This window comes from Epinephelus lanceolatus, chromosome 7 (assembly GCF_041903045.1).
Source record: "Epinephelus lanceolatus isolate andai-2023 chromosome 7, ASM4190304v1, whole genome shotgun sequence".
Taxonomy (NCBI): domain Eukaryota; kingdom Metazoa; phylum Chordata; class Actinopteri; order Perciformes; family Serranidae; genus Epinephelus; species Epinephelus lanceolatus.
Window position 1 is genome coordinate 28528612 of NC_135740.1, and position 131669 is coordinate 28660280.

The following is a 131669-nucleotide window of genomic DNA, read 5'->3' on the forward strand; positions in this document are numbered from 1 at the left end:
TGTACCGCACAGCGACTACAGCAGCGTACAAATACTTTCCAAGCTCTGAAATATGTTGTAGCGCAGACTTTTTCTTGCATAACCTGGCATCTTGTGATGATGCAGAACAAAGATGACAGAGCCTGGCGATGGTGTTAAAGAGTGCAGTAGGGTAGGAGGTGTGCGTGTGTGTGTTCACATTAGGGGAGAGAAGTGGTACAAGTCCCCTGGCACTTCCTGTTGGCATTCAGATAGAAAACAAAACCTGACTAAAACAGGATGACACCGTTATGGGTGTAATACTGAACAAGCCTACTGGGCACAGACCCAGGGGCTCGATGGGTCAGGGGGCCACGATGAGGCGTAAACCAAAGAGACGCAAAACAACCACAAAAAGATGCAAACCTACCTCAACGAGATGCAAAATGACCACAAAGAGACACAAAATGACAAGAGGGAGACATGAAACAATCATATAGAGGCCTAAAACCCACAACAAAGAGACACTTAATGACCACAAAGAGATGTCAAATTACCAGAGAGAAGCAAAATGACCACAAAACACCTAACATTACCACAGACACTCAAAACAACCACAAAGAAACACAAAATGACTCCAAAGAAACAGAGAGACCGCAAAGAGATGCAAAATGACCACAGACACAAAACAACCATAAAGAGACGCAAAATGACCTCAAAGAAATCCAAAATGACCACAGACACAAAATGACTTCAAAGAGACCAAAATTGATGACAATGAGACTGAATATGACCACAGAGACACACAAAATGGCCCCAAAAAGCCCCAAAATGACCACAAAGAGATGCTAACTGACCACAAAGAGACTAAAAATGAACACAAGAGATACAAAATGACCTCAAGGAGACCCCAAAATGACCATAAAGACACTAAAATTGATGACAAAGAGGCTGAAAATGACCACAAAGAGATGCTTAATGACCACAGAGAGACTAAAAATGAACGCTAAAGATGCCAAATGACCTCAAGGAGACCCGAAAATGACCACAAAGAGATGCAAAATGACCTCAGAGACCAAAAATGACTTCAAAGACACACCAAATGGCCCCAAAGAGCCCGCAAAACAACCATAAAGAGATGCAAAATGACCTCAAAGACACCAACACTGATAGCAATGAGTCTGAAAATGACCACAAAGACAGACACACAAAATGGCCCCAAAAAGCCCAAAAATGACCACTAAGAGATGCAAAATGACCACACAGTGACTTAAATAACTGTAAAGAGATGCTAAATTACTATAAAACAGACACAAAACAACTAAAATAGATGTAAACTGACTAAAGATACACACAAAATGACTTAAAATTGATGCAAAACTACCGAATAGAGATGAAAGACAACCAGAAAGAGACACACAACATTTGAGGTAGGTTTGTGTTGTGTTTCAGTCTGTGTCTTGCTAGTATCTAAGGGGTGGGGGGACCTTTTACGTGTCTATGCCCAGGCACTTGCTGTCTCATAATCCATCCATGGACACTATATTAGACACAGTGGACACAGAGGAGATAGAGTGTGTGTGTGTGTGTGTGTGTGTAAGTAAGAGTGGTAATAGATTCAAATAAAGCGTTTAAAATGCATGCATTTGTGCAGTAGGTCCGTGTCTGTGTTTATGTGATTATTTGTGTCTCTGTGTTTGTGTGTCTTCGTGTGCGTGTGTGGGTGTTACCATAGGAGAGCATGTGTTTGAGAGTGGCATTGCCCACACAGACGAGTAGGAGGAGTGTTTGGGGTGGCAGAGGGGAGTGCTGGAGCGCCTGGGCCTCATTTTTTACTTGGCACCTATGCTGGAGTATGAGCTCATTTCTGGGCAAGCCGTGCCCTGTAGGCCGCAGTGGGGGACGGCGTGGGACCGGAAGCAGCGAAACGAAGGCCGATGCGGGGCCAGAGTGCACCAAACATTCCAGTTTGATGACACAAAAATGGCGGACAGCAAAGACACCTTTCCTTGTTATATAAATCTGTTTTGTCCCTCAGTTTGAGACATGGTGCCATGACAGAGAAGCAATCTGCTCCCCAGGTTTTCTGCTTTGATCTTCTCCTCTTGCATTACAAAAAGCTCTCGATGCCTCCCCCCTCCACTACACTACAATGCAGGTATTATATTTATGAATGAAAGCGCGAGGTGGAGTGTCATTTCCCTCCACCCACAGCCCCGGAGCACTGAGATTAGTTCATTAACGAAAGAGCGGGCAGTGGAATCTGTAGGACATCAAAAACAGGCTGCACAATACAAAGAGGGCCGGGTGATTAGGGAGTGTAAATTAGTGAGGGCATGAGGCAGGAAATGGCTTGCTCTTCTGGATATTTGCATACAGTATATTAAACAGATATATGGAGAGAGGTTTATCAGAGGGGGAGGACAATTACACAACACTACAGAAACAATCACACCAGGGACTCGTCTGAAAAACAAGATACTACTGGCTCTCACAGATGCATTATTTCATACAAATGTTTTGCAAAAATGTTTTTAAGTGCTTTTCCATAGAGACATTAAAGTTACAATGTGTAATTCACGTGGTTGTTTATTAGCAAATATCAACTATAGCTTTCATAAATATATATTTACTAAAATGTAATGTAATTCACATACAAATGGAAGCTTTCTCCTAGGCTTACAATGATTTCTCTATATATACACAGGCAGGATATGCTGGAGGCTGCCGTCTTGCGTTGCCATATTTGAATACAGTGGCCAAAAGGGATATATGTGCTTCGCGTTAACCTAGAACTTGCCGTCACTGGAGAAGGTGAAGATCAATCCGGGGCGCTTCTGCATGAACCTGCATTGTACTTTTATGATTCTGTCGCACTTTAAATGGAGGAGCACACACATGTAAACATGGAAACCACGCCACCAAACGAAAGAAAAAGATCAGATAAGGGAGGACGGGACAAAACACGAGTGAATATCGGCGTTGCTTATTTTATTTGAACTCCTGTGAAAGAACACTCTGGAAACGCATATATTATAATCGTACCAACCTATATTTGCTGCACTGTGCCGTGACTATCACATAAAACATGTTATGTTAGCATTACTGTGCTAATGTTTGCTCGTGTTACCAAAACAATTAGAGATAAAACACTCCTAACACATATCTCACAGATAACCTATATCTCACTGGTAAGCTATAACATATTGTAGCGTCTGCCAGGACGTGTGGAAAGGATGATGCAGTTATTCGGCAAACCGCCGTTTATTACTGAACAGTACAGGTTACTGTTGGCCGTAACCACGCCAAAACAACCAACAAACAAGAACTTAGCTGTAACTCCAACTGTGTATTCCTGCTCTCTCCTCCAGCTCACTCATACACACACCAGCAAGTGCACTCACACAGCTCTCATTCCCGTCACACTCGCACCCCGCCCCCCTACCTAGCCTACTCATTCAATCCCAAACATGCCATTAACTCACAGAACATTGACATTATAACAGAACATTTACTGCACGGTCGCTACAACATTGTAACATGGTATAGATTCCTACATAAATATTCACCTCGTCGCTAGATAGGCCTACTCCTGAAAAACTCGTGGATGGATCTCTGCTGTCTGCGCAAGGCTTTTTATCCTACAAGGCCACCGTCACTTACCCGACGGGAGGGGCGAGTGAGTGAGCGTGAGTGAGCCCTGCAATCTAGAATTTGACCGCTGATGTCACTGTTACTCACCATTTTTACACACTGAGGCTTTAAGAAAAACTGTTGCACAGAAATACAGAAAAGTGCACTAATCCTAAACACTATTGTTAAAAGCCTACAGTATCAGATCAATCTACAGTATAGCCTATTTATTGTAATGGCAAGAACTTATGTTATTTAACAACACTAAGAGGCTGTACTCAGGCATGGTGGCGCTCTGAGCTAAATGCTAACAAGAACGTGCTCACCAGCTCAGTTGCCAGGAGAAAATGCTGGAATTGTACATTTCTGAAAACCAGGGATACCTTACATTTGTACATTTCATAAAGCCACGTAGTTCTGATTGCATTACTATGAGCTGACTTTGTCATCAGGATATGAAGGGTGGGGATGGTGGATAATGTGACACTATGCAAGATGCCTGGCAAGCTGCAGACCACTGTTCAAGACCAACAAACAACAAAATTGGTTGTTTTTTAGCGAGACATCGGCAGCATTTCCAGCGGCGATTATGGCACCAAAACTGGGTGTCTCTTACCGAGATATTGTTAGCATTTCTAGCTGCAAATGTGGCACCAGAACCTGTTTTTTTTATTAGCGAGACATCGTTGGCATTTGTGGCACCAAAACTGGGTGTTTTTTAGCAAGACATTGCAGCATTTCCAGCCAAGATTGTTTCTGGTGGTGATTGTGCCACCAAAAGCAGATGTTTCTTAGCGAGACATCTATGGCAAATACGGTGACGACTGTGCCACCGAAAGCGGGTGTTTCTTGGTGAGACATTGGCAGCATTACTGGTCGCAATAGTGGTACCATAATAGGGTGTTTTTTTAGCAAGATATTGGCATCTTTTGCTGTGGCAATTGTGGCACTGAAACTATGTGTTTCTTATCGAGACATCTGCGGCATTTCTAGTGGCAACTGTGGCACCAAAACTGGGTGTTTTTTAGTGAGACACTGCAGCATTTCAAGCCAAGACTGTGCCACCAAAAGCAGGTGTTTCTTCGTGAGACATTGGCGGCATGACCGGCACCAACTGTGCCACTAAAACCAGATGTTTTTTTAGCAAGACATCAGCAGCATTTCCAGCAATGATTGTGCCACCAAAAGCAGGTGTTCCTTCGCGAGACATCTGTGGCATTTCGAGTGGCAATTGTGCAGCCAAAACCAAATGATTTTTAGCAGAACATCAGCAGCATTTCCAGGAGTGATTGTGGCACTAAAACCGGGTATTTCAAACATTAACCACAACGTTGATAAAACATAAATAAACATTACGTTTCAAAATATTCGTCACATAATAGTGCACAAATGTTACATAAACATAAGTATGGACATCGCCTGCATTTCAAGCGGCAACTGTGCTACATAAAATGTTTTTTTTTTTTTCCGTGACACATCCAGCTGTGACTGTGTGGCACCAAAACCAGGTGTTTCACACGTTAACTATAGTGTTGTTACAACTCAAAGAAACATAAAGTTTTAATATATCCATTTCATAATAACATACAAATGTTACATATCCGTGGTTTGCAGAAAAGGTACAATGCCAGCAATTATTCCTGCCTAGTTTAGCGTGTTAGCATGCTAGCATTTGCGAATAAGAACTAAAAACAAAGCATAGCTGAGGATGAAGGGAACGGTAGTTTTGCAGGTATTTCGTCACAAAATAAAGTATGTAATAAATATAAGACTTTGACCTGATAATGGCGCTAAAGGAAAAGTCAGGGAATCCCCAGAGTCTGTAGGATTCATCCTCTTAGGAACAAGAATGAACAAGACATTTAAATCTACTTGGACAGAAATGTTTGAATCTCTACAAACATAATGACTCTTGATTTTCAAATATTTAGAAAAAAATCCAGTGGATTTTCTTCCTATTATTTCTAATATGAACATTTGTCAGACCAGAAGTGACCCCCACATATCACACAGAAGCTTACATGTGATATGCTCTATAAATTCTCACCCCTGTAATACAACAGGAGTCATTTCTTGTTAGCTCTGGAAATAATTAGCTTATCAGTACGGTCCAATTACAGGTTCAATAGCTGTGCATGCTCATTACCTCGGGTCAGTGTAATCTCCTACGAACACAGTGGGATTTTAGTGCAGTGAGCAGGATATTGGGTCACATGTCAGTGATTAACAACAATGTAATTAAAGATATGACTGTGCAGGTGTCTGAGAGGATGACAGCATGCACTCTGCAAACAAAAACGCAGAGGCTCCAAAAATGCATCTTTATCTATGCTTGTCATTCAAACAAAACTTAAGCTGAGATGCAGAGAGCCTTGGATGGATTTATATAAGGCTTTAAGCTAGACCTTACCCATGCCTACTCTACCTTCAATTTCTTTACTCGTTGCGTAAATGTGGTTACCAAGAAACGACAACGTGTTGCTATGGGTGAGTGGGTGTAAAGTGGCAAAAGGGACCAATGCTGAAAAGACATTCAGCCCTGAGAAAAATAAGAGAAATGAAAAACTGAAAGGTATGTGAACGGCAGGGAGCAGAAGCTGGGGAGGAATTTTGTGAATCACAAAAACACAAACTGATTGTGAAACAGATATTTGGGATGTGACTTTTAGCTGCAGAGAAGAAGGCAGTGGTGCAGGAAGTATTCAGATCCTGTTTAATTTTAAAGTAAAAGTACCAAAAAGACATAAAAATACTTACAAGTATACTTAACATTATTTTATCAGCATGATACTTCATGACTGTTCCTTATGATAACTGCTTGTTAACCATCTGGAGTCTGTCAGTGAAAAATAAACATGCTTTATTTACAATAACATAACTCTAGTCATATATCATGTAGAGAGTTTTATAATTTGATTTCCCACATCCTCCTGCTCTATTTGTGTGTATAAATAGTGATACAGTACTTTTCACAACCCAGAAGAGTTCTATAATTATCTTTCAGGGATCATCACTAAAGATTTGTACATCTTTATTGTGTTTGGGTTCCTGTCAGCTTTATACTGTGTTGAACTGACAAAATGAGACGTCACAAATGTAGCTGCGTTTGCACTGATTGATGTGGGTTAAGGACAGTTAACAAGTTGCTATATAAGGACAAAAATGCAAGCACTGAAAGACAAAACTAACCTGGGCTCCATTAAACATGATTTTGAATTGATGACGTTTCAGAAAATGACGCATTACTTCTGTTAGTGGTTAAATATAGATATTTCCATGCTTTATATCTGTCTTTCTTTATCTAACCCCTCCTAAATTTCAATGGCCTATTAGGATTTATTTTACTGGAGTTTCATACCTTTTGTTAAAGGTTTGCTGAAAAGAATAAGGAGTTGTGTAGAGCCAAACATAACTAATGCCATCATGTACGATAACATACTGTATATTTATTTGTCAATCAAAAATACATATTTCTCCTCTTATCTGTAGTGCTATATATCAATCTAGATTATTTTGGTTTAAGTTGCCAAATGTTGGAGATATTGGCTGTTAGTTCAAGAATCAAGAACCCGTTTCAGCTGAGAACCATTTCCAAATTGTCTGATCCATCAGAGTCGTATGCCTCTGAGCTTATTCATTTCTTTCATTGATGCTGGCATGTTTTTCTAACAGTTGCTCACTGGAAAACAATGATGTCATATGTCTACACTGCTTGAAACTTGCAACAACAAGGAGTCATGGCAGAAAGGAGGCAACGGTCCAAAGCATGGTTTCATCAACTCATAGATGAGAGGCTTGTGCTAGTGACAGCTAAAGATGTAAATATTATTGGCATCCTCCCTGGCTGAGCTATAATGTTAGCTAGCTCAGTGGTGCTAGGTGAGCTAGCAGTAGATGCACACTACTGTCTGCATGCTGATATGATTGGCGGGTGTAGTTTGGTAGAAAGAATCAGTTCCTAAATGAAACTGCTCACAACAAGGTCTCAGGATTATCTTGAGTAACTCAGTCATGATTTCTAGAAAGAGACACTGCTGTTGAATTTTTCAACTGTATATCTTTGAAGCTTTAAGCACCATAAACTGAGTGCTATTGAGTTCCATTATTTTTGAGAGAAAGCAGACATCTCTTCGGCTGATATCTCCAAAACTCACACCAAAACCATCTAGCAGCCCAGTTGCTACAAGAAAATGTTTGTATGACATGTTGCTGCAAAACACAAATTCATTACATTTGCACATTTTAACGTTTTTAAAGTGATATATAAAATAATATATACGCTGACTTTTGTCACTGGGAGGTGGAGAGGATGGTGGACGGCATGTCACCCAGGCGAAACCTGTCAAGCTGCAGACCATTGTTTGAAACCAACAACAGCAGTTGTTATTTGGCAACCCTTTGCAGCATTTCCCAGCAGCATCTGTGCCACCAAATGTGGGTGTTTTAAGCCAAAACATGACCTTTTATTAATCATAACAGAATGGTCTTTGTGCCAAAACCTAACCACACCTTCACCACAGCGTTGTTAAGACACAAAGATTCAACGTATCTGCTATAAAATAATGTAAATATAATGTATCTGTGGTTTGTAAAAACATATATCACTAACATTTTTTCTTGCAATTGGGTTAAGTCTGATAGACAATATATTTTTCATTTTTAAACAAAGTGTTCCTTTAAGTAAAAGTATGACCAGCATATGTACCAATGCGTAATTATCAAAAGTAAAAATATTTGTCAAGCAGTTGAACAACCCCTGTCAGAGTTAAATTCTCATTTATTATAATAAAGCACCATCATAATTGATTTACAAACATGTAAGGAAGCATTTTAATATAACATCGGGTTGAGGCTGAGCTGTTGGTCAGTTTAAAGTGTCTCCGTGCATTATATTTTATAACCCAATCATGTGTTATATCTTTAAACTCTTAATCTGCAAAGTAAATACATTTATCCGAATTTCCGAATCCAAATTTATCTGAATGCAGTGGAGTAAACAGTACTGTATTTCTGACTGAGAGGCAGTGTACGATTATCAAAGAGCAGAAGTACTAGTAACTGGAAATGGTACCTCATAGAGTACACAAGTAAATTTCCTGGGACGCCTCACATACGTCCAGTAACTCATTACAGTCTCTACTAAAATAGATCAAATCTCTCTTTACGGTAAAAACAAAACAAACCTCTAATACCCACAAAAATCCGGCCTCTCAGCAGGCAATTAGGAGACCACAATATTATTATATTTTCAACCCTGCTTTTTATAGGTATTTCAATTTAGTGTTGTATTACCAAATTGATATGATAACAATATTCAATAAAAGGAAAAAAGGCTTCCGACAACCTGTTACCTCTTTTCCAGCTTGGTGCCCTCATAAAAGTCTTGTTTGTGTTTTCATGTATTTTTGGAGCCCTATAGATAGAGAGCAGGCCTCAATGGGGAGAAATGAAGTAACTGACCCCCATCCATTCACGAAGCAGCCCAGAGTGAATGAATCAGTCAACTGCTCGTGACAGAAGGCAACACAAAAGGGGGAAGTAAACTGTAATGATAGTTATGTGAGGGGGGTCATCTGATAGGTGTCAAAACGCCAGGTCAATGGGGATGTATTTTGAGCGAGGACAGTGAGGGAAAAGTGGACAAATGGAACGAGTCTAAGAAAATAACGAGGTACAAATATGGTTTATTGGGTGATATGAAGCCCATTCAGCACATCTGTTCCTCCCTCGCTCTCATCAGCCCACTCTCCACTGTCGTTATGCAACACCTCGCTCTATCTGCTCATCTCGAACATATGCCTGGATGATATACGTTCAAATTAACACCGCATGTAAAATGTACCCAGATGTCACGTCCGCGGTCTTTTGTCTTTGATCTGTGCTTGACCTTTTGTCTGAAATCGAAGCCGAGAGTTAATCGAGGGGAGCAAGACACACGGAGGGGAACGGGGAGAGAAAAAGGTAGAGAGGGAGTCTCAATGAAAGATCTGCTGCTAGGAGGTCTCTCATGATGTAACACATCTACATCACGTCACCATGGCAACCCCGCATCAGCACCAAGTTACTGTGGGGAGAAAGAGTCAGTGTCTGTGCTGGTATGTTACAGTAAAGTCTCTGCATGTGTCCACAACAAAAAGAAAAGACATATGGTCGCAAATAACTTGATATTAGGAAAACAGATTTTATATAAAAATGTGTAATTATGAATATTAAATGAATAAATGCTAAAATAAAATTAGTTTTATTGTATTCAAATGTTACAGTGATGCATGTTACAAACTTCATCTTAAATGTATACTGATACTGATTTTATCCTTGAGCACAGACACAGGTTTAACATCACACAGGACAATAAAGCCTCTCGTGGCGGACTCCGTTCTTAATAGATATATCTCGGCTATTTACAGAGTTATTGTCCCCATGTTCTCCTGTGAGTCTAAGTATAATCCGAGGGACCTTGGGGAGACAGAGAACTCTGAACGCAACTAAAGAGCTCTAGTGAAAAACTTCTGCCCCCTGTTCTGTGCCCTGCCTGCTAAAAATAAACTGGATATTGAAAAGCGAAGAGAAAAGGTACAAGGCTACTGGCTCACAAAGCCACGCCGAGAAAGGGAGGCAGGGAGTGATGGATAAAGGCGGGAGGTGAGGAGCGGGAGTGTGGGTGGAGCTGTGTGTGTGGGTGTTTGTATGGTTCGTATTCACAGGTTGCGACTGTCTGTCGACGGTTCTGACAGGCTTTGAATAAGACAGAGTGACATGTAGTCGGAGGGAGCAGATACCATGCGTGTTGAGATACCGCAAAGATACTGCGGACATTCTGATTATACACATGAAACTGTACTTATTAAATCCACAGTGTTATTTCACAGTTGCTGGCATCATTGAGACACAATTTGAAGCCAGAACTAATGAATCTTACATTTTCTACAACACATATTCGGTTCCTTGATCATGACAGGGCTGGAGATTGTCCCAGCATGCACTGGGTTTAAAGATAGGATTCAGCTAGAGCAGTGGTTCCCTACATGAAGGGTTGGGACCTCTAAGTGGCGACAATATAAATGTGAGGAGTTACGAAATGACTGAAATGAAACCAGAAAAAAAACTTTTGATATACGAAGTTGTCCTTATGTTTTCATTGTTTCCTCAAGTCTTTGCCTTTTTCTTATAAATTAATGAATCAGTGCTCCAAAAAACCCCAAGTTGTTAGTACACATGACTTGTTTTATGGCGTGACATGTCAGAAAGGTAGCGCACCACTGACCCAGACTTACAAATCCATCTGACCTAGATGTCTCCAGAGTGTAGAAGGAGCACCCAGAGGCCCACCTGCTCTTTAAACATACATTTTTAAAAACGTTCTCAGTCCCAAACAGATCCTGTCATGATCATTTTGGTCTCCCTCAGGACATAAAAGCTGTGGCATCATGGAGGCATAAGGTTCTACAACATGTACCATGTAACCACAACTGGATTTTTAATGCATGTTATCCACTTTTGTCTAGTTCCCTCATTTCCTACACCACTACACTGTATTCATTTTCCTTGTATTAATATTGTTATTTGATCAGATTTTTCCTGGATACTTGTAGGTCTGATGGAATGATGTAGAAATACATAAAAGCAACAGATACTTAAAGGGACAGTTCACCCTAAAATCATAAATACACATTTTTCCTCTTACCTGTAGTGGTATTTATCAGTCTAGATTATTTTGGTGTGAGTTGCAGAGTGTTGGAGATATCAGCCATAGAGATGTCTGCCTTCTCTCCAATACTTATCTCTCAAGATAATCCACAGACAATGTTGTGAGCAGTTTCATCTAGTAACTATTTTCTTTCTACCAAACGACACCCACCAACCGTATTACCATGCAGAAGAAGTCCATGAGTAGATGCACTCTTCCTTTTGCACCCATGGGTGGCAGGTGTAGTTTGTTAGAAAGAAAATAGTTCCTACACGAAACTGCTCACAACAAGGTCTGTGGATTATCTTGAGTAACCAGCTCATGATTTCTGGAAAGAGACATTGCTGTTGAGTTTTTCAAATGTATTTTTTTGGCACTTTGAGCACCACAAGCTGAGCGCCATCTGGTTCCATTATATCGGAGAGTAGGCGGACATATGAAAAACAAATACATGTATTTTTGATTTTGGGGTGAACTGAATTTGAATTTATCAGCACACAAGATGTGATAAAAACAAGTATATAAAAATACACATGGCCGGGACTATTGCATGTCGTAGCACCATTGTTTTCTCCCCATGTTTGCTGTCTCTATCTGCTTTTCACCATCATCGACAAAATGCCAAACAATAATCAATCAATAAATCCAAAAAGTGGCTACAGTAGCTTTTTGATTCACTGTCAGTGCAGCAGACTGTATGATAATATGAATTAATCCCTTCTCGATGTTTAGTTTCTACATTGTTTTTTTACAAAAGCAAAGCCTAATTTTGATAATGCGTGGAACTGATTACTGAAATCTGCTTTTTATAATGTATCTATTTGTTAGGTTATTCAATAGGAACATTATTTAATATGGAGAAACAATGCAGCAGATGTAATGCTCAGGTTATGGGACGTCTATCTGAAACTAATTTACAGCCAAAAACCCTCGTTAGCTTTTTAAATTCACTTTAAACATCAGATTCGGGGTAAAAACAACAGAGCGGACTGTTTATTTGTGTGTGTATTGTACATAACTCTGCATGCATGCGCATATATGCAAGAGTATGTGTATATGTACGCAGTATCGAGTGGTACATGTACTATGTTTGAAAATCTCATTCTAGATTTTAGTATGCGACGATTCTGATATCACACTAATGTCCATCTCTCAGCTCCCCAGTCAGTTCCCCTCTACCTCTCTGTGTCCCTAAATTTCTTTTTCTTCCTCAACTCTCCTCTTTACTCTACATCCTCTCTCTCCCTCTCTCTTTCGCGCTCCCGCTTCGATGCAGGAGTGGGAGGTGTTGCTAGGCGACAGATTAGCTCCTTCCTTTCAAGAAGCAGAGCGCAGACCTTGACTCTCTGGGTGTAAAAATAAACAGAAAAAAGAAAAGACAGTCTTAGAGGAAAAAGGACAAGTATCTTTCACCTCTGGCATGAGATCCTCACTTTTTTGTGTTTACCCTGAACCCCCCCCCCCCTGCACTCTTCACCCTGAAGTGGTCCAGAAATAATTCAGGTATTTATTTATTTAAACACAATCTATTGCTCATCGTCAGAAAAAGTGTTGACATTTTGTCTGTAATGAACTTTCATAAGTCATGCTATGATGGAGCTGCTGCAGAGACGATGATCTGTCCTCTCTGTTCCCTGCGATGTGATGACTAAGGTTGTGGAGGAACATGCTGCTCGTCCCTCATCCGCAGTTTCAATCTATGCCAACGGCCGAAGCTGTGAAAGTCACACCTGTTGGCGACTGTACGAGAGCGTGTGTGTACAGAAAGAGCTAGAACCCTCCTGCGCTTTGTGCATCTGCTCTGTGTGTGTGTGTGTGTGTGTGTGTGTGGAGGATAGTGACAGAGAGTAACTGTTGGTGAATGAGTGTGTAATCATGTTAACAACACAGCAAATGGGTGTGAGGAGCACTGCGACAGATTAGATGAGTGAGTGAATTTAAAAGGTTATGCAAGGTAATATGTGAGTGAGTGAGTGAGTGAGTGAAAGAGGAAGCAAGTTAAATGCAGTGAGTGTGAAAGCAGATTAACACATCAGAGAGTTAAAAAAGAGTGAATGCGCAGTCAGCAGAGAAAGTGAGTGGATCTGAGGGTGACCAAGGTAACGTGTGTGTGTGTGTGTGTGTGTGAGTGAGTGAATCTGGATGAATGAGTGAGAAAGTGAGGGTGAATATGGACAACAGAGGAAGTGAGTAACTGTGAGTAAAAGGGAGAGGGTATGGGTGTGTGAGTGAACCACTGAACAATAAAATTAGTAGGTAAAATGTGCTTGAAAGAGTATTTAAATAATGGACAGTGAGAGGAAGAGCACCTTAATATGTGGGTGAAAGAATGAATCTGAATGGGTGAATGAGCGACTAGATGTATTGAGTGAATGCAAGAAAGTAAGAACTGATATGTGTGTGTGTGTGTGTGTGTGTGAATGTGTGTATGTAATGTGTGCAAGTAAATATGTAAGCGAGCAAATGAATGAGTGAAAAAATAAATGTGTGGATAACAGAGAGTGATTGTGTAAGGAATTAAATGAGCAAGTTAGTGTGTGAATAAGTCAGTGAATGAGTGAAGCTATGGGTGATTGAGTGAGCAAATAAATTAGTGTCTGAGAAGAGTAAGTGACAGTGTGAATGATGAGGGCAAGTGAAAGGGTGAATGTGTGGATAAGACAGAAAATGTGTGAGAAATCTTAATTCCAACATCCCAAATCACAATTTGCCTCAGAGGGCTTTACAGCCATCTGATAAGTGCGTGATTTAGTAACAGGTGAATCTGAGTGAGTGAGTGAGTGAGTGAATGAGTGAGTGAGTGAGTGAGTGAGTGAGTGATTGAGTGAGTGAGTGAGTGAGTGAGTGAGTGGGTAACTTAGGAGCTGGTGGTGGAAAATTCTGCAGCTATGGTAAATGGACTTTCATTCATTCACATTCACACACTCAGGGCTTGAAGCAAGAAAAAATCCCGTGCCTGAAATTTTTTTAGAGGGCATGAAGGGGGGGGTTGGGTGCCTTCTGCGCTAGGGGGGTCCAGGGGCATGCCCCCCGGATAAAATTTTGAACATTTGACATCTAAATGAATTAATCTGGTTGGGGCTGGGCAATTTTAGGCAATTCTGAGCAACAAGAGGCAGAATAGGAAGACAACAAAAAACGTCTGCATTAAAATGTACATTTTACATCTGTTGAGGCTTGAACTCACGACCTTTGACATCAAGGAGCATCTTCTATCTCTCTGAAGCCCCCAACCTGTAGCCATTTCTCTCTCTCTCTCTCTCTCTCTTTCTGTGTGTGTGTGTGTGTTTTCATCTCTCTCGTGTCTAGACCAAACTGAACAAATATTTATAGACGGACAAGCAACATCATAATTAAACAGGCTTTTATTTTTCAAATTTATTTTATTTTGAAAATTGGCCTGATTCTCTCATCTTTTCTGTGTCTGACTTCCTGTTTGGTACGATCCGCTCTATCCAGCTTAACAGAAGCTCTCGCAGCTCGCGTGAAAAATAGACCAGATGCCGAACTGAAGCACTGCAGTGCGCGAGCCTCCGTGGGCGCTCCGCTTTGCTCAGTGGCCTGTGTGGACAGTCAGTCAGATAGGTTAACATGGGCGCCGATTGAAAACTGCCTCCACTGCTGGGCGCTGCGCTTTGAATATTCCTGCGCCGGAAATCCAGCACCGTGCCGGAGAACTTCAAGCCCTGCACACTGGCGGTCGAGGCTACCATACAAGGTGCCTCCTGCTCACCTACATGCACACACATTCAATTTGAAGTTCAGTATCTTGCCTAAGGATGATTTCACATATAGACTGGAGCAGCCGGGAATCAATCCACTGATCTTCCGATTAGTGGACGACCCGCTCTATCTCCTGAGCGACAGCTACCACATTTTTTCATCTAGTGCTAATTAGCAAATTAGCATGCAAACCACGGGTGTCATTTACACTGGGGACGCTGAGTTATGTCCCCTCCAGTTTTTGAAATGGGGCATTTTAGTCCCCTCCATCTATTTTCATCCACTTATCCAGGGCCAGGTCATCAGGGCTGCAGGCTACACAAGGTACTCCACATGTCCCTCTCCCCAGCAACACTTTCCAGGTCCTCCTGGGGGATCCTGAGGCCTTTCCAGGCCAGATATAATCCCTCCAGCGTGTTGTGGGTCTGCCTGAAACACCTCTAACTGGAGGCACCCAGGAGGCATCCTGATCAGATGGCCAAACCACCTCAACTGACCCCTTTTGATGTGAAGGAGCAGCAGCTTTACTCCTAGCTCCCTCCAGATGTCTGAGCTCCTTACCCTATCTCTAAGGCTGAGCCCAGCCACCCTACAGAGGAAACTTTCAGCCGCTTGTATCCATGATCTCATTCTTTCAATCACTACCCAAAGCTCATGACCATAGGTGAGGGTTGGGACGTAGATGGACTACTAAATAGAAAGCTTTGCCTTCTGGCTCAGCTCTCTCTTTACCCCAACGCTGCATCACACCGCCTGTCCATCTCATGCTCCATTTTACTCTCACTCGTAAACAAGACCTCGAGATACCTGAAATCTTTCACTTGGGGCAGCAACTCTCTCCCAACCCCGAGGGGGCAATATGCTGTTTTCCAACAGAAAAACAGGGCCTCAGACTTGAAAACAGAGATGAGCAGAGATGCAACTCTAAGGTCCCTAAACCAGACTCCTTCCCCCCTGCAGCTGCGCCTTGAGATCCTGTCAATGAATATCACGAACAGAATTGGTGACAAGGGACAAACCTGGCGAATGCCAACACCCACTGAAAACACGTTTAACTTTGTGCCAGGTATGCGGACACTGCTCTCACTTTGGTTATACAGGGACCAGATGGCTCGTATCGACGACTCCAGTTCCCCATATTCCCGCAGTACCCCCACAGGACTCCTTGTGGAACATAGTCGTAAGCTTTCTCCAAGTCCACAAAGCACATGTAGACTGGATGGACAAACTTCCACAACCCCTCCAGCAGCCCCACACGGGTAAAGAGCTGGTCCACTGTTCCACGACCAAGATGTAAGCCATATTGCTCCTCCTGAATCTGAGGTTGGACAATCAGTCGCAGCCTCCTTTCCAGCACCCTGGGATAAACTTCTCCAGGGAGACTGAGCAGTGTGATACCCTGATAATTGGAGATTACCATCCTATCCGAACCACCCCCCTGGTCTGCCACACCACAGGACACTGAAAAAGCTTGTTGCAAGTTTTGTCCCCATCACTTTTTAAAAGCATAAAAATGTTCTGAATACACGAACCAATAAATGCTAACTAACCAATGAGAATGCTTTGAGAAAAGTTAATTTGCCCAATAAAAAAAACATACAATGTAAATATAGAATAAACAAATGTGCACTGTCCAAAAACAAACCTACTGATTCTAAAATGACATGTATGCACTGACCTTTAACAAATTGTTGAAACGGTTTCTTCTTGTTCAAGTTTTCCAACACGTATGAGCAAATAATGTGGGCTGACACAGATAATATTAATATGAAAAGTTGATCTACAGGAGGAAAAATATTTGAAAACAATACAGAGTGTTTGAGAGTCTTACTGCATTATATTTCTTTATATTTTTAGACCTTGAATTGTCACCAAGCGCCTGTATTTTATGTTTTCCATTGCATAAAAAGACATCATCATAAATTGATGCAGAAGAATTCACCAGAATGCAGGAAATGAAGTGTTTGATGCTCAAAATCTTCTGGGCGAGGACCCCCACACCCCCGCTTCATACGTGTGACACATCCACCGCTGTGCCTTAACAAAGCCTCACAGAGCCGTTAGCACGGCTGCAGACTCTCAGTCTTGTTTTTATCATTACTGGCTAATGCAACACATTAATTACATTCTGTCTGTCTGAAATTTCTTAATAAATTACATTTGAAAATAACCAAACCTGGCCCAAACCAGACAGCCCATTCACAATGCACCAGACATGCCCTGTGAATGAGTGACTGAGTAAAACAGTTGCTGAGTGGAAAAAATGAATGACTCAGTGAGTAGGAAAATGAATGAGTGAGTGCTTGGCTTAATGTGCCTCTATGAGTGATTGTGCTGAAGAGGGTTATAAGACTAAATGAGCCTCCACATGAATACTGAGACAAACAGGAGTTTCTGGCACAAAGACGGCCCACTAATTGGATTCATTTGAGTCCATTTGCTGTCAGGGAGACGAGGCACTCATCCCTCCGACCCCTCGTTCTTCAACCCATCCGTCTCTCCACAGCCATGTTCCTCTCTGCCACCCACCTATGATACCAACACAGCCCTGTCTCATAATGGCAGGGATTATCATGACAACCGCAACAATGGCAGCGCTTGAGACAAGAGAGTGTGTGGGACACCGGGACAGCTTAAGTACCTACGAGACTGCTGGGTGGAAAAAAACAAACAACTTTGAGTGTTTCTGTTCTGGGAGCTCCTGCATAAAGATTTGTGCTATTTTTGCCCAGAGAAAGTCTGCCAGTGCTGTTTTTCTAAAGGCAATCTCTGAAAACACAACATCTTGAAGAAAGTGATGCGTGCTTAGTCACAAATCCAGAGAAAATGAGTTTCACATGTGCTGCAGCAGACTCAGAGTTGGGCTTTATTCAAACAACAGGGAATCAGTTTACCTTACTCTACGCTGTAAACCATTGATCTGCTTGAAAATGCTCAGGTTACTTATTAGGTTAGAGGGCACAGGGCTGCTTGTTTCATGAGGTATGGAAAAACATCATTTATAGCCTAATGTATTTTCAAATCAGGCCACTTTATGTAATTTTCTTCAGGAGATGAGTGTCTGCAGTTAAACCACAACAAAACTGAAGATATGGTCTTTGCCCCAAATCCCCAATAAATCCCCCTAAATCTTACACACAGTTCCTTTAATCTCCAAAGTCACTAGGACGCATCCTCTGGAAACAATGACTGTCTGTACAACATTTTGTGGCAGCTGATTGAGTAGTTGTTGAGATATTTCAGTATGGACCAAAGTTGTGTAAGAACTGACTGTCAGCCCAACACTGATATCCCAAGAGTTCTTATTTACCTTTCCAACAGCTTGAAAAAATCATGCACTATTTAATCTCACTTGTTAAATACTGTAATGGACTATATTCTCATTAAAGCTTGTTTATAAAGCTGCACTTACTCAAAGGTCCAGTGTGTAGGATGTAGGGGCATCTATTGGCAGAAATAAATGTAATATTCATAACTATGTTTTCATTAGTTTATAATGACCTGAAAATAAGAATTATTATGTTTTTGTTACCTTTAAATGAGCCATTTATACATATGGAGCTGATGCTCTTCCATAGAGTCCGCCATGTTGTTCTACAGAAGCCTAAAACTGACAACACTGGCTCTAGAAAGGGCCATTCGTGTTTTCGTATCAGCCACCTTAGTTCTCTTACACACTTGGCACACAGGAGATGTTTCAGTTCTGCAACTTCACCACTAGATGCCACTAAATCCTACACACCAGACCTTTAAAATCCCCCACCACTCAAAAATGTGTTTTTCTTATGTATATGTCCTCTACAATATCTGACCTGGACTATACAAACTTATATCTGTGCAAAGTTTGTCACTAGAGGGGTGTTTTCACATTCCTCTACTGATGGAGGCAATGTCTGAACACTTGCCTGAAATTTGAGATTCAAACATACGCTGGGCGAGCTAGATTAGGTATGTTAAGAAAGCCAACTGCCATCCAACACAATGGAAGGTCAAACTTCAAAACAACACCAGCAAAAAAACAAACTAAAATCTTTAGTGGAGAGCGGACTTGTCAGTAAAGAGAGCAGAATTTGTATTGGCATTGTGAAAGTTTTGGCAGCAAACATGGTAGAGTGTGTAGTTTGTGGATGTAAACTAGAACCAGGAGCTTCCTTACCAAACCCCATTGCAGCAGATATTACTTTATGTTTCACAACCATTAACGTTGTCAGCCACCTCCAGCAACAAGCTAACAAACAACCTAAACAGATAAAAGATGCCGAGGACACTTTCAACTCTGTTACGTCTGCTAGTTGCCGATTTCGGTGCACAACAGACTACTCATCTGAGCCAGGGTCTGACTGAGGCTGAATCTCGCCGATGTTCCCTGTAACACCACTGCTACTCATCTTTCACCGGTCAACCTAGTACAGGGCAAGTAGCAAGTATGAGAGAACAGGAACCAAAACCTACTGTAAGCAGCACTGATGTGCAGGGTGGAGGGCAGATCCAGAATTCTTCAATGAGGGAGAAAAAGTAGATCTGCTTCTGGACCCTTTTCAGAATCAATGTTTTTATAATTATGTGGGAACACCGTGCTAAAGAAAGTATTAGAAGTATTTCACATACTTGTCAGGAGGGGGACTGTAACTAACATCTCTACACTGGTCATGACTTATCAAATATTTTCATTTCAATGACTCATCAGCTTGAATAAAGAGAGAATAAATAGCTCCAGCGGTGACACTTCACCATCCTAAAAATCTCCTGTTAAAATCTGCAGGGCAAAATGAACCAGAATTCAATAACAAAGCAAAAGGAAACACACAGGATGATGAATATCAGACAGATAAATTACCAGGCTGGAATGGTTTCCTCCCCAGCACCATGCATCCCTTTGTCCAAGATCCAAATTAATTATGTCAAGGTAAGTGTTAATCCGCTGAGCTTTGGTAATCATGTGCGGATCTTTCCTACATAAAGTGAACAATTTTGGCAGTTTTAATGCCCATAAGGAAAATATGTCTTTTCCAAGATGATAATTTAAGAGCTGAGACATAATTTGAGAGCCACACAGTGGGGGTGCAAGAACAACAACACCCAGCACATACAGTATGATTTAAAGTCTGAAAGTTTCACACATTCATAAATCAGAAAAAAAAGGCTTTTAGTAGATGGCAGGTAAAAATGAATATGTGGGTTAATAAATGAAACAAATCATATACAATTACTGTCATGGTCCTTTAAGTATAAAGAGAGTTTAAATAATTCACTGTCAAATTAAATTGTGGTCGATGGTGACAGCCTACAAGGTCAAACACGAGATGAAAGTAATTCTGTAGTCAGTGGGCCTTGTGAAAATAATCTCTTTTTTTTGTAGTAATAGATTGTTGTCTGTCATTAATTAAGCTAATGATGGCCGATATGAGACAAGGCCACAGACTTGCTTAAAGGCTACTTAATGATGCAGAAGACTTAAATGTGTTGTCTTCTCAATTTAATGTTTCTGTTTTAAATATTCATATATATCAAACAAGAATGCTGGAGTGTTTTACGATTGCTAATGACACTAAGATGCAGAGGACCATATTTGGTAAAGCTTGGAGAACTGTGAGAGCTGTGGAGAACAATTTGTTAACTGAAAAACCAAAACTTGATGATTTTTGGGTACAAGCAGTTTGGGTAAATTAACAGCCAAACTACAGGTGAGGGGTGGAAGGTTTTCTTGAACAAGAGAGCTCAGGGGGAACATATGACGTGTATGAGGGTCCTGAGAGTTTGGTGCTTTACTGAATGGGAGGCGGTGTGAGTCAACATAATAAACAACCCTTTTACAATAACTATCAACTTCAACCCGACGTCATTACCTGCACAAACAAAACGTTCTCACTCCCAGCTTGTCAACTACAGCAGCTACACTTCAAGCTATGACGCTCTTGGTACCCCTCTAGCGTCAGTTTTAGACGTGCCAAACTCTGTGTCAATATCTGCTTGTACATGCTACAGTGTCTTTCAAAATAAATTTCTGTCTTGTCAACAGGAAAACTACTTTAGGTTTTGGCAACAAAACGATTTAGTTTCAGCTTCAGAGAAACAATTAAGGTTTGGGTTACAATAACTACGATTTTACAGTAAATTAATGAGTATATCACTTGACAACTATGAAACGTGACATAGCCCAGTAGCACAACAAAGGGCAAGCCAAAATCTCAAGGCACACCTGTATTTATATCTGTGCGCAATAACTTCTATAATGTGTGTTATCACAACAATAAGACAATAAAAATAAGAAAAAATAAGACAGGTAGCTTTCATGATAATGTCCACTGACTGTTTTTTCTTGTTTTCTTCCCGTGGTAGGTCGTCTTCACTGGTGCTTTGTTCTAATTTGCTCTGTACATTGTCCCATTCACTGTTTTCTCCTTTTAAATGTTCCTCATCCCTTATACTGGCTGCAAATCAGGACTTTTGATGTGTCACGCACTTGTAATTCCCATGTGCCAAAGGCGACAAATAGGTTCCTCCTGAAGGTTTTTTAAATTTAAATCAATTGTATCACATTTTTAGCCTCTTAATTACGAAATGGGTTTGCACGATACACTGACACAGTTACTTAAAAATTCATTCAGAACTTTTTGTATGGGCAGTAGCTCAGGTCATGGGGACTTGGCTTGGGAACCAGAGGGTTGCCGGTTCAAGTCCCCACCCGGACCAAAATATGGAGTGTGGACTGGTAACTAGAGAGGTGCCAGTTCACCTCCTGAGCACTGCCGAGGTGCCCTTGAGCAAGGCACTAAACCCCCCACCTGCTCGGGGCACCTGTCCATGGGTAGCCCCTCACTCTGACATCTATCCATATAATGCATGTAAAAGGTCCTGTTTGTGCATGTGTGTTTATTTCGGGCCTGTGTGTATATGTATATGACAACAGAGTGAAACCACTGAATTTCCCTAATCAGGGTTAATAAAGTATATAAAATTAAATAAAAATTAAAATTGAACATTGCAATAATAATGTGTGTTTATCACAAAATCTCAGGGTACACCTAGATTGGCATTATGGCACACTATTTGAGAACCACTGACATAGTCAGCAAGTGACATAGTTGTAATATGACAACTATATCAGGTGATGTATGCCAGTAACTACGATGCAGTTATAAAAACTTAAGATGACTTGTGGTTTCACATGGGACACAAACAGCAGTGTCTTAGGTGAAAGTCTGGTGTGTGTTTGACTCACCCACCACTTCCCTTCCTCCCATCCTACTTATACTTTCTCACCCTTTCTACTATATTACTGAAATGGACGGGAAAACATTGGAGTTAGCTAAAAAACCCAAGGAGTCTCATTCAGATGCTGTTTGGTGCCTTGTGCGTCGGTAACAAAAGCCAAAGGCCACTGACAAGACTGCTGCATTTGACACCCTGAGAATGTGAACCAATAAAACACAATATCAGACTGTTGCAAATGTAACATATATGGCCAATAAAAAAAACATCTTAATGAAGAAAACTGATTGAAAACAAAAAGGATCTAAGAAAATTATCACAAGACAATGAGAGTAACCAACTCTTTCCATTATTGTTTAATCTCCCCATTATTGTCTCAATAAGTTGACTGTTTGTTCAATAAAATGTCAGTAAGTAGTGTAGAATGTCCATCACCATTTCCCCCAGCCCTAAACCTAAAGAAATTCATCGTGCTATCACCGCCAGCCTGTCTACCACAACAACAAACAGAGAAGCTCAGATTACAACACACACAGAGGGAGTGTGACTCCATTCTCTACTCAGGACGCCATTACTCCACTACATCCTCACATAGTTTTCTGCAATTTTCATGTTCTGAATGTTGTGTACAGCTCTTTTAAGGTGATTTATGAGGAATTATTTTCTATGACCTCTGTAAATAATCATGTTGTTTTCGAATTAGCCAAGTTAACCTGTTCTCTGAGTGTCCATCAGCATTTCTGTGGTTTTACTAATTCAAAAACAAATTTCTTTTAGTCTGTAATTGCTAAATCTAAAACTGTTCTGAGGACACATTGAACCATGTGACTCTAAAGTCATGATTCTCACATTTACAATATCACCGCACTTTTCCAGTTTTGTGTTAAGGACATCCTCACTTTAGGGCGCTCACCTGTGTCACCTTAACACTGTTGTATCACGTCCAGTAGGAGGGATAACATCTGGATGATCTTTAAAACCAAACTCATGCAGCCGGCTCACTTCTCAGCAACTTAGTGAAAGGTTATTAGATGCACCTGAAACAAAGAGCACGACTCAATTTCAGTCCTTGGTTTAATTTAAAAAAAGATTTGCACAACCCCTGTCCAATTATGTCTTCTCTGAGTGAACTGCTCTAATAAATGAGTGTGACACTGCATGCAGAACAGCCAAAAGGAAAACTGATGTCACTGTCATGACACATTATAGTCCCCACTTTAGCTACAGACTGGTCTGTGATGTATTTCTATCTGCTCTGCAGGCGCTGCTCGACCATGTGATGTGCAGCAGAGATGACATACACATATCTCTCATTTCTATGGCTTCAAGAGCTCAAGGGAAGCTTTAACTGCACGCATTGAAAGTGAGAACTAGGGGTAATTTTTAGTGGAAATAAGTCAAATAATCAGTACCATGGGTGCGGATCCGCCAATCTTCTCTGATCTGCTGGTCACAATCTGCTACCTTTGGTTCATTGCTGAACAGGAAGGAAGCAGTGATGGAAATAAAGCTATAGAAGAAGAAACAGAGATGGCTGAGTCATCAAATAACAAATATGAGACAAAAACAGACCTCAAAAGAGAAGAAACACACACACACACACACACACACACACACACAGGGACTGAAATGAGTAAAACTGAAGCAAGAAGCAGGATGATTCATCAATGAGCTATCTTCTGCATATTGAAAACTGTCAATGGGCCAAAGTAATCAATATTGTTTTAATAAATGGGGCCTCCTCTTGCTGACTCTCCATTCATCTAGTTTATGTAGATAACAGATCAAGCTCTGTATTCCTTTAGAAATACATTTTCTTCCAAACTCAGATCAAACTGTTAAACCAAGCAGCGCTGATCACATAATGTTATAAACCAAGATCCTGTTATTTATTTATTTATTCATTGTCTGTAACCGCTTATCCTGTTAGGGGTTGCGGGGGTGCTTGTGCCTATCCCAGCTGATACTGAGTGAGAGACGGGGTATACTATCACAGGGCTGACAGTTTGAGACAGACAACCATTCACGCTCACATTGACACCTACAGACAATTTAGAGTCACCAATTAACCTGCATGTCTTTGGACAGTGTGAGAAAGCTGGTGTACCTGGAGAAAACCCACACTGACAGAGGAAGAACATGCAAACCACACAGAAGGGCTCCCCCACCCGGGGTTCAAACCAGGAACCCTCTTGCTGTGAGGCAATGATGCTAACCACTGCACCACTGTGCCTCTTTAAACATTTCCAGAGACATAAGGAGAAAGCAGACCTGGCTGACGTTGGTGATCTGACAATAGGCTAACTCATCTTGATGTAGGTATAGCTTAGCTTGCTAGCTAGCTAGCTTTTTGCTAACATTAGCTCACTTATGATGTAATATGACAGTTTCCCAGCCACCACCCTGCCGCCCAGTTCTGTTATTGTATAGCTTATTTCTCACCTAACTTGATTTCAGAAATATAATTCAGTACAGTTTGGCGGTAATATAAACATTTCTCAACAAGAAACGGGCGTCATACTGTTTCCTGTATTGTCAAAATGGAGGCTGAAAAAACTCCAATCAAACGTCAAAACTACGCAGTGCTGATCAAATATGGACCAAGATTATGTTACTGCGTTTCCTATTTCTCACCTAAAATGTTTTCAGAAACGTATTTTCTTACCATTTAACTGTTATCTACGATTACTTGTTAGCAGCTAGCCACCGCCATATTGTTTCGTGTGGAAAAGCCAACTGCCGAGCTCGTTCTACATCACCCACGTGAATGCCACAGCCCTTAAAAAAAAAAAAAAAAAAAAAAAAAACCAGTTGCATCTTCCTACTACATAGACAGCCTAGTTTATGAAAAGACCATCTTTCCAACAGTAAAATATTTCCTTACGGATACACTGCATTGAATTAGGCCTAATTAAGTTCATTTGTTGACTTATAGGTTTGGGAGCAAGGCCCTGCCTCAACCACACCTCTAATTACCTGCCAAGCCAACTTATACCTGGTCAGCCCATCCTCCCCACACTGAGTCTACCTCTGCCCGATCTCCAGTGCATCCTCCCAGATCGACCTCTTCCAACTTCACCCCCCACTTACATCCACTCACCAATGCTCAACAGCTAACACCTCCTGAATTACAATTAAACATTTAAATATTGTAGTGTTGTGGTCCTTGCTAGTGAAGCCTACATTAATTCCCTGGAGACTTGCCCTAATCTTAACCACAACAAGTGCATGTCTAACCCTGACAATGACCATGAACCCAGTCTCAGCCCTAAAATATTAGGATTTACGATGTGGGGCTTTGCATTAGGTCCCTAAATGGGAGGTGGGTTTGTGGCCACAACATGAGCAATAGCCTACCTATTGTCACACATACACACACATCAAGGGAGATTTTAGATTGCCTTGTGAGTGCACAACAGCCGGAACATGCTCTCCAGTTTATTTTCAAAGGGAAATAATTTGCCACCATCCCCAAAAATCATCTCCTCATACAAAGTAATAATAAGAACGGCGTCACAAATGTGGTCATAATTTGAGGTAACATGAGAGTGTTCTTGTTGGGGGGGGGGGGCAGCGGCACAGATCCAGGTGTGTGTGTGTGTGTGTGTGTGTGAGCGCGCGCGCTTGGCTCCACATGTGAAGCACATACTACAGATCTATTTTGGGGGGCTAAAACTGAAATCTCCTCATCTATAAATAGGAGGATCGGAGCGGGGATGCGGGGGCGCGCCTCGCAGTCCTTGTGCCGGTCACCGGTGGGACCTATTTTTAGAAACAACGCGGCTTACCTCACGTGCGACTGGCGACAGGTTTTTTTGCAGGTTGCGCAATACCCGGCTGCTGTTTGCGCGCGCATCGAATTATTCATGAATGTCATTCATTAAATTGGCTTCACTTTTCATAAGGCTTTTTAAAGATCGACCTTGTGAGTTGAAAATAGAGAGGGAACAAAGCCCCGACTCACACATCAACGTCATTTGAGAGGAGATGGTTACTGGTGTCTGATGGTGTATAAGCTGGCTTTTAAGGGTCTTACTGGTCAAGCTGGGCAGCTGTTTGTTCCATTTCTGTCAGTAGTATATGTAGGTGATCATGCTCTGATTATTACCTAAGAAAATCAGAGCCCCCAAAGCAAATCCGGTGTTGCTTTATTCTCTATTTCTCTCATGATATGAAAAACTTTATTGTCCATCATAAGGCAATGCAGATTTATATCTGGCGTGGATCACACAGCACTAAGTGTATGTCTTATAGCCATTTTATTATATTGAGTAAAAAATATTCATAGCATGCCACAGCCTCTTAACAACAAGAGAATATGAAATTGCAGTAAAGGCATGGATCATGCGCAGGATTCATGTCTAACACGCTAAAAAATGGAGGCAAATTCTGTGTATATTTATGCATCCATTTCTGTTTTCGGCTGATTTCCATTCATAAAAGGCGACGGAGAGATGGAGCGATGTGAAACAGCCGCAGCATCCATGTCCGCCTCCTGTAACAGCAGCTCGGTGACCGAGCATGTTGTCTTCATCTCTGCACCATCACTCTCACATATTTCAAATGTTGTCAGTAAATGTGCTCGAAATTAAACGCCTGAATCGCACCTAACGAGCACCCGCCGTGTGTACTGACAGGTCCGGGGCAAACGGGCAGTGACGGCCGGGTAGCCTACCTCAGGTGCCAGACATATAAACAGAGACCTCGCTCGTATGCAACCCAGTCTTCCCATCCCCCCTGCGCCCCCTCCTCCTCCTCCAATACACCGGAGTCCGGTGACTCCGTTTACGTTTTACGCTTGCTCCGCCCCTTACTCGGTTTTGTCCAAATCGGGCTTTTTGCGTCGCCGGAGCTCCCGATTTCAGCCCGACGTCATCACCGAGTAGAGGGAAGAGCTGACGTCGAGGAAGAGTCACCGAAAGGAGAGGGCACGGGAGAGGGAGGGGGGAGAGTTTCACCATTGCTAACACTGATATGAGACATATCCATCCCCCTCGGCCCCCACCTTCTCCTCCACCCCCCTCCCTCCCTTTTACGTCGGTGTCGGTGCGTTGGGAGCCCCCCTACTCCGGTGGAGTCCCAGGCTATATAAGTGACCGGCGAGCAGAGTCCCTCAACCAGATTTACGGTTCCCGGACTTCAGAGCGAGAGACGGCTCCCACAGCCGCCGATTCACCTGCACTCCGAGCGGGGGGACAGACATCCAGCAGCCGGCCAGCATCCGAGCTGGACGCTGTGGCGGAGCTAACACGGACGCAGAGAGGACAGGAGAAGGTTTTTAAACCTTTCTCTGGAAACCAACAGAGATGAGAGTCCAATAACACACCTCAGAGCTTTTCTTTTTCCACTTTTACAACCTGTCTCTTAACACATCTCGGAGACAGGGGCAGCCCGACTACAGCCGAGCCACGGCGTTTGAACAACACTCCGCTCTCAACTCTCCAACTCACATCTGGAGGAATTTCGATAGTTCACAGCTACAGTAGCTACAACAATCGGCCACAATGTACCGCTCAACCAAAGGAGCATCCAAGGCTCGACGGGACCAGATCAACGCCGAGATCCGGAACCTGAAGGACTTGTTGCCCATCTCCGATGCAGATAAAGCGCGGCTCTCATACCTGCACATCATGTCACTTGCCTGCATGTACACCAGGAAATCCGTCTTCTTCACTCAAGGTAAGCATGAAACCACTCTGAATAACTAAACGACCTGTTGATGAATCGCTTGTGCTGCATAGACTGACTGCAATCTCTCACAGTGGTGGAATCAACAAGTGTTTTAGTGGCACTGCAGGCGTTTAACTTAATATAAATCTAATTTTTGGACAAACTGTGGCCATGTGGGTCATTAATCGATCGCCAATAATCATTACAGAAGCCAATAAAGGCATTTTAAAGGCAATTTGTCGCTGTCCGTGGTGCTGAGATGTTTCAGCACCATGAATACAGCCGCACCGCTGTCCATGGTGCTGAAACACACTGCGGCCCCTGCTTCTCTTACTGCGGTGATCCCATACATTGTGTTCAGGTGTAATAACACATTGCTGTTCTGTCTCTTTCCACACATGTTTGTCTTTAAAGAGGCGGGAGCTGCTGCTAGTCTCGAGGAGAGCGCCAGGTTACTGTCTTTCCACGAACTGTCGGAGTTGATGCAGGCGCTGCCGGGGTTTCTGATGCTGCTGACTGGGGAAGGGAAGCTCCTGTACCTGTCAGACAGCGTCTCCGAGCACCTCGGACACTCCATGGTGAGTAGAGAAATATTCAAGCTCCACTTTGGGCTTCATAAATGTGTTATTTTTTATTAATATCATTATTATTATTATTATTATTGCAATTTTCCAGGTGGATCTCGTGGCACAGGGGGACAGTGTGTATGATATCATCGACGCCTCAGACCACTTAATCATGAGGAGCAACCTGTCAACCTCCACGTCACTTGAGATGGGTAAGACAAACATTCAAATTACACCTTTTTTTCATCCCTCCACCTGATGCGGACTGATTGATTCCTAACAAATCTCTTCTCATCCTTCACAGACCGTCTCTTCCGCTGCCGTTTCAACACCTCTAAGTCCGTGCGGAGGCAGAGTGCTGGGAACAAGCTGGTTCTGATCCGAGCTCGCTGCCTCTCTCCCCCCTCCACATCTCCCGCCGCCGGGTCCTACTGGACATCCAACCCAGTCTGGGTGTGTTTCTGCTCCCCTCTGGAGCCCCACCCGACCCGCTCCGGCCCCGGGGCAGAGAGGGAGTCCACCTCCACCCCTGCCCTCGCCGAGACCAACTTGTTCCTGGCGTGCTTCCACTCCCAGCATGGCCGGGACATGAGGCTGGAGGCGGCCCACGACAAGTGAGTTTACACAAACAAAACCTCACCCTCACCTGTTGCTTTAATGTTTACTTGTATATTGATCTGTTTATGAGATAACTAAAGTGGTATAAAAAAATATGATCCTCCTAACACATCACCGCCCACTCTCTCCCACAGTGTGCGCGCCTATCTCGGCTTTGATGTGACAGCTTTACGCTCTCGCTCCTGGTACAGCCTCCTCCACCCACAGGATCTGTCACATGCCTCCGCTCAGCACCGCAGCCTATGTAAGTGTACTCTTCACACATACCGACCAGTTACAACCGTCCATGCCCACGCAGTTACACACACATCGTGCCCACTGGCACATCCACGCAGTAGAAAAAGAAAAAAAAAAACTATGATGATTAATAGGATTACAAACCGATGCCAACTTGTGCTGTGACTGTTGTTCAACAGTGAGAGAGGGAGGAGAAGGCAGAGCTGAAATGGTGGTGCGTGTACAAGCTCAGGACCAGTCGTGGGTTTGGCTCTACATGGTGCTTCAGCTGCAGCCTGGAGAAATCCCCATCAGCAGCAACAACTACATCATCAGGTATGTACTGCCCTTTTTTAAACTACACACCCCTCCTCAATTTCATGACTGATGAATACAAGCAGAAACAGAATCCTAACTTCCTGTTTCTCCTCTGGTTCCTCTTCCCTCTCTCAGTGATTCTGAGGCCTGGTCAGTGCGTCAGCAGCTCAGCTCAGAGCAGACCCAGCTGACCCTGGTTCTGAGTGGTGGCACCTCTCAGCAGGAGGGTCTGAGCCTCCAGTCTCCAGAAACCCTGTCCAGTCCAGACCAGGTCTTCACCCCAGGCAGCAGCGGCCTGTCAGCCCAGTCCTTTGACTTCAGCACCGCTGGCTGCAGTGTGGGCTCCTCCGATGAACCAGGGAGCTCTGCTGCTGAGGCCATGCAGCTGGAGGGTGACCCTCGCTCCAGTATCTCCTCTCTGGAGGAGGAGAGCTTCTTTCAGCAGCCTCCCAGAGAAAGCCCCTCAGCTGCCTCCTCCCCGACTCCAGTCACTGTTGAAACAGTAGCAGACTTAGACTTTTTAACCCAGAACATTCTCCTGCCACCTTCCTTCCAGCTCGACCCTCCGCTGCCGGCTCTTCCCCTGCCTCTCCCCCCAGTTCCCGCCGCACAAGCTCAGCAGACTAAAGAGTTTGTGTGCACACCACCCTACACTCCCCATGTTGCTGGGTCTAGCTTCCCATTTGGCGAACCCCTCTTCAGCTTCGACCCCACTGGCACAACTACTCCTCCGCCCTCTGCTACAACTGCCACCGCCACCACCTCACTGGCCCCTTCAACTTCCTCCTCAGCCCCACCAACCACCGCCTCAAGCCCTGCTCCCCCCACCACCCTGTCCACCAAGATCCCCCTTACGCTGCCTACTCCCTCCACTGACTTTCTCTTCTCTATTGAGCCCTGCAGTGGAGCCCTTTATGAGAAACTGCCCCCCACACCCGACAGCCCCGGAGACGGCGACTGCACAGTGATGACCCTGCCCGAGGTTCGGGGTCCACTTTATGTAGATGTACCACTGGGGCCCCTCCAGTGTCCCCCTGAGGGCCTCCTCACCCCCGAGGCATCACCCGGTAAACAGCCGTGCCTCTCCTTCTTCTCCCTGGAGAGAGAGAGGGAGAAGGAGAGGGCAGAAATCTCCCTCTTAGCCCAGCACATCAGCTCACTGGCAGAGGGATTCTACCTGGATCCACTCTTGTCCAAACTTTCTCCTCCCTCCATGTCACCCTCCTCCTCCCCTCCCTCTCCCTTCCTGTCTCCTGACATAGAACCTGCTGATGTTGATTCAATCCACATGCTTAGGGAGTTTTATCCCATCAAAGCATGGAGAGGTCTGGACATTCCCATGTTCCTCGACGACGATGACTCTCTGTTTGAAGAGAGCATCCTAGAAACCCTCCTCCAAGACAACTTTGTTCCTCCTCAGTCCCCCGGCCTCTCCAACCCCTCCCCCTCCACCTCCCCAATGCCCAACCCCTCCAGCCCGATTTCTCCTCAAACCCCAGTGTGCTGGCGCCAACCCTCCCAGTTTGAGGGAGTGGGCCACTTCTGTAGCGTCCAATCGGCGCAATGTAACTCCATGGCTGGGTGCGGGGCGACTGTGGCTGCTGAGGCCGGGGCGAAGGTGGAAGGGGAGGGGCTAGCGGAGGAAGCAATGGAGATCGAGGTGGTGTCATCTCCTGTGTCCTCTTGCTCCTCCATCCCAGCTTCCCCTCCCCTCATCCTCACTGCCTCCCCCAGCCCCGCCACCTCCACGCCCATCGTCTCGCCCACGCCCGTGTCTTGCAATCAGTCCCTCCTGGAGGAACTGGCCGTCCTGGAACCCATGTTTGGGGCAGGTGCCTCGATCGCCCCTGGCTTAGGGCAACAACCTGAGTTGTATCAACTCCAATGTCATCCATCGCCACAGTGCTTCCACAAAGGTAAGAATCTGTCTTTTCTCTCCTTTTTTTTTTTTTTTTTTTTAAATCTTGTTAAATGAGATGAAAAACCATTTCTGAAAATACACAACTAACGTCCTCTTTCTCTCTTTTCCCTTTTTTGTCTTTCAGATGGGAGTGGAAGTGTTCCTCCGTTCTAAAATAAGTCTGTGACTTACTTCATTAAGTATGGCATATTGTCATATTTTGTGGAGCCCCTTTTACTGAAAAGTAAAAAATTATTAAGTGTATAAATATACATAATGTATATACAACTTAAGGACTTTAACTCCTACATGTCTCCTAAGAACAAAGATTGGCTTTATATTTTTGTTCAGTCATTAATCTGTACAAAACTGGTGCAACATTTACATGATGGTTCAACCACATGGACCCATAACTGACTGGGTTTTGGGTCCATGTGGTGTCTTGCAGCTTCTCTGTAACACGAGCTTCAGATATGATCAGACAGAGAAACATCTCTGATCTTGTAAGCGCTACCTTAACTACCAGATGCGCATTTGTATTCACTCGTAGTGAAAAATCTGTTGTGAACAAAAAAAGAGAACATTTCTTGCTATTTCAATAGAGAGATGAATTATAGCACTTTTGCCTGACATGCAGCAACGCAAACCCAAACCTCAAATGTATTGGAAGTCAAATGTTTACAAATTTTTTACATCCTTAGGATGACCACTATCTGTACATCAAAATGAGTTCTTGCTAAGAACTCCTCTATCCCGTCTTCAGAGCCGGTACAGCTCTGATTTGACAGCACTCTTCCTCACAGCCTTAAAGGCGACATCATAAACAGTGATCACATTTAAACCAGAGATACTTTGAGCTTTGAGTTTGCTGCTTCGAACCTTTAACATTTCATATTTATCTCTCCATCTAAAATCTTGTGTATCAATGTGATGTGCAAACAAAAAAGAAAAAAAAAACATGTGAAGAGATCCTGGCATGTGAAGATCTCAACGATGTTGAAGGTGTCCATTGCTTTACAAGATGCAACACCAAACAAGTTCTGCAGAGCTCTAATCATGCCACAAATCCACTCTACGTTGTACTGTACATTAGACTCTGAATGTGGGCTCTTCAGGTCCCCGCTGGCCTGAAGGCAGTCGGCTGGATATTGTTGCAGCATCAATATTTGCAATGCTGGCAGCTTATAGCGGCTTCTGTGTGCCTGAAACGGCCCTGACCTGCTGAACTTTGAACTCTTTATCATGTCCATTCAACATGGACTTTTACATCGTTGCTCCACTGGAGTGCGGTGTAGTGAGGCACAATTGACTATGTGAATGAGCGATTCTTCTTTTTTGAGAGGGGTTAGAATACAAAAGTTTTGTTTTAAAAAATGAAAATAGGGATGGGGTGCTATTTCTATTCAGTTACCAAGCGACACGGGTTGAGAATGGTACTATTCCCATGGTGTCGACATGCTCACGTAGAGTTGTCTACGGTCAAGTAAAGGATTGATTCCTACGTTCTAGCTATTCAAGGCTAAGTTAATATACATGTGTAAAATTACTATATTGTATGTGTGATATTTGAAAAAGATGTTATTGCATATGCATTATGTCTGTGGATATAGGCATATGTTCTTTTCAGAAAGGTTGTACACATTTGTACATTTGTATGAAACATTGGTTATTGGTCTGTATATATATAAGAAAGAGATTTTTATTGCATAAGATGGAATATATTCTAAACATCTTACTTACTGCAGAATGGACATTGTGGACCAGTGTTCTATTGTGTTGCTTATAAGTGTATTTGATTGTCATACAAATGCATTTATATTAAAAGTGCACTTAATGCGGCTGATGCATTTGTGTCGTCATAGTCAAGCCCCTTGTTCCTCCCTCAGCCTCATCATCATCATCATCCCACCATCCCTGCCTCTTTTCCTCCCTCCCATACACTCTCCTCCATTTCTTCCCCTGGAGCGAGTTTCGCTCAGCAACAGCACTGACGCACACGCATGACGAGACAGAATGAGACACTATCTGACTCAGACTGACGCACACTCTTGGCATCGAGGTTTTTGCGTGCGAGCGGGGTGCACACAGGCACACACAGTTGGCCTCCCACTTATGATGATGCACGCACACACATAATAGTAGGCATATGACCCCCCCGCCACCCTTCTTTACAAATCACAGTAGCCCACATTCACTCGATGTACCTGCGACTCTATCAGCGCTTGGCGTGGTGTAAGACTCCATATATAGGCATTCCTGCTCAAGAGCTCTGACTGAAACAGCCTCCCGTCTATTCTCAGCCTCCATTCAGAAGGATCAGAGAGGGGAGGGCTGGAGAGAGAGGGGAGACAAAGAAGGAGTGAGAGGAGGCTAAAATTAGAGGTACAGTAAAGAGGGATGTGGGACAAACTGATGCTCTGTCGCCACAGGACGGAGAGGTGAACATAGTCAAAATCACAGCAAAAAATACACTATAATAACCCACTTTCTGTAAATCATAATAGAAAAACATAGATGTGATTTATGGATCATTTTCTGCCAGATCTCATTACCTTAACCACATAAAATATAATACAGAATTTATTACATATAAGGCGACAAAGCTCTAAACATTATACTGGTTTACAGCAAGCGAACATTGTGTTCCATCACTAGCTGCTGCTGCTGCAGTGTCTGGGATGGAGTGAAGATGAACAGTGGAAGAAGCTCTGCTCAGCTGACTGCTGCTATCTTCTGGCAAAGACAAGTACTGCAGCAGAGAGGAGCGACGCGTATGTTGTGTAAGAGGCCATGTTAGGAAAAGGTTATAGAGAGGGCAGAGGTAAGGACATAGTTTTATACTTCATGTTTGCTGAACCAAATATTAATAATAACTGACACTAAAGATTACATAAAGGTAGAGGCCATGTAGTGCTAGATGATATGGTTGAGATTATTATTAGAATATTACACATTACACACATTTTTAAAAGTATGACTTAAAATAATACTCATATACTCACATGCACACTGTTGTTGGTTGGTGAAGTTGTTCTCCTGTCCACAGTGGCCTTGAAGACACCCATTCCTTCTTTGTATTTCCGCAGACAGTGTTTCCTTGCAGAGCTGCGGAGGAGGAATAGTAACACAAAAGGTGCAAATTTGTGCTTTTACATTAACAGCGTGCAATCTGTATCATGTACAAATACATATTCATATTGCTGTGGCCATGACCAAAGCCTGAGTGTGACCAAGAACACTTTGAGAGGACGACAGGAGCTGAGAATTGAACCACCAACCTTGAGCTGAGAATTGAACCACCAACCTTGAGATTAAAAGATGACATTGTCTACCTCCTGAGCCACAGCCACCCAAGACTGTAAAGCTGGAAGATTCCCAGATTCAGCTTAACTTCGGAGGTGTGAATCGAATGAGGACATCCTATACATATTGAAATCACTTGAAAGAGGGATTTCCTGACTGCCAGTATGGAGAAAAGAACAATTAAAGCAAAGAGAAAGATTCTGAACGTGCACTGATCAGCCTCAACATTAAAACCACTGACAAATGAAGTGGATAACATTGATAATTTCAGTACACTGCAATGTTCTGCAGGGAAACCTTCAGTCCTGGCATTCATGTGAATGCCACTTGACCTACCAAAACACCTTTACAGACCAAGTACACCCCCTCATTGCAACAGCACTCCCTGATTGCAGTGGGCCCCCAGCAGCACAATGCACCATGACACACCATAAAGACTGCTCAGGAGTAGAATGAGGAATGTGACAAAGAGCTCAAGGCGTCAACCTGGCCTTCAAATTCCCAATCTGAGCATATGTGGGACACACCAGTACCCCACCTCACAACCCACAGGACTCACAGGATTCACCGCCACAGGACACTCCCAGAGGTCCTGCTTCCCCACCTCAACAGTTCAGAGGCTCCATTGTGGATCAGACTTGTCCCTGGTGTACTGGGACATCCCATGGATGCTCGACCTGATTGGGATCTGGGGAATTTGGGGGCCAGGTTGATGCCTTGAGCTCTTTGTCACCTTCTTCGGACCTTTCCTGTGCAGTTTTTGAGGCATTGCATGGTGTACTGTCCTGCTGAGGAGGGCACTGCCATCATGGAGTGCTGCTGCCATAAGGGGGTGTACTTGGTCTGTGAAAAAGTTTGCCAAAAATCGTGTTGACTAAATATTTTCCACCTGGACTGATTTTTGTCCATTTTCTTTCTTTTTTTTCTTTTAGAAATGATGGAAAAGTCTAAAGAATGTCCACCATTTGGACAGAATACAACACTGAGGGATTTCCCATAGCTTAGACATTCACACCCCTGTCCAGGTGGTAGCATGTGCATATTAATTAACTATTGTCTAGTCTTGTCTCTGATCTCAAGTTCATGACCTAGATCTCTAGCAAGCTTTAGATATACATTGGTAGACTATTTATCTACATACCACTACAAAATGTCATTGCTGCAGAGCGTCCTAAGTTTCTTTAAAGAGCCCAATAACTGTAATAGCATGATAAATGAGTTAAAGAAAACAAACAAACAAATGACACTGTTGTTAGCACAAGCTACCACAGCAGCGGCTAACATCTGACACCGAGCTTTTGAATGGTCCCAACAAACTCACACAGACGCTGAAAAGGCTCGACTCCGTCGTTAAAAGCACCCGTTATAACCTTTAGGTAATGTTAGCTGTGTGATGCTAACAGTTAGCCCTATCGTGGAGTGTGTGAATAGACTCTGTCCCTAGCATCGAGCTAACAGTCCCGCAACATTTAAATGACCCACAGACGGGCTGAGTGAATCAATATGCCAAGCGACACCCCCACAACCAAAGTATTTAACATTCACTGTTGATTATAGGCGTAACCGAAGCTCAAGAGTCAAATAATACTGTAAAAGGGACCGCAGTGGCGAGCGAAGGACAAGCAGGTAATACTAATGTAACAAACTGTTCTATTTTGTATGTCCCTCTTGAGTTGCCGTAGGGCAAAACCAGTAATGGGGTAATGGAAGAAGAAAAATAAATGGGCAGCGGTTGAGGTTGCCGTTGAATTTGTTACACCGCCCTCCGTTCCGTTTATTTTTCTCCACACCCAGAAACTCTGACACGTACCAAATCCCCCTGAAACAACGGAATGTGGACCCAAAACGTTTTGTGCCCTATGGCAAAGTAACAGGGACACAATATATACAATACAGAACAATATAGAACATCCCGTTGTACTGTATTTTTATACAGTCTATGGTTGTACCGTTTGGCTGCTAGCGGCTAAAAGCTAAAATTAAAAGGGCTGGTAATATCCAATTATAACGGATTTTTAAAGACATAATGACATAATGACAACGTGAAAGTCTAATTTAAGCTCTCATTGCATTGTAACAAGACATCAGTACATTCATTTTACCTGCCAGTGGTTTTAATGGACCTTTTTCACAGCAGACATTTTAACTTTTCACAGTAGGAAAAGCACAGGTCAAACTGATAATATTAATGATAGCTCCGTTCCATTATGTTTCTTGGCAAGCTATTCCACCGAGCCAGCATTGACAATACCAGGGCCTCCTCTAAGTGGAATGCAGCCATCATTAATGTTACCAAGTATACCTGTGCTTTTCCTACTGACATGTCAAAATGTCTGCTGCTGTGCACAGACATTTTGCAGGGCAGATGCTCAGGTGGTAAAAAAAACAGGACATCCCTTCCACATTTTTTTTTTTGCTCATGTGAAGTGCAGGTGCAAAAAGACAAAAAAAATGTGCACAGGCAAAGTGCGCCCTGCTGGGAGGTTTCTTTCTGCCAGCACTTTGAGGCCTAAGAATACATACAGTACATGTACAGTACAGGCCAAAAGTTTGGACACACCTTCTCATTCAATGCGTTTTCTTTATTTTCATGACTATTTACATTGTAGATTCTCACTGAAGGCATCAAAACTATGAATGAACACATGTGGAGTTATGTACTTAACAAAAAAAGTGAAATAACTGAAAACATGTTTTATATTCTAGTTTCTTCAAAATAGCCACCCTTTGCTCTGATTACTGCTTTGCACACTCTTGGCATTCTCCCGATGAGCTTCAAGAGGTAGTCACCTGAAATGGTTTCCACTTCACAGGTGTGCCTTATCAGGGTTAATTAGTGGAATTTCTTGCTTTATCAATGGGGTTGGGACCATCAGTTGTGTTGTGCAGAAGTCAGGTTAATACACAGCCGACAGCCCTACTGGACAACTGTTAAAATTCATATTATGGCAAGAACCAATCAGCTAACTAAAGAAAAACGAGTGGCCATCATTACTTTAAGAAATGAAGGTCAGTCAGTCCGGAAAATTGCAAAAACTTTAAATGTGTCCCCAAGTGGAGTTGCAAAAACCATCAAGCGCTACAATGAAACTGGCACACATGAAGACCGACCCAGGAAAGGAAGACCAAGAGTCACCTCTGCTTCTGAGGATAAGTTCATCCGAGTCACCAGCCTCAGAAATTGCAAGTTAACAGCAGCTCAGATCAGAGACCAGATGAATGCCACACAGAGTTCTAGCAGCAGACCCATCTCTAGAACAACTGTTAAGAGGAGACTGCGCCAATCAGGCCTTCATGGTCAAATAGCTGCTAGGAAACCACTGCTAAGGAGAGGCAACAAGCAGAAGAGATTTGTTTGGGCCAAGAAACACAAGGAATGGACATTAGACCAGTGGAAATCTGTGCTTTGGTCTGATGAGTCCAAATTTGAGATCTTTGGTTCCAACCGCCGTGTCTTTGTGAGACGCAGAAAAGGTGAACGGATGGATTCCACATGCCTGGTTCCCACTGTGAAGCATGGAGGAGGAGGTGTGATGGTGTGGGGGTGTTTTGCTGGTGACACTGTTGGGGATTTATTCAAAATTGAAGGCACACTGAACCAGCATGGCTACCACAGCATCCTGCAGCGACATGCCATCCCATCCGGTTTGCGTTTAGTTGGACGATCATTTATTTTTCAACAGGACAATGACCCCAAACACACCTCCAGGCTGTGTAAGGGCTATTTGACCAAGAAGGAGAGTGATGGAGTGCTGCAGCAGATGACCTGGCCTCCACAGTCACCGGACCTGAACCCAATCCAGATGGTTTGGGGTGAGCTGGACCGCAGAGTGAAGGCAAAGGAGCCAACAAGTGCTAACCACCTCTGGGAACTCCTTCAAGACTGTTGGAAAACCATTTCAGGTGACTACCTCTTGAAGCTCATCGAGAGAATGCCAAGAGTGTGCAAAGCAGTAATCAGAGCAAAGGGTGGCTATTTTGAAGAAACTAGAATATAAAACGTGTTTTCAGTTATTTCACCTTTTTTTGTTAAGTACATAACTCCACATGTGTTCATTCATAGTTTTGATGCCTTCAGTGAGAATCTACAATGTAAATAGTCATGAAAATAAAGAAAACGCATTGAATGAGAAGGTGTGTCCAAACTTTTGGCCTGTACTGTACGTACAGTATATAATAAGATGTCTAAGTATCTATAGTCTTTGCACTTAGCAGCTGCTATAAATACACATTCATTTTCTACATTTATCATTAATTTATAACACAACAAAGAAAACAATGCTACATCGTGTATGCTTTAGTGATCTATAAAGTAAATAGCTATTCAAATACCCCCTTTTAATAGTCAAGCACTAATTCTTATAATTATCTTCTACACAAACTTTAAAAATTCTTCAAGAATCCCAGAAAACAGACGTGTACAGCTCCGTGTTCCTCCTCTCCTTCTCTGCGCTCTTTCAGCACAGCACACAAAACTGCACATCATTTTTGTTTAAAATATTAGAGATGCAACATGGGAGACGTAAATGTTATTTCAAATTGAGTTTTGGTTTAAAAAGACAAGTGGAAGTGAGAAAGCAATTTGATGTTTGTCTCCGCTGGACAGCTGGTGAACACAAATCTGACAGAGCTGGAGGACGACAGTGTGGTTTTATGCTGGACTATCTCACTTGTTGTTAAACTTAATGGTGGTTTATTGCCTAAATTAGTCTGGCACTATCAAGATGTTTTAATAGTGGTTTAATTTCACAAGAGTGACAACTGATGCCCAGGCTTGAGGCAAACACTATCATTACCTGGCTGTCCATGAAGGCAGGTCAGGGAGACGTGATGCTGCTCCGCAGGGCGCTTGATTTGTGTGCGGCTGCCACGTGGGAAGCTGAAGAGGGAGGGGTAGGGGCTCGACTCAAATGCAGTTGTCGGGCAAACAACACATTTTTAATTGAGAATTCATGCCATGGGCCAAATTGAAAAACTAAAACATAAAATTATTAAAAGAAAGAAAAAAACAAGTATTTCAAAAAGGGCACTTATCTAGAAGAGAGGACAAACGGACAGGTGCATGAGCACCACCTGGGGGCTGTCCGTGCACGTGCCTGGTCTCCTGTGGAAAAGCTCTATGTTGTGGCTGATGGGTGAACAAACAGGCATGTGAGAATTGTTTTAAGACTAATTTGAAAAAGGTGAAACAAAGCTTTAATACCAAATTTTTCTGATGTCAGAAATGTGGTAATATTAATGCTAGAGTCTGATGCTCCAGGCAGTGAACTGTGTTTCATTTAAGGCTGCAACTAATGATTATTTACAACCAGTGGGTTATTTCTATGATTAATAACTGAATATCTTTTATTCAAATGTCACAAAATAGTAAAAAAAATGCAAAAGAAACTGAATGAATGCCATGAAATTAAACAGAAAAACAGGAAATCGTCACATCTGAGAGGCTGTAAACAGTTTACAGTTGGTATGTTTTGGTGGATAAATGACTTTCATGGTTCAAAAATAATTTACTTGTTGGTCAATTCATTATTTAAGCACCAGTTTAATACTTACATGAGACCAGACTCTTAATATGTGTAAAACAAGGTGTTGTTAGTTTTAATTACTTGGTTTTCTTGTATTATCGTCCTGCTCTGAGTCCATGTGATTTTCTTTTGCAGTAGTTTACATGATGATCCCTTTAGATCACAGATTAATGAGAAGTGTGTGAAATGTACCAGAAACCATCTGCACAACCTGACAAGAAGCCAAACCGCTTCGAGAAGTGTTAATAATAGATAATAACATCAAAGAGACCGAACGTACAAATCCTTCCAAGACAGAGCAATTACAGTTTCATTAGCTCAGCTTGGAGGAAATGAAACGCTTTGGGTCATAAATATTTTCAAAATTTGAGTGGATGATTTCGTTGCCAAAATGTAGCTGATGTTAAATCTTTTAAATCATTCGAAAATACAGAAAGCAGACAATTTGCTGTAGAGAAATATCTAAACATCAGATGTGAATAAGGACACAGAAAAAACAAATCACATAACAACAAGCTATTTATTTATTAACACAAATAGGAATGAGGAGTAAATACTAAAAATGTTGCAGGTCTTCATTTCCTTTTGGCCATGGAGGCTTCAGCTGCAGCGGCTGCTGCATCAGCTTTCAACTTCTCCTCTCTCTGCTCCATGAAGACTTTGTACTCATCAGCTGTGAGACTGAAGAGAAGGAGGGAGGAAGAGAAAGAGAATGAAAAAATACATGAAGTTACCTCAAACTCTGACTTACGTTTACAGAATATCTAACCTACTGTTAAAAGGTTAAAAGATGAAATTTTAACGACAGCATTCCTCGCATTCCTTCATCATTTTGTAGTCAAATTTAATAAAACTGGATAAATGTGGACGGCCAACAACACATCAACACTTCTCCACTGGAGCTGCTAATATTTAATAGCAGAAATTTCTACTTTTTATGGCTTAAAATCCTCCAGCGATCTGCAACATTAACTTTAAACATAGTTTTTGTCCCCCAGAATCAATGAGCAATGATCTTTGTGGACTCACCACAGTGCAGCAGTGTTCAACAACCACCCAGGGAGAAATCCATTGTAAAAGAAGCAGAGATACCAATTTCTGCACTGACAATACTCTCAATAAATCATAATGCACTGCAGCCGCAAGACATGTTGAGTTTTAAGTAAGGGGGCAGAAAGGGATTCTGGGAAAAGTACAAAACTATTAAGTGCAGTAGAAATAGATGCGGCAGGTGGAGGGAGTGTAAGAATACTGAACCGAAAGAGTTCATGCTGTGCACGTAACAAATGATAAATATCTGAAAGTTTGAAGGTAAACACAGGTGGGTGTTAGGATGCAAAGTCCTCGTGGGTACGCAAGGAAGTCGATAGAGGAGTGGAGGGAGTCTACATCTGCAAAACCTAAAGCAGTCGGATACAAAAGCAAGATGTAGAATCTTTATGAAGTTCATAGCTGTTAATCTTTGTCCGAAAACCCATACTGACCGTTTACAGTACATACTACATACTCTCTTAGTATTGTTTTTGCAGTTAGTACAGATGGAAAGTCAACATACTACGAACAAGACATAATGCGACATGCGCAGTGATGCATGTCAATCAGACTGTTTGAATGTTACTGCTAATTCAACCTCACAAATAAACACAAAAATCTTCCATAAAGCTGTTTTACCGCTGGCCACAGCTCATTTAATGTTTTGCAGCCGTAAGCAGCTTCTCGTCGCCTTTGTTTATTGCATTGTTAGGAGAGAGTAGTGTTCACTCAAAAATCAAGGTTACCTTTTAAAGCAAGCATACTGACTTTTTTTGAGGACACTTTATTTTGTCACTTTATAAACTAGATAAACAAACCCTGCTGAGATTCAATGCCTACAATACACTGGAAGACTTTGAAAATACTGTTTTCCACTGACAACAGCAAGGTTTCAGAGCATAAAAGCAGAGGGAGGCGCATCTGGGACAGCAGGTGTTGCCTCTGGAGGTGTTTTGGGCCTATTATCAAAACACCTGATGACCGCAATGACGCTTTTACCCTCCCTAAACCCCCACCCCTCCCCCAGCATGGCTCAAACGATCACTTATAATCTTAAGTATGTGCAACAGCAAGGAATTGACCAGTTAAACGCCAAGTCGATTAAAGTTAGGTCAGTTTTAATCCTGTTCGTTTCTTCTTTCTTCTTCCCTCATCAAATTAAGGGAGTAGGGGGAGGCAGAGTGTTTCACCTTGGCTCTGCCCTCTCTATGCTCCTCCGTACTGTTTTATCTACCTGTGCTCGTTCCTACTTTTCTGTCCATCTAACCTCAACCTTTGGCCCACGATCAATATCCCCCAGAAGGTACTGACAATCCCACTCATAGTTGCAAGTAACATGCACCACACTCTCATATTCCAACACCCTGACTCCTCCAAACTACACATATAATCTAGCCATTAAATTTCACATTCAGATCCTAAACACTGACTCCAATCCTACATTTACTGCTCTACGTCCAAGTCACAACACAAAACAGCAACGCATCACCAGACCAATCTCACATGCACTTATTCCCGTACCACCTTACAAAAACAATCATGGTCAGAGATCATTTTGTCACACTTGCGCTAAAATCTGGATCGCGATCCCACACTACATTAGAGCAATAACCTCTATTACACATTTCAAACACGCATACAAACACCATCTGATGGAAGGACATACCTGCAACCACTAATTTAAATCTCATATCCCATTTTGCTCACTACACTTAAGTCCTCTACTCTGTTTTTTGTTGCATATCAGGGACCTGCTGAAAACCAGTTTGTAACTGAGTCAGGCCAGTTTTGACTTAACACACAATATTACCTTTAATTCCTTCCCTGTCTAAATAAAACAGACAGGTAGGAAGGGGCTTGATTATGAAGGGCCTTAACGGTCAGAGGCAGAATCTTGAAATCAATGCGATCTTTAACAAGAAACAAGTGAAGCTGCTGGATAACAAGAGCGGTATGATCTATAGAGGGGGTTCCAGTAATGATACGGGCGGCTGAATTCTGGACAAACTGGAGTTTATGGAGACACAGAGGTCAGAATCGCAATAATCAATATGGGATGTAACCAAAGAAGGAACGAGGATAGCAGCACTGTGAGGTGCAAGTGACGGGCACAGATGATTAATATTTTGTAGATGAAAGTTTGCAGAGCGTGTAACATTATTGATGTGGGCCTCAAAGGACAATGTACTGTCCAGGATGACACCAGGACTCTTAACCTGAGGGGAAGGACAGACTTTGGAGTTGTCAATGGTCAGAGAGAAACTATGAGGTTTAACCAAAGTAGATATATTATAGTTGCACACTAGAAGATTTGCAAAGACTGGGGATCTTGAGGGACACTATTTAAAGGACTAACAATAGATTCCTTTTGAGATTATTTCCCATCCTGCTCCTTGTGGAAAATATTACACCTAATTTCCTTCAGGATATATGACATTTTAACAATTCCTCAAGTGTCAGCTTAACTCTGGGAACACAAGATACATGGTGTCATATGCTGATAATATTATTGTCAATTCATTATCAATACACTCAATAAAGAAAAACTGTATTTGCAAACAAACTAGATTTTGAATTTTGTTGCCTCAACTTGCTCCCAGCCTCTGTTGCTTAGCTGCACTGTTTTAATGGGAGGACACCGTGGGGCTGAGAGGCAAACAGTTTCAAAGTTAAGATTTCTCACTGAAATAAATTCTCTTGTTCACGCCACATCTTCACCGGTTTCTCCTCCTTTTCCACAGAACATGAGAACTGAGACTCGTTCTCATGCCTCCATGGAGCCTGCACTGTGTTTGCTGTTTACACAGTTTGCTGCTTCCTGTTTGGTGCTGAACAGAGCGCAGCTACTGGTTGTTGACAATGTTCACATCATTGAACTTCAGTATTTGCATTGTTATTGTGTAGTAAACATCTAAAACCACAAGAAGAGGACTGTTGATTCGACTCTGCTGCAGTTTTTGAGACTGGACTGTTTGTGATTGTGGGATGCTGATGTTATTATTAATGTTATTTTGTGTGAGGAGAGTGGGTGTTGCAAAACGTTAAGTGCACACTACAACACAGGAAAATGTATTACAACTGCACCATAAAGTAAACGCTAAACCACAGACATACAGAGAGATGAATATTTAGTATCTTATTTAGCCGAGTAGCAAATTGCATCATTACAGCAGCAAGTAAAGTAGATACTGCATAATGATAATGATGATGAATTAGTTTGGTGAGGTACTGCATCTGACCTGCAAAAATTAATATAAAATTGAGCTGTACAACGAATACACTCATGGACAAATTATGACACAATTGGCCCATAAAAAGGCCCCCCTTCTACCTTACACCCACCAGATTTTTAACCCTGAACACTCTTTCAGCTCTGATTAAAGGAATACTTTACCTGCAAATCCACCATTTGTGTATCTATTTATTATTGAGTTATGTTGAATTTGTGAAGACAACTTTGTTTTTCTTACACACCTCCTCAGTGAGCGAAGAATCCATAAAAGGCGAACATCCTTCATGAACTGAAATAAACAGGGACCAAGTTGAAGAACAGCAAAACATCCATTTCCAAACTCTCACACAACTCATCCAGTATAATCCCAGCCTCACTGATCCGGTTTTATGCTTAGTTCTTCCCAAACACATGCACTTTCACAAAAACATAATGATTTAAAACACTTTCACCTACGAGCAGTGTAGGACCAGTTGGAGCACATGCATGAATATGAGCTCAGCTTGAGCAGACTTCAAACGCATGCGCATGCTCGCGCTTTTGGCCATGAGTTTGTTCTGTTGTGTTTTAAACCATTAACATTTTAAATGCACGTGTTTGCAAAGCACTGGGCATACGACTGGAATAATGAGACCTGGATAATACTGCACAAGTTGTGCGAGAGTTTGTATACAGATATAGTTTTGCTGTAGTTAAATGTGTTCCCTGATAGCCTCGATTCATGAAGAATGTTGACTTTTTTTGGGTTCTTCGTTCACGGTGAAGGCATGCGAGAAAAACAAAGTGATTTTCACAAATTCAGAGGAAAATACGGCGAGCAAATGACACACAAATGGTCATTTTGCAGGTGAAATATTGCTTTTTTGTCAAACTACCAGACTGCTTCTGTTCTCAAACACAGAAATAACTGAAAGGACTGTAAAGTTTTATTACATACATTACACTTACAGTAAGACTCTACATGGAAAGATGCTCAATATTAAAGGATAAGAGGTTCTTCACTGGCCCACTTGGTTCCTAATAAGGAGGTAGAGTCCCATTGTATTGCACTGGATCTGTATGTCATAAATACTTGTGTGGACCCGAGAGCTCCATAAAGACCCCTATAAAGGATTCAGATTAGAATCAGGAGCATAAAAAGATCAAATGTAATGGGGACATCACAACTTCTGACTGAGCCCTTTGTTTCTGCAGCAGGGATATTATACTGAAATGCATTTGATTACACACTGAAGCTACTGCAGGTGTTCATGTTATTGTGGCCACTTTACTCAGACCTGATCTCCAGTGGCCATTAGGAGGCATAGCAGCATCTACAGTCGATACCACCTGCTGCTTCTTTGACACTCTGCATGAATATGTGTGAAGCTTTATGTTTGTGTTGGCTTCTCCCCCAGTGTTTCCTTCATTTACTAACGACTCGACTAACAAGTCCAGGTCAGAACCAGCTGACCACCAACTGTCTTTGCTTATTCACACACAGGTCAGGTTTATGGTGTCTCAGGTCATCAATACAGTGAAATTAAAAAAAGTGCGCTGGGCACAAAAACACGACTTACTCATTAACAACCTTGATGCCCAGTGAACGAGCTGAGCCGATGATGCTCTTGACGACATTCTCAAGGGGGGTGTTCCTTATCTGGAAGCACTCATCCTGGGCTTTCACCTGGGCAATCTCATACACCGCCCTCACCGACACCAGCCCCACTACCTCGTGGCCTTCACAGACAGACACGCAAAAGAGATTTCAGATTGTTAAGCATACAATGAAAACTCAGGCACAAAAGAGGGCAAAGTGGTGTGCGTGTGTGTGTGTGTGTGTGTGTGTGTTGGGGACACTGCAGGGGTGGTATTAGGAGTCAACAGCCGAAACGAGGCTGGAGATACCTTGGAGCATAAAAGGTGGAAATCTATAATTCTCTTTTCTTAACACACCACCTTTACTACTTCCTTCCTCTGCTGCAGTTCCCCCGCATGTCATGAATATAACATCAATCACGGCAAAGCTCAAATCCGAGCCGAGGGAGAGACGTGTGTCCGTTACAGGATGGGCTCAGCAGGTGAAGATTGAAGAGAGAGAGAGCAGATAACATCAGTGCAGCGGCACATCTCACCTGTTTTGCCGGCCCCTTTCGCAACACCCGCTGCTTGCTTGAGGAAGTAAGACACTGTGGGCTGGCCGATCTTCAGGTCATAGGTCCTGTCAGGCTGAAAAGACAGAAGAATTAAAATGAAAACGAGATCCAAGGTGGGCCAGAGATGGGCTGTAGGTGGGATTCACAAGTCTGTAAAGTGTTTGTTTTTTAACATGACTTGGAAAATTGTTCTGACAACACTCAGTCACATATTCAATAAACACACAAACACTAAAGGAGTTAAAATTATTGTAATTACAAGGAGACAAGTACAGACCTCCTCACACTGAAATCGACGGCTCAATGAGGGTGTTTTTCACATCATATTTCATAGCACTTCAGACAAAGAAAGGTGATTGGCTGTCTGCCAAAAGATAACAGTTTTAAACTACTTGCGTGTTTAATCTTCACCTTACTTTCACCAGTTCATTCTTTCATTCATTCAGTTGACCGTTCTCTTACTTCACCTCCCTTAGTTACTGTTGCTACTCCTCTCAACTCTCTGTTCTCCTCAGTGTGTATGCATTTTACAATGATAACAGTGGCTGATCTACCATTGAAAATCACTGAGATTTTGGAACAATGAGTCCACGATTTCAGTAGACAAAAGCCTGGTCATCACTTGCTGGCTGACATGAAAACTGTCAGTAATCGTCTTCATGAGTTTGAAAAGCCCACTCAGGCTGACAATTATTATTTTTTCTTATCTTTCCAGCAGACTCACTTTGAAAGCGGAGTCTGTAAAAGGTGTCTTAAGGTCCAGGATTTAGCTGCATCTAGAAAAGGATTGCAGACTGCAACCGGCTGAAATCTTGAATGGCCCTTTCTAGAGCCAGTGTTTAGTTTGTCTGTTCTGGGCTACTGTAGAAACATGGCGGTGCAACATGGCGATCTCCATGGATGAGGACCCGCTCCTTATGTAGATATAAACAGCTCATTCTAAGGTATCAAAAACACTACAAGTCTTATTTTCAGGTGATTATACACTAAAGAAAACATATTATACTCCATTTCTGCCAATAGATACCCCTAAATCCTGCACACTGGACCTTTAAACATGCACTGATGGCTATACGATAAGGAAAACGTAAGATCAAGCTGTTCTCATTTTACAAAACTCCGTGTGACAGCATCTGTCATGTGTTTAACACAACCTGATCTTTAACACTGGCTGGGGTTGTTAAATTTTTTTTTTAAATCCAATTAAGAGCAGAACAGAGCTGCTAAAGTTAACATAAACCCCAGGAGTAAAGTTAGCCTTCACACAGTTGGAAAATATCAGAGTTAATATCCTGGTCATGAACGGACCTTTTGTATCCCTAGAAAATATGAAACCCTCCTTGACCCTGGAGATAAAACTGGCTCAGGTTACTCCTGTAATTAGCTCGTTAGCCAGGCATGCTAATGATTACAGCTAATATGAGAAAAGACAGTACAGCACAGGTGTTATCCCACACCACAGACAGGGAATTCCTATTAGTGAAGAAAATAAGAGCTACATCTTCCACTTCACGGCTTACTGTCTTCACTGAATACTCTCCTCTGGCCGACAGAGACGAAAACATAATCCTTAAACACTGGGGTGTCCTAAAAAGAGATGCATCTTTAAATAGCTTCAGCTGACGTTTAAACGCTCTCACAATCTGACAGACTGACTGCTTTATTTTAACACTAGAAAACCACCTAACACTGTGTCTTGGCTGCCTTATCAACGATACAGGTTTTTTCACTGTGCACAATTTCTAACTTGTCAGACACCTAGTACTTTTCACATGCACATACTGGTGGAAAATACACAAGAGAAATCTTCATAAACTGCAGCAGCAGCAGCACATGTTGTCGACATGCTGATAGTCCATGTGGTCTGGTTCATGTTGGACAAACTAAAACACCTTTTATGAACACAAAACTGCAATACACACCCAAAACATGGTCTATGCTACTGTCTGGCACTATGCACAGGTGAACCATGGCTCTGCAGCATCATTTAAGTTCTGGGGAGTGGAAATAAATTCACTCTCTTCTACAGGTGGTGACTCAACTGTCAACTCACCGCTCCCCAGAGAGGAGCTAGCTAGGCGAGTCTAAGTCTGGACAGGATGTGTTTCTTAGGGGAACTTTAAAGTGGTACACCCAAACTGGCTCACCCCTCCTGTGTCTCCAGGGAGTTTCTTCTGTCTCTGGACCCAGCTGCACCAAGTGTGTATCCAACAGTTCACACACTGTTGAGCCATGATGATGAGCCATTTCCCCACACGGCACGATAACTGGATTTATAGTCTTTACACAGTTCAGACCTTCAACTTGTGAAGCTTGGTGAATGAAAAGCTGAATTTGTCACGTTTTCTTTGGTTTGTTACACGTGATGGATGCAGATGCCATTTTGTACTTTTTATATTTGTAACTTTAAGAGATACCTGTGTTGTTTTGTTCCTGATGAGATTGCCGTGCATGGTGTGTGGCACTGACAATGGCAATAGATTTGAAATCCTGTTTAACCACGTATCCAATGAGAACTGCTCACATGTTGTAGGTTGACGTCATATGTTTGCACCACTTTGTCTTTGCTCTCTTTCACTCTGATGGAGACACTGGTGCTGAAACATCGGTCTGTTTATCCTGTTAAACACTAAATTGATTGGTGTGCTCCAGTCCTTTCCTCGTCCTTGGAAAGTCTTTGTGCGGGTTTTATAAACATGGGTAAACCTGCTAAAAAATAGGCTATAGACTTCTTTTCCATTGCCAGAAAATCACCGCTTTCTACACGACTCTGCAGCAGAGCAAAGTATGCCTTTGTGTGAGTGTTTTTTTAAATCACATTTGACGTCATGGACAGGCAAGGTCAGCAAACAGTAGAGAGGAGCATGGAGGCCAGTGAAAATGTTATGGTGGTTACTTCTTTTTATATATCTCTAAGTTATTCAGTCTCTCTTTCAAACTCGGTGCCGAGTAATTTGGATCGATGTTTAGGTGGAGACGAACGGTATTTTGTGGTGGCACATCATCGACGGTAAAGGGGCTAAAACTAGCGTGTTCACCCAGGTGTTGTGTTCCCATCAATGCTAATCAGAGCCGATAAATACCCATGACTACTACAGAGTCATTTGACCCAGGTGTGAATGCCGATTAAAACCTTTCCCATTGCATTATAAAGACAGATGTTGGCAGGTGTTAGTGGATTTTTGTGCAATGGCAAAGGGGCTTAAGAGGCACCTGATTTGGCCACATGCTTTTGGATGATGCTTGGGAAGCAACTTTGAGCCTATGTTGTTAATTTTGGATGGGGCAAAAAAAGGCAACCCTTCAAATTCTTTAAATGCAGATCATCACTCTCACCAGCCCCATTCTGACCGCTTTATCATGGAGACAAATCCAAAGCTTGACAGGCCTGACATCACTGGTTAAGGTTACTGACGGCTGCTTTAAAGCAGTCACCTCACTGAGAGGAATAAAACATTAAAAAAAGGAGAAATATTACATGCATCTGTTGAGTTTTAACTTAATAAATGGATTCCTTTGCGTTTTGCCAATAAACTCCCAAAGTTGAAAGTGAAAAGCCCTGAAAACCCACAATGTGTAATCATCAATGGCAGCTACAGCCCTGACACAAGACAATGCATCTCAATTTATAACTCTTGATAATCACTGAAATTAATAAAACTGAGCTGAAGCTAAGACAGGGTCATTAAACTTTCCTTTGTTGCAGCTGTGTGTCTAACACTGTTTTCAAACATATTCTAATTGAAATTCAAAAACTGATGTCTCGACATACTGTAGCTTGGACTTACTATTCATGAGAGGATCACTTCCGTCAAAAAAATTCAAAGCACATCACTTCGTTAAACTGCAAAAAGTTAGAAAGCCTTTATAATTGAGGCAACGTGATTAAAGCGGAGGCAAAATTGTATCAACCGTTCGCTGGTCTTCCTCAGAGGCTTCAGTTTAGAGTATTGAAGCTACCTGAGAATCAGGAGTACCTGCCTCTCAGATTCAAGTCGTGCGTCCTTCATCTTTTTTGTATACCTTGACCGTGCTCATTGCAACAGTTCAGAGCAAATCTGCACATTATCTCTACATTCACAGAACTGGCCATTATGCCCTCTACCTGGTGGTGTGGTTTCCTGAGACCAGCGTATTTTGTTAATTATTTGCAATGGGATCACTGCGTATTTACACTATGGTCGTTTTCAGCAGGTGTCAGCCCCAGTCTATTTAAATCCAGCAGATAGAGAGCAACATTATCAGACATTTGGAGCAGTGTTCCTCCTCAGCTGATCAGGGCCCTGACACACCAAATCGACGGTTAGCTATTGGTCAATGTCAGGCCATCCATGCACGTCTGCCACCCTGGTTGTGTCCCACACCATTGGCACTAGTTGGCCCTGGTTTTCAGCTGATAGAGCATGAAGAATTGGTGTCAGAGACAGCAGAGCCTATCAGTGATGAAATAACTCTGATTGGCAGATCAGCTCCATACATAAGAGAAACAGAAGTGAGGAAAGTAAACAAACAACAAATCAAGAGGAAGTGAGATTGAAACAAACTTGTTAGAAAAGGTAAGTAAGTCTTTAAGCCACTGAGCTCTTCAGCAGAGAAGGTTGGCAGCTGTTTGTGTCATTGTTCACTAATGCACAGTAAATATAATTTGTTCTTTCAACATCTGGTTGTGCTGTTAATGTGCTAATTGGCTAACTAGCTTGAATCCATCCTGTCGGTCTTCCAGTTTCCCTTTCTGAATGACGAATACAGACTAATGCCACCGGCTGGTATGGAGAGTTATTCCCTCTTAGCCAGGCGGAAAACGTACGTGCTAGTTGGCTGTTTGCTGTGGTCTTTACGGTGTGTTCAAGTGCAACTCTGGCAGCGACACAACAGTCAGTCTCCTTCACTGCTAGTGCTTTGAAGTCTGGTGTGTCTGGGCCTTCAGTCTAATTCAGTCTCTTTTAGCTCTGTTTTTGGCTCCACCTGAGGGGAAATATCTGGTTCTTTAGCTGCTAAATGCTCCACTGTGTTCACCAGCTGGTCGCTCACTGTGTCTGTGTGCTGTTTGTGGATGAGCAGGTAGTGTACAGTGGATTTTTAAGCCTCTTTCCTGCTGTAGCTGCTGATGCTGATGAGAGCCTTGAGAGTGATCCAAACTGTAAAACTGTGTTGAAAAAACAATACAATGAACTGAAAGCGGCTATAAAGCTGTGCAGAGCTGGTTTATAATTCTGCAGCTTTAAAGAAGACAAAACAATACGAACACTCACAATAAAGGACTTTAATGTTTATGTAACCTAACCCGTTTGCATGAGGTGTTTGTATTATTTTGTCTACCCCCTGCGTGTTCAACTGTGTGCTTCCTCCCATCTGCTCTTCAGCCTCATTCGCTCGCCCTTTCCATCCTCCCCTCAGGACCGAAGCAAAAATAATCTCTTCAGCCTCGCTGAGTTATTCTGAGCCTTTATTTTTAATTCAGATTAATTCACTGGCCGAAGACCTTTATTCACTAAAATCTGACGTTCAGATCCAATCAATAAATCATCTGAGGAAAGTTTACTTTGGATCATCTGTTTTCTGTCACATAAATAAATAAATAAATAAAAAACAAACACAGGGCAATAAACTGTAGGCTGAGCTGAGAAGATACCACAGAGCAGGTGATTTGTCATCAGAGTCGCGTTATCTAACTGTAGTGACCTTTCGACAAAGGGAACAGAATTTTTCTCTATCTGTGGAAAAGCTTATGGTTGCAAAGGTCCGATGAATCGCTGTTGTTTCCTCCTTCATTGTACATGATGAAACACAAACATTAACTGCAGCAGGCTTCGTCTGACAAGCAAAATTAAAAAAACAAAAAATATGAGGACGGAGAGAGAAGAGGAGTCTGGGACAAAATGAAGGTTAATAGTAGCAATGTGACTAGTTCAACATTTTGACCTTTAATGCCTCTTTGTTAGATGAGGGGCAATTAGCTTTAGCTTAGCATAAAGACTGGAAACAGAGGGAAACAGCTAGCCTGGCTCTGTCCAAACTTAAACCAAATCTTCCAACCAGCACCTCTAAAAATCATCTATAACTGCCTATGTCTTGGTTACTTAAGCTATATCCAGACATAAATTGTTGCCTGGCAACCTGTGTGATGACAGACACCAGGAAGTCACTGCACCTAGCAACTATTTGCCAAGAAATAAATGCATGTTGATTGCTGATGTGAACATTTAGTGACTAATTACAGCCTCACAGAGCTGCGAACATGGTTGTGGCCCCAATCTTGTTGAAGCCTGCCCTGATCAGACAGAGGTTGCTGCTTGCTTTGTCTTCTTTTTTTTAAAGGATCAGTGTGTAAGATGTAGGTGAATTTAGTGGCATTTAGCAGTGAGGATTGCAGACTGCAACCAGCTGAAACTCCTCCCGGTTAGAGTCTCTTCATAGTTTATTACTCAGGAGGTTTAAGGTGGACCAGGTGATAAAAGCACTGAATAAAGCAGTTTCATGTTACAAATCTGTGTGTCTCTGATGCTGTTCAGCTCGTCCAAGCACCTGCTAATGTATGCTCAGCCTTCTTTCCTCTGATAACTAAAGATACAGACATTCAGGAGGTTTTTTTACCTGGAGACAAATTGTCTGCAGAGGATTCTTCCTCTCCAAAAAACAGCCCTGTGACTTGAACCAGTAAAAACGCTGAATAAAGCATTCATTCATTATTCATTATTTGTAACTGCTTATCCTGGTTCAGGGTCACAGGAGGGCTGGAGCCTATCCCAGCTGACGTTGGGCGAGAGGCTGGGTACACCCTGGACAGGACACCAGACTATCACAGGGCTGACACATAGAGACAGACATTAATGCTCACATTCACACCTACAGGCAATTTAGAGTCAGTTAACCTAACCTGCATATCTTTGGACTGTGGGAGGAAGCTGGAGAAAACATGCAAACTCCACAGATAAGGGCTTCAGCCGGCCGGCAGGTTCCAATCCAGAACCCTCTTGCTGTGAGGCGACAGTGCTTATCACCCGTTAATAAAAGAGTTTTATGTTAGAAATAAATAAATAAAGCAGTGTTTTTCGGATGCTGCTCATCGCAGAGGGGCTGCTAACTACGGCGGCCTATGCAAAAACACAAATGCCCCTCTCTAGAGCCAGTGTTTGGTTCATTTGTTCTGGGTCACTGTAGAAACATGGCGGTGCATCATGGCAGACTCCATGTCATGGTAGAGGACCTGCTCCCTATGTAGAAATAAACAGCTCATTAAGGTAACAAAAACACAATGATTCTTACTTTGCAGTGATTACACACTAAAAGAAATATACTTATTTTATTATATTCCATTTCTCCCCCTAAATCCTACACACTGTACCTTTAATTGTTGCTAGGCAACCCTTAACCTTATTTTGCTGTGAAGTAACCTCATATATCTCTACCTTAAATCTGCATAAAAAAAGGACAGGCAGAGGGCACCTGTCCTGGCTCTGCTTGAGGATGAGAGGCTGTTCCTGTTGGTCACAGGAAAGCAGAGTGGGTATACGAGACATCACCAGCTGGTCTAGGAGCTTTGCCTGCATGATGATCTGTTCAAGGTTTATTTCAGGATGAGTCAGAGACAGTTTGACAATCTGCTGCCAATCATCGGGCCTAATTACAGATGGTAAAACATTAGAAAGCAGTTGAGGCTACAATTTGTTCAGATATGTCTTGCAGCTCGCCTCGGGCGACGTTGGGAGTGAGCTCATGTTATCTTGACACAGACCATGAACTGTGAGTTACTACATGTCACTGCCACCACACAAGAACTGCCTCTCAACTCGTCTGATTGGACATTTGGAAAAAAAACACCAATGTTGTCGGGCACTTTGTCCGCTCTAAAATGAAGTTTTTTCATCTCGGGGCGTTCAGGGCGCTCCTGCAAAAAAGCGAGGCTCGTGGAGCGGAAAAACATGTAGTGCTCAGCAACACAAAAGCAACGAGCAAAATGCTTCACTCTCATTAAAAACAATAACAAACAGCCGCCCCGGGCTGTTAAAACACGCTCTGCCTGATCGAGGTCTCAGTTCTGTAGATGCCACAGCATAAATTTCATATCACGATTACAGGGACATAAATTATCAGGCTTATCAGCATTACCACAGTGCTGTTAAACTGTGCTGAAAATGTGTGATACACACGCTGACATCATTTCACCAAGTTTTATATTGAAATCCACTAATAAACTTAGCAACACTATGCAACTGTGGTTGGGTAAATAAACTATGCAAAGTGTTATCGTGTGCAGTGGGCGATTAGAGTCTGCAGACACATGACAGCATGCAGCAGCAGAACAATGTGTAGCATTTTGTCGGTATATGACAGCTGACATTACTGACAAGCTAAACTTACATTGCATGCTGTGTCTGTGTCCCTGCATCTGAGAGACTTGCTAACTTTGGACAGTATTTATTGGAGTTTTCAGGTCAAACACAGGTTTAATGATAATTAAAATTTGACAGTTTTACAGTGGTTTATCATTTCATCACTACCTGATACATGTTTAAACAAATGAGGTACATTATGGTACATACTGAGTTGCAGGTTTGCTGTTCTTGAACTCTGGACAGAGCCTGGCTAGCTGTTTCCCCATTTCTCGTCTTTATGCTAACCTCGAGCTCCTTACTTAACACACAGACATGAGAGAGGCATCAATCTTCTCATCTAACTCTCTGCAAGGACGTGAATAAGTGGATTTCCTCAAAATGTCAAACCATTCCTTTAAAGTAAGATGAAAGACACTTTGAGATGTGCTCAGAGCTTCTCACAAGCCCGAGGTGAAAGTTGAAAGCAGAGCTGAGAAACATTCATCTCAGAGGCTGAAACATGTTGCAGGCACACATTAAACGTCACATACAGTGCAGTGTGGACAGAATAATAATGCTACAAACCGCCAGCAGATGGCAGTGACGAGCAGCAGCGAGGCCGCACGTGTGATGGCAGAGCTGTTGCTGCATATTGCATGTCAAAATAAATTCACGGCTGTTAAAGGATTAGACTTCCCCTCCTTCCATCACAAACCTCATTACTACACACATTCATTCAGCCGAAAGGATACAGACTGCTGATTTGAAACAACACACAATGAGGTGGGAGGGGGGGCGTGACGAGTCCAACAATATGTGGTTGTGTAAAATAAAATCTACAAGCTCATAACACCTCTTTTCTGAGTAATTCACGTTTCTTGTATGCACTTAATGCTTCTTGACTCCAGGTTCCTCTGGGCATTTCTTCATTAATGAATGCAAATGGAAAGGCTTACTTCAGTGGTAGAGTATGAATAATGGAAGTGCTCTGGTAATGTTATGCAGCTAGTGGAATTAACCACAATCGTGGTGTGGGGGGGGGGGGCTAAGTGTAAAGGGTCAAGGATAGGTTGGACCCACAACGAGCCTTGCAGACGCACCTTCACATGGATCTTGACTGGGAGAGGGATCCCCTCCTTCAGTTCCTTGGTTTTCTCGTTGAAGTCCTTGCAGAACTGTCCAATGGGGATTCCTCTCTGGATGGGGGAATAAAAGAGGGAAATAAGCGTGGAGAAATGATAGAGGACCGTTTTAAAATGTATGAGAAGTCTAAGCAGACAAACACTTAGCTGGTATCACACTGTGCTGCCAGAATACAGATGCCTGGGCTGCTGTCAGTCAATCAATCACAAAACTTCACAGACATCTGACTATATTTGCACACACGAGTGGATCAGGGACTGGGTATGTGACGGTTTATATATGTGATGAGTGTCCGCAACATTTTGGTGGAGGCATTTTCACACTTCGTTCTAGTTATTTTTGTTGTATTCACACTGAGATGCATCTGTGTGTGGGTGTGCAGCCCCTCTCTAGTTCCAGACACTGTTTGTGTGTGTGTGTGTGTGTGTGTGTGTGTGTGTGTGTGTGTGTCTGTCACTCGAGCTATGACTGAATGCATGTTGGTTCCCAGAGCCAGAGAAACCCAGTGATGAATGAGCCTCCCATTTTCCAGCTCCTGCAAGGCCAACCAGAGTGAGAGCAAAATGGATGGGTGACATTAAGTCAACACTCGGCCAACGCTCCTCCTTTGCACCATTCCTCTTTGGAGCTGAATTCAGAGGCAAAGACTAATAAAGAATCTAATTATTACTGCTGGAATTTATACTGACCTTCAGCCGCCAGCCTTCCCAAAGGCAACACACTGATTGAAATGTTCATTTCAGAAATGAGGGGAAGAAAAAAAAAAGGTTTTTTATTCAGTTTAATGGACTCGTGAGCTTCTATTGCTCCACGACAGAGCAGAGCGGCAGCCCTCAGTTTCTAATAATGGATCTGATGAGAAGTCAGTCATCCTGAGACATTCTCCAATGACAGCACGGGGAAGACATTTATTTGAACTTAACGGAGCAGAAAGTTCTCTGAACATCATCTCTACTAAAGGCTTCAAAAGCACCTGATGAATGCTAATCAGCTGCTTGATCTACGCGACCTCCGCCACTTCATTTGGGTCCAAAACTCTACTCATTACTCACTGGTGTTTCTATGCATCCACCTAACACAATAACAACAAAACTGATTGAAATTTCAACACATCACACGAGTCGAGGCAGGTTATTGTTTCCGAGCTGATGGGTGCTATTTGAATTACAATATGCTACTAATGAAATGAAACGCAGTTATGTCCCCTGAGCCCTCGCCAGGCTCTACCTTCCCTCTCCTCCCATGCTTATTAATAGTAATCCCATGTCAACCTTCTACCCGTGCCCTTCCCTCCCTCTGTTTCCCATAAAACAACATAGCAAGCGTAAACAAACGAGGAGGGAGCACTGAAGGAAAGTCTAATTAAATATGGATTAGTATAAAGGCTGTGATGTTGCTTATGAGTCAAAGCAAACCCTCGGGCTCTGCCTCACACATTCGGCTCCCATTCCTTCCCTTCTGTTCAGCCTGTGTCGGATAATGATCTCTCCCACCGACTCAGATGGCCCTTTTCATGCCACACAATACCATGAAAGGGCCTCCCTGACCAGCCAGAGATAATGCCTGATGCTTCTAAAATGTGCTTAAGCACGAACGGCGAGACATTATGCAGACAGAGGAGCTGTTCTAAAGATAGACAGAGGCAAAGACTTCACACGGCCTCCCTGACCAGATAGTCCTTCACTGCTGAAAAAAGGCTTAAACAAACATTTAAAAAAAAAGGCTAAAGAGTGGCAAATAAGAGGATGGGACCCACTGGGGGATAGAAGACAGTTTACCCTCAGCTCCGCACACAATTAAGTATGCACCAGAGACAGGTAATCATATTTTAATTAAGCTGTTCAATGAGAGTCCAGGCATCTCATCCTCCGAAGATGGCAGGGTGAGGAAGTTTTATTTTGGCCTCCGGCTATTTAATAGTTTAACTGCAGTAATTATGGCGATTGAACCATGTTGGTAATTGCAATCACAGTCTTTAACCACGGCAAAGGGCTGGCTGGCGTGCCATGAAAGCAAGGTTCAAGGTTGGCTCCTCCAACTTCACATGACATTTATCAGGAAGAGAGAGGGAGAGAGAACTGGAACAGTAACATTCATGCCCTGGCCAAATCGCTAACCCCGCTCACTGCATCTGAGCATCTAATCATCCTCGAGTCCGAGCCGCTGGATAAATCCTCTCTCCTCCACCATGACTGATTAGAGCCGGGCGCTCTCCAGTATAAAATGGCTGCAGCCCATCACCCGAGGCGAGGCCTTCCACGCCGACTGTGGGCGAGGACATTCAGTTGTGCATCTTCAAAGACTTCTGAGATCCTGGGCACCGGGATTAAACGCTAATCTACGAAGATATTTCTCGCCGTCAAATCCAGTGGCGACAGTGGTGAGTAATTGCTATATGATCCATTCAAGATCAGCGCAGCAGAGTCTTATTTCTCATAATTATGGGAGCAATTAGGCATTTGCAATTAAAATCTGGGAAGTGTCCATTTGATTTGACCCTTCCACCATAGTCTCTGCAGTCTTTTTTGACACTCCTTCCGTGTTAATGTGATTGGCCTTTCAGCTTCACTAACTCTTTTTAACAAGATGTAGCACTGGTGTGGCAGGATGGTGTGTGTGTATGTGTGTGTGTATGAAGGGGAGGGGAGCAGAGACAGGAATGGGAAAAGAAAGAGACAGCTGAGGTGTATTAAACTTGTCAGAATGTGGCCAGTGATTGTCGTGGTCAATATTTGAACAATGAGAAGGGGTTTGTTTAACAGAGATGAACAACAGGAGAGGAGACAAGTAACGCGAAAGGCCGCGGGAGGTCCTCATGAATATGGGTGAGTGTGTATGTTTATGTATGAATACTTTGGCCTCATTTCTATCTGACAAGACTATCAGTTGAAGAGTGGATATGTGTGCATATTAAGCTGCCAGGGACTGCTGACGGTGAGGAAGTGTTCACTGTGTGTGGTCGCAGGTGTCTCTGCATCTGAGAGAAAAGGAAGAAAAAAAAGAAATGAGGGAGAGTGGAGGAGGAGGAGGAGGAGAGATGAGAAAGAGAGGGTGAGTAGGTCAAGAGAAGTATTGTGCTTATGGAAGCGTGGCAAACATGGAGATAAAGGACACAGGCGCAGGATAAGGCCTTGGGGCAGGAGGCAGGATTAATTGCCCCTGGCACACAAGGCCACCTGATAAATTGCCCCGGGGCAATCGACACGGTGAAGGGCTGCGATACGGAGACGAAGGTGTTACAGTGGAGAGAGAGGGAGAGAGGCTGGTGGGAGGTGAGGTTAATTAAACTCTTTAGTGTGAAACACTCTCATTCATTACCTTCATTACCTTGTTCATTTAATCTGCTTCGCTGTTGGCATTTTATCACATTCGGCCCCATTGTAGCGTCATACAGCTGATTAGGTTTCATGTTGAACCCCTCAGCTGCAGAGGGGGTAACTGAGAGGCTGAACAGCAGACCAGTTTAGGTCTAACACACACACAGATGCACGCAGCATCACAGCACCGCACAGAATAAATCGAGTTCACGCTGGACATGCATTTTACTTGATTTTCCACCCTGGAATCAGTGGATTAGTCTTAAAAGTGGAAAATGAAAACGATTTTCGCCTGCCGTCTCCAGTGAACTGTGCTGAGGCCAATACACAGACCTGCATAAAAGACCCAAGGAGCGCCGCTCACACAGGCCCGAGTGCAGAACTGACAGAGCGAACCAAATTCGGAGAATCATCTTTATAGCGACCAAAACAAGCCAAAACTCCTTAGCGGTGCTTTTGCTGTCTGGATCTCTGCTTAAAATAGACGCAGCCTTCACTTTTTTTCATACCTGGCACTGGAAGAAGAATTTGCTGTTTGAGGGCATGGAGAAAGCAAGCAAGAAAGCAAGCAGCCGAAGTGTGGAACAAAATGGATTGCATCACGACAAAACATCCCATTTTCAACTCCATTAGGTCCCCCTCACAGTCTTGACAGTGTTGTGCTTTTTGCCACTTCACATGATTAATCACGTGTGGAGGCTGCAGCAGAAACACAGGAGCCCGAACTGCAGGCAGCAGCTGAGGCTCCACGCAGGAGATGTCTGAAAAATCACAAGACACGCTGACAAGTAGAGGAGAGACACACAAAGAAAGAGAGTCAGGGGTTGGAAAAAAGAAGAAAATGCAACAGCATCTGAAAGCGGCGGTTTGTGTTGTGTGTTTGTGGAGCTTTCAAAAGGGACAATAGTGAATTTTGCACACTAAAAAGGTGTTATTCAAAGGGAACATCATCGATTTTACACATCAAAGTTTGTTTAAGGGTCTTGGGGAGGATGACTGCATATGCAAACAAGATGTATAAAGCTTTTTGTGTCTCCAGAGGGAGCTGCGAGAAATCTGATAAATTGCCTCAAGTGATGTCACAAGCTAGCTTCTATTAGCATAACACACCCAAATTTCATGCTGCATTCACGTGCTCCTTGGATGGTCCCATGCTAATAAATGACCGCAACAGACTCACAAATGTGTCAAAAAAACAACACACCTTATTTTGAAGTAGAGTAAATTTCCAGCACAGAGCTTTTATTTTAAAGTGCTGTTTCCTGCTGTAGAGTGAGTGACTAATGGACAGCTACTTGACAGACGGAGCTTCTCAAAGTTAAGGAAGGATCCTTACACAACTGAATTTCAAGGAGGCTACATCATCGAATCCTGCCGAAGGACTGTTCCAATGTCAAGGATCCTTCAAATTCAGCCGAGGACTGTGTCGTTCCTTCAGAGAACTGTCAAGGATGAATGTGTGTATCCTCAGCAGGCATGAAGTACCCACAATTCTTTATGCACGATTTGCTGGAACTTAAGGCGGGATCTCTTTAATGATGCACACCTGGGCACTAGCTGGCCTAGTCCAATGTGTGTTCATCGAATGTGGGGAAGGACTCTTGCCTAGCCTCTGTAGGACCCAACTTGGAAGGACCCATCCTCTCAAGGAAGCATCCTTGACTTTGAGAAGAACTGAGAGACAGCAAAACAGCTTGGCAACATAGCCAAACACAAGTATGACACTGAATATATTAAACTGTGTGGACCTTGAACTGATGACTACTGAGAAATCTGGACCCTGTGGCTGGACCAGTTGGGAACCACCGTTCAAGGACAGTCTACATGTGGACAGCAACTAACAATTACAACCTAATACTATGCAACATGTGGATTAATAAGAGCTTCATCATTAGTGCAATAATGAGGCTCTTACTCCAGTGTGCTCTGCCCTACAACAGGAACTGTAGCACAAATGTAGCATGGGATAATGAATAAAGTGTCTTCACTGTAGACACAAGGCAGTAATGTTATCAGGCCTGGCTACAGCAGGTGGGATATGTGCTGACACTGGTGCTCTGTTGAGCAGCCTTTTGATTGTCTTGATGCTTTTTCCCTTTAGCATGACTGGAGCCAATTCCTCCATGTTGCCACTGTCAAACATTTTGGTTCAGAGCCTATATCCAGCAGGACTAGAAGCTGCCTCTTTATTGAGCCATGTATTATATTTGTTGTTTGAAAGCCATACATTATTAAACACACACTTCCATGGCATTTGTGGATAAGCAAACTGCTAACTTTAGCCATCTTACTAGTAAAACATTCCTGCTGCTAACTAGCTGGCATTTTAAGTATCTTCCATATTCAAGTACTGGCATTAAATTATAATAGAGTACTTGAGTACTTAAAAAAAAGAACTAATGTAAGAATAGGAATGCATATTGGCCTACAACAGGAAATGGAAATTTATTGAACAACCAGGCCTCAGTTAGTCCATTAAACCAATTACTAGTTAACATGAGAAAAAGCCATCCTTCTGTCACTGCCGTTTGCATAGGTTAGATGCAGCAATAAAGGACTGTCAATGAACGTCTCTCTCCAGAGTCAGTTAACTGTCTGCCAAGTAGCACGAGCTAACGCAGCAGCAGCAGCAGCAGCAGCAGCAGCAGCAGCAGCAGCAGCAGCAGCAGCAGAGTTTAACGGTCCCAACAAACACACACAGACATCGAAACAGCTTGACTTTGTCATTTAACCTGTTAATAACAGGTACGTTACGTCAGCCGAGCCATGCCAACAGTAAGCCCTGTCGCTGTGTATGTGTGTGCAGGTGTACTCTCACCATTTGTCCCCAGGTGTGGGGCTCACACTCCCACAGCAGTAGTCTCAGGATAAACAGAGACAGAGGGGCAGCGGGGCAAGGAGGGGATGAACGAAGCAATACACAACATTCTAACCCATCTTAAATAGTGAAAAATACATATAAAAATCATGTTCACATGTGAGAGGGGCAAACAAGTGTACTCATGCCTATCACTACTGCAAACACCAATCATGTGACTCTAGTGACATTTCAACAGTCACACACCACAGCACTAGATTTTAGAAATGTACTTCATGTGTTGGTAAACATGTTCTGGGATTTTTATGGACATATTTTATCAAATCAATGTATATTCACAACTTTCCAAAACATACTGTTAGTTCCAAACAATTACCAGGCCTGGAAAACAGTTTTAATTATTTCATAACTTTTCCAGGAGTTCTGTGACTGTGGGAATCCTGAATACATGACGTCAAGTCAAAATTTTTGCAGACTTTCCGAGTTGTTTCGACTTGGGGGGGCGTTCATGTGATATTATTTCCAGTTGGGATCTTATTTTTCTGATTATTCCAACACAACATGAATGCAGGGTCAGACTGAACTGTCAGCCGTTGAGTTGCATTGTGGGTTATATAAGCGCCAAGTTTTGACAAGGACGAGAAATGCATGGAATAAAGAAGGACGATACTCCATTTCTGCTGCACTGATCTTTTTGCACTGTCCATCACGGGTGTGACAATGCAACACCTCACACTCTGAGATGCCACTGATAGAAAGAGCCAAAAGCAGGAAGGTGAGGGGGTTTGAGTCCTCCGCGTTTGCCATGTTTGTAGAGGTCAGCCTCGGGTCTGATGTGGAGCATGACTCAGTGTTGACGCCTTTAGCATTCTTGGACAGTCTGTAACCCCATGTGTCCTTCCAAACTTCCCCAATCATGTCTGAAGCGAAAAGTGATGACTGCACAGTACTGTGGACAGCCTGCCCGCCTGGCTGCCCCTCGCCCTCCTCTGCTATTCTCACTACTCTCTCACTGTCCTTTTCCCTGCCACGCTCTCCCTCTCTCTCTCTCTCTCCTCCCTGAAAGTGAGCCAGTGTGCAGAATGACCTTCAACCACACCCACAGGGAGCAAAAACAAAGATGGGGGGATAGTAGCAGGATGGAGGAGAGAATGGGATAAACATGAGCAGAGGGGTGACAAGAAGCCAGCCAAAACAAGAAGACGGGTGAAGAAGAACAAAGAGGGAAAAAAAGCACGCTGAAGTGAGGAAAATGGAAAATCTCTCCTTCTCTTGGAAGCCAGCGGAGCGCAGAGCTGAATCTGACAAGAAAGATGACTCTCCATCCCCTTCCCCACCAGTCTGATTAAACCTCTCAGTCTAAAATGAACCCGGCACAACTGAGAGCCACAGAAACGAGGGAGCTGAGGACTTGAGCCTTTGCTAAAGTGCAAGCTGGAACGCCTTCAGATACACTTGAAGAAGCAGGACCTCGAGGAAGAGGTGACGCCATGAAATTCCTCAAATTGCAACTGTGGCTAACAAAGGAGCCAAAATTAAATTCCTAAACTTGGAAAGCAGCCAGCTTTTCTTTTTTAAAAACAGTTTCCAAAAGATTCATTTTGGACCAAATTCCCAATCCCTCTGTTTAAGCGGCAGTAAGCCGGCTGTAATGAGTTAATCTGCAACAGAGGGATGATTTCCTTGTGTGACTAAGACAGTAAGTAGACAGAAGGAGGACTAATTAAAGTTGTAACATCTGCCTTCTGAGCTCTAAGTGTGTCTACAGGCTACAAGCATCTTTCGCTCCACTTCCTCCGCTCTAATTTCAGGCGAGGAAGGGTAAATAAGGTATCCGCCTGCTCCCAAACAATGCAACTAATCTTCTGCAAGTGGCATCATCATGATTACCATAACCAATGAGTATACTGTAACCGGGTGCTCTCAAATATTCATAGCATCTCCCAGCTTAACTTCCACAGCTGCTGGTGAAGCAGGAGAGGAGGAGAAACTGAGGAGGGTGGGAGGTCTGGAGCGGAGCACGTAACCTGCTTACAAATTAACACCACAACCAAAGTCGGACAGCGTGAGTGAGTTTCTCCTCGTCCTCTTCTCCTCTCCTCTTCTCTTCTCTCTCATGAGCCATCTTCTCGGGCTGCGGCTCTCCACTTTCCACGATGCCGCGTCGCCGCCGCTGCTGCTGCTGATGCTGCTCCACTTCTGACCGACTTCCCCCGGCTGCTCCGCACAGCCGGAGCCCGCCCGAGCAGCAGCAGCGAGCCCCTGCACGGCTCTCTGATCCCCGCTGCTGGGCGAAAAGATAAACCGACAACGGCACTGCGGGAGGTGACAGATCCAGATTCACATCGAGCCTCTGCAATAACCGCGGAGACATCGGCCATGCCAGATCTGCACAGGGGGGGAAATCTTGATAAGTATGAGCCGGGTATTTTTTTTTTTGTTCCGACAAACTCGGGGTCTGCTTGGTGTGGCAGTGGCGATGACTTTCCCCTGAAACAGCCTCGAGATGAGCCTTCTCCTGCAGCCTGACTCTATACAAACACCCGGACTGTGAGAGGAGGACTTTATCACCGAGCGCGGCTCATCAACGACAATAAAAGAGACTTTATTGGTCACCGACTGCGCCTCTACTTGGAGGAGGAAAAAACACACATTACGCGCTGCAAATCAAGCCAGAAAGGATCGAGCCCAAGTGCAAGACGAATGGTTTGGGTAACTAAAGCTTCACTTTACTACCAGCCATGCACGGATAAAGCCACAGTACCTGCTGTTAATAGGGCAGTTATGAAACAGGTGTTGCAGAGAAGCCGTTTCATAGAGATTGTTAAATTGCCAGAGGATGCAAGACGTCGCACTGCATGCTGGGGCAGCTAATGATATTTTCAAGAAAAAAATAACGTGATAACTCTGTAAATAAAAATGCAACAAAAATCCACCCTCGGGCAACACTTGGGCTGCTACATCACAAATCAACAGATGTTTCAGTCATGTGGCTTTTAGTCTGGAGAGGGGATTATTCAGCAGTGCATTATCAGGGATTGCACACTGCCTGGCTCTCTATTAATTAATTAGTTTGCACATAATGGCATAGATGTTGTCCCGATGCCCTTGGTGCTCCAGTGGCACCTGTGATAACTTGTGGAGGATTTGGTCTTTGATGTGATTTGGGAGCTCCAAGGAGGGGGGGCTGTTTGTGGAGATAAACTGTGGGTGTAGACAAATTAATCTTTGCTCTACATGGATTTCTGTCAACCTGGAAATCACCCAATATTAATAGAGAACAAATGGCAACCCCACCCCTTTGCTTTATCTCTGTCAGTGTGTGCTGCAAAGAAATTGGGAGCTTTTTTTGGATGATTACATAGACACATGGTGCAGATGGAGGGAGAGCCATGTGCGCTGAGGTCACACGAGCTTAAAGATGTTGGGGAAAAAAAGGATTTTCAGTACAAATCAGAACATAAAAATGAATAAATCCTTCACCTACACACTATTACATGCCATTACTCATGCTTACAGTGAAGTAGGTTGCCTCACCTTGTCAGCGGCAGTGTCACTCCCCCAGACAGGAGGATGATGAATTTGGTCATTATTGATGAGCGGAGTGGACACACGGGCTGTCATCCCAGTCCCTCACTCAGAACAGAATAAATTACTCGCGGTTGACAGGGAGTCAAAACACAAACACAAGCTGACAGACAGGGAGATTTCCAGGGTGAAATTTAAGGCGCAGGTGGAATATCTTAAGAGGCACGACCTCGAGAGAAAGCCAGCTGAAACTGTAGCTGTAAAACTTCTCCATCCCTCCCTCCCTTGCTGATTGGGTTTGTTCCCCGAGAAAGAAAAATTTAAATTCCAATATCCTCTCAATCTGCGGCTTGGTGGAATTCATTCAATTTTGGGGGAATGGCAATCAAGTTGCAGTAAGCGGTGAGACAAAAGGCTCCATAGACAATCAGATATTACGAATGCTGGCATGATCCACGCCTGTCCTCCCACCATGCCTCCGAGCAGATTAATCAGTCGCGATCGTTCCTTTCCTCATCTCTTTGATTCATCTGTTTCAGAACAAACTCTAATGTCTGTGATATTTCAATGGCCGCGATGATGAATACATTTGGATTCATCCAGGCCAAGCTGGCGCATGAACTGCATGTCTTCATATTAAGTGGGTGGAAGTCACTTTCTATCTGCATTTGAGTCTTTTTCTCTTCATCACTTTCACCCCCTCTCCCCCTGAGCTTATTTATGAACTATTACCATCACGCAGTAACACTTTATTAGGCATGTAGACAGCCAAGAGGCCTATTAATCTTTCACTTGCAGTCGTATGCTCATTCTCCTACTCCACACACACACACACACAGACGATCTCAAACCCTCTTTTTTTACCCAGTGGAGTTCCTCATCCCTCTTCAATGATTCAGACAGCGCCGAGGAGATGGCAGAGCTCCTGTTAGTCTTACAGTGAGGAAAGTGATGTGTCTTCCATCGGCAAGATATCAATACACACTTTTCACTGGCAGACTTTTCTCAGAGGCCGCAATCATGCTGACAATCTCCCGCTCGATCACGCTGAACTGTTGCCATTACGACACATCTGAGCTGGTAGTGATTTTATATTATAATGTCATCGATCCGGTTGAGGGGTTGACACCCCCGAGTGGTGCTGAGCAGATAAAAGACAGTCCACTGGTCTGTGCTGTGCTTTTCACCTAAATACGATAAAGAGACGTCAGTTAGATTACACTGTAAAGTCAATGATCGTTCCTCATGCAATGTCAATACTGAGGTTTATACTGTCCGTGGCTGAGATATGAGCCGCAACAAAAAGAATGAACCCTCATGTTTAGGCAAATTAGCATTGCCTGCATGCACCCTCCAAGACATACACAGTGTGTACACACAAAGACGCGAGTCAAACGCATCTCCAAACAAATAGCAAGTTATCAATATTCATCTGAAATGAGAGGGGAATTTGCGATGATTAAAGACTGCAGCACAGTATGAGAATAAACATGGCAGACTATAGAGGCAAAGAAAAGGCTTTGACAGGGCACCTAGCTGCGCCTGAGCGCAATTAATTAATAATGAATACGACGAGTACAGAAAAAGAACAGAGACAACAACAATACACAGGAAAAAGTAACAGCAGAGAACTTGGGGAAAGTCTGAGAATCAAAAAGAAGCAATGTTAGGACCTTTATGGAAAATGAAGTCTATTTAATTCAAAGAGCTGCAGAGTTGGAGGAAAAAAAAAACACAATTTAACAGGCTTCTCAGCTTGGGCAGCCAGGGTAGATGTAGCTCTGGCCAAAGATGAAGGGCGCTCACTGCTTACTAGGCAGCCAATGTCTTTAACCATAGCAACTAGAATCGAACTATTTTACATTCGGTTTTGAATTAGTGCTGAAGGAAAAACAAGCGTGTTCTTATCCTGCAAATTTGTCGGTTTTACTGAGGACAGATGGCACTGTGAGGAGCGATGTGAGTAGAGTTTAAATTCTGTCAATGTAACAGATTTACCACTGTGCATGTGTGTATGTCTCTTTCAGGCATGGTGCCCACGCCCCAGGTGTGCGTATCAACCCTGGTCACAGTGAGCACGATGGCAGTGGTCGACCTCTACCTGCTGGAGCAGAGCATGCTGGGGGCTCGTGGGCTTCCAGGACCTGGCGTGTGGCAGTGTGCGGCAGTGTTGCTAGGTGATGTGGGATTCTTGCTCGCTCTGCGCTTCGTGTCAGCCGGCGTGGTGTCAGAGGCACGGTCGCCACGTCGTGGTTTTGCCAACGCCCTCTGGTTCCTCTTCCTGTCCCTGCTCCAGCTCAAGCTCTTCTTCGTCTGCCACAACTACAGGCAGGAGCGTCGGCCGCCCGACCCACTGGCCAGGAAGACGCTGACGCTGCTGCTGTCCATCTGCCTGCCCTCCCTCTTTCTTATCCTGACGGGAGCTGACCACATGACTCCGCAGCGCAGGAAGCAGGAGGTGCGGGGCCGGCTCCTGTGGGTGGTGGTGGACCTGCTGGATGTGCTGGACCTGCAGGCGGGGCTGTGGGAAGCCCAAGGTGGGGCTGCAGCAGGGACTGGAGGAGTCGTTGAGCAGAGGTTGCCCATCTGGGCCGAGGGCCTGGTCTTCTTTTACTGCTACGCCCTCCTGCTGCTGCTGCCATGTGTGGCTCTCACAGAGCTGGGGGCCACCGGCCTGCCTGGACAGAGGGGGCCCCGTAAGGAGGCTTTGTACCCATGGCTCAGCTTGGTCACGATCAACATCTTCACCTTGGCCCTGAGGGGCACAGGTATGCTGTGGTACAGGGACCCCCGTGTGTCCACCGTGTTCCTGGGGAAGAACCTGCTGGCTCTGGTTGTGAAGCTGAGCTCAGCCTGGGAGAAACACAAGCAGGAGCGTGGTGCTGCAGGAGCTGGTACTGTGGCTGGAGCAGAACCAGGAGACTCAACCCTGCCAAGTCAGAGCTCAGAGCAGGGAGAGGGCCAGGCCCAGGGGAAAGCTCCTCCTTCCCATTATCACTCACTGTCCCGCTCCCAAAGCCACACTCTGTCCCACGTCACCCTGGAGCCCACAGAGACGCCCTTGGGCCCCTCTTTCATCTCCCATGAACTCTAGAGAGTCACTCTGAACAGGCACGCATGCACAAAAGCATGTGATCACACCCACACTTTAAAACTCGGACCAGTGGAGCCTGTATCACATCCAAACAGATAACTTGTATTGAATTTCAGTACAACAGTGATGGCTCTAATGCAGAGCTGTGGAAATGCATTTGGCAAGCTTTGCTTTCTGCACATTTTGTTGTGCTAAGAATAACTCAAAATGTATTGCTGTGATTTGTGGGAGTGTATTTTTTAAATTGAACACTGTGAACACATCTATCAGCCTGTAAAGAGTATTCCAGAAGTGTATGTATGAAGTCTAGTAATGTTTATTCCCTCCTTTAATCCGCGCACAGCTTCTCAAACTGCCACAGATTTGTCTTAAGTTGTTGCATTGAGACACCTTTTTAATTCTGATTTCTTGCTACTCCATATACAGTATCTCATCTGCGGTTTACTTGTTTGTTGAATTTAAAGGTTCAGTATGTATGATTTAAGGGGATATATTGGCAGAAACGGAATATAATAAGTATGTTTTCATTAGTTTATAATAAGATAAGATAATTTGGCTCCTGGTAAAAACCTCCTAAGCATCTGGATCTTATTTTGTCAGAGAAAAAAGTTGAGCACACATTAGCAGATGCGAGGCTAGTGGCCTGTCTCCAACATGCCAGACAGTGTTGGAAAAACACTGTTTTTTTTTAACATGAAACTGCTTTATTCAGTATTTTTATCAGTTTAAATCACCTGGTCTGTTTGTTTTGGGGAGGGAGAAACCTCTGTGGATAATTTGGCTCCTGGTAAAAACCTCCTGAACATCTGGATCTTTGGTTGTCAGAGAGAAAAGGTGAGCACACATTAGCAGGTGCTGGGCTAGTGGCCTGTTTCCAACATGCCAGACAGTGTCGGAAAAACACTGATTTGTAACATTAAACTGCTTTATTCAGTTTTTCACTGGTTTAAATCACCAGGTCAGTTTGTTTTCAACTCCTGGTAAAACCTCCTGAACAATGAAGGAATTCTAACCAGGAGAAGTTTCAGCTGGTTGTAATCTGTAGTCCTCATCGCTAGCTGCCACTAAATCCCCCTAAATCTCACACACTGTTTCTTTAAGTTCAGGTCATGTGATTTGTGGGGAAAATTAGATCAACGCTTGCCTGCCATTAGGTGCCAAAATACAGACTGTGACCTTTACTGTACTTTTTTTTCTGTCACTTTAAAGGGACCTTTCACAGAGAAAAGTTTAATACAGAGAGGAGTGATGATTTATTTTTCCCCTCAGTACCACAGAGCCATGATTCAAAAGCCATCTGCCTGTAAAACTCACACTCACAGCGCTCCAGTATTTCAATGTGGAGTTGAACCCAGTGGATCCAAACCGTTCTGGCTGGTAGCCCTTTAAATCAACATCTACCACGACTACAAGTGATGTTCCCTTCTTAGACTTTTCTTACTTGATAGATTTTAGAGGTCTGAAGAGATCAATTATGCTGTTTTTCCACAATAAAAAAAGCAAAAGTTAGAGAAGAAAATAAAAAATAATGTGTGTAGGAGGATGTTTTCCATCTTTTTAGTACTCTCCTCACCTCCTAGATTTATCTCGCAACCCAGCGGAGTGTCCCCACGCCAAGTGTGGGCAAAACAAGTGTCGTGGTGCCAGATTTTCATTCAAACCAAAAGGGAACACCGCCTGACATCACTTATTAGTTGTCTGGCAGGGAATATTAATCAGTGAAATCACTCACTGTGGTGTTTGGTTGGAGTGGAAACCTGCAGACTCATGGGCCTTATGGTCGCCCATCCCTGCCAAACTGTGTCTTCGGTGTAATTATATCTTTTATTTGATTTAAATGCTGAATACGAACGTCAACTAGAGATGATTTTTCGAGATGCATACTGTGTAGTCACATTTATTTTAGGACCACTTCTGCTGTTAATGTTAAAAGCACCCCGCAGCGATCTTAACACAACAAAATGTGCATAACTCAAGATGCCAACTACTTATGAGAGACATTGTTTCCATAAATAAATCATCTCGGTGGTGGGGCTTAACGATGGGCATTTTGCATCATCGTAATCCTATTGCCACACAAACTACAGTACAGGTCTATTTTACTACATTGTTTACAAAGACAGAATATCAATGTAAGTAATCCCTTTACTGTTTCAAAACACATTTAAAATTCATGTTTTGCTGTCGTCTGTACTCGTCTGTCAGTCACTTTCAAAAAGAAGGGGGAAAAAAAAAAAACCTGGCCAGCTGCCTGTCCGACCACTTACATCCCTTTATTCACTTTAGATGAAAGAGTTAACTTTTTGATTCCATTATGAATAATGAATGAAACTTTTCATTCGCTGATGTGTTAACATGTGGGTGTAGTAATATTCGGGCATCATGGGATTATGGGTCAGAGCAGCAGGTGTAGAGGATGTACAGTACAGCCAAGTGCCTTGTTTCCTCATGGAGCTACGAGCCTCTGCATTGTCACGAGGCGTGCACGTCATGTGTACCATGTGGAACTTGGACATACGCCATTTGTATACTGTGAAGTTATTCCTCAGCTGTTGTCAACTACACCTCCAGGACAGAGCGCAAACTAATAAAGTGTTTCATACTCGCCTGGTGTTGACAGTTCATTGGCTAATATGTGGGAGCATTATTGGCAGCCTGTCACACACATATAGAAGGAGTCAGTCCAAATTATTCAAGGCAAAGAGGCCGTAGGGACAAAAAACTGATTCATGTTTCAAAACCTCCACTATATTAAAGTACATTATGCAGCAATGTACAGACTCACACAGAAGTGATCCCTCTCAATCACCACTTCTGACCCACTTGACGTGTGTGTCGGTGCATTTTTCTCTCTGCCCTCTGACTGTATTTTCTTATTTTCTTCCTATTTTCTGCGTTCAGGACGATTATGGTCGTGTAGCCCCACACTGGTCGGGTGAGGTCAGAGCTTTATAAAATGGTAGCGTCCACGTGCCAGACCATACGCAACTGCTGGCATCCGAGAGACACAGCACTGCAAAAATGCAAATATAGCGAGGCAAAACGCCAAATGAGAGTGAATCTGGGGTTGGTATTTGCTTTGTTTACAAACAGTAACCCACAATCCTGCATAGTATAGATACAGTCGCTGTCTAATCATAGTTAGTGGGTGTAGCGAGGGCAGAGATGGCAAGGGGAGAATCAGTCCCTTCCCCCCAGCCTGTGCATGCTGAGAAAGGACCCACTTTAACCTCACGAGAAATATTATTCCATTTACTGTAGATATGATAAAATAAACTTACAATAGTGTCAGTACCCTACAGTCTTAACGCTATGATGTAACTGATTTGCCGGTTTTAGTGAATTCAGTATGGCAGTGCCAACATTACTCAACATTAGCCTGTTATGACGATGTGCTATCATGATATCGAGCAGGGCTTTGCAATCTCAGGAACTACAAGTATTTGGAGGCTCAAATTTTTTTTAACCACTGGCTCAGACTGCATATTGCAATTCTTGTATAGATATTTCACATTTACAGATACTGGGAATGCATTGCGAGCTGCAGTTTTAGTGGAAATGATTATTTCTGCATTTAATTTTCGCTGAAAAGAAAATACAAAGATGATGATGATGATGATGATGATGATGATGACGATGTGTTTTTTGCTGCGGTCTGCACCAAACAAGCAGACTCCTTTGTGTCTGGAGATATGATTTGTAGGCCGGGGCATCTCTTTAGCATCATAATGCTTCATTTATAATGGATTGTTGTGACACATTTTACCTGTATCCAAAAATTGCTGCTGCCGCAATTTGGATATTGCACTTGGCCACATTGCAATTTCGATATTTCTGATTAATATTGCAGCCCTACCAGCGGCTAAACAACCATACCCTGTCTAGATAAAGAGTAAGATCTTTTTTATCAACCAGAAACGACCCCAAAATCACCATGACCAAACCCACCAGACCCAATTTACATAAACAGCCATTTTAGCTTGCATAAATTCAACATATTTTCACATCTAACTGGGAGAATTAAGGGTTTATTTCAACCAAACCAGAGTGAGTGATTATTGGAACAGTGGAAAGACAAACCAAGATGTTTTTGTGAGTTTTATTTCATTTCTTTCAGCTCTAAATGAAGTTTGTTTTAGATGATAAAATTACTGTTTATTTAAATGGAGTCTCGTGGGTTTGACAGCAGTGATTTCAGGGCTATTTTTGGTAAAACAACTGTTTAACAAAAAGTCTATTTCTGCAGGAATCCTTCCAATAATCTTGCCAGACACTTGCAGTAACAATCTGAGCCTGTCCGTGCCAAAAACAAGCACTTCGGTGGGCGTAAATTGACAGTGGTAACATGGCATCGCTGCTCTCGCTCAATATTGGACCAGCTTTTTAAAAAATCTGCTCCCATTAGTCATTTAGACATAAAAACATGGGAAAATAGGGTCCAGGTTAAGAAATAGCCTTAAACACTGTACTTTTAAATCTATTTGATGTGCACAGCATTTATTCAGCATGGTAGCAAATGCTTTGTTTTCTTCCTCAGAGACAAAGGATGTGACGTTTTGTGGGCATTCCCATAAATATTAGATGTATTTATACCTTTCCAATCATCGGGTCACATTCTGCAGTCACAGAAAATTGCATGTTTGATGTTTGCCTCATACTGGAACTGGTGAAGTGAATGAACGCTCCCCCCCTCAACATATTCAAGCGTGCTCTTTGCTTCATCGTGCGGCACGCTGACAAAAGGCCGTCATTTATCACAATTATGCCAGCGGCCCCATCAGCTTGGATCCTCTCGCAGTAATCCTTGAATGTGCTGTCGTGTTGTCTGCCTTTAATGCTGAAAGAGAGATGGGGTGTGCCTGTCAAGAGTTGTAGTAAGTGTGTGTGATGTTTTCAGAGTGAACTGGCTCTTTTCCTCACAGCGGCTGTGAATGCGCCCATCACCCTCTCCTCTGAGCTTAAATGGTCCTATTAATTGAAATTGAGACTATTTGTCAAAATGCAAGCGCTCATTCTCAGTGCTTTATGCTTGATTTACAGGCTATATTAACAGGATGTATTAAGACTAATGTACACACTCAGGCACAAAGAGGAATTAATTCAAAGTTTCAGTGGGGAATTTCACTCATTCAGAGAGACTGTTAAGGAAAAACCACAGAGGGATAACCAGAGTAGTAGACAGCATCCAGCTCCTGTCTCCCCCCTTCTTTCATCTCCTCCTGCCTCGCTCACTCTACATTTCAAACATACGCATTCTGGATGCACTCCCTGTTGGGCAACTTCTCATATTTCTATTATACTAAAAGCAGCGACTGCATAGGCAGCAGCCCCGGCAAATGACTACCTCCTAGAATTTGTTACACCTGTTAAGCTCTAGATACAATGCTCAGCATTTTCCCTCAGCTCCCGCCGACTCCCATAACCTGCACCTGAAGAAAAGTGCATCAGCCGCTCTCCTATTTTCTTTCTTCTTTTTGCCACTCTCTCCGGTGCTCTCCATTCTTCCCCTCCATTCGCCTGTGCTAATTTCACTCCAGCCTGTAATTATTCTCCGGTACCAAAGCTGTCAGTTCCCCTTTTTTGTCTCCAGTTTCTTCTTTTATTTCTCTCGTTTGTTTAAATTTGCCCTGCAGCCGACAGGCAGCCTACCTCTCTGCACTTCCCCTGTCAAGGGTGGTTAGTCAGAGACGAAGAAAAAAAACAAGGAGGAGAGGCTGGCTAAGATTAAAGGGCCGGAGCCACTGCCTAAAGCTGAGCGGCTGCCGACTGCTATTTATTTACCGCTACACACAGCGTGAGCCTGATGGAGCACGGGGAGCCCAGAGAGACAAACGCACACAGCACGCCACCTCGACAACAATGACATCCTAAGCAGTCCAAAAGGAGGCACCTTTAGACAAACATATGGCTTTGTTTTGCTCCGCTGAGCACTTGGTTACAACCCATCTCACCTCATTACCCCAGACACAGCGACAGCTACAGTATGCCTACGAGCTCACACCCACCTTGTCTGGCAGAAAGAGCCACATTTAACAGACAGATGTCTAAATCATTCATCAGAGCACACACCATCAGAACCACGGCTTTCAGGGAGAACTTCAAAGTATATTCCACAGAAAGAAATGATGCAAAAGAGTCTGAGACTCTTGTGATATGCAATGCAATACTGGAGACCAACGCATACTAATACTGTTCTCAGGTGTTTGGGTGGCGTCAGGCTAAAACAGGAGATAAGTACTGGTCACTTTACCTAAAGCGCACATAGAGTAAAAGGTTGAAACATTTAGTCACTTAATCAGTGAGCTGGTCGTCAGAAAATTAAACATGAACCAATGTGATTATGGATTAATTTTTAAAAGTTATTTGTCAAACCAAAATGCCAGTCTCTAGTTCCAGCTCCTTAAATGTAGGGGTTTGCTGCCTTCTTTACACTGGTCTGACTAAACTGAATCCCATTGTCACGGACCAAATCAGTAGCATTTAGCAGTGGAGCTCTATTTACCTCTGACTGAGAGCGCCACTCTCACCTCTGCTGTGTTTAAAAGTCTATTAAAAGACAGCAAAAGCCACAGACACAGTCATCAGCTGATAAATCTGTCATTAATAATGGGCTGCTGAGCTGTTAACCTTATTTATAGCTTGTACAGGGTAGTTTTATACTGAACTGAATGTGACAGCTTCAACAGCAACAGACTGGACTTACGGGCTGTGTGAATGGTGATGCGTTCACTAATGAGACATTCCAGCACCCACACTACTGTTGTCACAATACTGGGATCTTTAACTTCGATGCAATACATTTAGAATTATCGATATTCTATACTATTTTTGATACCACAGGGAAAAAACAGTGTATTGATACTGCCAAAAATCAGTATAGAAACCGTTTCAAATGTTTATAATTGATATATATCGACAAATTGATTTTTTTGGACAACACTAACCCATACTACCATAGTATTTAGTATGCCAGAAATGAACTGCATGTCCAAATACATAGTATGTCAAATGCAGTATGCCAAAAAAATACCAGGATGTCACATTTTGCAGTTTTCCAACCAGCATGCTTTTCTGGCTATTCTGCCCCACAATCCTCTGTGCAGCAGGAGATATGTCACATCCACTGAGCTGCAGACAGATAACAGCTCACTGACACCTGACAGAAGCAGCAGTGACTATAATAAATCAACTGATCAATTAAAAAAAACAATCCAGACTGTATGCAGTTATAACTTAAAAGCTAAAACTACACACACTGCCAAGAAACAACAGCAAGAGCTCTCCTGGTTGACCTCCACTCTGGGGAGCTCAGTGAATAGCCATTAGTTGTATTTTCAAGGTAGCGTTTCAATTTGAAAACTATTTGTTTCTACTTGAAATTTTGCACTGAGGACTGCGACGAATATAACAACAACAGGGTCAAAGTTCAAGGACGTACCTATTGTGTGTATACTCCATTTAACAGTAGATACTTTTGAAGGTTAGCTGCAGTGCAGACTGAAAGTAAAATCAAGAAGTATGTGATTCAGAATGCAGCCCTACTGTTAAACACACTGAAGGGAATTTGAACAAAGGTGTGACCACTTAGCTGAGGAGGAAAAGAGAACAGACTACATACAGAAGTCAGTGAGCTGAACAAAATGAATTGAATTAGCAAAGTGATTTACAACTATTTTGTTAACTAATGGAGGTAATATTCAGATCTTTTACTTCAGTAAAAATAGTAATACCACAGACTAGAAATCAGGAACCAGAGAAACCAGTGATACTCAATTTATAGAGAACAGCATTGTGACGTTAGCGGTACAGAGCAACAAAAAGCATTGTGTGACTTCAGGACACGGCAGCTACGGTAGAAACCAAGTACTATTAGACGACACGGTTGAGTTTAAATCTTATCCAGATTAAAAACACGGTGGAATATTGAACGTCTGCTGCATCATCGACTGCCGTAACCATTTTCCACCTGACACATAAACATCTGCATTAATCAATGACCCAAACCGGACCGCAACTTGCAAACTGGAGCTGAAAGTTTCCTGTAATGACCATCGCTATTAACAACCTACTTGCTGTTGGTTATTTTGAATGTCATTTCCAGTAAATATTACAACATAAAATGTTTGTTTCTGTTTAAAGTACAAATATAGAAAGACAGCAAGCGCTCATCCATCTTTTAAGTGGTTACATCTAAAGTATGACCTCGAGCGCACAGCTGATAGGTACAGTGGTTTGTTTACATGACCTTCCAGAAGTGCATATTTAACAGATTCAGTATGGACGGTAAGGTACTTGCTATTAGGAAACCATGTTATGCCAACATATTTGCAGAAGGAAATATATTTCACTGGACTTTATGACCGGAGGGATTTGAATATGTTGGCCTTCAACAAATTTCCTGCTCAAAAGCCAAATCACGGAAAGCCTGAGAGCAGCGGCACTGATGATAAACCATTTGCTGCGTGAGAGAGACGGAGACAGAGACAAAAAGAGGGGAAGAAAAGGTCAAAGTTGGATTATTGCACGTCTTTGAAAGTTATAATAACTTATTCAGAACAGTGCTTTGTCAGTTTTATGACCTGCCCGCCCGAAACCTGAAATACTTCCTAACAAGCTGTCTGACCACATCACTGGTTTGTACGGACCGGTTGGTTTCCTTTAAATTTTGCAAAGTAGTGATACTTCCATTCCTTGTTTAGCCTCTCTCGTAGGGAATGTTGCATTTGATCTTTGACCGGTTCATTCGTGTTCTTTGTCTCTGTTGAAGAAGCCTGTTCTAAAGTATGGGTGCTACTACCCAGAATGCTGTGACTTTGTTGTCTATTCTCTATAGGGTGCAAGGGAGCCCACTGACTATTTTCTAATTCACAATGAAAATAAATTGATTCACACTTTTATTTGTGAATAATGTGCCATTAAATGCATTTAAAAAGCATCAAAATAGAGCTTAATTATCACAGTGTGTCAGAGGAGATTCCCTGGATCTCCTCAAACTCTAGAAACTGGCCCCTGGCCCCATGACATTTTGCAAAAGTGGCCCCAGAAAAAGCAAGTTGAGCATCCCTGGTCTAAAGGATATATTGCTCAATCAAAAAATAATTTACTATGACAATAATTGTTAGCTGGAGCCTTAAAGAAAATTATATTTGTCTTTATATTGTACCTATGTCGGAGCTGAATTCATGAAATTAAAAAATAAAAGAACAGAATGTGGACGTCAGTGTTTCCCACTGAATTAGAATCTATATTTGGTGGTAACGACGTCAGGGAGGGCGTACACAGATCAGCAAACTTCCTACTTTTGCATGTGTGTGTGTCCCTTTGTGATCATTCTGTGTTCTTCTCTAAATTTGGAGTCTTTTGTCCATCTGTGAACACAGTGCATGTGGTACTCTTGAGTTGTTTCCTGAGCAGCATTTTGTTGGGTCTAAGTCACGGGTTGGAGAATTAATCAGTTTGTTTTCAGATCAGTCGGAGCTGGTCAGATCAAATCGACGGACTAGAGGAGCAGCTGCTGCAGAGGCGAATGAAAGCAAACATTCAGACGCAGTGCTGGACCGCAGGGTGCGTGGTTTCCATGTGAACACAACCAGTTTCATTTTAAATAAGTTGGAAAGGCGATGGACAACACTAAAACACTCTGCTGTTCTAAGAAATAGAGAATTCTCTACATGAATTAATAAACAGTTCAGTTTGACTTTGACTGCGCCTGGCATTCTGCAGCTCCGTCTGTGCCCAGAGTACGCTCTGTGCTCTGAGAGTGTGGAGCTCTGAATTACCAAACAGCGTTTATATTCCGACAGCGCTCCAAATTAACAGTGCGGCTCCAAAAATAGAATGTCAATACATGGCGGCCATTGCTGATATCATGGGGAGCTGCTACAAATAAATGAATGTGTCAGAAAGCCTGGAGGGTAAAAAGGGAAAAAAAGTAACAGAAACTAAATGTGGCGTTAAAGAAAAGTGCAAAACTCTAAGTAGGAAAAATCCATAATATAACATGCTTCAGGCTGAAACAGAATATTTGGACAGAACTGTGAGAAACAATTGTTGAAAGGTGAAATGGACAAACAAACAGGCAGTAAAGATCACACTGCATACTTGTAGGAGTTGGTAAAGAAACCACTATTCTTGCTCTCGCCTGTTATCTCGAGCTGTCACATATTTCAGATTCTTCAAAATGATCAAATTCCAACCAGAGCATCTTTGGGAAAGGAAACTGTGTTTTTCAGGAGAAAAACACCCAAAAATACCACAAACACCCGCTGATGCTGACATATCAGCACTCGTGTCACCCTGACAGGTCTTATATGATGATATGATGTAAGAGACACGGAGGATTGTTGAAAAATTTATGATTGCAATTGTTTGGAGTTTTTATGTATGCCTATTGGAAGCTGCCATTAGAGATAATCCGCTCTGTCAAGCAGTACAACTCTGCTATAATTTCTGCTGTTTTGCACACAATCTTACAGACGTGCAGTGATTTTTTAATGCAAAATCAAGCCAAAAGGTTAAAAAAAAAAGTGAAGTTTCAGTGGTATGTCTGAGCTTTGGAGTCAGGACGTGCTGCACGCTGAAAAACTGAATGACCTTTAGGGTTGGGAGTTGAGTGACAGTCAGAGCGCGTTTCTTAATTCTCAGCTCAGGAGGATCAGAGTGAACTCGGAGGTCTCCAGTGTAGCTGAGGGGAGGGAAGATTTAGCTGAGCCTTAAATGTGATCAGTAAAAATCTTAAAATCAATTATACATCTAACTGGTAAACAGAGCAGAGACGGTAAAATTGGGTTATTACGCTCTCTTCACTTGGCAGCGGTTAAAGCCCTGGCTGCTGTATTTTTCAGAAGGAATAAAAGATGGTGAAATGGGATGAGATTAAAGCATAGATCCTCCTCTTTATTACTGGATAAAAATGGATGTGTCCCAACTGTAGGAACCATTACTGTAACTGCTCGCTGTGTTATTCCTTCAAAAAAAGAGAAGCCACTGTCAAACATCAGCCCAAAGATTGTGACAACAGTGTGCGTCAGCAAGACTCTCCAGATCAAGATGTCTTTAACCGGTGTTGATACGTGTTAATATTTATTTTAAAAAATCACTGAATGGATTTTTTTGTCCACTTAGGAGCGGCTGAAACAAGCTGTAAACACACCTGCCACATTATCACCCTTTAAGTCGATAAAGCAAACCTGAAAGCAAAATGTTGCCAATTTACACACCAGGCAGTTACACAACAACATTATCATTCATTTGGAGTCACCTGATGAATTTAAACCCAGCATTCACTCTATTTAGATCTCCACCACCTCCTGAGAAAAATATCTGCCTTTTTAAGCAGCTAAATGCTCCACTATGCTCACCAGCTAGTCGCTAAATGTGTCTGTCTGTTTGGTGCTGAGCAGGTGGAGTACTGTTGGGGTTTTTTAGAGCTTATTTGCTGAAATCAGCTGCCTTTTGCCACTGACAATGACACTATGACAGAAGTGGGAGTGAGCCAAAACAGTTGCATGCTGGAAAACCAAGACAATGAGTTTAAAGCTGCAGTGCTGGGTGACAGTTAATCCTGAGTTTTTCACATAGACTGTACAAATAATGGATATAGCTACTGTGATGTCAACCATTGGTTTGTGGACTCCCATTTGATACGTCAGGTTCAGCATTTTGGCCGTGGCCATCTTGGTTTTTTGGAGCCAGAAGTGACTATATTTGAGTGAGAGGCTGGAGCTGTGGAGGAGCGAGGGGTGGAACTGAGTGAGAAGCTGGGGACAGCCTTGCACTCAAACTGGCCATGCCCTTAATTATGCGTAACTTTAAGCCTTAATAAAATGCCAACATATGAGATATATAAAAATCCACCTGCCATACAGTTGTTATGAAAGAGGGAATTAGCTATAGTGACCAAAACTGTTTTTCTGTACCAGGCTGCTGACATTTAACATGGGGGTCTATGGGGATTGACCAGCATCTGGAGCCAGCCTTAAGTGGCTGTTCAAAGAACTGCTGTTTTTGACACTAAAGTGTTGGCTTCATTTTTCATCCCTGGAGGTTGCTACTTGGTTTTTCACCATGAGTGACATCTTTCACTATCCATGTAGTCCTGTGATCCAGTAAGTGGTGTAGTGCTATGGTTTTTTATACCTCAGTGCACCAATGACCCATGTGCATGTGTGCAATGGCTCATTTCGGAGGATATGTAACCACTGTTCCTACAGTGGCAAGTTTACAGAGTCAACTTAGAGTAAAATGATGTTTTGCTGCCTTTTCATCTTTCCTAGTTAACAGTCAGCAGTCACAGACTGTGGAAAAATAATTAAATTCTCTGTGCCGCCCAAAGGCTACTGGCAGCTACCAGCAACTTTTAAGTGGAATAGTTTCTTGCATGCCACTCAGTGTTTGAGTTGAGCACATTAAATGTCAATATAATAACTGACCATTTCATTTATTTTGGGCTCTCTTGTATGACATACATTTTAGAAAATGTATATGTATTTCAACTGGATTATGGGAACTGCTAATGTTCTATTTCCTTGCTTGGAGAAAAAAGGTGGCGGAGCGTTGTTACGCTGTGCTCTGGCAGTGCTGCACCCCTGGACCCACTGTTAAAACTTATTATAGATATCTGGTGTCATTTTTCTGATATGAAAAATTTCCGAACAGTGACAGCTTATGGAAATGGGTCACTTGGTTAGGGAAGGAAAAACTGGGTGTCATCTGCATAATGACACAGATATTTCATTTATGCAACATTTTGATGGAAAGAAGGACCAAGTTTAGAGGAGCAAAAGTTATCTGAAGACGTCTCTGGGCTCTGGGAAGCTGTGATGGATATTTTTCACTGATTTTCTGACCTGTTCTAAACAGAGGGCTTTTTAGTTAATTTATCTATTGAGAAAATAATCAGCAAATTAATCATTAAGAAAATACTTGTTAATCGCAGCTGTGTTATGTGTGTATAAAAGGTGTAAATAATATCAAGTGGATGTGAAGAGCAACACAGAGAAAGTTAAAAACAGAAATTTGTTGAAAATTACCTAAAATGACTCTATGTGAAATTCAAAGTGTATGAGTTATCAGGACACGGTTCTCAACATGGAGGTGGCTGAGTCGGCGGCTAGCAGCTAACAGTGCTAACTCCATAAACAATGCTAAACAATGGCAACAGCTCTAAAAGAGCTAACACTGTTGACCTGGGGAAACCGAACGGTTGGCGCTAAGCTTCTTCTAGGACAACATCCCACTATCAGCAGTAACCACCTAGGGCTGTAACGGTATGAGATTTTCACGGTACGATAACCATCTCAGAAAATATCACAGTTTCATGGTATCTATCCAGCTGCTTATTTCAATATTGTAGACAAGCAAATGTACACAGTGTGATAATCATCGATTGTCACATTACCCTATACCTTAAAACCGGTGTACTGCTGCAAACCTATAACCGCCGTAAGAGCCCAGTGCAAAGCAGCAGAGATAAGCTAGTCACTGGGACACACATGCTCTAACATGCATACACTTCCGGACCGACTCACAACAACAAACCACAAAGAAGGCTGGATTACAACACACACACAGAAGGAGCATGACTTTATTCTCTGCTCAAAACACTTTAACTCCACTGTATCTTATCACACAATGATTTGCTGCTATATTAATGCTCTGAATGTCACACACTGAACAAAACCTTTAAACCACAGTAACTTCAAGCTCTAAATCTGAGTCCCAGTCTGACAGGTTCAGTTTGAACAAAACCACAAAGTAATGACGCAGTTACAGTCGACATCAGATAAGAGAAACACAATATTCTCACATCATTTAACTCCTTTCTGACATTTCAACATTTGCCTTTTCCTGACATCAATCACACGTAGCTCCTTTCTGCCAGTTTTGTTCACTTTTCCATTCTCCTCTCTCGGTGTCGTCATTAAGTCACCGAGATGGATTAACTGTGAGAATTGATCTGGTTTCCAAGCGTGCAACAGCATTCAGGGCTGATGAGCACCGTCCATTAAAGAGCCTAACTGGATCATTTGTATGTACAGAACAAGCCATAGGGTTGCTTTCACTCAATCTCGCAAAGGACAATCAAAGTTAAATAGCAGAATCACCATTAAAGCGGGAGCAGATTGTGCTTTTATGGTGTAAAATAAAATATAACTTGAACAAGTAGGATTTGAAACAATACACTTGTGTGATCAGAAACACAGATGAGGTTAATGAAGGAAGCCTCAGCATTGAACAGTCACAAAGGGATTATATTATTTGCGAGCGAAAAAATAATTCAGCCTCACTTATTTTTATCCGCTTGCTCCGATCCATCTCTGTTCATTGCTCAACGCTTGAGGACTGCTGACTTATTTTATTATTGTACCAGCCAATACATAAATTCTTCTAGTAGGAACTGGCATCGCTGGTGAAAAAGTTGTCGTGGTGTATCCCTGAGCAATAAAAAAAACTAGACAACCTCAGCTGTCTCTGCGGAGCAATTGGAGCGGGGAGAAGTATACAAGAATTTAAGACAAAACCTTCACAGGTTCAATCCCATTTCATCGACTGGCTTGTAAAGAGTGAGGCTAATGTATATGGACAGCTGCTGTGGATGGAGGCATTAGTGTCTTTGGCCTGGAAACTGTGAGAAAATAGTTGCAGACTGAAGCAGAGTGTGGCACCTACCTGCACAATGGAGCTGTGCGACCAGAATAAGAATGGGAATATGAATAGGGCTATGAGAGGAGATGGAGGTGGTGGTGGGGATGTGCGGAGAGGTGACTGAGGAGAAGGAGGCAAGTATGTGATTGACAAAGTGAAAATAAGGAAGGATCAGGCTGTCTTGCCGTTAATGAGAGCTGTGTGCCGAAGGTCAGCTGATAAAATGAAGCCCTGCACCTGCAATTAAGTTAACACTCCTGATTACTCAGAGCGAACAGATGGAACAAGAAGTGGAATCGTAAGTAATTTTACCTGTCCCAAGATGGGGCCTAGTGGGGGTCCAGGGGCCGCTTGTCCTGACCTCACTATAGCGCGGATTACATTGCTGACATCCACTTTCTTCACAGCCTTGGCTGCTTTAGAGATCTTTGACATCCTGGTCTGTGTTGAAAGCCTTAAATCTGCCTCCAAGTCAACTGAGAATCCATCCACTGAGAACAGAGAAGAAAAACAAACAAATTAGCCTTTCAAGAATACACAACTGCAACAAATCATTTACACGCTGAGCTCATTAAAACATCATACAGTCAAATCGATACTGATACCCGCAGGCGAAACCTGCGCCTTTCCATTCTGCAGCGGGCCAGTAATTAAAAAAATCTTTGCCTTCGATCGGCTCAGCGAAAGCCACTTTCCTGGAGGTGTTTGCAGTGTGGATCAGCAGCCGAGTGCTCATGCTCGCCACGTTGAGGAGCCTGAGAACTGCCAGGATTTAAACTTCTCTCCCAAAATCATGGGGTGCATGCCAAAATGCCTCCATCGCTTCACCTCTGCTTCAGATATGTCACCACTAAACTCCCTGCTCTGTAGCAGAGCTCCCTCTGCATCAGCAGAGGTCAAAAGTAGAGGGCAGAGGAGGGATACGTAACAATATTAATACACGGAGGAGGGGTGGAAGTGACATATGAAAGCAAAGAGGGGTCAGCTTTCTCATCCCACCTTAAAATGCATTTGCCAAATTAGGAGTCAATTAGTGGAGTGGGGGGAATGGCCTGAACTCCTGGCCTTTCTCTGGGGAGGCAGAAACACATAAAAGCGAGCCTATAATCCTCTGTTGGAATAAAAGTGATACTGACACAGCTGTAAAAAAAAAAAAAAGAAGAAGAAGAGAAAAAAAAGATCAATGACTGGAGCCAAGGGACAAATACAAGTTTTAAGGTTGAGCCTTGTGATTCAGGGGAACCCTGCATTCAATGAAAATAAGTACTTGAGGGGAGAGGAGAGGTCCAGCAATGATTCATTGTAGGCAACAGAGGGTATCCAATTAGATCAACAGAAGAGACAGTACCAAAAAGATATATGGGACCTCACGCTGCTTTAGAGCAACAAACGGGGAGAAACTGCTCCTAAGAAAAGTTGCGATTCTATCTAGGCTGCTGATTAGCCAGCAGCCGTTAAAGTGCAACCACCATGAGGCAATATTTAGGGCATTAAGGTGGCACGCATACTGCAGAAAGAGTCCCAAATAAAATCCATTTAGTCTGAATTCACTCAATAGCTGTCTTTGCAATGTAAGTCTCATACACTGCTACATTTCGGAGGTCAATTTCACGCTACTCACCTAATGTGTTCAGGTACTTCATTGTAGAAAAATTGTGTTGCAGCTCAGATCAATTTTGGAGCCAGTTAGAAAATACAGACACCAGTGTGCATTAAATCTGAAGTGAGAAAACTCACTTATGTTATCAAACAATGACAGAGAGACTCATGAATCCTTAACTGCCAAGCTGCAGAAAAATAACTAAAACAGCAGTTTGAGGGGGGTTACATAAAATATCATCCAATAAAATGACATACTGTATGTCCAGGGAGACGAGGCTTAGCCAGAGTTTTGTGACTGCGAGAGAAAAAACAATTAGGACCAGCATCAAATGTTGGGTTTAATTCCAATTTGGGGCAAAGGGAATAACGGTTCTGCGAGTGGGGAAATGACAACGTCATGCTTTAATGCACCGCAACTCCAATCTCTGTTGAAGTATGAATAATAAAACCGCAGTTCCCTCGCAAAATGAAATCACTCATCACAAGGCCAGGCAGTGAACGCTGAAGAAGAATTGACCTACATAAGGCAACACAAGTGCACTGACAGTACGATTCACGCAGCTGAATTTACATTAGATTCAAGGAATAAAGGAGCATTAACTGTGCAGCGGCAGGAAACATGGTTCAAGGCAGTACAATAAGCCTCAATCAGAGCCGGGTTAACGTTTTGCTGTGAATAATCAAATCAAAGCCGCAGTAATTTGAAAGGAACAGACACAATTTTGAGCTGCTCTTTAGGCTGAATATTACATTCCTACGGCAATTACTGGCAACAGTGTCGTCGATAACACGGAGTACACAGAAAGAAGCAATTTGTTTGGGCCGTGTAGAGTTGCGGCGTAAAAGCACTTTGTTAAAACACGCTTGATAAATGACATGCCACAGAGCCAGCTTTTAAATTAACATCTAATAAAGGAGGGTGAGGTGAGCGATAACAGAGCAAAAAAAACCCGCCACCATTCCCCAAATTCTCCAAACTGTTGTGGCACCCAGCAATGTCACTCCCACTCCTGTCATTTCAAGTTTAATGTATTTCTTGTCCTTGCGATTATTCCATTAGGATTTGGCATCAAGTCGTTTTGGTTAATAAATCACCACCAAATCCAAGCTCTGAATCCGAGGTGTTTCTTCGCCTATCTGTCTAGAAATCTCTCCTGCTGCCTGTCAGACAAACAGCCTGGGATGGAAACACAACATCTTTGACAGAGGTAAACATGTCAATAAAACTGAGCACACAGGGGAAACGCCGGAGAAAAATCCCACCTGTCATTATTATGTGCATACACCGTTGAGAGAAGACTCCCCATGTCAAAAACTCATTACATCTCTTACCATCTATTCATTATAATGTTTCTGAATTTTCTTTGAGACTTTCACACAGCTGTTAACAGCAGCTAGTGTGGTGTGTTTGAGCATAATTAGAGCTGACTGCACTTCAAGGATAATGCTGACTTTGATTAAAGAAATTAATCAGTTTGCTATTAAAAATGTGCCTTTAATTGCACTGCTGAAGCCCACCGCTGTTTGTTGTTTAGGCTATTATGCTCTCTTTAGTCTTCATTAACGAGACAAGCCACACAGTGGCCGACATCAATGAATCCTCTAAATCTGTTATTTATTTACAGTTCAAGGTTACAGATATTGATCTACTATAAAATGACATTCGAGAGGAATGGAGGAAAAGGTCTTTTAAAAAATCTCTTTGGTGTGAGAGTCCCAGACCATCCTCAGTATAAATTATACTGACACTGTATCAGCCTGGAGGAAATCATGTCGTCTCCTTCACTTTATATCTTTCATATCTTTTTACTGCAGTCTGATGAAATAAAAGCTGAATACTAATTGATTTCTCAGTGGAATCAGGCTTTGTACCTGCAACAACACGGAATCAAGTCCGGTTCAATAAGCCTTCGCTTTATCTGTCTTCTCATCTCTGTATCTCTGCTAAATTAAAAGAGAATCAGTGAAGAAAATGAAGTCAAATATTTTCTAATAACACAGATGCTGCGCTGCCACATGAAATAAAGAATCAAAGATTATTATCTCGTCAAATTAACATTCACAGCAAAGATTCATCTGAGCGTAAATGCAGCATTAACCTGAAACTGTGCCTCAGTAAAGGCTTTCTCACATTTTACTTCTATCGGAGCACCTTTATGTGGCTGCTTTATGTTTCCCTGCAGCTATTCTCTATGTCCATCCTAAACCACCTTTGTAGGAGTGGGGGGACTCGTGCCCACCAGACTGCAGCTGCTATTGCTGACTTGTGCTTATCAAGGTTTAATACCAACATGGGAAGCTGTTACATTAAATCATGCAGAGTCAGAATTTTAGAGAATAAGGAAAGTTATTGCATATGAGAAACTTGGATATCAGCTCACCATCGAAGTTATAACTATTATGTATGTATAAGTTTTAGCCATGCTACCAGCATGGCTTCAAGGACAGTAATGTCAATTGGTCAGTCCAACACTAGACAGAAATATCTCACCAATTATTGAATGGATTGTCCTAAAATCGTATTAAGACATTCATGGTGCCAAGAGAAAAATCCTCCTGACTTTGGGAATCCTACAACTTTTCACATAGCTCCATTGATGACTGTACATAAAGATAGATGTGTCTCCATTTCCTCCCACTGTAAAACAATAGAGCCAAAATATCCTGCACACAGATGCTGCCATCCTGCCCTGGTGATGTCATTTAGAACCAGAGTTTCTGCAGTAGCAGGAAGGAAGAAGGGCCAGGGTATCAAGTTCCCACCCATGAACCAAAGTCCGGCCTGGTCAGGTACCTGGCAGGTGGCTCGCAAAAAAGGTGATTCGCAGGTGGTATTTTGTCTTAATTTTATTTCAGGGTTTGGTACTGGCTGAAACAAGGAATATGCATTTTCAATTGTGGATGCTGCATGATAAATATATTAAAATAACATGAGAAGTTTGATTTAATATACTGTGTTAACATTTTAATCCTCTGACTGCTGTCTTTGTGTGTCGACTCTGTCTTCTGCGGCAGCTGGAATATGAGAGCTGCTTCAATCAGGTGCCTCACTAACACTAACTGTGGAGATGTGCCGCTCAATATAATGAAATTAAGCAAAAGAAATCATCTTAATAGTATTTCCCGAATTACCTGTGTTTTAAAGTATGTTATCTTAGTTTCACATGTTTGAAATGGCCCAAAATTATCACTTTAAGCGTGCTGCTAGTAGTTTTGAGAGAAATGTCTTGATGACTACTGAATGGCTTGTCATCAGGGCTCGGTATCGTTTTAAAAATTACATTTACAATACCAATATCCTTAAAATGGTACAGATACCAATCCAGTACTTAATTTGCTACATTTTTATCTACTTTATTTGATACCCATCATGTGAATGGAAGCATTCAGTTGTGTAAAATGCCACCAGATGCCACAGGTGTGTAGTACAGCTGTACTTTCCATCGTTTTGGTGGCACCTTGGCTGAACTGCCAGCCTGTCAAATACACTGTACTCACTGCACCACACCACAGACTGTATAGGCTATAGCTGCTGTGGTAGTGGGCCAGTCACGTCACACCGATGATCCCGTACTGTCACGAATCCCTGCCGGATCACCAAACTTTTTGTTGCTGCCTTCACCAGAGCTGCTCTCCAGTGAATGGTCAGTTAATCATCCGCCATGTCAGCAGCAGCGGCTAACATCCAACACTGAGCTGTTATTCTGCCATTAAAAACTGATAGGTAACATTAGCTGTGTGATGCTAACAGTTAGCTCCCAGTGGCTACAACCCATACAGTCTCTGTGGTGTGGTGAAGTAAAGCACAGTGTATTTGACAGAGGTAGTAGTTCAGTGTGCTGAGATACCACAAAAATGTTCAAAAGTATGGCTATGCTATGCTACACGCTACTCGATTCGCATTATGGGTATTGAATCAAGAACTCTACTGGTATCGTTATCACTTTAAAAGGGAGCTTGTATCGTAATTAATTAAATGATACCCAGCCCTTACCATCACGGATTTTGTCATACCATTTTCCCTTTATTTCTGTGTGTATTAGGCCATTGTGGGCCCAATTTCACAAGTCAAACATGTACAGAAATAGATTTTTTTTCAATTATATTATCTCATTATTTAGTACTTAGTATAATTTAGTCTTTCTTCAAAGGTGGACAATAGATGTGACAGGAATTAAGCAGAGACATAGTGGAAATAACATACATCACTGTTCCCTCTCCAAAAAAAATGCTGCAGTCATAATATACAGTATCTGTCCTTATCACACGACGGCATGCTGCGATAGAGGATTTTATCCATGTCACCCACCTCTATTTTTGAACCAGTGCAGCACTCCTTTCTATTTTTTCCATTTATTTACCTCCTACTGTTCCCCATGGGCTGCGATAACATTGTATTTATGCCTTAGCTGATAATTCACAGCCCTAATTAGGATGATTTTAGTTGATATAAGAAATTTACTCAGCCGAGCTTCTCTCCCAGGTTATGTTTAAGAAGTGTGATCCATTACTCGATACATATTTCTTGTCCTGAGGGTCTAATTTTGTGATACACTGATAGGAACTGAAGTATTCTTATTCTGGTCTCATCACTCAAAGGATCCATTCTGTTTCCATCTCTTTAAACAGATAAAACCTGTCAGAGCCCATTTCCAAACAAAAACCGTGATCAGTATTGTTTGAAATTGCGAGGAAAGGGAAAGAATTCATTTTATCTTCCCACGACAACACTAAAACTCTGACAACTGGTTTTATTCAACTCTTAGTGTGGCAGTCCATCTAGTGGTAGCATTCACCTTTACATATGATGTAAGGCATTAAGCTGAGAGATTAATTCACAATGAGACAGTGGTGCACTTCAGTCGCATGTGCGTGACTTCTGAGATGGCCTGTGTGAAACTCTACAAGACCCTGCCGATAAAACAAATTGTAGATAAACAGAAAGAAAGGCCCTGGAGACAGACTGAAGTCCCTGGATACTAATAGAAAATAGCACAGGCATATTAAAATTATAATAGCAATTTCCTGTTTCTGCCCCTCTTTGCAGAAAAGTTTGAATAGTATTCAAGCCATAATAAATGACTGCCGTCCTTGAATGCATAAGGCGACCAAAACTCTGTTAACAGCACAATAAACAGCACAGGAAGGACGTTCACTGGCAGCAGGGAACTCTGGGATGCAGTATTTGTTTAGATGACACCGTGTTATGCATTAGGCGCTGCAGATTAACTGTAATCGATGAGCCTAATGCAGTGACCAAACAGGACAAATGTACTGGGCTGTGATCATTCAGTGAGCCACATGGGATGCTCTCCATAAGATTAAGGGATAACGTCAGATATAAAGTTATAGAGAACCAGTCATATGCCAATGCTGTTCCACTACATTAGTATTCACCCCATCAAACTCCAACCCTGGAGCTATTGATTGCTGAATGCCAAGTGCTAAAGGCCAGTCAAATAAAACGAAGAACTCAAGAAGAGTCTGAATGATCCCACAAGACTGCGAACAGGAACTTGCATGACCTGATTTAACCGAGACCTGAACCTGCAGGTCCCATCTCTCCGAGCTCCGAGCTAATCTGTGCATTTCAGAAATAAACAACTCATCATTTCCGCACTATCAGAAATAAACACATTTTACAACAAGTAGTCCGATGTAACACCAGATTTAATTAGTTTTAAACTAGAAAAAAAGAGTAGTAAGTGGCAGGAACTGCTTCCCATCAAATTTTCAGGGTGCAATTATCTTGGAAATAAAATATATATTCTGATGAAGTCATTACCAGTTTAAATTATTATTTTTTTTTTTTTTGCCGTTGGTCTTACTGTGTAGACAGACATTAATTTGTGCCAAAATATTAATCACAACTGGAGGGTGAACATTGTCAGTGTTCAGCAAGTGCAATAATCCAAAACATCATCACACTTGTTTTAATACTAGACCCTTGACTGACCCCTATCTGCCACTAGAGACGTCGAATGTCACCTGGACAATAACGGATCTTTGATTTAAACATAAACATATAAAAATGTTTTTTAATAGGACCTGTTAAATATGTTTTTGAAGAACTGTGACTCAAATAGTGCTGGGCAATATATTGATATTAAATTGATATCGTTATGAGACTAGATATCGTCTTAGATTTTGGATATTGTAGTATCATAAGTGTCTTCTTTCTTGGTTTTAAAGGCTGAATTACAGTAAAGTGATGTCATTTTCTTAATTTACCAGACTGTTCATGCTGTTCAATTAATATGCCTTTACCCACTTAGTCATTATATCCACATTACTAATGATTATTTATCAAAAATCTCAGTGTAAATATTTTGTGAATGCACCAACAGTCAACCCAACAATATCTTCATAATATCAATATCAGGGTATCTGGTCAAAAATATCATGATATTTGATTTTCTCCATATCACTCAGCCCTGGACCCAAATATGTACTTAACAGGACCTTTTAATGTTAAAAACAAACTTGTCATTGCCATCCAACAGCAAACCCATTCTTAAAAGACGTATTTCACTGCTGGGAAGATGGTCTTTTCATAAAATCGGACTGTCTATGCAGTAGACAGACGCAAATACTTATGCACTCTGCCACATTGGACGAATAACTCCCGCAACTGGATGACGAAATGCGAGCTTGTCCGTGCTTCCACAGGAAACAATACAGCAGCCGGGTGGTAACAAACTATCTCGAAATATAGCTAAACAGTGCGCTAAAATATGTTTCTAAAAAACATTTAAGTGAGAGTTAGGCAATGCAGTAACAGAATCTTGGTTTATTTGATCAGCGCTGCTTTGTTTTACCGCTTGATCTCAGTTTTTTCAGCCTCTGTTTTGACAACAAAGAGAACAGTATGGCGCCCAGTTTCCAGAGTCTGAGGTCGTTTTACTCAAGATAAAGGCAATACAATAACATATTCTTGGTTTTGTATTTGATGGGCACAGCCTGGTTTAACAGTTTGATCTGAATTTTAGAGAAAGAGAAAGCGAAAGAGAAGTGGGTCTCTCTCTTGATTTGCTTCTATACTCTGTGTCTGTGGTAGCAGGCATACAAAAATGCAGAAGTACAATCTGTAGTTGAAACAACAGCCCTAAAGCCAGCGAAAATCCACAGGCTTCATTCAGCGGATTTACGCTAAGAGATGAGCAGGGGGATCTGGGCGCTGGTAAGATGGAGGGAAGTTTGCCACGGTTAATTTAGACACACATTGTTATGACACATAGCTGATTGTATTACAGCATATATATTATATGACAGTAAAGTGTACTATTTCTTGAAACAAGATCCAACAAAGCTACCTTTAGAAATTCTCTACTGCAGTTTCTAGTAACTCTACAGTTGACAAACACTGGTCGATATACCAAGGGGCAGTGGGAGCAAAAGAGACAAACAGACTTGTGAGCGATTGTTTGATCAGTGGATCTTCCTTTGGAAAGTGAAACAGCAGCTCTTGCCATATCCTCATTACTGCCTTTGGGGTGCCTTTAAGTAACCCACAACTGCTCAGAGGTCCTGCAGAGCAGAGTGTGGTTGTACAGAGACGTGTCATACTCTGAAAACTACACCCAACGGAGGGGAAAAGAAATGGCGCCACAATATGTGAGGGCTGACACTCAAAAAACAAAAAGCCTGTAGCTAGCTAAAACATTAGATTCCTGCATGTCTAAGGATTATTTTAGCACCCTATAAGAGAGGAAAGTGTTGTCAGTCTATCTCAGTGTCCCCTGCTAATCTTTGAGAAATGATCCCACTGACTGTCCAGAAGTGAAATGCTGTGATATTTTCTACTATTTGATCAAACAACCAGGAAAGATAATCATTAAAGCTAACAAGGTTCATAAACCAGGCCTTACATGGCTTAGTTGGCCTCAACCTCTGCAGTTCGTCTGGCTAAATTATCATAATTCTATTTGCACATGGCACATCGAGTGTCAGGATCCCACAGTTTTCCCTTTCTTCCTGCTGGTGCCTCACGTCTGAATCCACTTTAGTCTTCTTAAAGTTCAGTTTTTCAGTTCAGCGGCTTCTGAAAAGTTAGTTCTGGGTTCTTCACTCTGTTGGTAGTGCATCCCTTCACACAGCAGCTTTTAGGCATTTTTCTGTTGTGTGCCAGCAGACGAAAATGACAAGGATGCACCTTCCCCGAAATACAAAGTCAATAGAGAGCGATAAATTGTTTTCATCTTTGGGTTGGGGCGAGACTTAACTGCGCTCTGTCTCTATAGCAGCTTCCAGTTGTGACAGTGTCTCCTCATGCTTCAAAGTTAGCGATGGCTCTGCTGTTGTTTTCATTAATGAGCAGCCCTATCAGTTATTTTTGGGAGAGCTCAAACTTTTCCCGGAGCTCAAGACGATGTCTTCAAATTGCTTTTTTCGTTTGACCAGCAGTCCAAAACTAAAAGATATTCAAATAGCTATAATGTAAGAGAGAAACAGCTGCAAATCCTCACATTGAATATGCTGAAACTATCATATGTTCGGCATTTTTTGCTTGAAAAATTATTCAAATAATGAATTAAAGTGGTTTTTGGAAATGGTTTTCCTGCACAGAACCCTGACCCCAACCCCATGCAACACCGAGCATCAACTGTGAGCCAGTCACATATAGTTCGGTGCGTTCATGCACTTGTGGCCACGCAGTGTATCACAATCAGCTGACTTGTCTTCCGGATTGTCAAGCCGTCACCATGCAAAAATAAGACAGCTAACGAGGGCGGCTGCCGTCCTCTGCGCTGTTCAGTGCTGCTGTGTGAAAAGTTGCCTACTGAAGCGGCAGATGCGTTCCCGTCACTGCAGCCTGGATTCAAAACGAGACCTTGTACTTGAATAGTGATGACTCTCAGTCTAAACTCCCTGCATGTATTATCTCTGCTTGCCTGTGATCAAATCCCAGGGAGGCCGTTTCCTTTACCGGTTCCCCTGAATTACATTTCCCCTCTCCCCATCATGTTTGAGTGGTGAGACAGAATGTGTTACAAACTGCCTGTACTTGGAATAAATCTAAAAAAGCAACAAACCACAACAATGACGCATCAGCAGCAGAGATGGTACCTGAGAGGTATAAAAAAAAAAGGAAAACAGCTCTCAGTTCAGATGCTCTTCTGATATATTTCGCAGACCTGTTTTATATGTTGTGGCTACATACGGTAGCTGTCTGGTTTTTTCAATATCTGAGCATAAAGCAGAGGAAAACCACAGACTGGTGTGTCAGAAACAGGCTAAAGTTAAAATACAGGCTGAACTGTAACTTTTATCTTCTGGTTCACAACAGGGTATGTTAAATTTGAAGTCCTGATACATGATTCATAAAGTCTGCAACTACAAAGAGAAGCCAAAACCCCATTTTTATTGCTCAGTACATCATTAGACGTCTTTATGTTGAGGCTGATACTCAGCAATAACACCTAAACAAGCATTGAGAGGAAGAGGAAGAGGAAGAACAGCATTGCTCAGATTTTGATGATTACACACACAAACAGTGAAAAGCATCGCAGCATCACTAGGCAACATGTGGATACACAAGGCTTTGACATTATAAAATCCAGCCTTCAGAACTACAGCTCAGAAACTGCAAGCCAAGTGTGACTGCAGCCAGAATGTGACAGTAAACCCTCTGAACTCTGCAGCCATCTGCCCCCCCTGTGTCTGAGCTCCTGCTGCAGCTGGACCTCATATTCAGAATACTGGGAAAGCATGATTAGACCGGCACGGGTGGGTGGTTAGTGAACTGAGATGGACACCAGAATTAACAGGGGTCAGACATGAATCACTCCAGCTACAAGGAATCGGGATGAAGCAAAAGTCGGAGCTCGACTTTGCAGCAAAAAATGTGCGGTTAGGAAATGACTCAGCTCTTTTAAACACTGAGGGCTGCAAATCTTTTGTCACTGATGTCTGAAATATTAAAGCCATTCAGGTAAAAACCATTGAAACTAGACCTGCAATGATTAGTGGACTAATTGATAAGTCGATCGACAGAAAAATAACCCTCAACTATCTTGATTGCGGATTAATCGTTAAATTTTTCACTCAATAATGGAAGAAAATGCTGTTTTCAGTGTCTCACATATGGAGATTTCCTACTTTGTCTGTTTTATATCATATTAAACCAATTATTTGGGGGTTTTGGTTTGACAAAATAAGACATTTAAAGACATCACCGACATTTCCTTGGAATTAATGAAACTGAAACAGACATTTTTCACTATTTTCTGACATTTTATAGACCGCTATTAATCAAGTTACCAAGAAAATAATCAGCAGATTTACTAATAATGAAAATAATTGTTAGTCGCAGCCCTAATATAGACTGGTGGTTTCCCATCCAAATAAGAGCTACACAAGATTATGTTCATTCTGACTGTTCTCAGATCTTTGCTGTTTCTTTGCGAACTCTCTCCGCGGGGAAAATCACTCATCCATTGAGCTACTCACAACTCACTGACAAACCCCCTGTGATGAGGAGTCACAAGAGAAAACAAAGATGAAGAACCACTGATATAGATAATTAATGGAGCTCTACACGACATTCGGAGCATAAATATAGCAGCAAACTATTTGCTACGTAAAAATATAGTCGAGTTATGACGTCCTATGCAAAGAATTAATCTTGCTCCCTCTGTGTGTGTTGTAATCTGAGCTTCTCTGTTGATGTGTTTTGTGGTTAACGGTCCGGCCGAGTGTGCATGTTAGTGCATGAGAGTCCCTGTGTGTATACAGCTAGCTGCTCTGCACTGCGCTTACACAGCTGTTATGACTGATCTCAGGATGGCAGCATCACGGAAGCATAGCACCCACCCTTCGGTTTCATGTAAACATCTTAGTCCTTTCGGATTTTCGGAATTAGGCCTTTTTCTGAATGTAGTATTTTCGGATTAAGATGTGATTAAGATGGGATATGTCAGCATTATTTGGGTTTTAATAGCATTATCTGGGCATGTATACAGCCCATTTGTATTATGCAGCTAAAACTGGGTTTGTATCACAGTTTGTAACACACAGCCTCTTGCCTGTTTACTGTCGGCTCTGTGTGTTGTCATGGAGCTGTTGTACACCAGGGATGTCCAAAAGTTTTTTGAATGAGGCCCAACTCCAACCTTTTCAAGAGGGTGGTTGAAGGAATGAAAGGCAGGGTGAGTTCCTACAGTCGAACAAGTCCACCACTAATAGGAAACTTTTAAAGGGCCAGTGTGTAAAATTGGTTGAAAACAGTGACATCAGTGGTCAAATTCTAGATTGCAGGGCTCACTCGCTCACCCCTCCCATCGGGTAAATGACGGTGGCCTCGTAGGGACAAAAAGCCTTGCGCAGACACAAGTTTTTCAGGAGTAGGTCTATCTAGCGACGAGGTGAATATTTATTTAGAAATCTAAACCATGTTACGATATTGTAATGAATCCCTCACGAGCAGGAGACCAGAGGAGCGTTTGGGAAAAAGGCCCGTTTATTTGAGCACTCCAGAAACTCCGGTAACACTCCAGGGACTCCTCCTGAGACTCCGTCCCAAACTCTGACTCTTCTAGCGTAACACACACAGTTCATACACACATACTCGTTTACAGTACCTAGTGGGTACCCCCTCCCCTCTCTGCTCCACCAATCTCCAGCCCGCACACTGACTGACAGCGTAGCCTGTAAACAGAGCTCAGCTGTTTATTTAGCCTAGCAACATCTCCGGACTACAGTAGCTGCAATGGATGACTTTGAACGCGATTTTGAAGAGTTTCTTGTAGCGGACACAGACCCAGAGCCATACCTGTTTAAGTCGGAGCACACAGATGAGGAACTCCATGTGTTTGATGCTGAGCGGGCGAGAAGAGAGGCTGAATCCTCCGCTCCCATTTTGCTGCACAGAATGGGATTCGGTGCTACTGCTACCATCGTTGGGGAGATATATCATCAGGAGGAAAAGCGCCGCACAGAGTGCATCACAAGGAGTGAAGTTGCGTCTTCTTTTCCTCGCAGATGACGGTTCGGGTTCATTCTCTCCTGTTGCGTGAAGTGTGGTCCATTCACAAATTTTATAACTAAAAAAACTTTTCACTACTCTCTATTGACGAACTACTAACACTCTCTGCTGTTTCCTCCTCCTCCTTTCTTCCTTCCGCTGTCTTCGTTGGTTTATTTATACATGTGAAACGCGTTCTCTGGCTGGCTGGATTGTCCGCTCAGGCTGCCGTACATACATGGCGGCGCAAGATGGCGACCTCTCTAAAGCAAGGCCCTTGCTATATATATATATATATATATATATATATAAAAGCATAATTATAAGGCTACGAAAACCAAACAAATTTTATTTTATAGCGATTATACACTTACATAAACATATTAATGGGTAGAATATTCAGATTCAGATTCAGATTTGACAATAAACCATGCCAAATATTACACACTGGCCCTTTAAAAAGAATCCTATTTTGATGCAAAGAAGCAAAATGACTTGCAGCTCAAGCCGTTCCACTGTTCTGTATTTTGACGTGATAAATTACCTGTTAGGACACGTCAAATGGAATATGCATGGCTGCTTGTAAACAGAAGCATTAACAAAATATTAATTTTCGTTACCCATGTAAACAGCTTAGTAGGAATATTGTCTTTTTCAAAAGAAGGGCAAAAACCTCAAAGATCTGTGCATGCTAAGTAGTGACTATTAGTGCTGTTAGCTTCTGGTTTAACCACCTTCATGTTGAGAGCCATGTGCAGACAACCTGTGAATCATAGATACACTCTGAATATCAACTGAGCTCCTTTAATGTTACGCAGAACAGGTTTTGGTCCCGTTCAAATGGATCATTTTTAATAAGTCTTTATGACTTTTTCATGGGTTAAGTTTTGAATATCTGACAAGTAGTGTGTTCCATGATTGTACTGGATGACATGTGCAGGAAACATCCTCAATTACGCACATATCGAACATGTGTGCTTCTGACTGAGCCGCGATTCATCTTTTTTGGGGTTGTCTGGGGCTGGTGGTCACAAAAATATGATTCACAAAGCCTCACTAGTGCTCTCTTTACCTACAGTTTAATACTGGCACATTAACATATTAATTTAGACCTGCAAAACAAACACAAACTTGATACATGTCTGATCACACTGTCATGTTAGTTAAAGTTGATCCACATCCTCCAGCCAATCAGAATCTGACCTGATCAGCTAACACACATGTTTCATATTAACAGAACAGACAGTCATTTCTCTGATGATCATATTTGGCCTGAAGCAGTTTTAGGGAAAATATATTCCAATTATTAACTGAAAAGCATCACTTCACTTCACATTTGACAATAGAAAAATAAATTATTTCAGGTTTACGGTATGATTGACACCAGTAGTTCCAAAACTGGGGGCCACTGCAGGGGGGGCACACAACCAGCAGATATTTTGACTTGTCCAACACTATAACTAATGATTATTCAGTGCTGCACTGCATTGCAATAATTGCTGGAACAAAGCCATTGTTATTAATGGCATTAATGTTATTAGTTCCATCTGTGATTTTCCTGCTATAAGTCAAACACCTGCTGTGAAAAATGTCTGTAAAAATGATTCATGGGGGAACGATAACGAAACACCGGGGCTTTGATGCTAGTAAAGCTATCGGGAGTCAGGTTATAAAATAAAACAATAAAGTTTAATAAGATTTTTGACGGGGAGGAAAAGAAAAACAGATGCTCCGCCTCATCAAGTAAACACATCAGTCACATATGTGGGGAAGAATATGTTTCTCTGAAGTTCCCTGTCAATAACAAAGAAGAGCCAGAGTACTTCTTTACAACATTAAATATTCATGACAAAGTAAGCAACAATGAAAGTTTCTATCAGTCTATAGGGACACTGCAGCCCAAAATCAAAAACACATATTTTCCCTCTCACCTGTAGCACTTTTTGTCAGTCCAGATTATTTTGGTGTGAGTTGCCAAGTGTTGCAGATATCGTCTGTAGAGATGTCTGCCTTCTCTCAGATGTAATGGAACTAGATAGCGCTTGGTTTGTGGTGCTCAAAGCACCAAAAAATACATTTGAAAAACTCAACAGTAATGTGTCTTTCCAGCATCTACTGCTAGAACCCCCAAGCTAGCTAATGCCAAGGACGACGCCATTATTATTTACATCTCCTACTGTCATAGGCACGGGTCTCTTGTTCATGAGTAGATGCACCCTTGTTTCTGCATGGTGAAATGGTTGGCGGATGTAGTTTGGTTAAAAAGATCATAGATGAAACTGTAACTGGGTCATGAGTTCTGTAGAGACATTACTGCACCACAAGCCGAGAGCCATCGAGTTCTATTATACCATTACACTTCAATTAGTAACCCAGGCTATGCTTAAATTTGCTTAAATGACTGAACTCAACAGGCTTATATTAGGGACAGGTGTCTATATGGGCCTTTAATTCCTTTACATGAAACCGTTGCTCAGCAAAGATGATGAATATGATGATCAAATTGTTTATTTGAACCAGTATGAATGTAACTTCATTAGGCTTCGAATTAAATATCAATCACAAATCATTAATTTGATCTAGCTATGACAGACAGCACATCAGAGAGAGAGCGTTATGACACCCGTTTCATGGCACTTGAGGATTACAGCACCCGGCATACTGACACACCACCACTTAATGGACCCATATTCTGACTTTATGACAGCTTCAGAGGTCGAGAGTCACCACTTTTTTTCATCATGCTGTTAAATCTAACTGAATTACAGTCTTCTCTGGTGCTCATGGTTTCAGTGAAATGAACTGAATGATTGAATTGTGAAGAATCCAACAGTGCTAACAATGTGTAGCATCTCCATATTGACAAAAGTCTTAACATTAACATTTGTACAAGTGATCTAAACAGCTAACTAACGTCAGCTCCACCAAGTAGCCAACAACTTGGTTTCATACATCCAAAGAACTTCTATAGAAACACACTGCTTGCCAGACTGGGTGCCTAACTGAGACAAGCCTTTATTTGACAAAATGTGTAGCCACACCAGGCTAGTAAAAGGGACTGGGCGTGTAATTGAAGTTTTACAGTATTTCAGAGAAGGCAGAAATGTCTACAGCTAACGTCTCCAACGACTGGCAACTCAGAGCAAAACAATCTAGAGTGATAAATAGTAGGGGTGGGGGAATATCAATACAGCATAGTATCACAATATGTTTATGTAGGAATATTGTTTCAATAAAGTTTCAATCAGTTTCTCGATCACATATTTTTTTTAACTAAACCCATATTTAACCAGGTAAGTCCTGTTGAGATCAATAATCTCTTTTACAAGGGAAACCTGGCCAAGACAACAGCACACAAAAAAGTTACAGCCAACAAAAAAAACACACAATAAAAAACATAGAAGATATAGGATATACAGCAACGTGTAAAAATATTAGAACAGCTACACACAATGACAAGACCCAACCGACTCATTCGTCCTTGTACTTATAGGAGCTTTAAAGTCTGGCGGAGAGATCAATTCACGTAGTTTCAAATCTTTTCATCAAATTTAACTTTGGGTAGCCTACTAGAATAATTTAATAAATTGCTTTTTCAGTCCACTAGACACACAAGTGAGAAGAACAGTCTGTCAATATCTGTTTTGTCTAATAAGATAAAGTTTACAAAGCTTTCCTTAGGGACATAATTTACAGTTGAAACAAGGTAATAAATCACAACATATCAAATATATTTCATTGCAATACTCTGTATGTATATGTATCTTTAATTTTGGTTTAAACTATATTTTTAACACTAAAAACCTTAAACAAACTGCTTCTTTTAGTGGTTGTGCTCTGATCAGATTTGATTCACAGAGGCCTGGGAGCATCAGCAAACAACCCCACCACAGTCATCAGATTTTAATAAAAATTGACTAAATGGCTAAGTGCATGCATGCCTCTCCTACAAACACATACAGAAATATAGAAATACCTCAAGTTAAACAACCCACACTATTTAAAAAACTGTCAGAAGATGTTGTTTTCATATTAAACCCCCATTGCTCATACTAAGAAGCTGATGATTGAGACACTAATTTTTCAGGAACTGTATTTTTTCCTCAATGTCACAGCAGAAACTAATGATACATGTGAACAGAAAGCATGCAGCCCGTGTTCTTTATCATCTCTATAACAGACAACAGATGGGAACCAGTGAGTTGGAGCCTTCACTAGCTTTACCCACACAGATGTTTCCACACAAACACTAACAATCAGGAGATTTTCCAGCATCAATGGGAGCATGACTTTGCTTCCAGGTTACATCTGAACACTGTGAACCATTAGACTCTTCCCTTTGGAGACCCATACACCAAACCACGTGGTGAAAAACAATTACAAGACTAACTAACACAATGTCTGAACAGCATAAATACATTTTTAAAACACTAATAAAACACACACACCTCCTCAAAATTCAACGTGACGCACAGCAGAGTCCACAGTCACATTGAAACAGTAAGAAGCTTACATTCACGTAACCTGCTCTCACACTCCGACTGTCCCCATAAACCGCTTACAACTATTATAAACGAGTCAAATAGGACCGAGTTAAACACTGAAAACACGGCATACACCGCTGTGTTATCGTACCTGTCACTTGTCCTGTACCTTCACGCTGTTAGCAGCATCCTTCAGGGCGCAGACATGTTGGATTAGTGAACACAGCGGACTGTTGGCTGCTGTTAATCACAGAGCTGCCCCCTGCTGGAGCGGAGGAGCAACTGCAGCCACCAGGAGACCACAGAGGGGCTGAGGTCTGGCTCAAGGACACTTCAGCAGGGTGGGGGGTTGTTGACACAGCAACTTTATTTGATTTAGTGTCACATTTAACCTATTAATCACATCTAGAATAAATGTATTGAATTTATAACCCCGTTATGAGCATACTGTGCGTGACTACACTGCTCTGTCACCCTCTTCTCTTCTTCTCATTAAGACTCTCCCTTGGTTCCAGTGTATATAGTTATGTTTACATACAGAGTTTGGGATGGGCAGATATGGATGCTTATGTGTACATATAGCCTATGTATGTGTGAGTATGTGAGCATAGGTATACATGGGCGTATTGTTTTTCCTCCAACAAAAATTAAAAAGTAAAGAATTACTGCCCTGTGAATGTATGCCTCTGCACACCAGTCAAGTTTCTGTTACAGGTCACATTCATGTCTGTGAAAACATGGAGGCTTCACACACACATCTTCCCTCCAGCAGCACAGGATATCTATACGATCAGCACAGTTTCAAGGAGGACACCGAAGATTAATGTCACTGATTCAGTATCTGACCAAATGTCTCCCCTTCTGTTCCTGAGATAAGAGTTATGGCCAAAAACATGTTTTGTAGGGTCAAACTGACCTTGACCTTTGACCAGTAAATTCTAATCAGTTTATTCTTCAGTTCAAGTGGACGTTTGTGCCAAATTTGAAGACATTCCCTCTTAGCAATCTTGAGAATGGGACAGAGGACAGCCCAAAGCCCAGCCATGGCTATCGCTCAAAACTGAAAGTATGGGGTAAAAGAGGAATGCAATCACCCTGTAAAGTGAGCTAATCCTGCATCACACAGGCAATTATTATTGTAAGTACTGCAAATATTCCTTTCTGTATTTTTTGTATTTGTTGTTTTATAAACCACAAATAAAAAGAAATTCAAGAAAAAATGATTTTAATTACCACAGTGTGACAGTATATCATCACATAGCTGACAAGATATAACCACACCATTTAGTAGCTGTTCTGGAACTTCAGCAGGGGTGTCCAAACTGTTTTGAATGGGGGCGATGATATACGATAATGTGAAAACACCTGGGGGCTAGCTGCTTGGGTTGGGTTACTAAAAATAAAAAGGCCATACAGATGAGACAAATGCAACTGTAACAAGAAACCTGTAACCTATTACATTTCAAAATTGACCTTCCCAGCACTGGGTACAGCTTCTTCCTCATTTGACTCATCTGACAGCTGTAGCAGTGACAACCTCAGGCAGGGGCAAAAAAAATTACTAAAAACGCCACCAGATGCCCGCAGTTTCCTGGCATGTATGGCACTGCATCATGTTTTCTCAATTTTAAGGCCATCCTAGAGGGCACTTTAACATTTTCTCCAGTGGAGTGGCACCCTAAAGGACTCTTTAACATGTCTTATCCTCCAAAGGGGGCATCACGCTGTAGTACAGACTTATTTAAATCTAGTTTTCTTATTACTATGCTGAAACACTGTTACAATACCTCTGGTCTAACAGGTATTTATGCTATCTAATCTTTTTCTGATGTGTAATCACTATAATTGACATTCTGTTTTCACAGTTCCACAAAAGCTTCAGATAAAAACCGACCTGCCAGCTGCTGTTTTCAACCTCCATTGTGTGTTCAGCGGTGAGCAGTCCATTCAGTAGCTACTCTGGGGCCCTCAATCAAATCGAGTGATCTTCATCAGCCAGTGAAGTCAAGGACCTGCAGTTCCACGACAGGGCAGACTCCATCTTCTGATGAGGTCTACCTGATATTACTGAAAGCTCTTAAACGTAATGGACCATGTGGCGAGCTTATTTTCACAGCTGCTGTTGAAAAGGTCAACAATGAACTTTGAACCTCAAATTCAGTGGGCTTGAACATATTTTACACAACCAAAATGAAAAAGTAGGGGCTGGAGTGTGGCACAGTTTGAGAGGTTTTTAAAGCACAGACCCACTGCTCACCTGCATGTTAACATTTTCATCCTGAGTTTGTCATTTTGAATTCATGTTAACAACAAGTCATTACCTCAGGGTGGTAATAGGATCAGATAAGCTCGACCAGTTTCCGTCTGTAAATTAAAGTGTTTGGTTCAGTGGTGTTGTTACCTGGCTCCGGGAATTTCAGTAAATAAAAAATGAATTCATGCTGTTATGCTGACTGATAATCTCCCTCCTGTGACCAGGACCAGAATAATCCTGTAATTAATTCTGTTACACTTCTATAATGAAAAAGTGCGAGCACTGGGGACAGCATTTCCATTAAAGGTTACACAAACATGGCAGGAGGTGTTGGATAAATACCTTTTCTGCTTACGAGCAAAACATTTCAAGTTTCATAGTTTATTTTTCAAAATCTAAACCATTTATTTATTCCATTGTAGTTTAATCCGGTCGAAACAATGTGAAAGCACCTGCATATTACCAAGACATTTTTTTTAATAAATGTTATCATTTTAATTCATCTCACACTTCACCTGCAGGATTTCCCCAGGTGGACAAACTTGTTTCACTCGTCTGAAAAATCTTCAGCTCAAATATTGCTTCAGAGTAAATAAGTTGCTGTCATCAGCAGCTAATTTACATCTTATACTTACTGCTATATCTTTATCTTTTTCACTTCAATACACAAACCCAGAAATATAACCACAACAAACACATTTTTTTAAATTAAAATATTTTATTTGAAATAAATTCAAGTTATTTACAATAACATTATTTCCAGTTTCCTTTGACAGTGACACTGTCCTGACATAGGTGAATAGTAATTGTGGGATATTCAATTATATAAAACTTTAGGCCAAATTATTTAGAAAACAAACAATCACAATACAAAAGTGCTCAAAGTGACACAAAATATTTTAGAAATCTTAAATTATTTTTACATTAAAATGTGAAGGGTGAAATTCACACTGTAAAAAAGTGAAATATTGTTTCTTTGTTCTCTCAGTTTTACGATAAAAGTATAACATGCACATCCCACAAAAAAAAAAAAAGTTTCTGATTTCACACACATTTACGTCAAGGATAACTGCTTACAAAGTTCACCTGTACAAAATAAAAACCAGAGGAAATTCACAAAACGTTCACAGTATGTTTGAGGTAAAAACGTCCGACGGTGATACAGAAATCGTTGAAAATATTTTAAGGCATTTTTAACATGTTTAATAAATAATTGTATATTCTAAAAAATGTGGAAAAAGTACCGTTAAAAACATGATTAAGGATTCACAGATCAGTTGGTGGAGCTGGTCACTTTCTGCAGGGCAGCGGCGCTCACACTCAGGGAATGCTCGTTGGGGAAAAACTCACTCAATAGGAATGACAGGAGCGTCTGTTATCAACAATGAAACAACAAAATCAGAACAAGATTTGTGAAAATTAGTTGGTGACAGGAAGTAAACATTGGGATACTCACATATACCAGTGTTTTGTTTTCTTCACTGTCCTGGAAAACATTGAAAACCGACTCCATGTCCGTCTTCTTCAGGATAAGGTAGTTTGAGTCTACAGAGAAAAAATAAAAATACATGTTAGACAAGTTATCCAGTGTCAAGAATAGCTGGATATTCCTGGTGCAGGGAGGCATCGCCTACATCTGGCATTGATCAGGTTGTGCGCTCTCTCCCTGGTCTCGATTTTCTCCTCATCGCTGCGAGGAGGAGGAGGCGCTGCTGGTTGAAAGTCCGGCCACAGTTTCTCACGCAGGGTGTCAATGTATGTGGCCATCCGCTCTTCTGTTGGGTTCATCTTGTTCAGGAAAGAGTTCACTTTTCTGGAGAAGAATGAGACCAGAAGTCACTCACAGACGAGGATCCAAGTGTTTTATATAACTCTGTCAACATCAAACTTACTTTTTCAAGATGGGCATCACAGGTTTCAACATGGCATCAAATATGTTCAGGAGGATTGAGTTTCCTGTAAAGACAGAGGGAGGATTAACTTCAAGAACATCCTAAAAAGGACCATATCAGTGTTCCTGCATGTTTTATCTCATCTGGCTGAGATTCAGACAGTAAATGTGAAAGCATAAAATTACAGCTAAAAGGGCTACAAAGCTCTGCAGCTGCGGAGTTGGTGTTAATGTGTTTTTCCTCATTCACAGCAAAGGTCGGAGGACACAGGGTCTCTCTCTCTCTCTCGCCTTCTCCCTCCGAGGCATATTTATTAGCCATACAGATAAAAATGTGTTGACCTGTGTTGTTAATTCTATGTAATTCTGGCACTATTAAAACACAGTCATTTGATCTATCTAAAGAGCTTTAGAAAATTCCAGAGAGACACTAGTTTTGGTTTATTTCAGTAAAATGTGAAAAACAGTTTCTGTATGTTGAGACATCACAGAGATTGTTAATTTTTGCTTCATGCTAATGCAGCTCAAAGATAATGTGACAAATGATAAAGCTTGTTGGATTAGTGGTGAATCATTTTGTAAACCAAACATCACACCCTTATATTTATTTTAGTATTTTAGATATCCTGCAGCATGTGTGATTAGGCATCTACACAGACAAACATTTCACTGCACGGAGTTATCAAATCACCCGTATCCTTTTCATAACATGAGTGTTTGCTTTATGCTGTCTTCAGCTGTTCGGCTGCCAACTGTCAAAGCTGGAGTGTCGGTGCTCGTCACAAGTGCACGAATGCACCACCCAAAAGACTTGTCATAACAGTCTGTACTTTCAGCTTTAAATACCACATGATGATTAATAAAGCAGACTTAATGTTCACTGTAAAAGGATTAGCTTTGGCAGACGAGTGTCAGGTCTCTACAGGTTGATTTCGTTATAATACTGAAATGAACGAAAATATAAACTGATACAATCCTAAAGCTCTTAAAGGGTGACTTCAGTATTTTTCAACCTGGACCCTATTTTCCTCCTGCTAGACCACTGCAGCTGGTGCCGCAAACAGGCTGCAATGTAACCACTATGAGCGTGTTTATGCCATTAACTTACATCCACTAAATGCGCTTGTTTTGCAACTGACAGGCTCAGTTCGCTACTGTAAGTATCAGGCAACATTATGGAGAGGATCCCTACAGAGACAGATATATATTTAGATAGAGTAATATCCTTTTTGTTTAACTAGAAACAGCCCCAAAATCACTATTGTCATCCCACCAGACTTCATTTAAATAAACAGTTATTTTATCATCATAAAACAAACTTCATTCAAAGACGACAGAAACAAAAATAAAAAACTCAGACAAGCTGTCTAGGTTCATCTTTTTTCTGTTCAAACGATCACCAACTCTGTTTTAGTTCAAATAAACCTTTAAATCACCCAGTTTGATGCTAATACATGCTGTCTTTATATATGCTAAAATTATTGTTTATTTCAGTGGAGTCTGGTGGGTTTGGTGATGGCATTTTCAGGGCTGTTTCTGGACACACACAAAGAGTTTTTCTCTTTAACAAAAAGGTCTATCTCTATAGGGATTCTTTCCATAATGTTGTCAGACACCTAAAATAACAATATGAGCCTGTCAGTGGCAAAAACAAGCACTTTTTGAGCACGTACACTGCGGGTGAATATTGCCCTGAGCGGTTACATTGCAGCCTGTTTTGAAGCTGGCGATTGCAGCTCTTACGCTTAATACTGGACCAATTTCAAACATTGTTGTCACCATTAGTCACTAATACACAAAAACATGAGAAAACACTGTCCAGGTTGAAAAATACCAACGTCACCCTTTAATGCTGTGAATGATAGTTTGAATGTGGAACAAACCTGATATTTCTTTTAGCAGATCAAATATGGCTTTGGTTGCTTCGTTCTGCTCCCAGTTGACTTGGATCCTCTGACAGTGGGAGTCCTCCCCTCTTGGTGAAGTGCTTTGGTCCTTTAGTTTAGCCTTGTGGGCTCCACCTGACATCTTGAAGGATATTTTCTCTTTTCTAATTGACCTTGGACTAAAATGAAGCCAAGACGGGCCTTCTCCGCTCTCCGTGTGCAAGCCTCCATTTTGGCTGCAGTGTGGCGTGCAGTCTGACTCAGGCGGGTCGTCTTCACTGTTGTGTTTTATCGAGGCCAAAGACTCCTGTGACCTGGATCGGGTCAGTCCTTTGAAAATCATTTTAAAGTGGGAGGTTAAGGGATTGTCGGAGTCCTCTGTCTTGTCCTGGGAGCAGTTTTCATTTGAAGACTCTGAGTGAACAGCGGACTGCAGTTCCTTTTCCGTCTCTGCTTCCTGAGGCGGGTCTGAGGGGGGATCATATTGGGAGATAACAATAGCTGGGATTGTAGCACCAGGAGCATAACTGCCCCTCTCAGTGGAGGCACCAGGGTTTTCTAAAGGCATAGCTGTCGATTCTGGATGTAGAGATGTTATGATTTCTTTTGGGACTTCTGTCTGGGGGCTCGAGCTCTGCAGAGAAAAACAGTTTAAAAAATCAGGTTCTGACAGCCGACCCACAGGCACTGGCTTTTATAGTAAGCCTCTTACACACACAGTTCCCGGTAAAATAAACCTTTAGGCACCCCTAGTAATTTTCACCATTCACACATGCACTACATTCAACAACACCCTTTTTACACATGCCATGGCCAGAACAGATGGGACAAGAGACAGTCCAGCAAATCGCAGCAATACAACTCTGCAGGGGTGATCTTTTGTAGGCCAACGTGGAAGTTAATATCGCCCTGGCTCTCTGAAGAAAAGGCCAGGGGGATTTGAGATTTTGGATTACTGCAGAGAAAAACTTGTGTGTCAAAGAAAAGCATATGAAACTCACAGGGTTTTTTTCAGCAAGTTAATCTTCTCAAACGAACACCACTTTATGATATCTGAAGCCTAATTGCAGTCGCCAGAAGTAAAACACTAAAATTAGGCTCTACATGAAATACACAATGGTCGCATGACTAAACATCGCCACCACAACAAGGCTGTAAAGACGTGTTCGGCATGATGATGCCCTGTAGTCTCATTTAGCCACCTGTTAACAACTGTCTTTCTTAAGACACATAAAGGCTTCAAAATTAATGCTTGTTGGGTATATGTATATGTGTATTTTTTAAGTCAAAGAACAGAACATGAAAGTCTCTTAAGCCTGTGTTAACCACAGACCTTATTTCAGGCATCTAACCCATTTAAAAAACCCACCAACCTTGAGACGAGGGAACCGGAGGTGCTAAAACGCTAACTCATTTGCGGGTTTTAGGACTCACTCCTGCAGCTCTCTATTAATGCCAACCGTCATAAAACTCAACAGTAAAAGAAGAGGATGGCGTGAGGCTGGATGTACCTGCACATGGCGGAAGAATTCTATTAATATTTACACGAACATGGAGCTGTTTTTGTAACGTATTTAATATTCAACAGGTTTGCAACAGTTTCCAGCCATTTTTGAGAAAAGGAACTTGTTTGTCACCAAACTAATTTGTGCTACTTTATCAATTCTGCTGTGAAAACAGCAGCATCAATGCTAAACTGTACACAAGAGTACGTTCTTGTCATCAGAGTCTTGTCATTGATCCGCTCGCTCCACATGAAAGCATCTTCTTGCCAGATGGACATTGCAAGTAACATTGCAAGGACAAGCATGAAACCAATTCTTAACATGCTTGTCCTTGTAATGTTACTGTTTTCATTCACATCACAGCCATACTGGCATTTCCCCTGACACATTAGGGGTCTTGAGGTGGGAAATTGGTTGTACAGATTCCCCTGATTATTGACCTGCTCTCATTTACACACGACCCCCTGCAGGAAATGTTTCTGCACTTTTCAGACAGACTGCGTGTGTAGACGAGGCTGTACAGAGCGGCAGACTCCAGCAGCTAAACTAATCCATATGTATCAGCTCAGTAGGACTTTTTTTAAAGGGGCACTCCAATGATTTAACAGATGACGCTTAGTTTATTTGTTACAAGGAGCACCACATTTTTAACAGAGAGCTTGGGTTACAAGCAGTTGATGCAGGGTTTGAAAGATACAGGATTTTTTTTTTTGCAGGAACGGTCTAATGAAAGTAGAAAAGGACCTGCACCCTATGTAGATATAAATGACTCATTCTACAGTAACAAAAACACAACAATTCTTATTCTCTGGTGATTATAAACTAATGATAACATACTTATTAGATTATATTCTATTTCTGCCAATATATCCCCCTAAATCGCACACACTGGACCTTTAAGTCCAGCAGGTCAAAAAACATGAGCAGTTGTAAACAAGCCAATCTATTTTTATTTAAATAATTTAAGCACTTTGTTTGCAGTAAAAACCACAAACGAGTGATGTTCATAATAACCCTCACTGCACAGAGAAACTGTGTGTGCACAACCATGGGAAGTAGGTCAATGTTGAACCGGGGTCTGTTAACTGTGAAGTATGTTTACACTGGACAGTTTGAGTAATGATGCTACCATTCATCTTTGTTCTATCTCCCGGGAGTTTGATTAAACCCTGTCTGATCGTCCCGCTGCGCTCTTGTTCCATCACACAACGGATTTCAGAAGTATTGTACAAACAATCTTACTTTTACCCCTGGGAAAGCCAAATGCACAAAAGTAAGCCCCAGACTGTGATGAACCATAATAATTCCTTAGATGTCGACTTGAAGAAAAGCAGATCTGTGAAAGTTCCTACCTCGTCTTCCTCATGACCTGGAGTCAGGAAGTAAGCCAGGCCGCTCAGAAGGCCCCACACGCCGCCATAATGTTGCTCCTCATTCAGCAGTTTGTCAAGTGGGCAGAGGAACTGGAAAACTGGCTGAGTGTGGCCAATCTGATTATCAGAAACTAACTCCTGCAAAATGAACAAATATGTTGAGTCATGAAATCTGTGATTTAAGTGTTTATCTGTCTGCACCTCAAAGTTTTTCGCTGGTGTCTTTCACCTGCAGGAAACGCTCCACTGATACTCTGGCTTCTTCTATGACCTCATCATTGATCTGCGACTCCTCCAGCTCCAGGATCGTGGGCAGGCTGGTTGAGTCCTGAGAAAAGAAATAAAAGCATAACAAAAAACATGTGTTTAATGACAGAAAAGCTTCAAGACTGAGCAGTACTTTATCAACACCACTGTTTTTGACATCTGGAAAAAGCTTTAAAACTGTATGACCACAAATTCAATAACTTCAATTCAAAAAGCTGTGGTTTGTTTTCACAACAATGCTTCTCTGCGGCTCACGCTGAATACTGAAATGTACACAGTAAACAAAACTCTTTTCTCTCACGTCAAAGGAAAAAACATCCTGACAGTCAACACACATCCTGACGTCTGTTTGGAGAAAATCATCTGCTAAATTGTCCTCTGGAGATTTGTAACACTGGACTGCATTATTTCAGTTCCACAAAAGGAAACTTGTTATTTTCAGCAGTTGTTACCGTCTTTCAATGAACAATTTGATTCAACAATTTAATCAAAGCCATTTTTAGAGTTAATCTTAACTCTGTGTACCTTTTCTTTCCAGTAAATGTGAGCGCGTGTCATCTAAATAATAACAGGGTGTCTGCAGTTATAAACAAGTTCAATTTAAGATGTTTTATGACCTTTTTAATACCACTTTAAATCAAAGTGAAAACCAAATGTGTGATGGAAATACACAACAAAAGTAACATTATACTCTTTCCAACTGATGTCAGTTCAAAATAAACAGCAAGATAAAATCACACTGATGACACTCTCAGTGCTTCGAGCGGTGTATATAAATAAACAAGCAGGCTGACCTTCATGGCCAGTTTAACCATGCAAACTCATATGATCTACATGCGTAGAGGGGTGAAAATGGGGCACTGTGCTCATACAGGTGTTGTGTCAAAGTCTGTGTCACTGTCAAACAGGATTTTCCACCTGTTAAAATTAAGTTTTGCATAGCGTCAGTGAGGGGTGTGCGCCATATCATCTCATTCACAATAATACTAGTGTCATTTTTAATATGATATGAAAAATTCATAGTGATACATGCGATGTTTCGACTTGCTGACATATTGACATCATTTTGTTACCCACAGCAACAACAAGCATGGCTGAAAGAGAAATTATTATCAACTCAGAGGTGGTTCCATAAAGAGGAGCAGCTTCAGTAGTGTGGGATAAACTGTGGCATCCTGAATGTTTTTCTTCTCAAGACTCTTTGAACGAGTTACTACTCAGAGGGAACTCATTCAACGGATCCTCTGGCAGCAGCATCACCATGTATATTATTTTTATATATATATATATATATATATATATATATATATATATATATATATATATATATATATATATATATATACACACACACACACACACACACATATATATATATATATATATATATCCCTGGCGACATTTTTTGTATTTGGGAGCTGTTTAAATGTGTAATTTGTGGTAGATTTTATTTTGTTGAACTATTAATATTATATACAGAATATGAATCTCACTCTGAGTTACTGTTGTTGTTCACAAACTAAAGAAATGAGGGATCATTATTGTTTAGTTTTTACTGAATATTTGAAGACAAACTGTTCGTTTGACATGTAAAACTATATCACTTATTTTGTTGCAATTTTGTGTTCTTAAACTAATAATAATGTTTTTTTTTTCGTTTTTTTTTTCTTTTTACTAATTTCTCATATTGTCAAGAATACCGTTATCACAATAATACCCTGAAATATTGTGATATTATTTCAGGGCACTACAAACATTATTAATCATGAATAAACAAGTTTCAACCATTAAATGTGATGGCTGCCATCTTGTTTTTACACGTAGTACTGTACCTTACTATCACTGCATGGCACAAAGAAGTGTCCACGCACGAGGACAACAGGTCTAAGTTAAGTAGAATGAAGTATAAGGTCAAGTAAACCCAAAATGTGATGTCCTATGAGGACACAGGGTCTCAGGAGGATATATTGCAACTTTTTTTTTAAATCTAACTTTAGGAAAAACGTCACTCTCCAAAGAAAACACTACCATATGTATAAGAAAAGGTTTTTTTTGCACAGTCAGAACAGCAGGATCTGCATTTGTATTTATTACAGTAAACATTTAGTTAACATCAAATATCATAGCACTAGTTTTTGTGCAGTCTGAGGAGACAAATTAACATTTGCCTTTATCATTAGAAAAACAAATACAAGTGTTTGTAGGATTTTTTACCTTGACAAAATAAGAAAATAAAAAATAATAGACAATTATAAACTGATAGTGTTTTTGAGAATCGATACAGTATCACAAAGCATGATATGAGTATGAGTGTTTGATATTTTCTTACACTCCTCAGCAGGAAAACAAGTGGAACAGCCTGAACACAGAGATGGAAATATGTGAAATAATAAGTTGCTCCACTAGTTTTTGGAAACCACTGTCTCATTGTACTGCTATCTAATACCTGACATTTAAACCAGGTTGTCAACACTGGCCACAGCCTAAAAGGAGAAGCTTACTGTTCCTTCTTCAGCACTCACATGTCCATATTGACATTGAAACAGTTTTTTTTTTTTCACATTGTGCCTCCAATACACTACAGACTTATGCTGAACTGTGTCTGCCTTGTTGCTCTGATTGTTGCTTTGATTATTTGTGTGCATTCTGTCTGATGGCGCAGATTTAAGAGACGCAGGTTCGTGACAGATTGAACGCAGCTCTGATTCCAACACAAAACTGTCAGATGGAACTCCAGTTGGCACCCAAGAACATACAGGCTGTCTGCCACAGCTGAAATTGTTGCTCCTGTTTATACTAGTCCTGAAAAGATTCCTTCCTAATGAGAGTCAATGTATGAGACGGAGGCAAAAACCACAGTCTTTGTTCTGTGTGAAAATACATTCTGAAGCTCAGCGGGGGAAAATACGAGGCTTCAGCCGTCTCAGTGTGAAAAATCAAAAAGGTATCTTCCAAAGCTGCGGGCTTTTTAGTGCAAATATTTTGCAATTGTATGAGAAGGTGATTTTTTTTATGGCCACTACGGAGAGGAAGGATGATTAAAGCGTCCAGACGCTGTCCCAGTGTGCGCACGAACATGTGAGAATTGGTTTAAAAAAAATAAATAAATAAAAATGAGTGAGAACTATCCTTTAAATAGACGGTTGATCTGAGGACACACTTTGCCTTCTCATTCATCCCACCCTCCTACACTCATCCTGACAAATATTTGCCCAATCTGTTCAACAGGCAGACACAACCTGAAACACTGACTGTAATTAGTCCCTAAAAATGTTCTATTATAATAATAATAATTGCAATAATGTCAATACACTGGCATAATCTCCCATGTGTGTCATGATTGTTTGGTTTTCTAGCTTCTAAATCAAGTCAATGATTCATCCGTCTTTAATTTCTTGAGAAATCAGTCCTCTGCTCATCAATACAGTTCAGTTTAGTAAACAGCAGGCAATGCAAAACCAACGACTCGCTAAACTGACTCCTTAAACTATCAATAGCAGCAGCAGCCTTTGGTCACTTGAGCAACTAATGTACGTCAATCCTCGAACCTGCAATGTCTTCAGTGAAAGTTTTATCTCGTTCATCTTGTAGTCAGCTACAGAGTCACCTTAGAGTAGATCATTTTAACCACTGAGTGCACACGCCCGGTTACTGAACACTGCTAGTTCAACTGTTTTTTCAGTCTGTTGTTTGTTTCCTGTTTGTTCTAACTTTTGGCTGTTGTTCTTTTAGTCTGTTGTTCTTTTATGTGAAACTCTTCATGCTGCCATCTCGGCCAGGACTCCCTCAGAAAAGAGATTTTAAATCTCAATGGGAATATTCCTGGTAAAATAAATGGTAAATAAAATAAATAAAATGACAACCTGGCCTAATTAAGGATGATGCTGCTTTTCCAGAGAAGGCGCCACTTTCAGAAAAATCAAATCAACTCAAACTTTATTTATATAGCACTTTTCATACATTAAAAACGCAACACAAAGTGCTTATGTTTAAATAAATATCAAAAAGTTAAGATAAGTTTTTTTTGTATGCCGCAAACCCTTTCTTAATGAATGCATTTAATTCATATTGTGATTGCAACACAGCAAATTAGGTGTGATTTTACTGACAGTATGCAGACTTTACGATTAGGCGCCACTTTCTTAAGTACACCTAGCTAAATCTAATGCACTCTTACACAAAAGTCCTGCAATAAAATCCTCTCTTCATGACGGTTATAATGATGTTTTTGTTGAAACAGCTTAAGAGAGGTGTTAATTCAACTTAATGGTCATTTTAGAGGCTGCGGTTTGTGCTGCTACTGAACTGTACTGCATTACACAGAGAGGTATTCCTGCCATTTAGCCCACCCTCACTGAAATAAATGAAGTTAATAAAATCACAGAAACACCTGAGTGTATCACACAGTACAACTGCCACAAACTACAGCCTCCAAAATGATCGTTAAGTTATATTCATCATTGTCCTGTGCACGCCTAGGGCTTATACAATTCAAGGTCCTGCACCGTATCCGAGATCTGCCCAAGCGTTGACAATAGATGCGACCGCTGCAGTAACACCCCTGCAGACCTGCTGATATGTTCTATCTTTATCCCAAATTAAAGAGCCTCTGGGTCAACATTTTTAGAACCTTGTCTGTAACTTTAAAAAAGGGATTTGCAACCCTGCACTCTGATAACATTGTTTGGGGTTCCAGAGGACTTGGCCGATATAGTGTCGTATGCGTCTCTATTAGCTTGACGCAGAATTTTGCTAGAATGAAAGTCCCCTACCCCCCATTATCCTCTGGCTGGCTTAAAGACATGGTATTTTTTCTCAAACTTGAGAAGATAAATTCACTCTGAGGGGCTCTGAAGACCGTTTTTATAAGAAATGGCAATGCCTGATATTTTATTTTAATAGCCTTGGAACACTCCCTTCTCATTAGGAGAGAAATATGATGTGATCGTACATTATTGCTATTTACTCTCACGCACTGTTGTTCAAAAGACCTTCTCCTGTTTTCTCCTTTGCTTTTTTATTTACTGATCCTCCTTTTGTTTCTACTGTACTTTATTTCTATAAGTGGAAATGCAAGCGCAGGTATGCTTCAATAAAAACATCATTCAAAAAATGACTGTAAAGTTAATCAACAACTTTCTTGAACAAAAAATAAACATTAAAACTTTTATTGCAGGACTGCATTTGTTTTAGCAAGGTGTGCCTCAGATTAAAGCACGAAATTATATATAAAAATGCTAAAAAAAATAAGCACAAAACACGCCTTTCCATCTGCCTTTACCTGCCATCTGTTGCGGAAGTATATAACATCCATGTAGGTCTTCTTGATGTCCCACTGAAGGTTCTCGGGGCTGCCCTCCTCCTCCAGGTGAACGGTGAAGATTAGCTCGTCATCCTGCCAGTTGGCCTACAACACAGTCAACTCCTACTCAAATCTCAAGCGCAAACATTAACATACCGTCCAAGGACAAGCTTTCACAGAGCCTCGGCAGACAGATAACAAGCCTCCAGGACATTCCACACTGTCACTGATATTTATAACTCACATGAGGGATGCTGACAGTCCAGCGGCCGACGCGCCACATCTCGTACGACAGCTTGAATTCCATCATGTCCTCCTGGACGCTTGTCAAGTAGTCCTCCAGATCACTGTCCTCCTGATGGTGTTTGGCCAAAAAAATAAAAAAATAAATTAAATAAAGTGACAATGAATCTGTCATGTCTAACAAATTATCATCTTCAGTTTTAGACATTGCGTTATTTCTGCAGCAAATTCACCCTGTCAGAGTCCTGCTGGCTGTACACAGAGCCCTCCCTGCTGCTGACATCGTCCTCGTTGGACACGTCTCCCTGGATCGCCATGATCCTAAACATCAGCTCCTGCTCTATCTTTTTCATCTTCTTCTTCTTGGCCTTCTTAGACTTCACCTTGTCCACCAGTTTTGACCATCCTTCTTTTAACTTGTTAGCTGGAAATGACAACAACCAAAAAAGTCAGAAAAAAAAATCCCACAACTTGTGTCATCAGTATTTCACCTTTTTTTTCTCTTAACTGTCTTTTATACCTGTTGTCCTCGTTGTGTACGCTGCAGCACTAAAGAAACACAATGTCCCTATCTCAGTATTGTACATGAAGAGAATAGCAATGTATTCTTGACCTTCACTTTCACAGCAGTTTGACTGCAAAACTTTATTTCTTTTTCTGCACTGTGATGAAGTGTGACGATTTCTGAGCGTCATTATAGCTGGAAATGTAGTGAGAAAAACTAATCACCAGATATAACCATCTCATTAGGCAGGTAAGCACTGTTTAGTTAGTTTATTTCAGGCATTTTCCACCTCATACAACTCAAATATACACACAAAATAAATGTCAATAATAAGTCATTACTTATGAACCTGACTGAAAAGCTCTAGGCTTCACTTATTACACCAACCATTTATACATTACTTGTTTTGTGCTGTTAACTTCTGATTTATATAATAAAAATGTACGAAACAAGCAAAACAATACATATCTACATTTTATATACTCAAAGTACCAAACAAAAATTCATATATGCGCACTAGTCTTCATCACACAGTTTTATATACTTGTTAATCAACTTATTTTTAAATGTGTTCAGTGTATTTAACATTTCATTTCCTCTTCAGAATGATACCACAGATAAACTCCTGTTATACATTTTTATTTTGCAATTGTACTAATTCCAGTTGTTCTGATACCGATGCTAGTATTGGCAATAACCCGACATTGCCTAGAATGCTGGATTGGATATCGATGAGTATGTGAGCCTGTGCACCGATACCACATAAATAATAAATAAACCTTTAAGCAGTTTCACACTCAAATAAAGCAGCATTTTTCCTGCAAATAAATCCGTTTTCACCCCTCTAAAACAGTAGTCAATACAGCAAGTGCAGCCACTGCAAACTACTGCTCTGTTACAACAGTGAAGAATAATTGATTTCCGGTAAATAGTGTATTGTTAGCCATTAGCACAATGTCAAATTAAAAAATAAAAAGAATGTTTTATAGCGTTCATTTGCTGTATGCTTTTGTTCATGTTTTACAGACAGTTTAACCTGAGCTGTGCCCATACAACACAGATAGCAATCATTTCACTTCAACACAGGGCAGTGGTGTAATGTAACAAAGTAATAATACTTATGGGAAAAACTGGATTTTGTTTTTTAAACCCTTTTAAGTTACGAAGAAAACCTTGTTTTTCTTCAAGTGTAATGTACGCTCCACTGTTATAAAGGTGGTGTACATGTTATGAAGAAAAAACCTTCCGCTTGCTTTTTTATTACCACCATTTACTTGTACTTTTACTTTCAATACTTGACCACATTTAATGTCACAAAATTACTATTGATACTTAAGTACAGTAAATGTCACATACTTTAACAAAGACATTTACTCAAGTAATATTCTAATAGATGACTTAAACTTCTACCAAATCATTTTCTAGAATGATATCTGTACTTTTACTCAATCGTGGCTTTTAGGTGTTTTATCTACCACAGATAAATGGTTAGTAGTATCCACTTGTTGTCATGTTGTCATGATTGGCAGCTGTGTTTACAATCATGTAAACATGATAAATAAAGTTTCACTGACATTATCAAAGTGATGGCTTAATAATGACATAAACATGCCATCACATGTTAATTAATTTTACAGAAAAATGATGGAGCTTTTTTAAGAATTTGTGATCTTACACATATTCGTCACATCACAGGGTTCATCATCGCGGCATAATCAATCCTGATTTAGTCATCATTGCTGTTGGACTGTTTGCAATACAAAGACGCAGAAGTTGCTTAAAGACAACAGAAATTATTTGGCATTCAGCGTGCTGTTTGTGTAATTAGCTGTCTGGACCAACAAACAAAAGAAACAGGGGATTAATTATGCACTGAAAGGCAGGCTGGTAACAAAAATTAGAATGTCACATAGCTGACAACACATTGCTATTCATCAAACTGTTGTACAAAACGTTATGCAAGCACAAGTCTCTATTCTCTAAACACCCACAAATGACTCCATCTGCTTTCCTCGAGCCTCCATTATCCTCATCTGAAATGTTTTCACAGTCGAAGTTGAAAACAGGGTTAGAATCACATCCTGCAGGTTAAAGACGTCTGAATTAAGTACGTCTATTTACAACATCTCAAAACACACCTTTCCTTTTAGCCTTGATCCTGGTGCTGGTTGAAATCCCTGCCTCCTCCAAGCTCCTGGAAATAAATAAAAAAAAACACAGCCCCCAAACAAAACCAGGTCAGCTCCAATTTCAAACACAGAAGGTGCCTCTTACAGTTGTTGCTTTGAGGCTCGCTGTGACTAGGTCAGGCCAATGGGGTGCAAAAGATGACAGCCACTCACACTTCACTGCCTTCCCTCTCGCCCTCCTGTGATGCCAGAGAGGTTTGATCCGGGTCTGAGCCACACAGCTCCTCCACGGAGCCTTTGGGGGTCACGCTGTCTAGCTGGCTCACCACCAGCTGGTTCAAGTTGTCGGGGTCTGACAGCCATGTCACCAACAGGCCCAACCCTGCAGAAAACGCCAACACACTGATCCAACAAGCTGCGTTTGTCATAAAAGAAACACACACTAGAATCAGGAGGCACAATATTCACACGACTCTTAAATCAGCTGCAGTCAGTAATAATAGCTTTTCCAGTTTTGAAAGGAATAGTTTAACATTTTCCAAACTATGCTAATTTGCGTTCTTGTTAGCTTTTAGCTGCAGCATGTTAGCTTAGCAGACAATTAAAGGGGACCTATTGTGCTCATTTTCATATTTGTATTTTGGGGGGCGTCAGTGGCTTAGTGTATAGAGCAGGCGCCCCATGCACAAGGCTGCTGCTGCTGGGTTCGAGTCCAGCCTGTGGACCTTTGTTGCATGTCACTCCCTCCCCCTCTGATCTGAGTTTCAACCACGGATGTGAGATTATCGTTCTTAGTGCACGGCTGTAATGTAACAAAACATTGATATAAGAATGATTTTATTGACTTAAATGTGATTCTGTCTCCTCTTTCTCTCTCATCCCAGCCAGTCGCAGAAGATTTGGCACATATACAGTACAGGCCACATTCAATGCGTTTTCTTTATTTTCATGACTATTTACATTGTAGATTCTCACTGAAGGCATCAAAACTATGAATGAACACATGTGGAGTTATGTACTTAACAAAAAAAGGTGAAATAACTGAAAACATGTTTTATATTCTAGTTTCTTCAAAATAGCCACCCTTTGCTCTGATTACTGCTTTGTACACTCTTGGCATTCTCTCCATGAGCTTCAAGAGGTAGTCACCTGAAATGGTTTTCCAACAGTCTTGAAGGAGTTCCCAGAGGTGTTTAGCACTTGTTGGCCCCTTTGCCTTCACTCTGCGGTCCAGCTCACCCCAAACCATCTCGATTGGGTTCAGGTCCGGTGACTGCGGAGGCCAGGTCATCTGCCGCAGCACTCCATCACTCTCCTTCTTGGTCAAATAGCCCTTACACAGCCTGGAGGTGTGTTTGGGGTCATTGTCCTGTTGAAAAATAAATGATCGTCCAACTAAACGCAAACTGGATGGGATGGCATGTCGCTGCAGGATCCTGTGGTAGCCATGCTGGTTCAGTGTGCCTTCAATTTTGAATAAATCCCCAACAGTGTCACCAGCAAAACACCCCCACACCATCACACCTCCTCCTCCATGCTTCACAGTGGGAACCAGGCATGTGGAATCCATCCGTTCACCTTTTCTGCGTCTCACAAAGACACGGCGGTTGGAACCAAAGATCTCAAATTTGGACTCATCAGACCAAAGCACAGATTTCCACTGGTCTAATGTCCATTCCTTGTGTTTCTTGGCCCAAACAAATCTCTTCTGCTTGTTGCCTCTCCTTAGCAGTGGTTTCCTAGCAGCTATTTGACCATGAAGGCCTGATTGGCGCAGTCTCCTCTTAACAGTTGTTCTAGAGATGGGTCTGCTGCTAGAACTCTGTGTGGCATTCATCTGGTCTCTGATCTGAGCTGCTGTTAACTTGCCATTTCTGAGGCTGGTGACTCGGATGAACTTATCCTCAGAAGCAGAGGTGACTCTTGGTCTTCCTTTCCTGGGTCGGTCCTCATGTGTGCCAGTTTCGTTGTAGCGCTTGATGGTTTTTGCGACTCCACTTGGGGACACATTTAAAGTTTTTGCAATTTTCCGGACTGACTGACCTTCATTTCTTAAAGTAATGATGGCCACTCGTTTTTCTTTAGTTAGCTGATTGGTTCTTGCCATAATATGAATTTTAACAGTTGTCCAATAGGGCTGTCGGCTGTGTATTAACCTGACTTCTGCACAACACAACTGATGGTCCCAACCCCATTGATAAAGCAAGAAATTCCACTAATTAACCCTGATAAGGCACACCTGTGAAGTGGAAACCATTTCAGGTGACTACCTCTTGAAGCTCATCGAGAGAATGCCAAGAGTGTGCAAAGCAGTAATCAGAGCAAAGGGTGGCTATTTTGAAGAAACTAGAATATAAAACATGTTTTCAGTTATTTCACCTTTTTTTTGTTAAGTACATAACTCCACATGTGTTCATTCATAGTTTTGATGCCTTCAGTGAGAATCTACAATGTAAATAGTCATGAAAATAAAGAAAACGCATTGAATGAGAAGGTGTGTCCAAACTTTTGGCCTGTACTGTACATAAAACTGACTTGACTTAAATGTGTTTTTTTCCATGCTGTCTTGTTTTTGATAAAACACTGACCTTTTTTTTGTTTTTTTTTTACACTTAGATCCTGCAGTTGTTTTTTTATTATTTATTCTGGTAAAACGTCAGTGTAGGTAAAAATACTGAACACACTGAGATAAAACAGAAATATTATCTCAACAAGCAGAGGCTGACCTCATGGTGGAACTTTTCATTTGTTTTCAGTATTCTTACTGAAACAGCATGAATTATTAAAGCAAATGTTTGGTTCATGTTCAAGTCGAATTCTTTGGCCCTGAAAGTTATTAAAATAGTGTTGAAAAAAAAGCATACAAACTCTCAGTATGTGCTTGAATGTTCAATAGCCAATTAACTCTCATATGCTGAAAATGCCATCACCAGCAATGTTGGAAAAAAAGGACCTGCCGGCTGCAGCACACTTAATGTTGGAACAGTCCCTCTAATTAAGGGTTACATAGTCCCACAATTTTCAGTAGACTCTATACTGTAAGGCAGGTGCTGCAGTAATGGCCTTCATCACCTCCCTCCACCCCATTGAGTGGACCAGTCCATCATGTTATGTCAGGGGTCAAGTGGAAAATGAAATCAAGAGAGACAGAATGGAGTATATGAAGTGTTAATATAAACTAGATGGATAAAGGAGCTAAAAAACGAAAAGGTGGAGCAGAAAAGGTCAGAGACAGAAGAAAAAAGTCTAGGCTGATGCTGCGGAGTGTTTCTAATGTTAGCAGCAGTGATAACAATAACAACAGTCTGCTGGTGGCATCAAATGAAGAGGAGGAATGGAGCAGCAGGAGTGGGTAACAATGGGGCTCTGCCAAAGGAAAATGACAGGGCCGAATTTTGTTCCCAGTGCAACCCTGACTGTAACAAAAAACAGTGGCAATTTTTTATTGTGAAAAATCACCAATAAAAGCTTCTAAACCAATATCTTCATAACCAGACATGTTCCAGCAGGAATACAGTATGATCTGAAATTGGCTAGAAATGTACAACATGCAATCCAAATCACATGTTTCCCTGACGTTAGCATGTAGCTTCACGTAGCAGTGTAGGGCTGGGCGATATGGACAAGAAACATATCTTGGTATTTTCAGGCTGACAGGTGATACATGATATCTATCTCAGTACTTTCCACGAAATGGGCTACATTTTTTCAGTTGCAAGTCAAACCGCATTTGAGACGTCACACAAACTTTTATAAAAACAGACCAAAATAAAATAAAATGCAAAGACAGGGATTTTATTCCCTGTTTGAAAATATGCAGCTGCACAACATGTAAATGAAAAAGTATATAAGCAAAGTAAATCGCATGGCTGTATGTTAATGTTTTTGCACACAGCACCGGAGCTACAGAGGTTTAAAGGTGTGAAGCACAGGACACAAAACTATAACATGACTTTAAAATGATCAAGTAGGCCTAAAGCCATTGTAGTTTGGAACAACTGTTAACAAGTTCTGAGTTAAAAAAGTTGTTTGCCATGGCCTTTCAAATGAATCTAGTGCTTTAAAATTATTTAGATATTCTGTATTTATCTAGGTTGTTAATCTCATTTATGCACAGAGCATCAACAAAGAGGCCGAGGGGAGCGAGAGACACTTTGTCCGTGTTATATACAGTACAGGCCAAAAGTTTGGACACACCTTCTCATTCAATGCGTTTTCTTTATTTTCATGACTATTTACATTGTAGATTCTCACTGAAGGCATCAAAACTATGAATGAACACATGTGGAGTTATGTACTTAACAAAAAAAGGTGAAGTAACTGAAAACATGTTTTATATTCTAGTTTCTTCAAAATAGCCACCCTTTGCTCTGATTACTGCTTTGCACACTCTTGGCATTCTCTCGATGAGCTTCAAGAGGTAGTCACCTGAAATGGTTTCCACTTCACAGGTGTGCCTTATCAGGGTTAATTAGTGGAATTTCTTGCTTTATCAATGGGGTTGGGACCATCAGTTGTGTTGTGCAGAAGTCAGGTTAATACACAGCCGACAGCCCTATTGGACAACTGTTAGAATTCATATTATGGCAAGAACCAATCAGCTAACTAAAGAAAAACGAGTGGCCATCATTACTTTAAGAAATGAAGGTCAGTCAGTCCGGAAAATTGCAAAAACTTTAAATGTGTCCCCAAGTGGAGTCGCAAAAAGCATCAAGCGCTACAACGAAACTGGCACACGTGAGGACCGACCCAGGAAAGGAAGACCAAGAGTCACCTCTGCTTCTGAGGATAAGTTCATCCGAGTCACCAGCCTCAGAAATGGCAAGTTAACAGCAGCTCAGATCAGAGACCAGATGAATGCCACACAGAGTTCTAGCAGCAGACCCATTTCTAGAACAACTGTTAAGAGGAGACTGCGCGAATCAGGCCTTCATGGTCAAATAGCTGCTAGGAAACCACTGCTAAGGAGAGGCAACAAGCAGAAGAGATTTGTTTGGGCCAAGAAACACAAGGAATGGACATTAGACCAGTGGAAATCTGTGCTTTGGTCTGATGAGTCCAAATTTGAGATCTTTGGTTCCAACCGCCGTGTCTTTGTGAGACGCAGAAAAGGTGAACGGATGGATTCCACATGCCTGGTTCCCACTGTGAAGCATGGAGGAGGAGGTGTGATGGTGTGGGGGTGTTTTGCTGGTGACACTGTTGGGGATTTATTCAAAATTGAAGGCACACTGAACCAGCATGGCTACCACAGGATCCTGCAGCGACATGCCATCCCATCCGGTTTGCGTTTAGTTGAACGATCATTTATTTTTCAACAGGACAATGACCTGTTGGTGAGCTGGACCGCAGAGTGAAGGCAAAGGGGCCAACAAGTGCTAAACACCTCTGGGAACTCCTTCAAGACTGTTGGAAAACCATTTCAGGTGACTACCTCTTGAAGCTCATCGAGAGAATGCCAAGAGTGTGCAAAGCAGTAATCAGAGCAAAGGGTGGCTATTTTGAAGAAACTAGAATATAAAACATGTTTTCAGTTATTTCACCTTTTTTTGTTAAGTACATAACTCCACATGTGTTCATTCATAGTTTTGATGCCTTCAGTGAGAATCTACAATGTAAATAGTCATGAAAATAAAGAAAACGCATTGAATGAGAAGGTGTGTCCAAACTTTTGGCCTGTACTGTACGTCTTTATTTGACACATCTGTGTTGATACTGCATTTTTTAAAACACATCTGTCGCCTGCATCCAGGCGCTGCCTCACTGTCACACATTAGACTACAGCTACCAAGAAAAATGGCAACGTCCTATGATCCACCTCACACATTAACTAGCAGCACAGGGCTGGATTGCACGCGCGCTACAGTAATTTCGTTCATCACACAGACTGATTTAGCGTAGCACGAACAACATATAGATGGATGTCACAATGTAGAGTAAACAGAGGAGCAGCTCTGTGTCTCTTAAACATGTGAGTGAGTGAGTGAGTGAGTGAGTGAGTGGGGCGGAACTGTGTGCAGAGTGTAAGTGAGGAGAGATGCACACTGTTATGGGTTATGTAACGCAACTTGACCCTATATCGATATAAACAGTGTTATCTAAATTTATATCTTGCTTGAAAATATATTGATATATTGTACAGCCTTCTATGTTATGTAAACACTTGCAGTAGCATGCCTGGAGCAGATGACCAGATTAAGACATCTTGAAGCCAGAATAGAAAAAAACTATTGGAAACAGAGTATTCAGAACGGTCTGGAGCCTGAGGTTTTTGCTCTCAGGGATTACTTTTATATATGTTGACCTCATTAACTGAAACTTTGGATGCATTTAATATGAACATCCATACTGTAACACTAAAAGCATAATAAATCCCCTTTAAATCTGGAAACAGTGAGTTCTAAATGTAACAAAATCCACCTAAAAGCACCTCCAAAGCTCACTGATTTACAGTTTGTTTAATCCATACAAGAAAGTGAATAATTGTATTTCTCAAAAGGTCCAAGTGTCACTTTAAATTTGGTCTATCAGCTCTTCTGAAACATTCCTTTTGACTGCTAATGTCGTGTGTAGTTGGGAGTAAGTACAATGCAACACAACATTAGACAAAATCAGGACTGTCATTTTTCACAGTGAAAGCACAGCCCTGTATAATTTGCCAACTGTTCCAAATTATTGCAAACACTCAATTATGCATCTATGAGCAAAACTATTTTGTCAGAAATGAGCCATTTCTCACTGCCAAGATAAGGACATGCAGATAATTATTTTTTTTTTAACTGCAGCTGTAAAAATCACTTATTGTAAGTGAGCTACATGCATAATTGCAAAAACCTTCTGCACAGCAAGACTCCCTCGAGATAAGACATTTTATCTGTTACTAAAAAAGACAAAACCCTGAAGGGAATTGGCGAAACACTGCGGAAGTGTGCCTTCCCTTTTATGCAGCCCAAAATTCATGTCCTAAGCTCTACAATGCCACTGACAATAAGGGATTACATACAATTCACACTTGTAAAAGAAGTTCTGGGAGGCTTAGGCCTTATGTAAGAGTGTGTTCCTGCAGAGAGAGAATTTAATGCTTTCTTACCCTTTAAGGCGACTATCTCATTTAAGGCACAGCGGTTGACTTCTTGGCTCCAGAGAGATTCAGGAAAAAGGTTACGTACCAGAGCGTCTGAAAACTCTCTGAGAACTGCGATCTCCTCTGCTCTGGAACCGAACAAGAGCTCTCTGAAACAGAAAGCAGAGAAACAGAGGTGATTAGTACAGTACTGGATTATAGATGTTTATCACCACGCATCTCTGGTGAATCGCTTGATCTAAATCTTAATCTGATGTACTTGTGTAACAACCATTCAGCATAAAAACAACCATTACAATGTCACTATAGATATGATCCTATAAAAGTGAGGTAAATTATTCATAGGCGATAAAAAATATGGAGGTATTTATAGAGTTCGGACACTGAGTAACTGAGGCAGCGTGATTTGTTGGAGAGAGCAGGTGCAAAGTCTCACCTGTCAGACTGCTTCGCATTATGCAAGTGCTGGGTCAAAATACGAATGGAGCCCACGACCGCCTGGCAGACATCAAAGTCTCTGGCTCTCTCAATGATCCGGTCGATCATGGAGTCAAACTCCCTGCTGAGCACCTGGTGCAGAGGCTGGTGCTCGCGCGGCTCGGGGACACAGTACCAAGGCAGCACCAGCTGGGCGTAGGCACACTCGAACACTGAGGAGAGCAGTCACAAAGGAAAAATTCACAGTAACACTAAACTCCCACACTTTCCTGCTGAACATCAAACTCAAGGACTGCAGAGACTTTAAAGCTTGTTTGGTAAAAATACAAGCTCTGGTTTTTGTTTTTCACTTTTCTCTTAGGTCCACAGCTCCTGTCCAAACCGTTCAATTGAAACCTCAGCACAAATATCCATGACAGGGTTTCTCTCTGAACTTGATGAAGACGGGTCCCTCTGGAGAGCATGTTTTATTTACAGCTACATAACGTTATTTATATATCATATAGAGAAAAGCTGAGGAAAACCAGCTGAAAGCGCTGATGTGGGGCTTTCACACAGTATCTCGTTTATGTCTGTACACCATAAGATTTTTTAACTATGAATTATTCATTTTCTCAGTGATTTACAGGCACACATACTTTTAATGAAAAAGGCACAAAACGAGTCAGAATAAAATCTCTTTACTTGTAAACAGACATTATTATATATTTATGTCCTGCAATTTTCAGCTGTATTTATGTGTATAAACAGTGGAGCTATATTTTGTACAACCTAAAACTGTTCTTTCAGAACATTTTGAGATATTGGGTCTAAAGATTTGTAGCTTTGTTTCTTATTTAGGGTTCCTGGCAGCTCTTTATTAAAAGATTAACCACACCATTTTTCAACTAGGATCCTATTCTCCCATGTTTGTGTTTAAGTGACTAATAAGACAACAGTTTTTTAAAATGGTCCAGGATAGAGCGAGATCGCTAACATTCATGGGCAATATGTTCACTTAAAGTGCTTGTTTTTGCCACTGACAGGCTCTTGCTGTTAATCTAACTGACTGACAACACTGTGGAAAGGATCCTTACAGGGAAAGTCCTTTTCATTTAAGAGTTTCTGTAATAATAAATAGTAATTATATCATGATAAAACAGACTTCATTCAAAGTCAACTAAAACAAAATAAAACTGATAAAAACTGTCTTTTGTCTGTCATCTTTACACTGTTCCAATGATCACCAGTTCTGGTTTGGTTGAAATAAACCCTTAATTTACCCAATTAGAGCTAAAAATATGCTGAATTTATACACACCAAAATTACTGTTATCTTAAAGAGGGTCTGGTGAGTTTGCTGATCGTGATTTCAGGTCTGTTTTAAGTTAGACTGAAAGGATCTTAATCTTTCACAAAAACATCTATCTGACATTGTCAGACACTGCAGCCTGTTTTCTCTGCTGCCGACTTTCTCTGAAGTCCTCTCACTCAATACTGGACCAGTTTAAAAACTGCTCTTCCTGTTAGTCACTTACATGGAAGAATAGGGTCCAGGCTGAAAAAAACCTAAGTTACCCTTCAGGGCAGTTCATCCCAAAATCAAAAATACATATTTTTCCTCTTACCTGTAGTGCTTTTGTCGGTCTAGATTGTTTTGGTGTGAGTTGCAGAGTGTTGGAGATATCGGCCATAGTTTTGTCTGCCTTCTATAGGACAGTGGTTCCCAATTGGTCCAGCCACTGGGTCCAGATTTCTCCTTAGTCATTAGTTCAGGGTCCACACAGTTTAATATATTCAGCATTATACTTTCGTTTGGCCATGTTGTCGAGCTAGTTTGCTGTCTCTAGTAAATCGCTGTCCGGTAGTCACTCTCCCCACAGCAATAAAGGGCACTTAAGAATAAAAGCTCTGTGCTAGAAATTCACTGTGCTTCAAAATAAAGTGTGATTTTTACAAACTTGACACATTTGTGAGTCACTTGCTGTTCATTCAGAAAGGACCCGCGACCCACCAGTTGGGAACCACTGCTATAGAATATAATGGACCTAGATTGCGCTCGGCTTGTGGAACAACACCAAAAAATTTAAAAAAAAAAAAAAAACATTTGAAAAACTCAACTGCAATGTCTCTTTTCAGAAATAATGACCCAGTTACTCAAGATAATTCACAGACCTTGTTATGAGCAGTTTCATGTAGGAACTATTTCCTCCTACTGAGCTATACCTGCCAACCACATCACCATGCAGTAGGAAGCATGCATATCCACTCGAAAGACTATTGTTCCTACATGAAGCTGCTTACAACAAGGTCTGTGGATTATCTAGAGTAACCAGGTCATGATTTCTAGAAAGAGACATTACTGTTGAGTATTTGAAATAAAATTTTTTGGCCCTTTGAGCACCACAAGCTGAGTGCCATCTAGTTTTATTATATTGGAGGGAAGGCAGACATCTCTATCATCAGCTGATATCCAACACTCTGAAACTCACACCAAAACAATCTAGACTGATAAATAGCACTACAGGTAAGAGGAAAAATATTTGCTTTTGATTATGGGGTGAACTGTTTCATTTTAAAGGTTATTCTTTTTTGGCTTTTGCCTTTATTGGACAGAACAGTTTGAGAATGAAAGGGGGAGAAAGAGGGGATGACATGCAGCAGGGGGCTGCGGGCTGGAATCGAGCCTGAGGCCGCTGCGGCAAGGACACTGCCTTTGCACATGAGACACCTACGCTACAGACTGAGCTGCTGGGCGCCCCAAATTGTCTCCTTAAATTGCCAAAATGAGAAGCCAGACTTGTAGCCAAGTTTGTGCTGAAAATAAACAATATCATGTATTTGGGGTAAATACAGTTTGAAAGGTGCAAAAACAAAAAGGAATGCATAGACGGCAAAAATGAACAGTAATCAACCTGGACTCCAGAGAGCTCCCAGCTCATGCATTTGAATAGGAGTGCTATATTTAGCTGTGAGAGAATTAGGCGCTTTCCAGGCCAATTAATTGCAGAAAAGCCTTTTTTTTAACATCCTCAATTCTACAGGTTTACAATGGTTTTCAAGGTCTGACTTAAGCCTTGAGAAGTTTAATGTAAGTAATGTGTTTAAAGCCACGTACTGTCAAATAAACTGAGCTCAGAGGTCGGGCTTATCGACTAACACAAACCACAATAGCCAACACAAGTGATAATGAGGCACAAAAACGAGATATATTACTTCCTGTTTAACACACCACAGCCCTGCGTGACCTATCTATGGAGAGAGTGTGTTTTTCATCCTTGTCTTTCTTTCTTTCTTTCTTTCCATAAAGCCCTTCCTCACTTCATGTAACATGAGCCCCAGCTGCAGCTGTGCTTAAGCAAAACTATCCTTTTCAACTGTGTCAAGTCAAAACAGACGTGAAATGTGCTGACAAAACACCCTGCAGTCAAAAGCAGAACCTTGATTTGCTTTTGTTTTTTTACATGCACTCACATCTACATGCAAACTGTGTCTGACCTGTGAAGACAAAATATGCCAACGTCACTTAAAAGCACATATCCTACATGCCTCACCTTGCTGCAGAGACGTCTTCACATGTGGATACTGAGACTCCAGTGGTTCAGCTTGCTGGCTGCTTCCTGCATCTGTCAGGTCACCAAATAACTCTCCTTCAACAGTTTCCTGGAAGACAAAAAAATACATGCCAGCTACCAGAAGGTGATAAAATAAAGAGCATAGTAAAAGACTGTAACTTCAGGAGCTGAACTCAAGGTGACAGTGAGCGATGTGATGGGTGAAAACAAGTTCTCTGGGCCTCAGTGCAAAAAATGCACCTCAGGCTATGAGTGCTAATACTTCAATATTTGACTCATTCACTGACACTCAGGTATCTGTGAACCCTGGCCTCTCAACACAGCAAAGTTAGATTTCTGACCTAGATTTCTAAAGGGTTTAATGTCACATTAACAAATATTAACACACTTAACTGACTCATTAAACACTAAAAGGCTGTTTAAATTGATATATAATCTAATAAAGCATCTCAAGCTCACATGTTTAATATCTAACTCTTTAAGACATGACTCAGTTGATCATGCAACAGTGCTCGTGAAGGCAATTACCTCCTGCAATAAAAGACAAAGCACAAACTGTGTTTAAATACCTGGAGTGAACTCTCCTTGGTCTCCTCATCAGTCTGGGTGCTGGTCTCCCGTCCGCTGCTCACGAATATTAGGGGAGTGGTGAAACAAAACAGACAACACAACACGTACTGTGTCACTGTGCGGCCGCAGTCTGAAAAATACCACACCAAGCCGAGGGTTATGGCGATGGAGACGCGCCATAGATACATCTTCTTCCTTTACAAGCCGCTCCTCTCGCGCACTTTGGGCCGGTGTGTGTTGCTCACAGCCGGAGCTGGTCCGCTCACACACATCTTTAGCACCGACAAGAAGTCGGTTTGCTGTTTCCTCGAAACCAAAAGTCAAACTGAGAGAGAAAAGGGGAACTTTATGAAGCTGGTTAAAGCGGAGCTGTGATTGGCTGCGGAAAGTCCCGCGTGCCTGTTGTTGATTGTAACAGGATGCCATCTACAGGTCGCAGTTAGCTTTACCTGACAGGAGGAAGCAATGCTGGTCCCGTTTAACGCTACAATGAGCAGTGTTACAGGAAGTATTCACATCCTTTACTTTAATAAAAGTACCAATGACGTAAGGTCTCGTCACATGATCAGAAACTTGATACTGGATGGCATCAATATACATATTACCCAGCAATCATCACTGCATATCTGTATGTGACAAAAAATACCCAAATAAAAAAATTTAAAAAATCAGAAATTAAGAAATTAGAAATTTAATTTAACAATTTTAAAAGCTGATTTATAATAAAATAGTTAATTTATAGTTATGGAATATTTGATTTACAGAATATGTGATTAATAATTATAGAGTAATCATTTAATTTGTTATAGATGCTATGGACTATTTTACAAAAAAATAAAATTAATGTTTTTTTGTTGTTTTTTTGGTGTGTTTTTTTTTTTTTTTTGATTGGCGGTTATGGAAGAAGTATTGAGATCCTGACCTAGACTTAAATAAAAGTACCAATACAACAATTTAAAAATATTCCATTACGTGAGTAATTAAGTAAAAGTACATTAAATGTTGTGTGACATTTGACATGTGACTTATATT

At 41.8% G+C, this 131669-nt stretch overlaps 4 protein-coding genes across 5 annotated transcripts; 2 read left to right on the forward strand and 2 right to left on the reverse strand.

Moving 5' to 3' along the window:
- The first annotated feature begins 27328 nt into the window (after window positions 1-27328).
- Window positions 27329-33340, forward strand: npas4a (neuronal PAS domain protein 4a). The gene is made up of 8 exons (XM_033645961.2): window positions 27329-27892; window positions 28298-28461; window positions 28559-28661; window positions 28754-29063; window positions 29202-29311; window positions 29484-29619; window positions 29737-31517; window positions 31647-33340. Exons 1-8 carry the CDS (start codon window positions 27718-27720, stop codon window positions 31673-31675), a joined length of 2808 nt encoding a protein of 935 aa, XP_033501852.1. The 5' UTR covers window positions 27329-27717; the 3' UTR covers window positions 31676-33340.
- A 7490-nt stretch (window positions 33341-40830) lies between these two features.
- Window positions 40831-101873, reverse strand: mrpl11 (mitochondrial ribosomal protein L11). Its single transcript, XM_033630573.2, has 6 exons — window positions 101789-101873; window positions 83902-84080; window positions 56144-56239; window positions 46708-46801; window positions 46153-46312; window positions 40831-41010 (listed from the first exon to the last, which is right to left on the reverse strand). Exons 2-6 carry the CDS (start codon window positions 84022-84024, stop codon window positions 40905-40907), a joined length of 579 nt encoding a protein of 192 aa, XP_033486464.1. The 5' UTR covers window positions 84025-84080; window positions 101789-101873; the 3' UTR covers window positions 40831-40904.
- tmem265 (transmembrane protein 265) lies at window positions 64383-71181 on the forward strand. Its single transcript, XM_033630560.2, has 2 exons — window positions 64383-65033; window positions 67877-71181. Exon 2 carries the CDS (start codon window positions 67879-67881, stop codon window positions 68941-68943), a length of 1065 nt encoding a protein of 354 aa, XP_033486451.1. The 5' UTR covers window positions 64383-65033; window positions 67877-67878; the 3' UTR covers window positions 68944-71181.
- Window positions 101874-104589: 2716 nt separating the features above from the next.
- On the reverse strand, window positions 104590-131029 carry LOC117259656 (uncharacterized). 2 transcript variants are annotated; one of them, XM_078169394.1, is made up of 16 exons: window positions 130637-131029; window positions 130047-130155; window positions 126513-126726; window positions 126083-126225; window positions 119206-119374; window positions 119002-119057; window positions 116592-116782; window positions 116360-116470; window positions 116077-116220; window positions 110776-110874; window positions 110526-110684; window positions 107666-108302; window positions 105784-105847; window positions 105526-105704; window positions 105348-105436; window positions 104590-105263 (listed from the first exon to the last, which is right to left on the reverse strand). In XM_078169394.1, exons 1-16 carry the CDS (start codon window positions 130823-130825, stop codon window positions 105165-105167), a joined length of 2652 nt encoding a protein of 883 aa, XP_078025520.1. In that variant the 5' UTR covers window positions 130826-131029; the 3' UTR covers window positions 104590-105164. The 2 variants fall into 2 exon arrangements, with proteins under 2 accessions (XP_078025520.1, XP_033487111.2); XM_033631220.2 differs by having other exon boundaries at window positions 116095-116220; window positions 130637-131027.
- Between the last annotated feature and the right edge of the window lie 640 nt (window positions 131030-131669).

Bases quoted from the DNA above. Each gene is read 5' to 3' on its own strand.
- npas4a (XM_033645961.2), top strand. From the start codon at position 27,718: ATGTACCGCTCAACCAAAGGAGCATCCAAGGCTCGACGGGACCAGATC. The intron at 28,462-28,558 runs GTGAGTAGAGAA...GCAATTTTCCAG, and splicing joins AGCACCTCGGACACTCCATG to GTGGATCTCGTGGCACAGGG. The intron at 29,064-29,201 runs GTGAGTTTACAC...TCTCTCCCACAG, and splicing joins CTGGAGGCGGCCCACGACAA to TGTGCGCGCCTATCTCGGCT.
- tmem265 (XM_033630560.2), top strand. From the start codon at position 67,879: ATGGTGCCCACGCCCCAGGTGTGCGTATCAACCCTGGTCACAGTGAGC.
- mrpl11 (XM_033630573.2), bottom strand. From the start codon at position 84,024: ATGTCAAAGATCTCTAAAGCAGCCAAGGCTGTGAAGAAAGTGGATGTC. The intron at 56,240-83,901 runs GTAAAATTACTT...TCCCCCATCCAG, and splicing joins TAGGCCCCATCTTGGGACAG to AGAGGAATCCCCATTGGACA. The intron at 46,313-46,707 runs GTGAGATGTGCC...CTGTCTGTGAAG, and splicing joins GAAAGGGGCCGGCAAAACAG to GCCACGAGGTAGTGGGGCTG.
- LOC117259656 (XM_078169394.1), bottom strand. From the start codon at position 130,825: ATGTATCTATGGCGCGTCTCCATCGCCATAACCCTCGGCTTGGTGTGG. The intron at 119,375-126,082 runs GTAAGAAAGCAT...CGTTTTCTGCAG, and splicing joins TGAGATAGTCGCCTTAAAGG to GGTTGGGCCTGTTGGTGACA. The intron at 105,264-105,347 runs GTGAGTATCCCA...TGTTGATAACAG, and splicing joins AAAACAAAACACTGGTATAT to ACGCTCCTGTCATTCCTATT.